The sequence below is a fragment of the Phyllobates terribilis genome, unplaced genomic scaffold (assembly GCF_046119375.1).
Source record: "Phyllobates terribilis strain yellow unplaced genomic scaffold, ASM4611937v1 Scaffold_161__1_contigs__length_4309998, whole genome shotgun sequence".
In the NCBI taxonomy this organism is placed as follows: domain Eukaryota; kingdom Metazoa; phylum Chordata; class Amphibia; order Anura; family Dendrobatidae; genus Phyllobates; species Phyllobates terribilis.
In genome coordinates, this window is record NW_027362921.1 from 1,629,462 (window position 1) to 1,773,640 (window position 144,179).

At 45.9% G+C, this 144,179-nt stretch overlaps 1 long non-coding RNA gene across 4 annotated transcripts; it reads left to right on the plus strand.

Moving 5' to 3' along the window:
* The first annotated feature begins 22,691 nt into the window (after positions 1 to 22,691).
* On the plus strand, positions 22,692 to 92,558 carry LOC141207880 (uncharacterized). 4 transcript variants are annotated; one of them, XR_012278202.1, is made up of 7 exons: positions 22,692 to 22,849; positions 45,389 to 45,432; positions 74,863 to 75,032; positions 75,174 to 75,318; positions 88,791 to 88,915; positions 89,240 to 89,427; positions 91,982 to 92,558. It is a non-coding gene; the product is annotated as an uncharacterized lncRNA (long non-coding RNA). The 4 variants fall into 4 exon arrangements; XR_012278201.1 differs by having other exon boundaries at positions 75,224 to 75,318; positions 91,982 to 92,557; XR_012278203.1 differs by lacking the exon at positions 75,174 to 75,318.
* The last annotated feature ends 51,621 nt before the right edge of the window (positions 92,559 to 144,179 follow it).

Sequence of the window (144,179 nt, forward strand, 5' to 3'; positions counted from 1 at the left end):
CATTATTCTGTATGGTGCAATATATGGGGTCCATTATTCTATTTGGAGGAATATCTGGGGCCCATTATTCTGTATGGAGCATTTTATTGGGTCCATTATACTGTATGGAGCAATATATGGGGTCCATTATTCTGTATGGAGCAATATATGGGTCCATTATGCTGTATAGAGCAATAAAAAGGGTTTATTATTCTGTATGGAGCATTATATGGGGCCCATTATTCTTTTTGGAGCAATATTTGGGGTCCATTATTCTGTATGGAGCAATACAAGGGTCCATTACTCTGTATGGAGAAATATATGTGGTCCATTATTCTGTATGGAGCAATATATGGGGTCCATTATTCTGTATAGAGCATTATATGGGGTCCAATATTCTGTATGGAGCAATATATGGGTCCATTATTCGGTATGGAGCGTTATATGGGGCCCATTATTCTGTATAGAGCAATATATGGAGTCCATTATTCTGTATGGAGCTTTATATGGGGTCATTTATTCTGTATGAAGCAATATATGGGGTCCATTATTCTGTATGGAGCAATATATGGGGTCCATTAGTCTGTATGGAGCAATATATGTGTCCATTATTCTTTATGGAGCATTATATGGGCCCATTATTCTGTATGGAGCAATATATGGGGTCCATTATTCTGTATAGAGCAATACATAGGGTCTATTATTCTGTATGGAGCATTATATGGGGCCCATTATTCTGTATGAAGCAATATATGGGGTCCACTATTCTGCATGGAGCAATATATGGGGTCCATTATTCTGTATGGAGCATTATATGGGGCCCAATATTCTGTATGAAGCAATATATGGGGTCCATTATTCAGTATGGAGCAATATATGGGGTCCATTATTCTGTATGGAGCAATATATGGGTCTATTATTCTGTATGGAACATTATATGGGGTTCATTATTTTGTTTGAAGAGATATATGGGATCTATTCTGTATGGAGCATTATATGAGGCCCATTATTCTGTTTGGAGCAATATATGGGGTCCACTATTCTGCATGGAGCAATATACGGGGTCCATTATTCTGTATGGAGCAATATATGGGGTCTATTATTCTGTATAGAGCATTATATGGGGTCCATTATTCTGTATAGAGCAATAAACAGGGTCTATTATTCTGTATGGAGCATTACATGGGGCACATTATTCTGTATGAAGCAATATATGGGGTCCACTATACTGCATGGAGCAATATATGGGGTCCATTATTCTGTATGGAGCAATATATGGGATCCATTATTCTGTATGGAACATAATATGGGGTCCATTATTCTGTACGGAGCAATATATGGGTCCATTATTCTGTATGGAGCATTATATGGGGCCCATTATTCTGTATGGAGCATTACATGGGGCTCATTATTCTGTATGGAGCATTATATGGGGTCCATTATTCTGCATGGAGCATTATATGGGGTCCATTATTCTGAATGGAGCAATATACGGGGTCCATTATTCTGTATGGAGCAATATATGGGTCCATTATTCTGTATGGAGCAATATATGGGGCCCATTATTCTGTATGGAGCAATATATTGGGTCCATTATTCTGTATGGAGCAATATATGGGGTCCATTATTCTGTATGGAGTAATATATCGGTCCATTATTCTGTATAGAGCATTATGAGGCCCATTATTCTGTATGAAGCAACGTATACGGTCCATTATTCTGTATGGAGCAATATATGGGGTCCATTATTCTATTTGAAGGAATATCTGGGGCCCATTATTCTGTATGGAGCATTTTATCGGGTCCATTATTCTGTATGGAGCAATATATGGAGTCTATTATTCTGTATGGAGCAGTATATGGGACCCATTATTCTGTATGGAGCAATATATGGGGTCAATTATTCTGTATGGAGCAATATATGGGGTCCATTATTCTGTATGGAGCAATATATGGGACCCATTATTCTGCATGGAGCAATATATGGGGTCCATTATTCTATATGGAGCATTATATGGGGCCCATTATTCTGTATGAAGCAATATATGGGGTCCATTATTCAGTATGGAGCAATATATGGGGTCCATTATTCTGTATGGAGCAATATATGGGTCTATTATTCTGTATGGAACATTATATGGGGTCCATTATTTTGTATGAAGAGATATATGGGATCCATTCTGTATGGAGCATTATGTGAGGCCCATTATTCTGTTTGGAGCAATATATGGGGTCCACTATTCTGCATGGAGCAATATACGGGGTCCATTATTCTGTATGGAGCAATATATGGGGTCTATTGTTCTGTATGGAGCAATAAATGGGGTCCATAATTCTTTATAGAGCAATATACGGGGTCTATTATTCTGTATGGAGCATTATATGGGATCCATTATTCTGTATGAAGCGATATATGGGATCCTTTCTGTAAGGACCATTACATGAGGCCCATTATTCTGTTTGGAGCAATATATAGGGTCCACTATTCTGCATGTAGCAATATATGGGGTCCATTTTTCTGTATGAACCAATATATGGGACCCATTTTTCAGTATGGACCAATATATGGGGTCTATTATTCTGTATGGAGCAATATAAGGGGTCCATTATTCTGTATTGAGCAATATATGGGGTCCAATATTGTGTATGGAGAAATATATGGGGTTCATTATTCTGGATAGAGCATTATATGGGGTATATTATTCTGTATGGAGCAATATATGGGTCCATTATTCTGCATCGAGCATTATATGGGGCCCAATATTCTGTATGGAGCAATATATGGGGTCCATTATTCTGTATGGAGCAATATATGGGTCCCTTATTCTGTATGGAGCAATATATTGGGTATATTAATCTGTATGGAGCAATATATGGGTCCATTATTTTGTATGGTGTATTATATGGGGCCCATTATTCTCTATGGAGCATTTTATGAGGCCCGTTATTCTGTATGGAGCATTAAATGGGGTCATTATTCTGTATGGAGCATTATATGGGGTCCATTATTCTGTATGGAGCATTATATGGGGTCCATTATTCTGTGTGGAGCAAGATATGGGGTCCATTATTCTGTATAGAGCATTATATGGGGTCTATTATTCTGTATGGAGCAATATATGGGGTCCATTATTCTGTATGGAGCAATGTATGGGTCCTTTATTCTGTATGGAGCAATATATGGGTCCGTTATTCCGTATGGAGCATTATATGGGGACAATTATTCTGTATGGAGCAATATGTGGGGTCCATTATTCTGCATAGAGCAGTATAAAGGGTATATTATTCTGTATGGAGCATTATATGGGGCCCATTATTCTGTATGAAGCAAAATATGGGGTACATTATTCTATATGGAGCAATTTTTGGGTCCATTATTCTATATGTAGCATTATGAGGCCCATTATTCTTCATGGAGCAACATACAGGGCCCATTATTCTGTATGGAGCAATATATGGGTCCATTATACTGTATAGAGCAATAAAAAGGGTCTATTATTCTCTATGGAGCATTATATGGGGTCCATTATTCTGTATGGAGCAATATATGGGGTCCATTATTCTGTATGGAGCAATATATGTTTCCATTAATCTGTATAGAGCAATATATGGGGTCAATTATTGTATATGCAGCAATATATGGGGTCCATTTTTCTGTATAGAGCATTATATGGGGTTCATTATTCTGTATGGAGCAGTATATGGGTCCATTATTCAGTATGGAGCAATATATGGGGTCCATTATTCTGTATGGAGCAATATATGGGGTCCATTATTCTGTATGGAGAATTATATGGGGTTATTTATTCTGTATGGAGCAATATATGGGGTCCATTATTCTGTATGGAGCAATATATGGGTCCATTATTCCGTATGGAGCATTATATGGGGACAATTATTCTGTATGGAGCAATATGTGGGGTCCATTATTCTGCATAGAGCAATATAAAGGGTCTATTATTCTGTATGGAGCATTATATAGGGCCCATTATTTTGTACGAAGCAATATATGGGGTCCATTACTCGGTAAGGAGAATTAGATGGGATCCATTATTCTGTATGAAGCGATATATGGGATCCATTCTGTATGGAGCATTATATGAGGCTCATTATTCTGTATGGAGCAATATATGGGATCCACTATTCTGCATGGAGCAATATATGGGGTCCATTATTCTGTATGGTGCAATATATGGGACCTATTATTTTGTATGGAGCAATATATGGGTCTATTATTCTCTATGGAGTATTATATCGGGCCCATTATTCTGTATGGAGCAATATATGGGGTCCATTATTCTGTCTGGAGCATTATGAGGCCCATTATTCTGTATGCAGCAATATATGGGGTCCATTATTCTGTTTGGAGGAATATCTGGGACCCATTATTCTGTATGGAGCATTGTATGGAGTCCATAATACTGTATGGAGCAATATATGGGGTCCATTATTCTGTATGGACCAATATATGGGACCCATTATTCTGTATGGAGCAATATATGGGTCCATTATTCTGTATAGAGCAATATATGGAGTCCATTATTCTGTATGGAGCAATATATGGGGTCATTTATTCTGTATGGAGCAATATATGGGGTCCATTATTCTGAATGGAGCAATATATGGGGTCCATTAGTCTGTATGGAGCCAAATATGGGTCCATTATTCTTTATGGAGCATTATATGGGGCCCATTATTCTGCATGGAGTATTATATGGGGTCCCTTATTCTGAATTGAGCAATATATGGAGTCCATTATACTGTATGGAGCAATATATGGGGTGCATTATTCTGTATGGAGCAATATATGGGGTCCATTATTCTGTATGGATCAATATATGGGTCTATTATTCTGTATGGAGCAATATATGGGGTCCATTATTCTGTATGGAGCAGTATATGGGTCCATTATTCAGTATGGAGCAATATATGGGGTCCATTATTCTGTATGGAGCAATATATGGGGTCCATTATTCTGTATGGAGAATTATATAGGGTTATTTATTCTGTATGGAGCAATATATGGGGTCCATTATTCTGTATGGAGCAATATATGGGTCCATTATTCCGTATGTAGCATTATATGGGGACAATTATTCTGTATGGAGCAATATGTGAGGTCCATTATTCTGCATAGAGCAATATAAAGGGTCTATTATTCTGTATGGAGAATTATATAGGGTTATTTATTCTGTATGGAGCAATATATGGGGTCCATTATTCTGTATGGAGCAATATATGGGTCCATTATTCCGTATGTAGCATTATATGGGGACAATTATTCTGTATGGAGCAATATGTGAGGTCCATTATTCTGCATAGAGCAATATAAAGGGTCTATTATTCTGTATGGAGCATTATATAGGGCCCATTATTCTGTACGAAGCAATATATGGGGTCCATTACTCGGTAAGGAGAATTAGATGGGATCCATTATTCTGTATGAAGCGATATATGGGATCCATTCTGTATGGAGCATTATATGAGGCTCATTATTCTGTATGGAGCAATATATGCGATCCACTATTCTGCATGGAGCAATATATGGGGTCCATTATTCTGTATGGAGCAATATATGGGACCCATTATTTTGTATGGAGCAATATATGGGTCCATTATTCTCTATGGAGTATTATATCGGGCTCATTATTCTGTATGGAGCAATATATGGGGTCCATTATTCTGTTTGGAGGAATATCTGGGACCCATTATTCTGTATGGAGCAAAATATGGGTCCATTATTCTGTATGAAGCATTATATGGGGCCCATTATTCTGTATAGAGCAATATATGGAGTCCATTATTCTGTATGGAGCTTTATATGGGGTCATTTATTCTGTATGGAGCACTATATGGGGTCCATTATTCTGTATGGAGCAATATATCGGGTCCATTAGTCTGTATGGAGCCAAATATGGGTCCATTATTCTTTATGGAGCATTATATGGGGCCCATTATTCTGCATGGAGTATTATATGGGGTCCCTTATTCTGAATTGAGCAATATATGGAGTCTATTATTCTGTATGGAGCAGTATATGGGACCCATTATTCTGTATGGAGCAATATATGGGGTCAATTATTCTGTATGGAGCAATATATGGGGTCCATTATTCTGTATGGAGTAATATATGGGACCCATTATTCTGGATGAAGAGATATATGGGATCCATTCTGTATGGAGCATTATATGAGGCCCATTATTCTGTTTGGAGCAATATATGGGGTCCACTATTATGCATGGAGCAATATATTGGGTCCATTACTCTGTATGGAGCAATATATGGTACTCATTATTCTGTATGGAGCAATATATGGGGTCCATTATTCTGTATGGAGCAATATATGGGGTCCATTATTCTGTATGGAGCAATATATGGGTCTATTATTCTGTATGGAACATTATATGGGGTCCATTATTCAGTATGGAGCAATATATGGGGTCCGTTATTCTGTATAGAGCATTATATGGGGTCCATTATTCTGTATGGAGTAATATATGGGGTCTATTATTCTATATGGAGCAATATATCGGGTCCATAATTCTGTATAGAGCAATATACGGGGTCTATTATTCTGTATGGAGCATTATATAGGATCCATTATTCTGTATGAAGCGATATATGGGATCCATTTTGTAAGGAGCATTATATGAGGCCCATTATTCTGTTTGGAGCAATATATAGGGTCCACTATTCTGCATGGAGCAATATATGGTGTCCATTTTTCTGTTTGGAGGAATATCTGGGGCCCATTATTCTGTATGGAGCATTTTATGGGGTCCATTATACTGTATGGAGCAATATATGGGGTCCATTATTCTGTATGGAGCAATATATGGGTCCATTATGCTGTATAAAGCAATAAAAAGGGTTTATTATTCTGTATGGAGCATTATATGGGGTCCGTTATTCTTCTTGGAGCAATATATGGGGTCCATTATTCTGTATGGAGCAATACATGGGTCCATTACTCTGTATGGAGAAATATATGGGGTCCATTATTCTATATGGAGCAATATATGGGGTCAATTATTCTGTATAGAGCATTATATGGGGTCCATTATTCTGTATGTAGCAATATATGGGACCATTATTCTTTATGGAGCATTATATGGGGTCCATTATTCTGTATAGAGCAATACATAGGGTCTATTATTCTGTATGGAGCATTATATGGGGCCCATTATTCTATGTGGAGCAATATATGGGGTCCATTTTTCTGTATGGAGCAATATATGGGGTCCATTATTCTGTATGGAGCAATATATGGGGTCCATTAGTCTGTATGGAGCAATATATGGGTCCATTATTCTTTATGGAGCATTATATGGGGCCCATTATTCTGTATGGAGCAATATATGGGGTCCATTATTCTGTATAGAGCAATACATAGGGTCTATTATTCTGTATGGAGCATTATATGGGGCCCATTATTCTGTATGAAGCAATATATGGGGTCCACTATTCTGCATGGAGCAATATATGGGGTCCATTATTCTGTATGGAGCAATATATGGGACCCATTATTCTGTATGGAGCAATATATGGGGTCCATTATTCTGTATGGAGCAATATATGTGGTCCATTATTCTGTATGGAGCAATATATGGGTCCATTATTCTGTATGGAGCATTATATGAGGCCCATTATTCTGTTTGGAGCAATATATGGGGTCCACTATTATGCATGGAGCAATATATTGGGTCCATTACTCTGTATGGAGCAATATATGGTACTCATTATTCTGTATGGAGCAATATATGGGGTCCATTATTCTGTATGGAGCAATATATGGGGTCCATTATTCTGTATGGAGCAATATATGGGTCTATTATTCTGTATGGAACATTATATGGGGTCCATTATTCAGTATGGAGCAATATATGGGGTCCGTTATTCTGTATAGAGCATTATATGGGGTCCATTATTCTGTATGGAGTAATATATGGGGTCTATTATTCTATATGGAGCAATATATCGGGTCCATAATTCTGTATAGAGCAATATACGGGGTCTATTATTCTGTATGGAGCATTATATAGGATCCATTATTCTGTATGAAGCGATATATGGGATCCATTTTGTAAGGAGCATTATATGAGGCCCATTATTCTGTTTGGAGCAATATATAGGGTCCACTATTCTGCATGGAGCAATATATGGTGTCCATTTTTATGTTTGGAGGAATATCTGGGGCCCATTATTCTGTATGGAGCATTTTATGGGGTCCATTATACTGTATGGAGCAATATATGGGGTCCATTATTCTGTATGGAGCAATATATGGGTCCATTATGCTGTATAGAGCAATAAAAAGGGTTCATTATTCTGTATGGAGCATTATATGGGGTCCGTTATTCTTCTTGGAGCAATATATGGGGTCCATTATTCTGTATGGAGCAATACATGGGTCCATTACTCTGTATGTAGAAATATATGGGGTCCATTATTCTATATGGAGCAATATATGGGGTCAATTATTCTGTATAGAGCATTATATGGGGTCCATTATTCTGTATGGAGCAATATATGGGTCCATTATTCTTTATGGAGCATTATATGGGGTCCATTATTCTGTATAGAGCAATACATAGGGTCTATTATTCTGTATGGAGCATTATATGGGGCCCATTATTCTATATGGAGCAATATATGGGGTCCATTATTCTGTATGGAGCAATATATGGGGTCCATTATTCTGTATGGAGCAATATATGGGGTCCATTAGTCTGTATGGAGCAATATATGGGTCCATTATTCTTTATGGAGCATTATATGGGGCCCATTATTCTGTATGGAGCAATATATGGGGTCCATTATTCTGTATAGAGCAATACATAGGGTCTATTATTCTGTATGGAGCATTATATGGGGCCCATTATTCTGTATGAAACAATATATGGGGTCCACTATTCTGCATGGAGCAATATATGGGGTCCATTATTCTGTATGGAGCAATATATGGGACCCATTATTCTGTATGGAGCAATATATGGGGTCCATTATTCTGTATGGAGCAATATATGTGGTCCATTATTCTGTATGGAGCAATATATGGGTCTATTATTCTGTATGGAACATTATATGCGGTCCATTATTCTGTATGAAGAGATATATGGGATCCATTCTGTATGGAGCAATATATGGGGTCCATAATTCTGTATAGAGCAATATATGGGGTCTATTAATCTGTATGGAGCATTATATGGGATCCATTATTCTGTATGAAGCGATATATGGGATCAAATCTGTAAGGAGCATTACATGAGGCCCATTATTCTGTTTGGAGCAATATATAGGGTCCATTATTCTGCATGGAGCAATATATGGGGTCCATTTTTCTGTATGGAGCAATATATGGGTCCATTATTCTGTATGGAAAATTATATGGGACCCATTATTCTGTATGGAGCAGTATATGGGGTCCATTATTCTATATAGAGCAATATATGGGTCCATTATTCTGTATGGAGCAATATATGGGTCCATGATTCTGTGTGGAAAATTATATGGGACCCATTATTCTGTATGGAGCAGTATATGGGGTCCATTATTCTATATAGAGCAATATATGGGTCCATTATTCTGTATGGAGCAATATATGGGACCCATTATTCTGTATGGAGCAGTATATGGGGTCCATTATTCTATATAGAGCAATATATGGGTCCATTGTTCTGCATGGAGCAATATATATGTCATTTATTCCGTATGGAGTATTATATGGGGCTCATTATTCTGTTTGGAGCATTATATGGGGCCCTTTATTCTGTATGAGCATTATATGGGGCTCATTATTCTGTATGGAGCCCTTTTTCTGTTTGGAGCATTATATGGGGCCCATTATATTGTATTGAGCATTATGTGGGGCTCATTATTCTGTATGGAGCAATATATGGGTCCATTATTCTGTATGTAGCATTATATGGGGTCCATTATTCTGTATGGAGCATTATATTGGATCCATTATTCTGTATGGATCAATATATGGGGTCCATTATTCTGTATAGAGCATTACATTTGGTCCATTATTCTGTATGGGGCAATATATGGGGTCCATTATTCTGTATGGAGCAATATATGGGTCCATTATTCTGTATGTAGCATTATATGGGGCCCATTATTCTGTATGGAGCAATATACAGGGTCTATTATTCTGTATGGAGCAATTTATTGGATCCATTACTCTGTATGGAGCATTATATGGGGTCAATTATTTTGTATGGAGCAATGTATGGGGTCCATTATTCTGTATGGAGCAATATATGGGGTCCATTATGCTGTATGGAGCATTATATGGGGTCCATTATTCTGTATGGAGCAATGTATGGGTCCATTATTTTGTATGGAGAATTATATGGGACAAATTATTCTGTATGGAGCATTAAATGGTGCTCTTTATTCTGTATGGAGCATTATATGGGGCTCATTATTCTGTATGTAGCATTATATGGGATCCATTATTCTGTATGGAGCAATATATGAGTCCATTATTCTGTATGGAGCATTATATGGGATCCATTATTCTGTATGGAGAATTATATGGGACCCATTATTCTGTATGGAGCATTAAATGGGGCCCATTATTCTGTATGGAGCATTATATGGGTCCATTATTCTGTATGGAGCAATATATGAGTCCATTATTCTGTATGGAGCATTATATGGGGTCCATTATTCTGTATGGAGCTTTATATGGGGCCCATTATTCTGTATGGAACATTATATGGGGCTCATTATTCTGTATGGAGCATTATATGGGGCTCATTATTCTGTATGGAGCAATATATGGGTGCTCTGCAGAATACTTCCGTTCCCAACCTTAAGAGGCAGTCTAGACATGCAAGGCATAGAAGTAAACCGTCACGTCAGGTTCTGTCCTCCCAAAGACCTCCTGTTCCCCAGCCTGTAGAGGCAGCTACCCGCACAGAATCTATGAAGGTTGACCATGTTCGTCAGGCAAAGCAGAGGCCGGAACTCTGTCATAAAATCGGATTGTGGACCCGCTGCGGTTGTTTGGAACACCCTGACGGTCTTTGTCCAGCGAAGGTTGGAGAGTTCCAAGACATTAGGCCTGTAGGAGAGGCTGCCCTTGGCGTTAGTGTTTCCTCTCCACAGATGACCGTGACTGTCTCCGTGGCAAATGAAGGCCTCGGATTAACTGGAAGTTTCGGGCTGAAAGCCGTGAAGAGTCGATGTGTGTTCCCCGTCCGACAACTCCAGAATCCGGTTTGGGCATTGTCAGGGGTAGGACGAGCCCTACTCAGAAACAGTCAAAATGTGTCTGTACAAATCAAGCTCCAGATTGGAGCATTACACATGAAGAAGTTCCCATTCCAGGTGCTGTCTGGTTTACCCACAGGTCGTCCAGAGCCGAGAGCTCTAGTGCCCGCTCAGGTCTGGAGATCCTGCATGGTGCTTCCTGGGGGAATGCTGAGGTACAAGGAGTGACCAGTCCCCATATCTTCAGGACAGTCAGCAATGTCGTCTTCTTCACCAGATCTGCTAGTCGCTGACTCGCTGTGCACTGAAGTCTCCGAAAGAAGGGAAGCGGAGGCGATGTCCCCACGAAGTCTTGACGATTGTACCAATGATCTGTCTTCAGGTACCGCCCCGCCTCTCAGATATGTCATCTAAGAGACCAGACTGAAGATGGTCCCGAAGCAAGGATCTTCCATCTTTAATAAGTCTGGCAATAAGTCCTTCAAGGCAGTGGCTACCTCCAAGTCTCTGCACCCCTCCAACCAGGCGGAGGACCTCCAGTTGTCTCTTGAAACCTCCGGGGTGCTACCTGATGTTAAAAAATGGAGAGACTTTCCTACACCCTGCACCTGGCACTTCGTCCACTTCATCCAGTAAGCTTGGCAAAGTGTACGTCAAAGCGGTAGCTACCCCCAAGTCTCTGCGCCCCTCCTACCAGCCAGAGGACCTCCAGTTGTCTCTTGAATCTTCCGGAGTGCTACCTGATATTAACAAATGGACAGAGACTCTCCTACACCCTGTTCCTGGTACTTCATCCACGCCATGTGATGCTGAGGATGGCTCGGTGGGACGAAGCATCCTAGTCACCAGGATGGTGAGACCAGTCTTGTTTCCTCTAGTGGACAGAAGAGGTAGTCTTCTTGAAGACAAGTCTTGGGAATCCATTGTGAAGAATCGGCCTCCAACTTCTCTGCAGAAAATCCTTGCAGGCTTGAAGAAGAGGGGGCGTAAAGGGAGGGATACTGTAACATCACTGGCGGCGTGCTGGCATGGCTTACCATCTCCCACCATGCAAGACCGCCAACTTACCTATCGGTCTAGGCTGTGCACTATACTCCTTTACTTGCTGTGTGCATGTCTCTTGTCTGCTGGCTTAGGGCGGCAGCGCTGGTGTAGCACCCTGAGGATTCGGCTGCTACAGGGGTATTGCACCTCAACCCAGAGGTGTGATATTCCACTCCCGGGTAAGGAAGGAGTGTGGAACTGAGCTCAGATAGACTGCATGCACTACATACATCCCATTCCAGAGGAGCAGGCCGACGGCACTCCCACTTAGAAATGTGCAGGTGCGACCGAGCCTGTTCCTGGCTGGAGTGGGAGGGGGGAGGAACATCCCATGTAGTGTAGGGGCAGATAGGGGGAGCAGTCTGGGTAGTGATAGGAGCTCATTGGGTGCTGGTCACCTGAGCTCACACATAGAGGGTGTATATAAGGTGGGCACCATCAAAGATCAGGGTCAGACGCAGAGAGGAAGTCAGATGCAGAGGACAAGCCTGCAGCAAGAGAGAGAAAGAAACAACAGCCCTGGAGAGAGAGTGGAGTGCAGAAAGACCCAGAGGGGGACAAAGAAGGGACCCAAGAACCCAAATAAGAACACCGGGTGAGGAGTCAGCAGAAGGGTACCGGAACCCAAGCTGGTGGGGGCAAAGACATTCCCCAGCCAGAGACCGGAGACCGTGGGCAGTGTCTGTCACGGTCACCCACTACATTCACCCTGAAGGCACACCACATGGAGGGTCAGGGAACCTGAGGCCAAAGGTTGCCCAACAGAAGGCCCGAGGGAGCTGGATTTAGGTGAATCACTGGTGGGGACGGCTGAAGAAAGGACAGAGGGAGAGCTCAGGGCCACGCTCCGGACTTGTTTGGGGGTTGGCTGGATCCAGGACCTGGTGGACGCAGCACGGCTCGGGAGGTCACTTGGAGCTAGAGTGACCAGGAACATCTGCAGTAAGTAAAGACCCTTAACTGCACAACCCGAGTCTGTCATCATTACCGGCTGCACCGCACCACCACAACCCCCATCCTCTGCGCCTGTCCCCTCTGAGGCTATACCCCTCCCGTTGGGGGTTATCCCACCAAGCTGCGCACCCACCATCAGCCTCAGCGGACCCTGCAGCAGCGGCGGCCACAGTGGCCGCATCACAACGGGTGGCGTAGTCGACACAACGAACTTTAATAACATCAGTAAGGACTGCCACATAACACTGAGCTTGACGCCCTGGGCACGGGGCCGGGTCACAGCCGCTCGGAGACTACAAACCCCCATCTGATCCGGTGCCGGGTATTCCCCTCAAAAAGGAATATGTCCCAGGGGGCGCGTCAACTTTGGCGTAGTCGGCAGGATTACGTGCCCGCAACACCCGGGTACTGCGTGCCTGAAGAAAAGTGCAAGTTTACCTCAGAAAGAAGACTCCTGCCGGTTCCGGAGGGTCCACGCCATCGGACTCCATCACCAGTCGTTTCCCGCCGATTGTCCGCCATTTCCAGCTTGTTCCCGCCATCTGCAGAGTTTCCCGCCACTGGGAAGCGATTCCCGCCAAAACCGCAGATTTCCCGCCTTGGAAGAGCAGCGGACGCCATTATGGGCGTGCCAAAGGAGAGCAAGAGGCCACCTCCCATCGTGGGCCGGGACAGAAAATGGCGCCAAAAGTGGAAACCGCCCCCACCAACAGAGACTGTGATGCTGGAGGTGTCTGTCAGCGTGAAAGAACTCCCCCTGGAGCTGACAGTCACCGAGTTGCCCCGGGACCGCCTTCGAAGTGGGAGGAGACGAAAGAAAAGAGCAAAGATGGGTGTCGCTTGGAGCAGTCTAGAACGAGCGCACCTGGAGACAAGGTGTCGAGAGCGAGAGCACCCGGAGTCGAGGAGAGAAAGAATAGACCCGGGAATGGAGCGGCAGCAGTGCAGCACCGGCCCGTTGGCCAGGAGCCTGCAAAAGGAAGAAGGAGGAGAGCAGAGCAGCACCGGCCCGCTGGCCAGGAGCCTGCCGGAAGCAGAGCAGAGCAGCACCGACCCGATGGTCAAGAGCCTGCTGGAGTCAACAACCCCGCTAGGCTTAGCGGAGATCCTAGCGCAGCTCCCCCGAGACCGGGAGTGCGCGCGGAGTGCCCTGGTGGGCCTCGCGGGAAGGATGGCCCGAGTGCAGAGGGAGATCCTGGCGGAGTGGGGCCGGGAGATGGCCCAGCAAGCTGGAACCCGTCCACGGAGCCCGCTCCCTTGGAAGAAGACATCGACTGCCTCTGCGGATGACGCGGGAGGACCCAAGGCCGGAGACGGCGCAGAAGAGGGAGCGAGACGCATGGCAGCAGGTAAGGGGGACGCCTATACCCCATACCGGAAGACCGCTTACCTGCCCCAGCTCCCCGTCGCAGAGCCCGAAGGTCCCCCGGCCGTACCCGAGACCGCCATGACACCGCCACCGACTAGGCCCCGACCGGAAGCCGCCGTCGCGACCCCGGTGACGTCACGCGTCGTGACCCGGAGCGTGGCGAAGGAGGAGGAGCCTCCGGCCTGGTCGCAGGGCCTAGCGTTTCCGGGCGCCGCATCCCCAGCAGAGCCATCTACCTCCGCGGAGCCTCCGGCCTGGTCGCAAGGCCAGGTAGCCCAGGGCGCCGCCGTCCTAACAGTTCCATTTACCTTCCAGATGCCCCCGGCCTGGCCGCAAGGCCTGGGCAACCTGGGCGCCCCCACCATCGCGCCCGCACCCGCAACACCAAGGGTGCCATATCTGGGAGAGGACCCCTTCAGCCAGCTAACGTGGCCGGACGGGCGGCCTTTCATCTGGCCCAAAGAATTCTTGGAACTGGAGCGACAAAAGAAGTTGGGGCCCTTGTGTGAGCCCCTAATCCCGGCTCCGAAGCCCGTGACTCGGGTCTCGCCTCCACTCGAGGAAGCCCAGTTCGTGTGGGACCCCACGGGAGAAGATTTGATGGGGTTCACCGGAGAGACTCGGGCAGCTGCAGCAGAGCGTACCGAGTGTTGCCGTCAACAGCTGGCAGAGTTCAAGAGAGAGCGGGAGGAGAGGCGGGCCAGAGAGCAATGGGCCCAGACCCGCAGCGCGGAGCAAAAGAGTCGGACCAGAAGGAACCCCCGTGCAGCAGATCGTCCCCGTACCATCGGGACGGTAATAAAGTTTAATGCGCAGCATGGGTGGGGCTTCATAAGGGACCGGAGCACCATGGGTGATGTCTTCGTTACTCGACGGGACGTCGAGTCCCACCTGCCAGAGGGTCACAAAGGCCGTGACCTCTACGTCGGTGATGAGGTAACGTTCACCCGGCACAAGTGTGCCAAGGGACCTTATGCCCTCCACGTGCACCGCCTGACGGAGGAGGAGTTGCGGTGTAGGGAGGAGGAGCCAGAAGACCCGGACGGGTTCAAGGCTAGAAGGTACTATGACTAAAATAGTACAAAGGACTGTACATAGTTACCCGTCGGGGTACCCAAGCAACCGTTGCTGCTAAAGTAGTCCCCGTTGGGACCAGTGAACTGTTTACCTGTGTGACCCCTTCCATACCAGGCTGAGGACTGTGAGCAGCCATCCCTTTCCCTTTACCTGGCCGGGGACTGAGAACGGCCAAAACTCCCCTGTACATAGTTGCGCTTCCTAAAGCGCCCCTACCGGTTTTATATGAGAAACTGTTTTTCAAAAGACTGTCGCACTTTACCTGGTCACGAGTTGCACGGTGACCAGAGGAGGAAGAAAGAAAAAGACGACGAGAAAGTTTTATATATATATGTTTTATGTGTTTTACATGTTTATAAAAATTTGTATGTTTTGGTGTTTTATGTCTTGCAGCCCGAGGACGTGCTGTGATTTACCAGGGGGGAATGTAGCACCCTGAGGATTCGGCTGCTACAGGGGTATTGCACCTCAACCCAGAGGTGTGATATTCCACTCCCGGGTAAGGAAGGAGTGTGGAACTGAGCTCAGATAGACTGCATGCACTACATACATCCCATTCCAGAGGAGCAGGCCGACGGCACTCCCACTTAGAAATGTGCAGGTGCGACCGAGCCTGTTCCTGGCTGGAGTGGGAGGGGGGAGGAACATCCCATGTAGTGTAGGGGCAGATAGGGGGAGCAGTCTGGGTAGTGATAGGAGCTCATTGGGTGCTGGTCACCTGAGCTCACACATAGAGGGTGTATATAAGGTGGGCACCATCAAAGATCAGGGTCAGACGCAGAGAGGAAGTCAGATGCAGAGGACAAGCCTGCAGCAAGAGAGAGAAAGAAACAACAGCCCTGGAGAGAGAGTGGAGTGCAGAAAGACCCAGAGGGGGACAAAGAAGGGACCCAAGAACCCAAATAAGAACACCGGGTGAGGAGTCAGCAGAAGGGTACCGGAACCCAAGCTGGTGGGGGCAAAGACATTCCCCAGCCAGAGACCGGAGACCGTGGGCAGTGTCTGTCACGGTCACCCACTACATTCACCCTGAAGGCACACCACATGGAGGGTCAGGGAACCTGAGGCCAAAGGTTGCCCAACAGAAGGCCCGAGGGAGCTGGATTTAGGTGAATCACTGGTGGGGACGGCTGAAGAAAGGACAGAGGGAGAGCTCAGGGCCACGCTCCGGACTTGTTTGGGGGTTGGCTGGATCCAGGACCTGGTGGACGCAGCACGGCTCGGGAGGTCACTTGGAGCTAGAGTGACCAGGAACATCTGCAGTAAGTAAAGACCCTTAACTGCACAACCCGAGTCTGTCATCATTACCGGCTGCACCGCACCACCACAACCCCCATCCTCTGCGCCTGTCCCCTCTGAGGCTATACCCCTCCCGTTGGGGGTTATCCCACCAAGCTGCGCACCCACCATCAGCCTCAGCGGACCCTGCAGCAGCGGCGGCCACAGTGGCCGCATCACAACGGGTGGCGTAGTCGACACAACGAACTTTAATAACATCAGTAAGGACTGCCACATAACACTGAGCTTGACGCCCTGGGCACGGGGCCGGGTCACAGCCGCTCGGAGACTACAAACCCCCATCTGATCCGGTGCCGGGTATTCCCCTCAAAAAGGAATATGTCCCAGGGGGCGCGTCACTGGCACTTCCTGATTCTTAAAGTTACAGCGTGCGCAGTCCTAATGCATCCCCAGCCTATTGCTGTGAGTCACTGGATACTTAAAGCTCCTCCACCCAGTGGGAGGGGCCTGAGCAACACTTTCTTTCAGTGTGTTCTGTGCAATTGAGTTGTCAGGTCCTGTCCTGTATCTTGTCTGTTTCCGCCACCCTGGGGGCTGATTACCCAGGCCCGTTACCTGTATCTGTGACTTCTAGTCTATTCCTGCCATCCTGGGGGCTGAGTACCCAGGCTCGTTCCTGTATCTTGTTCCAGTGTCAGTTCCTGTCTGAACTGTGTCCTAGTCTGTTACCTGTTTGTCTCTATGTCCGATCCTTCCCTTTTCCTGCTGTGTCTGAACCAGTACCTAACTCCAACTCATTGTCTCTGTACTTCTGTTTGTGAGTTTTGTGTCCACTCGCTACTTCATTGCAAGTACCTTGTGTGTATCTGGTTCTGCTTGTCTCGTTTCCCTGCCTCCTTTTCTACCTCCTGTGTTCTAGCTATCTTCCTGTGTTTCCCAGTCTGTTCCATGTGAACAGAGCCCTGTCCTGTCTGCCTGCACCTGCGGCTCTGCTCCACTCTGTTCTGCTTGTCTTCCGCACCTGCAGCTTTGCTCTGCTCTGCTTGTCCTCCGCACCTGTAGTTCTGCTCTGCTCTGCCTGTCCTCCGCACCTGTGGTTCCGCTCTGCTCTGCTCCGCTTGCCCTCTGCACCTGCAGCTTTGCTCTGCTTCTCCTCCGCCCCTGGGGTTCTGCTCTGCTCTGCTTGCCCTCCGCACCTGCGGTTCTGCTCTGCTGTGCTTGTCCTCTGCACCTGCAGTTCCGCTCTGCTCCGCTTACCCTCCACACCTGCAGCTTTGCTCTGCTCAGCCCCGCTCTGCTTTTCCTCCACACCTGCGGTTCTGCTCTGCTCTGCTTGTCCTCCGCACCTGCGGTTCTGCTCTGCTCTGCTTGTCCTCCGCACCTGCGGTTCTGCTCTGCTCTGCTCCGCTTGTCCTCCGCACCTGCGGTTCTGCTCTGCTCCGCTTGTCCTCCGCACCTGCGGTTCTGCTCTGCTCTGCTTGTCCTCCGCACCTGCGGTTCTGCTTTGCTCTGCTCTGCTTGTCCTCCGCACCTGCGGCTCTGCTCTGCTCTGCTTGTCCACCCCACCTGCGGCTCTGTTCCTGTATCCCAGTCTGTACTGGTCCCTCTCCAGCCTGTTTTCCTACCTGCCTGTACCGGCCCGTCTGCATACCAGCCGTACTTGCCTGTACCCGCCTGTCTGCATACCAGCCGTACCTGCCAGTACCCACCTGTCTGCTTACCAGCCAAACCTGACTGTTCCTGCATTCCCCAGTGTGGGTCAACAGCTGGGACCGGGGTCTGACCTGGAGTAGCACCTCGGCCACCTCCCACGTCCCTCTTCGGACCACTGAGTCGATTAAGCCGCAGTGTGTTCGTGGTCGGATCTGGCGAGGCCCCTAGTCGCAACCCTCCAGGCATTCCTCGGTTCGTGGCCCAGTGGGACCACTAACCACGCTCACAGCAGTCAGTCCGGACGTGAGCGTAACACAGATTATGCATATGGCATACTTGCAGTCGCATGACTACCCTCTACTGCCACTGGAGACACCTGACAGCGCGCGCTGTGCGGATTCACAAGTCTGCAGTCACATACCTGTACAATCCCATATGGTGACGTTCATATGTCGGGTATTTGGTGAGTTTTTTACTTCAGTATTTGTAAGCCAAAACCAGGAGTGGGTGATAAATACAGAAGTGGTGACGTGTTTCTATTATACTATTCCTCTTATTGTTCCACTCGTGCTTTTGTTTGTTTTATTCTTCCTCCCAAAAGTCAGAATAGAAAGCGATCAAAAAATGTCATTTGCCCAAAAATGGTACCAATAAAAACGTCAACTTGTCCTGCAAAAAACAAGCCTTAACATGAGACTATCAGCCGAAATATGGAAAAGTTATAGCTCACATAATATGGCGATGCAAACATTGTTTTTTGCAAAAAGATTTGTCTTTTAGTGTGTGACAGCTGTAAATCATAAAAACCCAATATGAATCTGGCATCGCTGTAATCGCACCGACTCAAAGTATAAAGTCGCCTAATCACTTTTATAAGGCACGAGGAACGGCGTAAAAAATAAATAAAACCAATTCACCTGCTGCTGCTGATTTGTTTATTCTGCCTCCCTAACATCAAAATATGGCTCGGCGCACATTTATACTGCGCTCTACTCTGAGCGCTTTCACCGGGCTTTCAGTGTAAATCTCTGAAATAAGTGATTCAGACGGAACCCCTGACAGAAGATTCCCTGTAATGAGGCAGATGGAGGCACTGTGGACTCCATCTGACCTATGATTTGGCGGTGTCCATCTTTTTAGGCGTAGATAAAAGCGCGGTCGGCCACAGTTTGTGCACCTCTGAACAGAAGGACAACGCTGAACAGAGGTTAGACGGAGTCCAGAGTAACTCTGCTGCCTCATCTCATTATAGTGATTGGAGCTCTCAGGGGTTTCATCTGAATCACGTCATTCGGAGATTTAGTTTAAAACCCCTAAGTAAGTCCTCAGCGTAAAGCGCCGGATAAATGTGATCTAAAATGTTATGTAAAATGTTCCCAATAAAAGCTTCACATAAAAGCCCCCACTCAGGACTATCATGTGTTAATGGAAATATAGGGGGCTTCCACGTTACTGGTAGTACAAAACCACTTTTAGTGTCCACATGTTTGGCAGGTGTATAATTTTCAAAATGGGGTCACTTGAGGGGGGATTCGGCTCTTCTAGCACTTAAGGGCTTTGTATATGGAGTCCGCAAACTATTCTAGGAAAATCTGCGCTCCAGCAGGTAAATAGCGCTCCGTCCCTCCCGAGTGTCGCCATGTGGCTAAGCAGTACTGTACAGCCACATATGAGGTATTGCCACATTCAGCAGAAATTCTGGGACAAATTTTGGTGCCATTTTTAATCATTATCCCAGTGTGGAAATGTAAAATCTGGGGCTAAAACAATTTTTTTGCGGTAAAAATGTAATTATTTTTTCCTTACTGCCCTATGGTATAAAATTCTGTGACACACCCTTGGTGTCAGTATAATCACTGCACCCCTAGATGAATTCATTGAGAGGAGTAGTTTGTAAAATGGGGTCATTTATGGGGGAATCTGCTGTTCTGACACCTCGGGGGGCTCTCCCAGTGGGTTATGTCACCTGCAAACCACAACAGTAAAATCTGCACTATAATATGGTGCTCCTTCCTTTCTGACCTTTGCACTGTGCCTCAAAAGTAGTTCCCAATTACATGTAGGGTATTGGCGTACTCAGGAGAAAATTGCACAACAAAATGAGAGGTAAATTTTTCTTCTATTTCCCTTGTGAGAATAAAAAATTTGGGGCTAAAAGAAAATTTTTGTGATTTTTTTTTATTTTCACGGCTATACGTTGTAAACTTCTGTGAAGCACCTGGGGGTTCAAAGTGCTCACCACACATCTAGATAAGTTCATTGAGGGATCTAGTTTCCAAAATGGGGTCACTTGTGGGGGTTTCCGCTGTTTAGACACATCATGGGCTCTCCAAATGCGACATGGCGTTTGCTGATTAATCCAGCAAATTTTGAATTCAAAGTCAAATGGCGCTCTGTCCCTTCCGAGCCCTGCCGTGCGCCCAAACAGTGGTTTTCCGCCATATATGGGGTATCAGCATGCTCAGGAGAAATTGCACAATACATTCTGGGGTCCATTTTTATCTGTTACCCTTGTGAAAATAAAAAAATGGGTCTAAATTTAATTTTTTGTGAAAAAAAGTTAAAGGTTAATCTTTTTCTTCCTCATTGCGTCAGTTCCTGTGAAGCACCTGAAGTGTTAATAAACTTCTTGAATGTGGTTTTGAGCACCTTGAGGGGTGCAGTTTTTGGAATGGTGTCACTTTTGGGTATTTTCTGTAATATAGACACCTCAAAGTCACTTCAAATGTGATGTGGTCCCTAAAAAAAATGGTTTTGTAAATTTTGTTGGAAAAATGAGAAATCGCTGGTCAACTGTTAACCCTTATGAGTTCCTGACAAAATTTTTTTTCCCAAAATTACGCTGATAAAAAGTAAACATGTGGGAAATGTTATTTATTAACTATTTGGCGTGACATATCTCTCTGATTTCAGGGCATGACAATTCAAAGTTTGAGAACTGCAAAATTTTCAAAATTCTCGCCAAATTTCCATTTTTTTTTAACAAATAAACGCAAGTGATATTGAAGAAATTTTACCACTATTGTGAAGTACAATATGTCATGAAAAAACGATCTCAGAATCAGCGGGATCCGTTGAAGCGTTCCAGAGTTATTACCTCATAAATTGACAATGGTCAGAATTGAAAAAATTGGCCCGGTCATTAACCTACAAAGTGGCTCGGTCCTTAAGGGGTTAATACAATTGTCAGCTCATCATGCAAAAAACAAGGCCTCACATAACTGTATCGACTGAAAAACGGAAAGATGACAGGTCTCGAAAAATGGTGACACGAACAAAAAAATGTTTTATTTTTTGTACAAATTTCTGAATTTTTGTTTTCACCACTAAAATAATAACAAAAAAACTGCGGAAGTTTGATATTGCTGTAATCATACTGACGTGGATCGTAAGGTTATTTTTACTGCAACATGAAAGCTGTAAAAACTAAACCTTAAAAACAATGTTGGAATTGTGTAGGTTTATGTTTGCATTTTCATTGCACTTAGGATTTTTTTTATTTTTTATTGGTTTCCAATACATTGTATGGTCAAATGATTGATGTCATTCCCATAAGAAAAATCCTGCAAAAAAAACAAGCCCTCATACGGCTATGTGGATTGAAAAAAAATAAAAAAATGATGGCTCTTGGATGAAAGGGAGGGAAAAAAACACAAAAAAGGAAAATGGTTGTATCAGGAATGCGATTACAAGGGATTTCTAGCGTGATTAGAAAAGCCTGCACTTGTCACTTTGTGTGTGAACGCAGACTGGCGACTAGCGACAATGTGCAATGCGCACACTGTCACCATTCTCCTGTATTGCCAGCACCAGAGGGTGGACACCAGACCACCATTTATATACTTCTCTCATGTCCCCACTACATTCTCTGGGGCTTTTCTCAATGCTTTCTTTATTGTTCTGCTCAGAAAATCCCCTTAATAAGAAGCTAGTTGCAAAGTTGTTTTTTTTACAAACACTTTGCAATTTATCCATAAAAGAATTAGTGAATAACATTTTAATGGATGAATTAGAACAACCAGTGAGTCAGTTCTTAGGGGGCTGTGTCTATACCTCCGCACTGTCTGCCAATATTATATCAGCATACTGCTGTAGGAAGCCATTATGGCAGCACTCAGAGCTGAGAGGACAGCCCCCCTCACACGCGTCACTGTACAGTATCCGCCCCCCTGTAATACAGCCTGGAGCTGTGAGGGGGTCGTCATAACTACAGCAACGACGAGCAAGCAACCTGGAGGACAGACTGAAGGTTTCCCCTCACAACTGCTCGCCATGTCTGGACGCCTGCTGACAGGAGCCTTCATGAGCTGGTGAGGAGCGGGAATGTGCGGGATATGGCTGACTAGTAGCTGACTAGTGTAACTGCAGCGCGGGGTAGAGACTGTTCCTGTAATTGGTTCTGCGCTCCTATTATTGTTGTGGGTGTATTAGAAAGGTTTTATTATGGCAGGAGTGAGACCTGCTCAGCAGAAGTCTGTTATGTCAGTGATTAGGCCTTTATGTCGGTGATTAGGCCTGCGCAGGAGACAGCTGTCATGTCCGGGATGAGAACAGCGGAGTCCCACTGCAGCTGCCGGGACTACATACACTGCGGGGACTTTCGGCGGGAAACCACGAGGCTCCGCCCACTCACATAAAATGGCGGGAAGAGCGCAAGCTAAATGGCGCCACTGCGCCTCATCATTTATTCTATAAAGAAATGAGCTGCAAATCCGATATATTATGGAAATAGCTACGTGCTACTAATGTTCAGTACTTTTATGATTGATGGCTGGCTTTATATATTGCACTTATACATATAAGGTGGAAATGAATGTGCAATGCTGTTGACACATAGTGCATGCTAAATGTAGTCAGCTTAGTAGAACCGTTACTGTAATAAATAAGAGTTAGGCCATGTATTTGTTCAGCCCATGTCATGCTGTGTTCTGTGTAATAGAATGAGAGTCGCCCCATTGGTAAAATCTAATGTATCCTGTGTGAATAAACCATGTCAGAAGTCAGTCAGTTTGGCCCAAGTGCAGATTAGCAGGGTTCCTTCTCTGCCTCCTTGTCTCTCAGAGGTCGCTGTGCGGCTGGAAATGGTGGCATTTCCCTCACTTTTACCTGACAGGATTTTGCTCATTAGTGTTTAGATCTAGCATGTAACTCCCTTTCCAGACCTGATGATTATTTGTTTGCGCTTTTAGCTTTTTCCTTCTCTTCCAAGAGTCATATTTTTTAAAATTTTCAAGTAATTTGAAAAAAATACAATTCTGCCATTGTTTTTAAAATGTTGTTTTTAGAGCATTTAGTGTGATAAAAAATACCTGGAACATGATTCTCCAGATCTGAACGATTACTGCAATAACCATTTTGTAATTTTATTTTTTATGCATTGGTATGTAAGGCGTTTGACAGAGGCATGTTCTGTTAGATTGCCTGACATTGTAAGGCTGCGTGCCCACTATGCGTTTTTCAAGCGTTTTTGCTGCGGAATTTCTGCAGCGAAAACGCTTGGTAAGGCTATGTGCCCACGATGCAGAAATGCTCAGGATTTTTTCCTGAGCGTTTTTGCATCTCCCTGGCAGCAAAGAACGCATGCAGATTGTACATGCAGATTGTACATGCAGATTGTACATGCGTTTTCCTGCCAGGGACATGCGGAAATGGAGCGTTATCACTGATATTTCCGCATGCAGATTGACAAGCGCTTTCCAAGCGATTAGCATCACTGCATGGATTTATATAGTGTGACCCGAGAGAGTGGTACCCCTTAAGGACCAGAGCATTTTCCGTTTTTGCGTTTTCGTTTTTTTGCTCCCCTTGTTCCCAGAGCCATAGCGTTTTTTTGGGGGGTCAATATGGCCGTGTGAGGGCTTATTTTTTGCGGGATGAGTTGTACTTTTCAACGCCATTACTAGTTTTACCATATCGTGTACGGGAAAACGGGAAAAAAATTCCAAGTGCGGTGAAGTTGCAAAAAAAGTGCAATACCACAGTTGTTTTTTATTTATCACGTTCACTGAATGCTAAAACTGACCTGCCATTCTTATTCTCCAGGTCATTACGAGTTCGTAGACACCAAATATGTATAGGTTATTTTATATTTAAGTGGTGAAAAAAAATTCCAAAATTTGTTTAAAAAAAAAAAAAAAATAGCGCCAATTTCTAAGACCTGTAGCGTCTCCATTTTTCGGGATCTGGGGCTGGGCGAGGGCTTATTTTTTGCGCGCCGGGCTGACGTTTTTATTGATAACATTTTGGGGTAGATCCGATGTTTTGATCGCCCGTTATTGCATTTTATTGCAATTTTGCGGCGACCAAAAAACGTAATTCTGGCGTTTAGAATTTTTTTCTCGTTACGCCGTTTACCGTTTGGATTAATTCTTTTTTTATATTGATAGATCGGGCGATTCTGAACGCGGCGATACCAAATATGTCTATGTAGTTTTTTTTTTTAATATTTGATTTTCAATGGGGCGAAAGGGGGGTGATTTAAACTTTTATATTTTTTAATTTTTTTTATAATTTTAAGAATGTTTTTTTTTTCACTTTTTGCATGCATCTATAGTCTCCATAGGAGACTAGAAGCAGCAACTATCCGATCGCCTCTGCTACATACAGGGGATCAGCAGATCCCCTGCATATAGCAGAATTGGTCCTGTGCTATGAGCGCCGACCACTAGGTGGCGCTCATAGCGACCAGCTCATGACAACCACAGGCGTCTGCTGCAGACCCTGGGTTGTCATGCCCACCCATCGGTGACCCCCGATTACGTGACGCCAATGGGCGGGGCTTAGGACGCGCCTCCCGGATGCGCGCGTTAAATGCCGCTGTCGGAGATTGACAGCGGCATTTAACATGTTAACAGCCGCAGGTGGATCGCGATTCCACCCGCGGCTGTTGCGGGCACATGTCAGCTGTAAGAATCAGCTGACATGTGCTCGGTTCAGTGCGGGCTCAGTGCCGCAGCCCTCACTGAACCGAGGGAGGAGTCCTATGACGTACTAAGACGTCATGGGTTGCAAAGGGGTTAAAAATAAAAAAATAAATATATACTTACCCTCCGATGGCCTGCGCTGGCTTGCTTCGCTCGGTGCCGGCAGCGGTGGATTGAAAGACCTGCCGACGTCAGCGTCGCGTGACCCGTCACATGACTGACGTCCGCGCAGGTCCTTCAATCCACTGCAAAGTGCCGGGAAGCAAGTAGGAGCGCAGCGCGGGCCGCCAGAAGGTAAGTATATATTTATTTTTTATTTTATTCTTTTTTTACAGCTTTTTTTAATGGTACCTGGGTGTGGATGAGAGTCTCCATCCGCACATTAGAACGCGCCAATTACGCAAGTACAGATGCAGTCTTGCGGAATTGGCGCGTTCTAATGCAAGTCAATGGCGGTGAAAACGCAACATTTCCACAAAATAATTGGTAGTGCTGCGTTTTTTTCCGCAATGATAATCCGCAGCAAAAATTTCCACAGCATGTGCACAGCACATGCGGATTATCATTGGGGAACATTGCTGCCCTTCTACCATGCGTTTTTAATGCGATTCCGCAGCTGCAAAAACACATTAAAAACGCATCGTGGGCACACAGCCTAATACGTGCCCCATGGTCCCCAATGATAATCCGCATGTGCTGTGCACATGCTGCGGAAATTTACGCTGCGTTTTATCATTGCGGAAAAATACGCAGGATGTCCACTAATTTTGCGGACACGCAGCTTAATTGCCACCATTGACTTGCATTGAAACACTTGATATCCTCATCACTACATGTGCACACGCGGATATTAAGCGATTCAATGTGCGGATGGTACCCAGATCTGGAGAAGAGGAGACTCTCATCCAGACCCGGGTACCATAGTACCTGTAAAAAAAAAAAGAATTTAAAATAAAAAATAAAGATTATACTTGCCTTCCGATGGCCCCCGGTCTCCTCAACAATGCGTCTGGTGTGTTGGGCGGCTCGCGGTGATGTGAGGACCTGACATGATGTCATTTAGTCATGTGACAGGTCACGCGACCACTGACGTCGGCGGTCGCGTGACCTGTCACATGACTCAATGGCGTCATGGCAGGTCCTTTTACACAACCGCGAGACACCGGGGAGATCGGACGCATCGGAGAAGGAGTCCGCGGGCCATTGGAAGGTAAGTGTAATGTTTATTTTTTATTTTTTACCATTCTTATTCTTTTTTTAACTATTACTTGGTCACACTATATAAATCTATGCCGGTTGCATGGATTTATATAGTGTGACCAAGTTGTCAAGCACTTTCCAAGTGATGCTAAAATCGCTTGGAAAAGCGCTTGATAACCCGCATGCAGAAATGCATGCAAAAACTCTTGACAAACGCTTCTACCTGGCAGGAAAAACGCATGTAATATCCGCATGCGTTTTCCCTGCCAGGAAGAAATGGAAAAAATATGCAGCATTTCTGCATCGTGGGCACTTAGCCTAAGACTGGGGCTAGTTACACTGTGACTTTGGTCGAGACCCAGGTCAGACGGCCTGAGATCACTATGTGCCGTTACTACGGTACGTCACAGCGTAATGCAGGTGAATGGGATTGCATTGCAACGCCTAGGATACCACAAGGAGCAAGTCACACAAAGGATAACTGAGGGTGTGTGCAGACGATCCAGATCCGCTGCGGGTTTGACGCTGCGGACTTATGCAACGTCAAACCCGCAGCGGCCAGCTGTTACAGCATAGTGGATGAGATTTGTACAAATCCCATGTCCACTATGCGTCTCTGTGCACCCGCGGAAACTGACATGCAGCACGTCTTTCCAGACCGCAGCATGTCAATTTCTCATGCGGGTCCACATGCGGACTTTCCCCATAGACCTAATCTCTATGAGGAAAGTCCGTAGGTAAAAAAAAAAGAAAAAAAAAAAGCAGAGCTCATTTGCATATCAGCTCCTCCGTAGCATTGGGGCCGCAGGCTGGGAGATACTTCTGCACATACCCTTAGACTTCTGCTTGTCGCGGTACTCAATGTCACTGCATTTTGCTGCTATGTTGCAGTGGCACAAAGCCATATTTGGGAGTGTAACCTACAGTGCCAGTCAAAATTTGGGGCTCACCTGTTCTTGAGACTCACAGATAATACACATAAAACTTATAATTTATTAGTATCAATTAAAAATATGAAAGACAAAAAAATCCCTCAAAAAGCAAAAGTCAGTATATAACCAAAACTGGATAATACAAGTGGATGGGGGGGAGTTGGATACCTTACACTGGTCTATCCCTACCTGTCAGCGGAGGTTGGCACCCTCTTGAGCGCAAATGGCGCCCCCGCTTCTCGACGGCTCTCGCCAAAGGGTACCATTAGGCCCTGAGCAGATGGAAGCTGATGGGATTCCGTACAGAGGTGAGAGGGGCAGAAAAAAAGTAGCCAAACAGCTGATTCTGGACACCGCAACCAACTCACCACTGTACCTACAGCATGCAGATGTGGTGAAAAATATCCAGGAAAGTCTGTGTGATATCCTGAGAACACTATTACCTCTTGTATATTCTATATTAGACAATAGTCCTACAACATACAGCACATAGTTGTTGTGCATGTAGTAAATACTCATAAACGGACCACAAAAAAGCCGGGTGGGGTCTAGTGCTTTTTACTGCCATTTGGTGATATCTGCACCATTATTTGAACATTTGATCCAGAGGATGCATGAGGCACTTTATTAATAACACCACTGGTACACTGCGAAGGAGCATGCACAAGGCACTTTATCAAGAATGCCATTACAATCACCAAAAGCTAAATCGTCTTTTGATTCTACATCTTGCATCTTAGGAATTTATATGGTTTGTGACTCCTGATGAGGCGATTTGCAGGAGAAACGCGTAGAGCAGGGGACAGGAACCTTTTTGGCTGAAAGAGCCATGAACGCTACATATTTTAAAATGTAGTTCCGTGAGAGCCATACAATATTTTTAAAACTAAATACAAGTAAGGCTATGTGCCCACTATGCAGAAATGCTCCAGATTTTTCCGGAGCGTTTCTGCATCTCCCTGGCAGAAAAAACGCATGGGGATTTTACATGCGTTTTTCCTGCCAGGGACCAGCGGAAGTGAAGCGTTCTTCACATGCATTTCCTCATGCGGGTTGTCAAGCGCTATCCAAGCGATTTTAGCATCACTTGGAAAATGCTCGACAACTTGGTCACAGTATATAAATCCATGCAACCGGTAAGAATGGTAAAAAATAAATATTATACTTACCTTCTGATGGCCCCCTGTGTCCTTATCCGATCCGTACTGGCTTGCCGGCAACTCGCGATGGTCTAAAAGATCTGCCATGACGTCATTTAGTCATGTGATGGGTCACCCGACCACTGACGGCGGTTACGTGACCTGTCATGGCAGGTCCTTTAAGCCCATCGCGAGCTGCTGGCAAGCTAGGACGGATCGGATAAGAACGCCGGGGGCCATCAGAAGGTAAGTATAATGTATATTTTTTATTTTATTCTTTTTTTTTACAGGTACTATGGTACCCGAGTCTGGAGGAGTCTCCTCTTCTCCAAACCCGGGTACCATCCACACATTGAACAGCATGATATCCGCATGTGCATATGTAGTGATGCGGATGTCATGCGGTCCAATGCAAGTCAATGGCAGCGAAAACACCGCGATTCTGCAAAATAATTGGTAGTGCTGCGGATTTTTCCGCAATGATAATACGCAGCGGAAATTTCCGAAGCATGTGCACAGCACATGCGGATTATCATTGGGGAACATGGCAGACCTTCTACCAAGAGTTTTTTAAGCGTTTCTGCAGCAGAATTGCCGCTGCGGAAATGCTTAAAAAACGCATAGTGGGCACAGTGCCTAAATGTGTGCATTTTATGCAAGACCAACACTTTAGAAGTACAATAAGTACCTGCTCTCTCCACAAAGGTGAATTCTTCTGTCCATTCCTGCTGAAAAGTACGATACTCCTCATTTTTTTTCTTTTAGCCATCTTCTTCAATAAAAGGGTTTCTGCAATTAGCTAGCTGACTACTTGATTAAAAGGAGGGAAGTTTACTTCCATATGCTGGAGGTGTCCCTGGCTAATTCCATGTGGGGAACAGAGATGGCGTCTTTGCTCTTAAGGGGAAGGGCAAACTGTACTCCCGAAGTACTGTGTATATACAGTACAGACCAAAAGTTTGGACACACCTCATTTAAAGATTTTTCTGTATTTTCATGACTATAAAAATTGTACATTCACACTGAAAGCATCAAAACTATGAATTAACACATGTGGAATTATATACTTAACAAAAAAGTGTGAAACAACTGAAAATATGTCTTATATTCTAGCTTCTTCAAAGTAGCCACCTTTTGCTTTGATGACTGCTTTTCACACTCTTGGCATTCTCTTGATGAGCTTCAAGGGGTAGTCACCGGAAATGGTCTTCTAACAATCTTGAAGGAGTTCCCAGAGATGCTTAGCACTTGTTGGCCCTTTTGCCTTCACTCTGCGGTCCAGCTCACCCCCAACCATCTCGATTGGGTTCAGGTCTGGTGACTGTGGAGGCGTAGCACCCCATCACTCTCCTTCTTGGTCAAATAGCCCTTACACAGCCTGGAGGTGTGTTTGGGGTCATTGTCCTGTTGAAAAATAAATGATGGTCCAACTAAACGCAAACCGGATGGAATAGCATGCCGCTGCAAGATGCTGTGGTAGCCATGCTGGTTCAGTATGCCTTCAATTTTGAATAAATCCCCAATAGGGTCACCAGCAAAGCACCCCCACAGCATCATACCTCCTCCTCCATGCTTCACGGTGGGAACCATGCGTGTTGAGTCCATCCGTTCACCTTTTCTGCGTCGCACAAAGACACGGTGGTTGGAACCAAAGATCTCAAATTTGGACTCAACAGACCAAAGCACAGATTTCCACTAGTCTAATGTCCATTCCTTGTGTTCTTTAGGCCAAACAAGTCTCTTCTGCTTGTTGCCTGTCCTTAGCAGTGGTTTCCTAGCAGCTATTTTACCACGAAGGCCTGCTGCGCAAAGGCTCCTCTTTACAGTTGTTAAACCTACAAAAGACAAAAAATATATCTCATACCCTACGATCATTATATATAAATGTAAAGCAAAGTTGCATATTAAATATAGGGTACTTAGTGAACTATTTTTGATCAAAAAAAGTATACAAGCCGTCCCACCAGCGACAAGGTGACCCCAAATTGGAACGGTACCTACACTGTCTATATTAAAAACCTTACTGTATATCAAAGTTGAAGTAATGCATATAAAAGGGTAGACAAATAGGACCGGGTCCCAACTCCAGACCACCTAGGCCCGTGGTAAGCTACATATATACTAACCAGCTCAACAAAGGGGATGCCACACCCTTAATTTGCACAGAATGCAAACAAGACAAAAAACCAAGCAATGTGAACTGAGGTCTAAGATGGTACACATGCAAGAAATAGGAGCATGTTCACACTAGCAAAAAGAAGCAAAACCTACAAAAGACAAAAAATATATCTCATACCCTACGATCATTATATATAAATGTAAAGCAAAGTTGCATATTAAATATAGGGTACTTAGTGAACTATTTTTGATCAAAAAAAGTATACAAGCCGTCCTACCAGCGACAAGGTGACCCCAAATTGGGACGGTACCTACACTGTCTATATTAAAAACCCAATTTGGGGTCACCTTGTCGCTGGTGGGACGGCTTGTATACTTTTTTTGATCAAAAATAGTTCACTAAGTACCCTATATTTAATATGCAACTTTGCTTTACATTTATATATAATGATCGTAGGGTATGAGATATATTTTTTGTCTTTTGTAGGTTTTGCTTCTTTTTGCTAGTGTGAACATGCTCCTATTTCTTGCATGTGTACCATCTTAGACCTCAGTTCACATTGCTTGGTTTCTTTACAGTTGTTGTAGAGATGTGTCTGCTGCTAGAACTCTGTGTGGCATTGACCTGGTCTCTAATCTGAGCTGCTGTTAACTTGCGATTTCTGAGGCTGGTGACTCGGATAAACTTATCCTCAGAAGCAGAGGTGACTCTTGGTCTTCCTTTCCTGGGGCGGTCCTCATGTGAGCCAGTTTCTTTGTAGCGCTTGATGGTATTTGCAACTGCACTTGGGGACACTTTCAAAGTTTGCCCAATTTTTCGAACTGACTGACCTTCATTTCTTAAAGTAATGATGGCCACTCTTTTTTCTTTACTTAGAAATTGTAATATGGCAAGAAAAAAGCAGATAACAGTCTATTCAGTAGGACTATCAGCTGTGTTTCCACCAGACTTCTGCACAACACAACTGATGGTCCCAACCCCATTTATAGGGCAAGAAATCCCACTTATTAAACCTGACAGGGCACACCTGTGAAGTGAAAACCATTTCCAGTGACTACCTCTTGAAGCTCATCAAGAGAATGCCAAGAGTGTGCAAAGCAGTCATCAAAGCAAAAGGCGGCTACTTTGAAGAACCTAGAATATAAGACATATTTTCAGTTGTTTCACACTTTTTTAAGTATATAATTCCACATGTGTTAATTCATAGTTTTGATGCCTTCAGTGTGAATGTACAATTTTCATAGTCATGAAAATACAGAAAAATGTTTAAATGAGAAGGTGTGTCCAAACTTTTGGTCTGTACTGTAGGTAACTGACGTCCCCCTAATTGACTAGTGGTATGAAGTAAGAGCGTTACCTGTATTCAGGCGCTCACTGACTGATGCGGCTGCTGATTCTTGCCAGTGGAGTTTAAAATGGCACCGCCGCTTCTGATCCACACCACAGGAAGCCATCACTCCTATAAGGCGCCCGCTGTCCTGACAGCTAAAGCGGCGCTTGAGCGAGCGGAGCTCAGTTGCTGCTACGCTGGGGTGAGGAGAACGATGGCTGACAGCGCGGGAACTCCCTATACCTGCTGGTGAGCTCGCCTCCGGTCTGCGCTTAATGATGATTCACCCCAGCGTAGCTGAGCTCTGAGCTAGGCAAAAAAGCATGCGGAAACACACAAAGAATGGGCTTGCATCGTTTTTTTCTGCACATGAAATCTGGTCAGGAAAATTTCTGATCATGTGCACGGAACTTGCAAAATGTTATAGTATAAGGTATGCAATGCGTTTTTGGCCCATTTCCGCTCTGAAAAAAAAAAAAACGCACAAAAAACACACTGTGCACATAGCCCAAAGCATTTATTTAACTGAATAATGTTATACAGGGCTGGTTAGGCAGGGAATTTACTCATACATAGGTGAATGCTGCTGAGTTGGATTGGGGGGGTGTGACCTGTCACCAATATTAGGCTACATTCACACATTTAGGATTTGGTCAGTACTTTACATCAATATTTGTAAGCCAATGAGGAGTGAAACAATCAGAGGAAAAGTAAAATAGAAACATGTGCTCCACTTCTGCATTTCTCACCCAACCCCTTGGTTTTGGCTTACAATATGGATGTAAAATACTGACCAAAAACTGAACGTGGCCTTAACGTTCCGATGTAGGGTCAATCTGTAGGTTAATAGCTTTACTAATCTGCCCGGTGCGCGCACTTAGCCGAACGCTATGGTGAGAAAATTAACTATTCTCCCCGCAGCGTTCCGGTTTCAGTCATGAGGGGTGGTGCCAGCAGTGACTTGGATCACTTGTATGAAATAAAATGCAGTCACTTTTTTTTTTTTACTTTTTATACTGTTTGTGGAGTGGAATCTTATTTGTCCACCCATCAACAGGAGTGCTGCGCATCCTTTTTAAGACTGCACAGATGCGCTACATTGTGAGCTTTCCATCAAAGTAACAGGGCGTGCTTGGAATCTCAGATCACTGTTAATTAGGCGGTGACATTCTTCCATTCCGAACACGCCTTTATGACTCAAAGTCGGCGGCTTCTGGGAGAAATACAATTAATTTCATTCCAGTAATTGCACCTTCAGTGCGGCAGCTTTATAGCATTGTAACTATTAAAAGGAACCTGTCACATGCAAAAATAAGCTATTTAACTGCAGATCCAGGGTTAATCTGCAGATTAATAGCATTCTGAACCTGCTCGGCGCCCACACTTTGAGCCTCATTTCCAGGATGAAATGAGCTTTATTCCACTCCCCCCCACCAGCGTTTGTTGTTCTATCATAGGGGTGGCTCAGGCACGGTTTCAATCAGTGCTTTATGTATAGAGATTGGCAGCTATGACCGAGCCCCCCGCACTGACTGACAGCTGACCCTAATGTGGATCCTGTTGTCAGTCAGTTCCGAGGGTGTTGTTACAGCCGCTGCTCTCTATACACTGAGCGGTGACTGAAACTGCGCCAGCTCCACCCCTGTGACTGAAACCCAAATGCTTCCGTGGAAAAAAAGTTAATTTCCTCCCGGCATCGGGACTTTGAGTGCGGGCGCTACGCAGGTACAGAACGAGATTTACCCCATGTCTTCAGGTTAATAGCATTTTTTCACGTGTTCCCTTCAACAGGCAGAATAAGAGCATGGACACACAGCCGTTTAATACGTGCGATGATCGCATCGCACTGAATGGACTGGCCGGCACCTCTCCTGACCTGAATATGACAGCGTGATGGATTTCTATACAGCTGTCAAGCTCAGGTCAGGATAGGTGCTGGCCAGTAGGAGGTTTACCATGCGATACTCGCAGGAGAAATACGTCAGTGTGTCCCTGCTTAACCCCTTTAAAGCCCATGACGTACTAATACGCGTCTGTGCCCTGGGCTTTAAGAGCCTGACCCGTATTAGTACGTCATAGCGATCGCGCGCGCACACAGGATGTGCGGGCACGATCGCCGCCGGGTGTCAGCTGATTCTCACAGCTGACACCCGGTACAATGTGCAGGGAGCAGTCCCGCACCGCTCCCAGCACATTAACCCCCGCAATGCTGCGATCGAAGTCGATCGCAGCATTGCGGTGGCAAGGGGAGGTGATCGGTATACTCACCTCCTCTTCCGGCCTCCAGCGCTGTCTACCGCGGCTTCCCAGGTGTTGCCATGACGACCCGATGTCGTCATGACAACATCCGGGTCACCAGACAGCAGTAAGATTGTTTGGACATGCGCAGTGCATCTCCAAACTATCTTCTCCCTGTCCAGCGCTAACTGCTTGCATGGCACAGGGATGGTGCTGCATTCCTGTGCCATGCAGGCGATCAGAATAAAAAAAGTGAAAGTCCCATAGTGGGACAAAGCAAAAAAACTCCCAGAAAGTGAAAAAAAATATCTAAAAAAAAAATTGTAAAAATATATATAAAAAAATAATCCACTAAAAATATAAATATAATGTACCCATCAATAAATATTATTATGAAAAACAAACAAACAAAAGTACACATATTTGGTATCGCCGCTTCCGTAACGACCTGGCCTATAAAACTGTTCCACTAGTTAACCCCTTCAGTGAACACAGTAAAAAACAAAACAAAGCAAAAAACAATGCTTTATCATCATACCGCCAAACAAAAAATGGAATAACACGCGATCAAAAAGACGAATGTAAATAAAAATGGTATCGCTGAAAACTTCATCTCGTCCCGCAAAAAACAAGCTGCAATACAGCTCCATCATCCGAAAAATCAAAAAGTTACAGCTCTCGGAATAAAGCGATGCAAAAAAATAATTTTTTTAATAAAATAGCTTTTATTGTGTAAAAGCGCCAAAACATAAAAAACTATATAAATGTGGTACCGCTGTAAACGTACTGACCCGAAGAATAAAGCTACCTTATCAATTTTACCACACCCAGAGCAGAATAAAAAAATGTAAAAAAACACAATTCCTGAATTGTTGGTTTTTGTTTATTCTGCCTCCAAAAAGCTGGAATAGAAAGCGATTAAAAAATGTCACATGCCTGAAAATGGCACCAATAAAAACGTCAACTCATCCCGCAAAAAACAAGCCGTCACATGACTCTGTCGGCCAAAATATGGCGATGCAAAAACTAGATTTTACAAAATAGTGTGTGACAGATGTCAATCATAAAAACCCGATATGATTCTGGTATCACTGTAATCGCACCGACCCGAAGAATAAAGTAATCTCATCACTTATACCGCACGAGGAACGGCGTAAAAATTAAACGCTGGGGTTGGGGTTGTGCTAATGTTAGGGTTGGTTTTTTTTTTTCAAAAGTAAAAAAAAAAAAAAAGATGCCAATATGGCAACTAGTGTTGAACGCTACTTGAGTTTGCATCGGGTGCTCGGGTATGCACTGAGGCACCCAAGGCACCTATCTAGATGCATAGTGAGCACTTGGAACCCCCAGGTGCTTCACAAATTGATTCGTAAAAATGAAAAAGTGTTTTTTTCCCACTTTTTCATTTTTACGAATCAATTTGTGAAGCACCTGGGGGTTCCAAGTTCTCACTATGCATCTAGATAGGTGCCTTGGGGGGTCTAGTTTCCAAAATGGGGTCACTTGTGGGGGTTTCCACTGTTTAGGCACATCAGGGGCTCTCCAAACGCAACATGGCGTCCACTAATTATTCAAGCAAATTTTACAATCAAAAAGTCAAATGGCGCTCCTTCCCTTCCGAGCCCTGCCGTGCGCCCAAACAGTGTTTTTTCCCCACATATGGGGTATCTGCGTGCCCAGGGGAAATTGCACAACAAATTTTGGGGTCCATTTTTTCTTGTTACCCCTGCGAAAATAAAAAAAATTGGGTCTAAAATAACATTTTTGTGAAAAAAGTTAAATGTTCATTTTTTTCTTCCACATTCCAAAAATTCCTGTGAAGCACCTGAAGGATTAATAAAGTTCTTGAATGTGGTTTTGAGCACCTTGAGGGGTGCAGTTTTTAGAATGGTGTCACTTTTGGGTATTTTCTGTCATAAAGACCTCTCAAAGTGACTTCAAATGTGATGTGGTCCCTAAAAAAATGGTTTTGTAAATTTTGTTGGAAAAATGAGAAATCGCTAGTCAACTTTTAACCCTTATAGCTCCCTAACAAAAAAAAATGTTGGTTCCAAAATTGTGCTGATGTAAAGTAGACATGTGGGAAATGTTATTTATTAACTCTTTTGTGTGACATATCTCTCTGATTTAAGGGCATAAAAATTAAAATTTTGAAAATTGCTACATTTTCAAAATTTTCGCCAAATTTCCGTTTTTTTCTCAAATAGACGCTAGTGATATCGAAGAAATTTTACCACAATCATGAAGTACAATATGTCACGAAAAAACAGTCCCAGAATCAGGGGGATCCGTTGAAGCGTTCCAGAGTAATTACCTCATAAAGTGACAGTGGTCAGAATTGTAAAAATTGGCCTGGTCATTAACGTGCAAACCACCCTCGGGGGTAAAGAGGTTAAAGGGAAGGTGCCTTTAAAAAAAATGTTTTTTAAACAATTGAAAAAAATTACCTCCTCCATTTGCAACAAAAAATCCTAATTTGATCTCCTTGACTTATCAGTAGGAGTCATCACCCCTTACACCTCATGAACAAGTGTTTGCTGTAACATCTCTCAAATGTTGTGCCTTGTATCTTTTGAATTCATTTGTAATATTGCCTGACAAAGGAGCCTCTGTGCTCTGAAAGCTTGCATATATATATTTTTTCTGGTTAGCCAATAAAGGTATCACTCTGAGAATACTTTTGTCAGTTTTGGGCATAAAAGTATTTACATCAATTAAAAAAAAAAATAGTTTTTATTAACACCTTTCTGGCGCAAGTCGTACTAATACATATCTGCTCCCTGGCCCTTATGGGTCTGATACGTATTAGTACGCCTCGGCATGCGGGCGCAATCGCCGCAGGGTGTCCCGCACCGCACATTATCCCCCGAAATGCTGCGATTGAAATCGATCGCAGCATTGCGGTGGCAAGGGGAGGTGATCGCGATACTCACTTTTCCTGCCGGTGTCCAGCGCTATCTGCCGCGGCTTCCCGGATGGGAGGAGGTAAGCGCAGATACTTACCTCCTCTCCGGCGTCCTGCGCCGTCTGAGTCCGGTCCCGGATGTTGTCATGGTGACCCGATGTCATCATGACAACATCCGGGTCGCCAGGAGGCAGGAAGTTACTTTGGTTCAAAATAACTTCTCCCAGTGCAGCACTGACAGGCTGCATAGCACAGGGATGGTGCTGCTTTCCTGTGCTATACAGCTGATCAGGCTGCAAAAAGTGAAAGTCTCATAGTGGAACAAAGTGTAAAAGTAAGAAAAATGTCAGAAAGTGAAAGAAAAAAAATTGTAAAGATATTAAAAAAAATTGTAAAAATACCTCCCCCCCCCCCAAAAAAAAAATTTTTTACCCACAAATAAATAATAATAATAATAAAAAAAAACAATAAAAGTACACATATTTGGTATCGCCGCGCCCGGAACGACCTGACCTATAAAACTGACACACTAGTTAACCCCTTTACTGAACACTGTAAAAAATAAAAAACGAAGCAAAAAACTATGCTTTATCATCATACTACCAAACAAAACATGGAATAAAATGCGATCAAAAAGACGAATGTAAATAAAAATGGTACCGCTGAAAACGTCTCACAATAAACAAGTTGTCATACAGCTCCAACAGCCAAAAAATAAAAGTTATAGCTCTCAGAATAAAGCAATGCAAAAAACAATTCTTTATTCTATAAAATAGTTTTTATTGTGTAAAAGCGCCAAAACATTAAAAAAAACAATATAAGGCTATGTGCCCATGATGCAGAAATGCTCCGGATTTTTTCCTGAGCGTTTCTGCATTTCTCTGGCAGAAAAAAACGCATGCGGATTGTACATGCGTTTTTTCTGCCAGGGACAAGCGGATGGGAAGCGTTCTTCACATGCATATCCGCATGCGGCTTGTCAAGCGCTTTCCAAGCGATTTTAGCATCACTTGGGAAGTGCTTGACAACTTGGTCACACTATATAAATCCATGCAAACGGCATGGATTTATATAGTGTGACCGAAAGAATGGTAAAAAATAAATATCATACTTACCTTCTGATGGCCCCCGGTATCTTTATCCGATGCGTCCTGGCTTGCTGGCAGCTCGCGGTAGACTAAAGTACCTGCCGACGTCATTGCCAAGGCCACCGCGAGCTGCGGTCAAGCCCAGGACGCATCGGATAAAGACACCGGGGGCCATCAGAATTTAAGTATAATGTATATTTTTTATTTTATTATTCTTTTTTTTACAGGTACTATGGTATCCGGGTCCGGAGGAGAGTCTCCTCTTCTCCAGACCCGGGTACCATCCACACATTGAAACACATGGAATCTGCATGTACAGATGCAGTGATGCGGATTTCATGCGTTCCAATGCAAGTCAATGGCGGCGAAAACGCTGCGCTTATGCAAAATAATTGGTAGTGCTGCGTATTTTTCCGCAATGATAATCCGCAGCGGAAATTTCCGCAGCATATGCACAGCACATGCGGATTATTTGTTTATTCTGCCTCCCAAAAATCAGAATAGAAAGCGATCAAAAAATGTCACGAGCCTGAAAATGGTACCAATAAAAACGTCAACTTGTCCCGCAAAAAACATGACTGTCAGCCGAAATATGGAAAAATTATAGCTCTCAAAATATGGCAATGTAAAAACTAGTCTTTGCAAAAAAAACAGGGTTTTTTAGTGTGTGACAGCTGTCAATCATAAAAAACCGATATGAATCTGGTATCACTGTAATCGCACCAACCCGGACAATAAAGTCATCTAATCACTTATACCGCACGAGGAACGGCGTAAGAAATAAACTCTAGGGTTAGGGTTGTGCTAGGGTTAGGCTGCGTACGCACGATGCGGATTTAATGCGTTTCCGTGGCGCTTTTCCGCCGCAAAAACGCATTAAAAATGCATGTTAAGTTGTCTGCCATGTTTCCGAATGATAATCCGCATGTGCTGTGCACATGCTGCGGAAATTTCCGCTGCGGATTATCATTGCGATAAAATCTGCAGCACGACCATTAATTTTGCAGAATCCCGGCGAAATTGCAGCCATTGACTTGCATTGGACCGCATAACATGCGATTCAATGTGCGGATGGTACCCGGGTTTGGAGAAGAGGAGACTCTCCTCCAGACCTGGGTACCATAGTACCTGTAGTTAAAAAAAAATGAAAATAAAAAACAAACAAACATATACTTACCTTCTGATGGCCCCCTGTCTGCTCCCGGCGGTGCTGTTGGCTCTTCGGCTGCTCGCGGTGGTAAAAGGACCTTCTATGACGTCATTTAGACATGTGACAGGTCACGCGACCGTCATGACTAAATGACGTCATGGAAGGTCCTTTTTAGAGCACCGCGAGCCGCCGAAGAGCCAGTGGCACAGGAGAAGGAGATCGGGGGCCATCGGAAGGTGAGTATAATTTTTTTTGTTGTTTTTTTTCAACATTTTTATTCTTTTTTTTACTATTGATGCTGCATTTGCAGCATCGTAACTTGGTCACACAACATAAATCCATGCCGGTTGCATGGATTTATATAGTGTGACCAAGTTGTCAAATACTTTTCCAAGTGATGCTAAAATCGCTTGGAAAAGCTCTTGACAACCCGCATGCGAAATCGCATGTTCAAAACGCTTCACAAACTCTTCTACCTGGCAGAAAAAACGCATGTAAAATCCGCATGCGTTTTTTCTGCCAGGGAGATGCAGAAATACTCCGCAGCATTTCTGCATCGTGGGCACTTAGGGTTAGGGTTGTGCTAGGGTTAGGGTTGGGGTTGTATTAGAGTTGGGGTTGTATTAGAGTTGGGGTTAGGATTTTTTCAGAAGTAAAGAAAAAAAATGATGATGATGTGGTGACTGGTGTTGAGCGCAAGTGCTCAGGTATGCACCGAGTATAGCGGGTACTCGAGTGACTTGCTTGAGTCTCTGTCCCATATGTTTTGCAGCTGTTATACAGCCAAAGAAACCTTGTGGGGATTGCCTGCCATGGACGAGTGATCCCCGCATGTTTTTTTTTGAGTGTTTAATAACCATGAAACATGCGGGCGGGGACTCGAGCACGTCACTTGAGCACCCGCGATACTTGGTGCATACCAGAGTACCCGATGCAAACTCTAGTAGTGACACTTGCACTCAAGACCAGGGGTCGACAAAGTTGTTCAGAATCTAGGAGCCAGCCAAAAAATTTAGGAGCCAGAATTTTTTTTGTTGACAAACTGTACATATAGACCCCCTCACACACGGCGTCTCCCCGGGGAGCACGGCCTTTGTATGTACTTACACAGGTAGCGGGAGATGAGAACGGGCCCCCGGCCACAGCGATCCTTCCCCCCAGGGCCGGCTCCAGGTTTTTCTGGGCCCCGGGCGAAAGAGTCTCAGTGGGCCCTTTTAACACATACACGATTCACGATGCACAGATACGGCGGAGAAATAAATATATAAATATATATATATATATATATATATATATATATATTTATTTATTTATTACACATGGCCCAGCCTGCCCCCTCATCCTTCACAAACGCAGACATATGCGCGCGCACACACGGTACGCAGACATATGCGTGCGCAAACACGGTACGCAGACATATGCGTGCTCAAACACGGTACGCAGACATATGCACGCACACACGGTACGCAGACATATGCACGCACACACGGTACGCAGACATATGCGTGCGCACACACGGTACGCAGACATATGCGTGCGCACACGGTACGCAGACATATGCGCGCGCACACACGGTACGCAGACATATGTACACATACAGACATACACATAGATAAAACAGACAAATATATATACACAGTCATATACACTGACATTCACATACATGCACTCACACAGACCCATTACTAATATTTTTAATATGGGGATTGGGGAAGCCTCACTCACCTGTCCCCGGTCCAGTGTCCTGTCCAGCAGCTCCTCGGGTATGGGGCAGTGCAGGGCCCCTGGCGTGTCACAGACTTCATGGCCCTGGAACATCAGAGGGGCCACTTGCGGTCGGGTCCGGGCCCCTCCCGCCCATCTGTGCAGGACCTCCGCTCCGACGGTGTTTGATTGCCGGCACTCCCCCAGACATGGCCGCGCGCTGTGCGGCTGTGTCTGCTAGTAATGACGCGGCAGGAGCGACACACAAGCACAATTAAAGGTGCAGTGCCGTCGACCCTGCCGTGTCATTACTAGCAGACACAGCCGGACAGCGCGTGGCCATGTCTGGGGGAAGTGCCGGCAATCAAGCAGCGCCTGCGTCCCAGAACAGGTGCCGAGGAAGCGGCCAGGGCCCCGACAGTGAGTGGGCGGGTGGGTGTGTGGGCCCGGCCCCGACAGTGAGTGGGCGGGTGGGTGTGTGGGCCCGGCCCCGACAGTGAGTGGGCGGGTGGGTGTGTGGGCCCGGCCCCGACAGTGAGTGGGCGGGTGGGTGTGTGGGCCCGGGCCCCGACAGTGAGTGGGCGGCTGGGCCCCTCTGATTTTCCAGGGCCCCGGCACTTGCCCGGGTACGCCGGGTGCTGACGCCGGCCCTGCTTCCCCCGTAACCCAACTCTCCCTGTCCAGTCCCGGAGCATAAGGGGGGCGGAGCAAAGTGGAGAAGGCGGCCTGAGCGATACTGTCCCTGCTTCCTCCGATTGGATGACTCCGTGCAGGAGGTGGGATTGGATTGAGAGTATTTTTTTTTCTTCTCAACTCAACTCCTCAAGCACCAGGCAACATTTTCTAGGCGCCAGACAACATTTTCTAGGCGCCACTGGCGACCAGGCGCCTGGGTTTGTCGAGCCCTGCTCAAGACTAATGACAACTTATTCAATATGATGACCTAATGTTATCAAATTCTGTGTCGTACCTCTGGGTTCAAATTGTTCACTATACCCCTTGATAAAATCCTTGAGGGGTGTAGTTTCCAAAATGGAGTCACTTGTGGGGGGTTTCCATTGTTTAGGCGCATCAGGGGGTCTCCAAACTTAACATGGCATCCGCTAATTATTCAAGCAAATTTTATATTCAAAAAGTCAAATAGCACTCCTTCCCTTTCGAACCCTGCCGTGCGCCCAAACAGTGTATTTTCCCCACATATGGGGTATCGGCTTACTTAAGGAGAAATTGCACAAGAAATTGCATGGTGCAATTTCTCCTGTTACTCTTATGAAAATGCAAAATTGGAGGCTGAAAAACATTTTTGTTGGAAAAATGTGAAAATTTTATTTTTACGGCTCAATGTTATAAACTTATGTGAAAGGGTGCTCACCACACATCTAGATAAATTCCTTCCCTTTCCGAACCCTGCCGTGCGCCCAAACAGTGGTTTTCCCCCACATACGGGGTATCAGCATGCTCAAGAGGAATTGCACAACAAATTTTGGGTCCATTTTTTAATGATACCCTTGCGGAAATAAAAAAAAATTGGGGTCTAAAGTAACATTTTTGTGAAAAAAATAAATGTTCATTTTTTTTCTTCCACGTGCCAAAAATTCCTGTGAAGCACCTGAAGGGTTAATAAACTTATTGAATGTGGTTTTGATCACCTTGAGGGGTGCAGTTTTAAGAATGGTTTCACTTTTGGGTATTTTCTGTCGTAAAGGCCCATCAAAGTCACTTCACATATGATGTGGTCCCTAAAAAAAATGGTGTTATAAAAATGAAAAATCGTTGGTCAATTTTTAACCCTAAAAGCTCCATAACAAAAATAAATTTTGGTTCCAAAATTGTGCTGATGTAAAGTCTCCTTATCCGATGCGTCCGGTCTTCCCGGTGTCTCGCTGTTGTGTAAAAGCACCTGCCATGACGTCATTTAGATATGTGACGGGTCACGCGACGGCTGACGTCGGTGGTCGCGTGACCCGTCACATATCTAAATGATGTCAAGGCAGGTCCTTTTAGACCATCGCGAGCTGCCGGAAAGCCAGGACGCATCGCTGAGGAGACTGGGGGCCATCATAAGGTAAGTATAATGTTTTTATTTTTATTTTAATTCTTTTTTTTTTATGGGTACTATGGTACCCGGGCTGGATGAGAGTCTTCTCTTCTCCAAACCCGGGTACCATCCGCACAGTGAATCGCTTAATATCCGCATGTGCACATGTAGTCATGTGGATATTATGCGATTCAATGCAAGTCAAAGGCGGCGAAAACGCTGCGATTACGCAAAATAATTGGTAGTGCTGCTGATTTTTCTGCAATGATAATCCGCAGTGGAAATTTCCGCAGCATGTGCACAGCACATGTGGAACTGCCGCTGCGGAAACGCTTAAAAAACGCATAGTGGGCATACAGCCTGAAATTTTTTTTTTTTTTCAAATATTATCATTTGTTTTTAAATAAGTAAAATATTAAACATAATTTTAAAAGTTTTTATATTTTCTCTTTTAGGCTGGGTGCCCACGTAGCGTTTTTCAAGCGTTTATGCTGCGGAATTTCCGCAGCGTAAACGCTTGTGAAACGCTAGGTAATCCGCACCCCATGGTCCCCAAGGGGATTCCGCATGTTCTATGCACAGCGTTTATGCTGCGTACAAAAATCCGCAGCATGTCATTTAATTTTGCGGAAATGCAGCGGAATGGCCGCCATTGACTTGCATTGAGACGCATAGAATGCGCGTCTGTACATTTCTACAAGCGAATGCTATGCGTCTCTATGTGCGGATGGTACCCAGTTCTGGAGGAGAGAAGACTCTCATCCAGACCTGAGTACCATTGTACCTGTAAAAAAAAGAATAAAATAATAAAAGTTTTTCACCTTTCCGAAGGCTTCTCTGCATGCCGGCATCGCTGAAGGACCTTCGGTGACGTCACAGTCATGTGACCGCAGGCCCTTCACCGCTCTGTCTCGCGATATGCCGGCAGCCAGGAACCAGCCAGGAAGCAGCGCTGCAGCCACGCCGGGGCATCGGGGGTAAGTATAGCTTTATTTTATTTTATTTTTACGGTTCACACTGTATAAATCCATGCTGTTTGCATGGATTTATACAGTGTGATCTAGTTTTCAAGCACTTTCCAAGTGATGCTATCGCCTGGAAAGCGCTTGTCAATCTGCATGCGGAAACGCATGTGGATCCGCATGTATTCCGCATGTATTCCGCATGTATTCTGCAGGAAAAACGCATGCACAATCTGCATGCGTTTTTTCTGCCAGGGAGATGCAGAAATGCTGCAGAAATTTTCTGCTTCATTTCTGCATCGTGGGCCTTAAACACTAGGGAGAGCAGCTGCTGAAATTTGCCATAAAAACCTAGTAGTGCCAGTTCACATTACAACTGCAGTGAATGTGGGCTGGATCTGCACACATGTGTGGGATGTCACCCCTCCTCCTATTCTGAGTGTTTGGAAAAGGATAAGAAAGGATGAAGTTTAGGATCACAGTGTGGAGCCATTTTGTTAGTGACTGCAAAGTGTTACTGACAAGTACAGTGTCACAGAGGACAGCTGGCAGCATTGATTCTGTTAGTTGTTGCTTCTCTCTGTATCATAAGTTAAAGTTGTTAGATAGTTGTTAGTGTATCGTGCTGCGATTAGATACGCTTAGAGTAACGCTGGAATTAGATACAGGGACAAGTTTAGTGTATCACCTGATGGGATTAGACATTGAGCTCAGCGGAGTGTATCACACAGGATAGGATTAAATACACAGTATCTATTCTAATGTATATATTGTGTCTCCCCGCACAGTCCACTTCTATGGGAGAAGTGGTGTAATCAGCGACACCGCTCCATCCACTTCTATGCGAGGAGTGGTGTAATATGGGGTTATGCATTACACCACTGCTCCCATAGAATTATACAGAGCTGTGTTACACATTAATTGCAACCACCCCCACTACCCCAAAAATAATAATATTCAGCGGGGTCACAGAAGAGCATATCTCATAACTTTGCAGCCCTTACAAAGTAATTTTCATTCTAGATTCCCATATATTTAAAAAAAAACAACAACATAAATACAATTTAATAAAGCATAGGTTAAAACAACATTCCCTTTAATGTTGTGCTTTGCTGTTGCAGGGAACCCAGGAACTACTCTTCATCTGGAAGCTACAGGCAGCAAGGTACGGATGAGCTTTCCTCATATCTCAGCATTTGGCTCATGTACTGAGTCATTAGGGTCAGTTCACATGCGACACTTTTATTGCAAAAATATTGGCACCTTTCCCATTTATCTGATTTGGATTGTGTGGAAATCCATGGATCTGCATAAAAATAACCTCAGTCACATGTGTTTAATGGGTTTTTAAGTTGGAGAATTTATCATTAAGGGGATGTTTGTTTTGTTTGTAACCACTTTGCCGTAATTTACACCAGATTATTGAAGTGTTGCTCAAAGTTGGATGATGAATTTTTTTGCATCTTTAGATGACTGTTTAGAGCCGATTTTCTACTTTTTACATCATCCCCCTTTCTGGAGTGAGAATTAATGAAGTTTTCCGACCACAAAATCCAAATTTGTTTTTTAAGGTAACCTGTGCTGTATTGTAATATACAATACCCCTATAAATTTTTGTTTTTGTTTCTGCCTTTTGTTCCTCCTGAATTTCAATTCATTCCCTCACCTACTTTGTTTAGCAGTGGCTCTACCAAACTTGACAGCTCCCTGTGCTGTATTATCTAACCTCATAGCCAGAGCTGGCCTCAGTGTCCAGCCCTGCCCTCTGCCGGCCCACTGCACACTCATGCCTGCCAGTATTGTCCCCAGCATCATCACTCCAGAATTGGAAATAACAGAGCAGTGTCCTCATCTAAGGAAGGCATGACAATCACTGCACTCCACACCACTTCTCCACATCACCTCTGGCATATGAGTACTGTGAAGTGAAAAGTCTATAGTGATGTGTGTGTGTGCAAGAATGCAAGTATACAGCTCTGGCAAAAATTAAGAGACCACTGAACAGTTTTCTATTGGAAAGCATGCCAAGACGCATGAAAACTGTGATTAAAAATCATGGTTAGTCCACCAAATATTGATTTCTGAACTGTCCCTGAGTTAAGACATAAATAAATTTGAGGTCTGAAAGCACTGTTTCTTTTTTAGTATTTTGACGCTTTATCATTTGCTGTAAATAAATACAATATTTTTAGCTTTGAATTTTGGAGACATGTTGTCAGTAGTTTATAAACTAAAACAACAATGTACATTTTACTCAAAAATATACCTAGAAAGAGAAAAATCAGAGAAACTAAAAATTTTGCAGTGGTCTCTTCATTTTTGCCAGAGCTGTATGTGTATATCTACATATATACAGCTGCTGCAGAACCTCGTAATATACACAGCAGGTGCTTTAGAACCTCATAATATGCCACAGCTGATGCTGAACCTCATACTGCACACCTCAGCTGCAGAACCTCATAATACACCTTGGAGGCTGCAGAACCTCATAATACACACCTCAGCTGCAGATCCTCATAATACACTTTGGTAGCTGCAGAACCTCATAATACACCTTGGCGGCTGCAGAACCTCATAATACACACCTCAGCTGCAGATCCTCATAATACACTTTGGTAGCTGCAGAACCTCATAATACACCTTGGCGGCTGCAGAACCTCATAATACACACCTCAGCTGCAGATCCTCATAATACACTTTGGTAGCTGCAGAACCTCATAATACACCTTGGCGGCTGCAGAACCTCATAATACGCACCTCAGCTGCAGAACCTCATAATACACCTTGGAGGCTGCAGAACCTGATAATACACACCTCAGCTGCAGATCCTCATAATACACACCTCAGCTGCAGAACCTCATAATACACCTTGGCGGCTGCAGAACCTCAATACACCTTGGCGGCTGCAGAACCTCATTTGCTGCAGAACCTTATAATACACCTCGGCCGCTGCAGAACCTCATAATGCACCTCGGCAGATGCAGAACCTCATAATATATCTCGGCTACTGCAGAACCTCAGTCTATAGTGATGTGTGTGTGTGTGCATGAGTGTAAGTATGTGTGTATACACATAAATATACCTCATAATAACCTTATAATACACCTCAGCTGCTGCAGAACCTCGCAATACATCTTAGGCCTCCTTCACATGTACGCGTGAAAGTGTGGCCTGGTCCATTTTTACCATCTATGTGTACATGTGTGCCGTCCGTGTGACACATACTGGAATAAAATGCATTCAAGAAATTACAGATTTTTATGTGTTAAAGAGAACCTCCCACTAGAAACAACGCTATTAGGCCTCTTCCACACGTCCGGATATTTCCGGTACTGGAAAAAACAGTACCGGAGATATCTATGTACGTGTGTCCATGTGTATGATACGTGTGGCATACGTGTTGCAACCGTGTGCCGCCCGTGTGATGCATCAGTATGGTTATGTGCCCACGATGCAGAAATGCTCCGTATTTTTTCCTGAGCGTTTCTGCATCTCCCTGGCAGAAAAAACACATGCGGATTGTACATGCGTTTTTTCTGCCAGGGACCAGTGGAAGTGAAGCGTTCTTCACATGCATTTCCGCATGCGGGTTGTCAAGCGCTTTCCAAGCGATTTTAGCATCACTTGGGAAGTGCTTGACAACTTGGTCACACTATATAAATCCATGCAAACGGCATGGATTTATATAGTGTGACTAAAGAATGGTACAAAAAATTAAATCTATACTTACCTTCCGATGGCCCCCGGAGTCTTTATCTGATTCGTCTTGGCTTGCCGGCAGCTCGCGGTGGACTAAAGGACCTGCCGACGTCACCGGTGGCGTGACCCGTCACATGACTAAATTTCTTCACAGCAGGTCCTTTTCAGACCATCGCGAGTTGCCGGCAAGCCAGGACGCATCGCTATGGAGAGCAGGGGCCATCAGAAGGTAAGTATAATATTTATTTTTTATTTTATTCTTTTTTTTACAGGTTCTCGGTACCCGTGTCTGGAGGAGAGTCTCCTCTTCTCCAGACCCGGGTACCATCCACACATTGAAACGCTTGGATTCTGCAGATGCAGTGATGCAGATTCCATGCGGTCCAATGCAAGTCAATGGCGGCGAAAACGCCGCATTTACTCAAAATAATTGGTAGTGCTGCGGATTTTTCCGCAATTATAATCCGCAGCGGAAGTTTCCGCAGCATGTGCATAGCACATGCGGATTTATCATTGGGGAACATGGCAGACCTTCTAACAATTTTTTTTTTGTGTTTCTGCAGCAGAATTGCCGTTGCGGAAACGCTTAAAATACGCATAGTGGGCACACTGCCTATCACACGTACCGTTTCCTGCGAATCAGCCGTACAGTTTGCACTGTTCTCAAATGTCGGGTGCTGAACGCTTCCCTCATCATTGTCCCCTGCTAGCACTGTGTTCAGCGTCAGCAGGGGACAATGTTGAGAGTAGTATTCTGCTCCTGCTGTGTCCAACAAATGTAAAAATAAGAATAAAATAAAAAAATCCTTATTCTCATCTCTGCTCCCTCTGTGTCTTACAAGTGTATAAATAAGAATGGTGCTGGTTAATCTGCAAGTTAATAGAATTACTAACCTGCCCGGTGCCCGCACTTAGCCAAACACTGCGAGGAGATAATGAACTTTATTTTCCCCGCAGAGTACCTGTTTCAGTCATGGGGGCGGTGCCGGTTCATTTATGGCTCTGAGAATACAGAGTGGCGGCTGTAACTGCGCCCCCGCACTAACTGACACTCGCTCTGCATTGGGGCCGACTGTCAGTCAGGGCCAGAGATTCTGCATATACAGAACGGTGACTGACCTTTGCCAACACTGCCCCTATGACTGAAACCAGAATGCTGCGGGGGGAATAAAGTTCATTTTATAAATTAAATAAAGTTTATGCTGTTGGCTGCGTGCAGGCTCTGGGCAGCATAATAACGATATTAACTTGCAGATTAACCACATATCTGCAGGTTATTACCGTTATTTCTGGTGATAGGTTCCTTTTAAGATGTGCAACGATAATAGATATCCGGCAGATATATTACTTCACAACGATAAAAAGCCCAGGATGGGTTTTCCGGTGGTAAGTTAAAAGGTCAGAGAATGCACCCCGGTGGCAGGCTGAAAGGGCCAAGTTGGGTGCCTCAGTGGTTGGCAAAAAAGCCATAGAGTGCACCTCCGTCGTAGGCTAAAAAGCCCATGATGGGCGGCCCTGGTGGTAAGCAAAAAGGCAAAAGAAAAGGCACCCCGGTTGTAGGCTAAAAAGCCCATGATGGGGGGCCCCGGTGGTAAGCAAAAAGGCCAAAGAATGCACCCCGGTTGTAGGCTAAAAAGCCCATGATGGACGGCCCCAGTGGTAAGGAAAAAGGCAAAAGAAAAGGCACCCTGGTTGTAGGCTAAGAAGCCCATGATGGGCGGCCCTGGTGGTAAACAAAAAGGCAAAAAAATGCACCCCGGTTGTAGGCTAAAAAGCCCATGATGGGCGGCCCCGGTGGTAAACAAAAAGGCCAAAAAAATGCACCCCGGTTGTAGGTAGGCTAAAAAGCCCATAATGGGCGGCCCCGGTGGTAACAAAAAGGCACCCCGGTTGTAGGCTAAAAAGCCCATGATGGGGGCCCCGGTAAGCCAAAAGACAAAAAAAATGCACCCCGGTTGTAGGCTAAAAAGCCCATGACGGGCGGCCTCGGTGGTAAGCAAAAAGGCCAAAAAAATGCACCCCGGTTGTAGGCTAAAAAGCCCATGATGGGTGGCCCCAGTGGTAAACAAAAAGGCACCCTGGTTGTAGGCTAAGAAGCCCATGATGGGCGGCCCTGGTGGTAAGCCAAAAGGCAAAAAAATGCACCCTGGTTGTAGGCTAAAAAGCCCATGATTGGGCGGCCCCGGTGGTAAGCAAAAAGGCCAAAAAAATGCACCCCGGTTGTAGGCTAAAATGCCCATGATGGGCGGCCCCGGTGGTAAGCAAAAAGGCAAAAGAAAAGGCACCCCTGTTGTAGGCTAAAAAGCCCATGATGGGCGGCCCCGGTGGTAAGCAAAAAGGCAAAAGAAAAGGCACCCCTGTTGTAGGCTAAAAAGCCCATGATGGGCGGCCCCGGTGGTAAATAAAAAGGCCAAAAAAATGCACCCCGGTTGTAGGGTAAAAAGCCCATGATGGGCGGCCCCGGTGGTAACAAAAAGGCACCTCGGTTGTAGGCTAAAAAGCCCATGATGGGCGGCCCCGGTGGTAAGCCAAAAGGCCAAAAAAATGCACCCCGGTTGTAGGCTAAAAAGCCCATGATGGGCGGCCTCGGTGGTAAGCAAAAAGGCCAAAAAAATGCACCCCGGTTGTAGGCTAAAAATCCCATGATGGGTGGCCCCGGTGGTAAACAAAAAGGCAAAAGAAAAGGCACCCTGGTTGTAGGCTAAGAAGCCCATGATGGGCGGCCCTGGTGGTAAGACAAAAGGCAAAAAAATGCTTCCTGGTTGTAGGCTAAAAAGCCATGATGGGCGGCCCCGGTGGTAAGCAAGAAGGCCAAAAAAATGCACCCCGGTTGTAGGCTAAAAAGCCCATGATGGGCGGCCCCGGTGGTAACAAAAAGGCACCCCGGTTGTAGGCTAAAAAGCCCATGATGGGCGGCCCCAGTGGTAAGCCAAAAGGCCAAAAAAATGCACCCCGGTTGTAGGCTAAAAAGCCCATGATGGGCGGCCTCGGTGGTAAGCAAAAAGGCCAAGAAATGCACCCCGGTTGTAGACTAAAAAGCCCATGATGGGCGGCCCCGGTGGTAAGCAAAAAGTCACCCCGGTTGTAGGCTAAAAAGCCCATGATGGGCGGCCCCGGTGGTAAATAAAAAGGCCAAAAAAATGCACCCCGGTTGTAGGCTAAAAAGCCCATGATGGGCGGCCCCCGGTGGTAACAAAAAGGCACCCCGGTTGTAGGCTAAAAAGCCCATGATGGGCGGCCCCGGTGGTAAGCAAAAAGGCAAAAGAAAAGGCACCCCTGTTGTAGGCTAAAAAGCCCATGATGGGCGGCCCCGGTGGTAAGCAAAAAGGCCAAAAAAATGCACCCCGGTTGTAGGCTAAAAAGCCCATGATGGGCGGCCCCGGTGGTAACAAAAAGGCACCCCGGTTGTAGGCTAAAAAGCCCATGATGGGCGGCCCCCGGTGGTAACAAAAAGGCACCCCGGTTGTAGGCTAAAAAGCCCATGATGGGCGGCCCCGGTGGTAAGCAAAAAGGCAAAAGAAAAGGCACCCCTGTTGTAGGCTAAAAAGCCCATGATGGGCGGCCCCGGTGGTAAGCAAAAAGGCCAAAAAAATGCACCCCGGTTGTAGGCTAAAAAGCCCATGATGGGCGGCCCCGGTGGTAACAAAAAGGCACCCCGGTTGTAGGCTAAAAAGCCCGTGATGGGTGGCCCCGGTGGTAAGCCAAAAGGCCATAAAAATGCACCCCGGTTGTAGGCTAAAAAGCCCATGATGGGCGGCCCCGGTGGTTAACAAAGAGGCAAATGAAAAGGCACCCTGGTTGTAGGCTAAGAAGCCCATGATGGGCAGCCCTGGTGGTAAGCCAAAAGGCAAAAAAATGCACCCCGGTTGTAGGCTAAAAAGCCCATGATGGGCGGCCCCGGTGGTAACAAAAAGGCACCCCGGTTGTAGGCTAAAAAGCCCATGATGGGCGGCCCTGGTGGTAAGCCAAAAGGCAAAAAATGCACCCTGGTTGTAGGCTAAAAAGCCCATGATTGGGCGGCCCCGGTGGTAAGCAAAAAGGCCCAAAAAATGCACCCCGGTTGTAGGCTAAAAAGCCCATGATGGGTGGCCCAGGTGGTAAGCAAAAAGGCAAAAGAAAAGGCACCCCTGTTGTAGGCTAAAAAGCCCATGATGGGCGGCCCCGGTGGTAAATAAAAAGGCCAAAAAATGCACCCCGGTTGTAGGCTAAAAAGCCCATGATGGGCGGTCCCGGTGGTAGCAAAAAGGCACCCCGGTTGTAGGCTAAAAAGCCCATAATGGGCGGCCCCGGTGGTAAGCCAAAAGGCCAAAAAAATGCACCCCGGTTGTAGGATAAAAAGCCCATGATGGTCGGCCTTGGTGGTAAGCAAAAAGGCAAAAGAAAAGGCACCCCGGTTGTAGGCTAAAAAGCCCATGATGGGCGGCCCCGATGGTAAACAAAAAGGCCAAATAAATGCGCCCCGGTTGTAGGCTAAAAAGCCCATGATGGGCGGCCCCGGTGGTAATAAAAAGGTACCCCGGTTGTAGGCTAAAAAGCCCATGATGGGCGGCCCCGGTGGTAAGCCAAAAGGCCAAAAAAATGCACCCCGGTTGTAGACTGAAAAGCCCATGATGGCCGGCCTCCGAGGTAAGCAAAAAGGCCAAAAAAATGCACCCTGGTTGTAGGCTAAAAAGCCCATGATGGGCGGCCCCAGTGGTAAACAAAAAGGCAAAAGAAAAGGCACCCTGGTTGTAGGCTAAGAAGCCCATGATGGGCGGCCCTGGTGGTAAGCCAAAAGGCAAAAAAATGCACCCTGGTTGTAGGCTAAAAAGCCCATGATGGGCGGCCTCTGTGGTAAGTAAAAAGGCCAAAAAAATGCACCCCGGTTGTAGGCTAAAAAGCCCATGATGGGCGGCCCCGGTGGTAAGCAAAAAGGCAAAAGAAAAGGCACCCCTGTTGTAGGCTAAAAAGCCCATGATGGGCGGCCCCGGTGGTAAACAAAATGGCCAAAAAAAATGCACCCCGGTTGTAGGCTAAAAAGCCCATGATGGGCGGCCCTGGTGGTAACAAAAAGGCACCCCGGTTGTAGGCTAAAAAGGCCATTATGGGCAGCCCCGGTGGTAAGCCAAAAGGCCAAAAAAATGCGCCCCGGTTGTAGGCTAAAAAGCCCATGATGGGCGGCCCCGGTGGTAACAAAAAGGCACCCCGGTTGTAGGCTAAAAAGCCCGTGATGGGCGGCCCCGGTGGTAAGCCAAAAGGCCAAAAAAATGCACCCCGGTTGTAGGCTAAAAAGTCCATGATGGGCGGCCCCGGTGGTTAACAAAAAGGCAAAAGAAAAGGCACCCTGGTTGTAGGCTAAGAAGCCCATGATGGGCAGCCCTGGTGGTAAGCCAAAAGGCAAAAAAATGCTCCCTGGTTGTAGGCTAAAAAGCCCATGATGGGCGGCCCCGGTGGTAAGCAAAAAGGACAAAAAAATGCACCCCTGTTGTAGGCTAAAAAGCCCATGATGGGCGGCCCCGGTGGTAAGCAAAAAGGCCAAAAAAATGCACCCCGGTTGTAGGCTAAAAAGCCCATGATGGGCGGCCCCGGTGGTAACAAAAAGGCACCCCGGTTGTAGGCTGAAAAGCCCATGATGGGCGGCCCCGGTGGTAAGCCAAAAGGCCAAAAAAATGCACCCCGGTTGTAGGATAAAAAGCCCATGATGGGCGGCCTTGGTGGTAAGCAAAAAGGCAAAAGAAAAGGCACCCCGGTTGTAGGCTAAAAAGCCCATGATGGGCGGCCCCGATGGTAAACAAAAAGGCCAAAAAAATGCACCCCTGTTGTAGGCTAAAAGGCCCATGATGGGCGGCCCCGGTGGTAACAAAAAGGCACCCCGGTTGTAGGCTAAAAAGCCCATGATGGGCGGCCCCGGTGGTAAGCCAAAAGGCCAAAAAAATGCACCCCGGTTGTAGGCTAAAAAGCCCATGATGGTCGGCCTCGGTGGTAAGCAAAAAGGCCAAAAAATGCACCCCGGTTGTAGGCTAAAAAGCCCATGATGGGCGGCCCCGGTGGTAAGCAAAAAGGCACCCCGTTTGTAGGCTAAAAAGCCCATGATGGGCCGCCCAGGTGGTAAACAAAAAGGCCAAAAAAATGCACCCCGGTTGTAGGCTAAAAAGCCCATGATGGGCGGCCCCGGTGGTAACAAAAAGGCACCCCGGTTGTAGGCTAAAAAGCCCATGATGGGCGGCCCCGGTGTTAAGCCAAAAGGCCAAATAAAATGCACCCCGGTTGTAGGCTAAAAAGCCCATGATGGGCGGCCCCGGTGGTAAGCAAAGAGGCCAAAAAATGCACCCCAGTCATAGGCTAAATAGCCCATGATGGGGGTGGTAAGCTAAAAAGCCCCAAAAAATGCACCCCGGTCGTAGGCTAAAAAGCCCATGATGGGCGGCCCCGGTGGTAACCAAAATGACCAAAAAATGCACCCCGGTTGTAGGCTAAAAAGCCCATGATGGGCGGCTCTGGTGGTAAGCAAAAAGGCAAAAGAAAAGGCACCCCGGTTGTAGGCTAAAAAGCCCATGATGGGCGGCCCCGGTGGTAAGCAAAAAGGCCAAAAAATGCACCCCGGTTGTAGGCTAAAAAGCCCTTGATGGGCGGCCCCGGTGGTAAGCAAAAAGGCAAAAGAAAAGGCACCCTGGTTGTAGGCTAAAAAGCCCATGATGGACGGCCCTGGTGGTAAGCCAAAAGGCAAAAAAATGCACCCTGGTTGTAGGCTAAAAAGCCCTTGATGGGCGGCCCCGGTGGTAAGCAAAAAGGTCAAAAAAATACACCCTGGTTGTAGGCTAAAAAGCCCATGATGGGCAGCCCCGGTGGTAAGCAAAAAGGCAAAAGAAAAGGCACCCCCGGTTGTAGGCTAAAAAGCCCATGATGTGCGGCCCCGGTGGTAAACAAAAAGGCCAAAAAAATGCACCCCGGTTGTAGGCGAAAAAGCCCATGATGGGCGGCCCCGGTGGTAACAAAAAGGCACCCCGGTTGTAGGCTAAAAAGCCCATGATGGGCGGCCCCGGTGGTAAGTCAAAAGGCCAAAAATATGCACCCCGGTTGTAGGATAAAAAGCCCATGATGGGCGGCCTTGGTGGTAAGCAAAAAGGCAAAAGAAAAGGCACCCCGGTTGTAGGCTAAAAAGCCCATGATGGACGGCCCCGATGGTAAATAAAAAGGCCAAAAAAATGCACCCCGGTTGTAGGCTAAAAAGCCCAGGATGGGCGGCCCCGGTGGTAACAAAAAGGCACCCCGGTTGTAGGCTAAAAAGCCCATGATGGGCGGCCCCGGTGGTAAGCCAAAAGGCCAATAAATTCACCCCGGTTGTTGGCTAAAAAGCCCATGATTGGCGGCCCCGGTGGTAAGCAAAAAGGCAAAAGAAAAGGTACCCCGGTTGTAGGCTAAAAAGCCCATGATGGGCGGCCCCGGTGGTAACAAAAAGGCACCCCGGTTGTAGGCTAAAAAGCCCATGATGGGCGGCCCCGGTGGTAAGCCAAAAGGCCAAAAAAAATGCACCCCGGTTGTAGGCTAAAAAGCCCATGATGGGCGGCCTCGGTGGTAAGCAAAAAGGCAAAAGAAAACGCACCCCGGTTGTAGGCTAAAAAGCCCATGATGGGCGGCCCCGGTGGTAAACAAAAAGGCCAAAAAAATGCACCCCAGTTGTAGGCTAAAAAGCCCATGATGGGCCGCCCTGGTGGTAAGCAAAAAGGCCAAAAAATGCACCCCGGTTGTAGGCTAAAATGCCCGTGATGGGTGGCCCCGGTGGTAAGCAAAAAGGCCAAAAAAATGCACCCCGGTTGTAGGCTAAAAAGCCCATGATGGGCGGCCCCGGTGGTAAGCAAAAAGGCCAAATGATGCACCCCGGTAGCAAGATAAAAAGCCCAAAAGTGGTGCACCGGTGGTAAAACGGGAATGGATGTGCTCCGGTGGCATACCAACGGGTAAGGGTGTGCTCCGGTGGCACTCCCCACGGGAAAGTGTGTGCTCCGGTATCACTCCCAACGGGAAAGGGTGTGCTCCGGTGGCACTCCCAACGGGAAAGGGTGTGCTCCGGTGGCACTCCCAACGGGAAAGGGTATGCTCCGGTGGCACTCCCAACGGGAAAGGTGGGTGCTCCGGTGGCACTCCCAACGGGAAGGGGTGTGCTCCAGTGGCACTCTCAATGGGAAAGGGTGTGCTCCGGTGGCACTCCCAACGGGAAAGGGTGTGCTCCGGTGGCACTCCCAACGGGAAAGAGTGTGCTTCGGTGGCATTCTCAACGGGAAAGGGTGTGCTCCGGTAGCACGCCAACGGGAAAGGCTGTTCTCCGGTGGGGCGCCAACGGGTAAGGGTGTGCTCCGGTGGCGCGCCAACGGGAAAGAGTGTGCTCCGGTGGCGCGCCAACGGGAAAGCGTGTGTTCGAGTGGCACGTCAACGGGAAAAGGGGTGCTCCGATGGCACTGCAATGACAAAGGGAAGACTGTAGCCTTTTATATGGAGGGCTATTTGGGACCCCTTATATTGAATGGAGAGCTATGTGGGTGCCAATAAATTATAAGAAAATCTATGTGGGTCCTATTATATTAAATGGAGGGGTAGGTAGGACCCATTATATTATATATAAAGCTATGTAGTGCACAATACATTTATTAATTGAAGGGCTATGTGGAACCGACTATTAAATTGAGGGCAATGTGGTTCTCAATACATTAAATAGAGGACTATGTGGCGCCCATTACAGTATATTAAATGATAGGGTATACGGGCCATTATTAAATTTAGTGCCATGTGGGGCCCTTGATTTTAAATGGAAGGCTATGTTTTTCCCGTGATATTATATGAATAGCTATATGGCGCCAATTATATTAAATGGAAGACTGGGGTCCATTATTTTTAATGGAGGGTTATGTGGGGTCCACTATATTAAATGGAGTGCTATACAGATCCCATTATAATAAATAGAATGCTATACAGATCCCATTATATTAAGTGGAGTTCTTTGTGGGACCCATTACATTAATGGCAGGACTATGTGGGGCCCATTGTATTACATGAAGGGTTTTGTGGGTCACAATACATTTAATGGAAGGCTATGTAGGGCACATTATAATAAATGGCGGGCTATATGTAACCCCTTATATTGAATAGAGGACTATGTGGGTCCCAATATATTATAAAACCAATGTTCGTGCCCATAACATTAAATGGAAGGTTATATTTGGCCCATTATTTTATATGTAAAGCTATGTGGTGCCCATTACATTAATTGAAGGGCTATGTCGGATCCATTATATTAGTTTGAGGGATATGTGATACCCATTACATTAAATGGAGGTCTATGTGGGTCTCATTATATTAAACTAAAGGGTATATGGGGCCATTATATTAAATTTAGTGCCATGTGGGACCTTTTATATTAAATGGAGAGCTATGTGGTACCCATTATATTATGTGGAGGGCTATATATGTGACCCCTTATATTAAATGGAGGGCTATGTTGGACTCAGTATATTAAATGGAGGGCTGTATGAGGCCCATTATATTAAATAGAGGGCTATGTGGGGCCTATATAATAAGTTGAGGGCTATGTGGGGCCATTACAATAAATTGAGAGCTATGTGGGGCACATTATATTAAATGGAGGCTTTTGTGGGGCCCATATTATATGTAAAGCTATGTGGTGCCCATTACAATAAATAGAAAGTTATATAGGTCCTATGGAGTTCTTTGTGGGACCCATTATAGTACTTGCAAGGCTACATGGGGCCCACTGTATTAAATGGAGGGTTTTGAAGGGCCCTTTATATTATATGTAAAGCTATGTGGGGCCCATTTTATTAAATAGAGGTCTGTGTGGGGCCCATTATATTAAAGGAAGGGTTTTGTGGGTTCCATTATATTAAAGGGAAGGCTATATAGGGCATATTCTAATTAATGGAGGGCTGTATATGATCCTTTATATTGAATGGAGGGTTAGGTGAAAAAACGGTAAAGGGTGTGCTCCCGTGGCACTCCAACGGGAAAGGGTGTTCTCCGGTGGCACTCCAGCGAGAAAGGGTGTGTTGCGGTGGCACGCCAGCGAGAAAGGGTGTGCTCCAATTGGGACGCCAACAGGAAAGGGTGTGCTTCGGTGGCACGCCAACGGGAAAAAATGTGCTCCGATGGCACGCCAATGGGAAAAGGTGTGCTCCGGTGGCACGCCAACAGGAAAGGTGCTCTGGGTGGCACTCCAATGGGAGAGGGTGTCCTGCAGTGTCACGTCATTGGGAAAGGGTATGCTCCGATGGCACGCCAGTGGGAAAGGGTATTCGGTGGCACTGCAATGACCAAAGGGAAGGCGATGTGTGGCCTCTTATATGGAATACCATGTGGGCTCATATTAAATGGATGGCGATGCGGTGCCCATTATAATAATTGCAGGGCTACGTGGGGCCCATTGTATTAAATGAAGGGTTTTGTGGGTCACATTTTATTAAATGGAAGGCTATGTATGGCACATTATAATAAATGGAAGGCTATATGGAACCCCTTATTTTGAATGGAGGGCTAGGTGGGTCCCAATATATTATAATAAAATCCATGTGGAGCCCATAACATTAAATGGAGGGTTATATTTGGCCCATTATTTTATATGTAAAGCTATGTGATGCCCATTCCATTAATTGAAGGGCTATGTCGGATCCATTATATTAATTTGAGGGCTATGTGGTACCCATTACGTTAAATGGAGGGCTATGTGGGGCCCATTATATTAAATGAAAGGGTATATGGGGCAGTTATATTAAATTTAGTGCCATGTGGGGCCCTTTATATTAAATGAAGAGCTATGTGGCATCCATTATATTATGTGGATGGCTATATGTGACCCCTTATATTAAATAGAGGGCTATGTTGGACTCCGTAAATTAAATGGAGGGCTGTATGGATCCCATTATATTAACTGGAGGGCTATGTGGGGCCCATATAATAAATTGAGGGCTATGTGGGGCCCATTACAGTAAACTGAGAGCTATGTAGTGCACATATTAATTGGAGGGTTTTGTGGGGCCCATATTATATGTAAAGCTATGTGGTGCCCATTCTAATAAATAGAAAGCTATATAGGTCCTATTATAATAAATGGAGTTCTTTGTGGGACCCATTTTATTACTTGCAGGGCTACATGGGGCCCACTGTATTAAATGGAGGGTTTTGAAGGGCCCTTTATATTATATGTCAAGCTGTGCGGGGCCCATTATATTAAATATTGGGCTATATGGGACCCATTTTATTAAATTAAGGGCTACGTGGGGCCCATTATATTAAAGGAAGGTTCCTGTGGGTTCCATTATATTAAATGGAAGGCTATGTAGGGCACATTATAATAAATGGAAGGCTATATGGAACCCCTTATTTTGAATGGATGGATATGTGGATCCCAATATATTATAATAAAATCTATGTAGAGGCCATAACATTAAATGGAGGGTTATATTTGGCCCATTATTTTATATGTAAAGCTATGTGATGCCCATTACATTAATTGAAGGGCTATGTCGGATCCATTATATTAATTGGAGGGCTATGTGGTACCCATTACGTTAAATGGAGGGCTATGCGGGGCCCATTATATTAAATGAAAGGGTATATGGGGCAGTTATATTATATTTAGTGCCATGTGGGGCCCTTTATATTTAATGAAGAGCTATGTGGCATCCATTATATTATGTGGATGGCTATATGTGACCCCTTATATTAAATGGAGGGCTATGTTGGACTCAGTATATTAAATGGAGGGTTGTATGGGTCCCATTATATTAATTGGAGGGCTACATGGGGCCCACTGTATTAAATGGAGGGTTTTGAAGGGCCCTTTATATTATATGTTAAGCTATGTGGGGCCCATTATATTAAGTATTGGGCTATATGGGACCCATTTTATTAAATAGAGGGCTACGTGGGGCCCATTATATTAAAGGAAGGGTTTTGTGGGTTCCATTATATTAAATGGAAGGCTATGTATGACACATTATAATAAACTAGATGGTGGCCCGATTCTAACGCATCGGGTATTCTAGAATATGTATGCGGCCGACCGGGCGCGACTAATCAGCGAAGCAGTGTTTAAATGGGTTGTGCACTACTTTAAAATTAACCCCCCAATGTATCTCTCCGGGGCCCCTCCCGATGGCAAGTGTGAAGGGAGGACCGGGGAGCGAGGTCGCCGGTCGGGGTACTTCTGCTGTGTCGCTGATCTCCTGACGGTGGCCTGCGTGTTTCAAATCCGGTGCCAATCAGAGCAGCAGTGTTTTAAATTTGGCGCCAATATCTCTGATTGGTCGCGGCCGGGTGGCCGTGACCAATCAGCAGAGCGGTGTTTAAATTTGGCGCCAATATCGCTGATTGGTCGCGGCCGGGCGGCTGTGACCAGTCAGCAGAGCGGTGTTTAAATTTGGCGCCAATATCGCTGATTGGTCGCGGCCGTGACCAATCAGCAGAGCGGTGTTTAAATTTGGCGCCAATATCGCTGATTGGTCACGGTCGGTGGCCGCGACCAATCAGCGAACTGCGTTAGTGAGGATGGTGGAGCGGCGCTGCCTGTGCTGGTACTTCCGCTGCGAGCAGCCGGGAGATGACCGGCCTCCCGGCTGCATCGCCGCTGACCTCCATGCGGCTACCATCGGGAGATCAGCAGCTAGGGCCGCTGATCTCCCGACGGCAAGTGTGAAGGGAGGACCGGGGAGCGGCGCCGCCTAGGCCGCCGGTCGGGGTACTTCTGCTGCGAGCAGCTGGGAGATCTCCCAGCTGCATCGCCGCTGACCTCCGTGCGGCAGATGAGCCGCTAACTGCCGCCATCTTGTTCTGAAATCCCGCGTCGCTGATTGGCCGCGGCTGGACCAATCAGCGTTGCTTGATTTCCTGGACGGACAGACAGACGGGATAAGCCGATTATATAGTAGATGGAAGGCTATATGGAACCCCTAATTTTGAATGGAGGGCTATGTGGGTCCCAATATATTATATGAAAATCCATGTGGGGCCCATAGCATTAAATGGAGGGTTATGTTTGGCCCATTATTTTATATGTAAAGCTATGTGGTGCCCATTCCATTAATTAAAGGGCTATGCCGGATCCATTATATTAATTTGAGGGCGATGTGGTACCCATAAAGTTAAGTGCTGTGGCACGCCAATGGGAAAAGGGTGTGCTCTGGTGGCACACCAGCGGGAGAGGGTGTGCTCCGGTGGCAAGCCAACGAGAAAAGGTGTGCTCCAGTGGCACGTCAACGGGAAATGGTGTGCTCCAATGGCACGCCAACGGGAAAGCGTGTGCTCCGGTGGCTCTGCAATGACAAAGGAGAATGCTATGTGTGGCCTTTTATATGGAATGGCATGTGGGGCTCATATTAAATGGAGGGCTATGCAAGGCAGGGCTACGTGGGGCACATTGTATTAAATAGAGGATTGCGTAGGGGTCTTTATAATATAGGTAGATCTATGTGGGGTCCATTATATTGAATGTTGTTCCATGTGGGGCCGATTATATTAAATGAAGGGTTTTGTTGTTCCAGTTATATTAAATGGAATCCTATGTGGGGCACATCCCTTATATTGAATGGAGGGCTATGTGGGTGCCATTATATCATAAGTAAATCTATGTGGGGCCCATTATATTAAATGGAGGGGTAGGTAGAATCCATTATATTATAAGTAAAACTATGTGGTACCCAATACATTAATTGAAGGGCTATGTGGGACCTACTATATTAAATTGAGGGCTATGTGGCGCTCAATACATTGAATGGAGGGCTATGAGGGGCCCATAACTGTATTTTTCGGACTATAAAGCGCACTCTTCTCCAAAAATTTGGAGGAAAGTGGGGGTGTGCGTCTTATAGTCCGAATGTGGTGTGTGTGCTTGTGTGGTGTGTGTATATATATATATATATATATATATATATATATATATATATATATATACATATACATATATACACACACACACACTGTGGGGGGTGCGGCGGAGTAGCTGGCACAGTAGGCAGGGGCCGGCTGCTGCAGCTCCTGCTTGTGCCTGCTGCTAAAGAAAATGAATATTCACTGCTCCCCACGCCCATGGGAGTGGGGAGTACTGAATATTCATTCTCCTTACTAGCGGGCACACAGTGTAGCTGCAGCGTGGCTCCTGCTGCTGCCAGGTGATCGCGTGTGCCTGCTATTAAAGAGCATTAATATTCACCCCTCTCCACGCCCATGGGCGTGGAAAGGGGTGAATATACGTGCTCTTTGATAGCGGTTACACGCGATCGCTCGGCAGCAGGAGCCACGCTGCGGCTACACTGTGTGCTGGATATTAAGGAGTATGAAGTCACTGCTCTCCACGCACACAGTCCCAGCGTGTGGAGCAGTGACTTCCGACAGCTGATCTCACTTTGTGAGGGCGCGTGGAAGTGACGCCATGCCTGTCTCGCACGGTGAGACCAGTGCTTGGCAGTAGAGCAGGACCCAACGCTGGAGGAGAGAGAGGTGAGTATAATTGTTTATTTTTTTGTGTGCAGTTTCATAGGGATTAGGGGGGGGGGTGCATGCATACCAGGAAGAAGGATGGGGGGGCATGCATACCAGGAAGAGGGATGGAGGGAGCCATGCATACCACGAAGATGGATGAGGGGAGCCATACATACCAGGATTAGGGATGAGGGGTGCTATGCATACAGGGATGAGGGGTGCTATGCATATGAGGGGTGCGATGCATACAAGGATGAGGGGTGCCATGCATACCAGGAAGAGGGATGAGGGATGCCTTGCATACCAGGATAGGGATGAGGGATGCCTTGCATACCAGGATAGGTATGAGGGGGGCCGTGCATACCAGGATGAGGTATGTCTTGCATACCAGGATGGGGATCAGGGTTGCCATGCATACCAGGATAGGGATCAGTGGTGCCATGCATACAGGGATGATGGGGGCCATGCATACCAGGAAGAAGGATGAGGGGGTTACCATACATACCAGGATGAGGGTTGGCAAGCATACCGGGAAGAGGGATGGAGGGAGCCATGCATGCCAGGAAGATGGATGAGGGGAGTCATACATACCAGGATTAGGGATGAGGGGTGCTATGCATACAGGGATGAGTGGTGCAATGCATATGAGGGGTGCCATGCATACAAGGATGAGGGGTGCCATGCATACCAGGAAGAGGGATGAAGGGGCCATGCATACTAGGAAAAGGGATGAGGGGTGCCATCCATACCAGGATAGGGATGAAGGATGCCTTGCATACCAGGATAGGTATGAGGGGGGCCGTGCATACCAGGATGAGGTATGTCTTGCATACCAGGATGGGGATCAGGGTTGCCATGCATACCAGGATAGGGATCAGGGGTGCCATGCATACAGGGATGATGGGGGCCATGCATACCAGGAAGAAGGATGAGGGGGTTACCATACATACCAGGATGAGGGTTGGCACGCATACCAGGAAGAGGGATGAGGGGTGCCATGCATACATGGATGAGGGGTGCCATGCATGCCGGGATGGGGATCAGAGGTGCCACGTATACCAGGATGAGGACTACGTATAATAGGAAGAGCGGGGCCATATAGACCTGGATGGGGGGATATTAAGATAATTGGGGTACATTTCCCCTATAACAGTGTCAGAAGCAGACCCCCTCCCCCTTAACAGTGCATCATGACCACATTTTTTGCTTCAATTTTTTTTCTATTTTCCTCCTCTATAACTTGGGTGTGTCTCATGGTCCGATGCGTCTTATAGTTTGAAAAATACTGTATATTTTATGATAGGGTATACTGGCCGGTATTAAATTTAGTGCTATGTGGGGCCCATTATGTTACTTGGAGACCTATATATCTCCCCTTATATTAAGTGGAAAACTATGTGGGCCCCATGATATTATATGAATGGCTTATACTAAATGGAAGACTATGTGGGGTCTACTATATTAAATGGAGGGCTATGTGGGTCTCATTATAATAAATAGAATGCTATGCAGATCCCATTATATTAAATAGGGTTTTTTGTGGGACCCATTATATTAATTTTAGGGCTACGTGGGGCCCATTGTATTAAATGAAGGGTTTTGTGGGTCACATTATATTAAATGGAAGGCTATGTATGGCACATTATAATAAATGGAGGGCTATATTGGACCTCTTATTGAAAGGAGGGCTATGTGGGTCCATATATATTATATGAAAATCCATGTGGGGCCCATAACATTAAATGGAGGGTTATATTTGGCCCATTATTTTATATGTAAAGCTATGTTGTGCCCATTCCAATAATTGAAGGGCTATGTCGGATCCATTATATTAATTTGAGGGCTATGTGGTACCCATTACATTAAATGAAGGGCTATGTGGGGCCCATCATATTAAATGAAAGAGTATATGAGGTAGTTGAAAAACATACAAAAAAGTTAATGTCTGCTCACCACCTCCTGGAGTGCACGGATCCTGCTGTGCGGCAAGTTTTCAGAACTTAGAAAGGAATAAGTCCAGCGCTATTAGTCCATTAAAAATCCATTCTTCATTTATTTCATAGCTTCAAATGGTATAAAATCCAGTAAGTCACAGTCCAGAAATTAAAAACATACGTGTTTCGACGCAAAGCAGTGCGTCTTAATCAATGATTATAATCAATGATTAAGACGCACTGCTTTGCGTTGAAAGGCGTTATATTAAATTTAATGCCATGTGGAGCCCTTTATATTAAATGGAGAGCTATGTGGTACCCATTATATTATGTGGAGGGCTGTATGTGACCCCTTATATGGAGGGTTATGTTGTACGCAATATATTAAATGGAGGGCTGTATGGGACCCACAATATTAAATGGAGGGCTATGTGGGGCCCATTACATTAAATTGAGAGCTATATAGGTCGTATTATCAACTCTTTAAAAGCCCAAGACGTAATAATACGTACCTGCGCCCTGGGACTTTAGATCCAGGTAGGGAATAGTACGTCATGGCGATCGCGCCCGCACACAAGCTGTGCATGCGCGATTGCCACCGGGTGTCAGCTGATTGTCACAGCTGACACCCAGTGCTATGTGGAGGGAGCGGTATCGCACCGTTCCCGGCACATTAATCCCCGCAGTGCTGCGATCGAAGTCGATCACAGCATTGCAGTGGCAATGGGAGGTGATCGCGATGCTCATCTCTCCTGCCGGTGTCCAATGCTATCTGCCGTGGCTTCCCGGATGTTGCCTTGACGACCCGATGTCGTCATGACAACATCTGGGTCACCAGACGGCAGGAAGATACTTTGGTCATGCGCAGTGCATGACCAAAATATCTTCTGCATCTGCTGCGCTGACAGCCTGTATAGCACAGGGATGGTGCTCCATCCCTATGCTATACAGGCGATCAGAATAAAAAAAAGTGAAAGTCCCATAGTGGGACAAAGAATAAAAGTTAAAAAAAGTATTAAAAATTTTAAAAAAAAAATTGTAAAAATCTAAAAAAAAATAATCCACCAAAAATAAAAATATAATGTACCCATCAATAAATATTATGAAAAAAACCCCAAAACAATAAAAGTACACATATTTGGTATCGCCGCGTCCGGAATGACCTGACCTATAAAACTGTCCCACTACTTAACCCCTTTAGTGAACATGGTAAAAAAAAAAAAACGAAGCAAAAAACAATGCTTTTATCATACCGCCAATCAAAAAATGGAATAACACGCGATCAAAAAAACGAATATAAATAAATATGGTACCGCTGAAAATGTCATCTTGTCCCGCAAAAAACAAGCTGCCATACAGCTCCATCAGCCAAAAAATAAAAAAGTTAAAGCTCTCAGAATAAAGCGATGCAAAAAAATAATTTTTCTATAAAATTGCTTTTATTGTGTAAAAGCGCCAACACATCAAAAAACTATATAGACGTGGTACCGCTGTAAACGTACTGACCCGAAGAAAAAAGCTACCTTATCAATTTTACCACATGCGGAACAGAATAAAAAAACAAAAAAAACAACAATTCCTGAATTGTTGGTTTTTGTTTATTCTGCCTCCCAAAAATCAGAATGGAAAGCAATCAAAAAATGGCACGTGCCTGAAAATGGCACCAATAAAATTGTCAACTCATCCCGCAGAAAACAAGCCATCACATGACTCTGTGGGCCGAAATATGGAAAAATTATAGCTCTCAAAATATGGCAATGCAAAAACTAGATTTTACAAAAAAATGCGTCTTTTAGTGTGTGACAGCTGTCAATCATAAAAACCCGATATTAATCTGTTATCGCTGTAATCGCACCGACCCGAAGAATAAAGTCGTCTAATCAATTATACCGCATGAGGAACGGCGTAAAAAATAAACTCTAGGGTTGTGCTAGGGTTAGGGTTGGGCTAGAGTTAGGGTTGGGCTGGGGTTAGGGTTAGGGTTGGGCTAAAGTTGGGGTTGGGGTTAGGGTTGGGGTTAGGGTTGGGGCTAGGGTTAGGGTTGGGATTTTTTTAAAAGTAAAAAAAAAAAAAATGACTATATGGCGACTAGTGTTGAGCGCAAGTGCTCGCTACTTGAGTTTGCATCGGGTGCTTGGTTATGCACTGAGTATCGCAGGTGCTCAAGTGACATGATCGAGTCTCCGCCCCATATGTTTCGCGGCCAAAAAAACCTTGCGGTGATTGCCTGCCCTGCACGAGCGATCCCCTCATGGTTTTTTTTTGGGGTGTCTAATAACCGTGAAACATGCCGGGCGGGGACTTGAGCATGTCACTTGAGCACGCGCAATACATGGTGCATGCCTGAGTACCCGATGCAAACTCAAGTAGCGAGCACTTGCGCTCAAGACTAATGACAACTTATTCAATATGATGACCTAATGTTATCAAATTCTGTGTCGTACCTCTGGGTTCAAAATGTTCACTATATCCCTTGATAAAATCCTTGAGGGGTGTAGTTTCCAAAATGGGATCACTTGTGGGGGGTTTCCACTATTTAGGCACATCATGGGCTCTCCAAACTCAACATGGCGTCCGCTCTCTATTCCAGACAATTTTGCGTTCAAACAGTCACACAGTGCTCCTTCCCTTCTGAACTCTGCCATGCGCCCAAACACTGTATTTTCCCCACATATGGGGTATTGGCGTACTCAGGAGAAATTGCACAATAGTTTTTGGGGCCCATTTTCTCCTCTTAACCTTGCGAAAAGAAAAAAAAATAGGGGCTAAAACATAATTTTTGTGGAAAAAGTTAGAATTTTTTTATTTTCACGGCTCCATGTTATAAACTTCTGTAAAGCACTTGGGGGTTCAGCATGCTCACCACACATCTAGATAAGTTCGCTGAGGGGGGTAGTTTCCAAAATGGTGTCACTTGTGGGGGGTTTCCACTGTTAAGGCACATCAGAGGCTCCTCAATCGTAACATGGCATCCAATAATTATTCAAGCAAATTTTACAATCAAAAAGTCAAATGGCGCTCCTTGCCTTCCGAACCCTGCCTTGCGCCCTTGCAGTGATTTTCCCCCACATATGGGGTATCGGCTTACTCAGGAGAGATTGCACAACAAGTTGCATGGTGCAATTTCTCCTGTTACCCTTATGAAAATGCAAAACTGGGGGCTGAAAAACATTTTTGTGGGAAAAATGTGAAAATTTTATTTTCACAGCACCATGTTATAAACTTCTGTGAAGCACCAGGGGGTTCAAGGTGCTCACCACACATCTAGATAAGTTCCCGGAGGGGCCTAGTTTCCAAAATGGTGTCATTTGGGGGTTTCCACTGTTTAGGCACATCAGGGGCTCTCCAAACGCAACATGGAGTCCGCTAATTATTTAAGCCAATTTTACATTCAAAAAGTCAAATGGCGCGCTTTCCCTTCTGAGCCCTGCCGTGAGCCCAAACAGTGTTTTTTCCCGACATATGGGGTATCTGCGCTCTCGGGAAAATGCACAACAAATTTTGGTGTCCATTTTTTCCTGTTACCCCTGCAAAAACAGAAAAAATTGGGTCTAAAGTAACATTTTTGTGAAAAAAGTTAAATGTTCATTTTTTTCTTCCCCATTCCAAAACTTCCTGTGAAGCACCTGAAGGGTTAATAAACTTCTTGAATGTGGTTTTGAGCATCTTGAGGGATGCAGTTTTTAGAATGGTGTCACTTTTGGATATTTTCTGTCATAAAGGCCCCCTCAAAGTCACTTCAAATGTGATGTGGTGCCTAAAAAAATGGTTTTGTAAATTTTGTTGTAAAAATGACACCGCTCCAAATCTACTCAGACATTCATGCAGAGGAACAATTACAATGTTCTGGAATGGCCATCCCAGTCCCCAGACCTGAATATCATTGAACATCTGTGGGATCATTTGAAGAGGGCTGTCCATGCTCGGCGACCATCAAACGTAACTGAACTGGAATTGTTTTGTAAAGAGGAATGGTCAAAAATACCTTCATCCAGGATATCATTAAAAGCTACAGGAAGCGACTAGAGGCTGTTATTTTTGCAAAAGGAGGATCTACTAAATATTAATGTCACCTTTCTGGTGAGGTGCCCATACTTATGCACCTGTCAAATTTTGTTTGAATGCAGATTGCACATTTCCTGTTAGTACAATAAACCTCATTTCAAGGCAGAAACATTACTGTGTCCAACAGTTATTACATATATCAAACTGAAATAGCTGTTGCAAAAACACCAATTTTTATAAAACATTAAGCTTAAGATTAATAGGGGTACCCAAATATAACTGTGTATGTATGTATGTATATATATATATATATATATATATATATATATATATATATATATATATATATATATATACACATATATACACACACACACACATACATACACACTGTGGGGGGAGCGGCGGAGGAGCGGGCACAGGAGACAGAAGCCGGCTGCTGAAGCTCCTGTGTGTGCCTGCTGCTAATGAAAATGAATATTTACTGCATGGGAGCACTGAATATTCATTCTCCTTACTAGTGGGCACACAGTATAGATGCAGCGCGCCTTCTGCTGCTGCCAGGTGATCGTGTGTGCCTGCTATTCAAGAGCATGATTACTCACCCTTCTCCACGCCCATGGGAGTGGAGAGGGATGAATATTCATGCTCTTTGATAGCGGGCACACGCGATCGCCCGGCAGCAGGAGCCACGATACGGCTACACTGTGTGCTGGCTATTAAGGAGTATGAAGTCACTGCTCCGCACGCACACAATCCCGGCGTGGGTAGCAGTGACTATTCCGGCAGCTGATCTCACCTTGTAAGGGCACATGGAAGTTACGCCATGCATGGCTCGCACGGTGAGACCAGTGCTGGCAGCAGAGCAGGACACAGCACTGTAGTAGAGAGAGGAGGTGAGTATTAGGCTGTGTGCCCACGATGCGTTTTTTAAGCGTTTCCGCAGCGGCAAAAACGCTGCAGAAACACTTAAACGCATGGTAGAAGGCCTGCCATGTTCCCCAATGATAATCTGCATGTGCTGTGCTCATGCTGTGGAAATTTCCGCTGCGGATTATCATTGCGGAAAAAACCGCAGCACTACCAATTATTTTGCGGAAGTGCTGCGTTTTCGCCGCCATTGACTTGCATTAGACCGCATGGATTATGCATCACTACATACGTATGTAGATGCGCATTCCATGCGTTCTAATATGCAGATGGTACCCAGGTCTAGAGGAGAGGAGACTCTCCTCCGGACCTGGGTACCATAGAAAACTGTAAAAAAAAGAATAAAATAAATATATACTTGCCTTTTGGCAGCCCGCGGTGCGCTCCTCCTCGCATGCCGACAGTTCGCGATGTACTGAAGGACCTGCGCTGACGTCATAGTCATGTGACGGGTCACGCGACGCTGACGCCGGAAGGTCCTTCAGTCTACCACAGCCGGGACAGTGAAGCGAGACAGCGCGGGCCATCGGAGGGTAAGTATAGATTTATTTTTTATTTTTTGACATTCTGTCGGGTCACACTATATAAATCCATGCTGTTTGCATGGATTTATATAGTGTGACCAAGTTGACAAGCACTTTCCAAGTGATGCTAAAATCGCTTGGAAAGCGCTTGTCAACCCGCATGCGGCAATGCATGTGAAGAACGCTTCACTTCCGCATGTCCCTGGCAGGAAAACGCATGTACAATCCGCATGCGTTTTTTTCTGCCAGGGAGATGCAGAAACGCTCAGGAAAAAATCCTGAGCATTTCTGCATCGTGGGCACATAGCCTAATTGTTTATTATTTTTGTGTGCAGCGTGATGGGGATTGGGGAGGGACCATGCATACCAGGAACAGGGATTGGGGGGGGGGGGGGCATACATACCAGGATGAGGGGTGCCATGCATACCATGAAGAGGGATAAAGGGGCCATGCATACCAGGAAGAGGGATGAGGGGTGCTATCCATACAAGGAAGAGGGATGAGGGGTGCCTTGCATACCATGAAGAGGGATGAAGGGGCCATGCATACCAGGAAGAGGGATGAGGGGTGCCATGCATACCAGGATAGGGAAGAGAGGTGCCTTGCATACCAGGATAGAGATGAGGGGGGCCATGCATTGTAGGATAAGGATGAGGGGTGCCATGCATACCAGGATTAGGGGTGCCTTGCATACCAGGATGGGGATCAGGGGTGCCTTGCATACCAGGATGGGGATCGGGGAGGGGGCATTCATACCAGGAAGAGGGATGAGGGGGACCATACATTTTAGGATGAGGGGTGCCATGCATATCAGGAAGAGGGATGAAGCGTCCACGCATACTAGGAAGAGGGATGAGGGATGCCATGTATACAAGGATGAGGAGTGACATGCATACCCGGATGGGGATCAGCGGTGCCATGCATACCTGGATAGGGATGGGGACCACTTATAATAGGAAGAGCGGGGCCATATATTGCAGGATGGGGGATATTATTAGCAGAATTGAGGGACATTACCCTTATAAGTGTCAGCAAGAGACCCCCTCCCCTTTAACAGCGCATCATGACCACATTTTTTGCTTCAATTTTTTTTTCTATTTTCCTCCTCTAAAACCTAGGTGCGTATTTTGGTCCAGTGCATCTTATAGTCTGAAAAATACGGTATATTAAATGATAGGGTATATTTGACATTATTAATTTAATTTACTGCCATATGGGGCCCATTATATTACGTGGAGGCCTATATGTGTCCCCTTATATTAAATGGAAGGCTATGTAGGTCCTGTGATATTATATGAATGGCTAAGTGGCGCTCATTATATTAAATGGAAGACTACGTGGGGACCATTATTTTAAATGGAGGGTTATGTGGGGTCCACTATATTAAATGGAGGGCTATGCAGGTCCCATTATAATAAACTAGCTATTGAGCCCATTCTACGCCCGGGTGGCGAGCATTTTTATTGGTATATGGTCTCCCATCCTGGTATTTGTGCTGCCCCCATCCTGGTATTTGTGCTGCCCCCATCCTGGTATTTGTGCTGCCCCCATCCTGGTATTTGTGCTGCCCCCATCCTGGTATTTGTGCTCCTCAATCCTGTTCCCCCATCCTGTTATGTGCTGCCCTCATCCCTATCCTGTTATGCATGGTACACCTCATCCCTATCCTGGTTTGCATGGCACCCCTCACCCCCCAATCCTGGTACGCATGGCACCCCTTACCCTCAATCCTGGTATGCATGGCACCCCTCACCCTCAATCCTGGTAAGCATGGCACCCTCACCCCCAATCCTGGTATGCATGGCACCTCTCACCACTAATCCTGGTATGCATGGCACCCCTCATCCCCCAATCCTGGTATGTGTGGCCTCCTCATCCCTCAATCCTGATATGCATGGTCCCCTCATCCCCCAATCCTGGTATGCATGGCACCCCTCATCCCTATCCTGGTATGCATGGCACGCCTCATCCCTATCCTGGTATGCATGGCACCCCTCACCTCCAATCCTGGTATGCATGGCACCCCTCATCCCCAGTCCTGGCATGCATGGCACCCGTCATCCCCAATCCTGGCATGCATGGCGCCCCTCATCCTGGTATGCATAGCTCCCTCATCCTGGTATGCATGGTACCCCTCATCCCTATCCTGGTATACATGGTACCCCTCATCCCTATCCTGGTATGCATGGCCCCTTATCCGAATCCTGGTATGCATGGCCCCCCCAGATCCCTATCCTGGTATGCATGGTAGCCCTCATCCCCCAATCCAGGTATGCATGGTACCCCTCATTCCCCTATCCTGGTATGCATGGTACCCCTCACCCCTCAATCCTGGTATGCATGGTACCCCTCGCCCCTCAATCCTGGCATGCATGACACCCCTATTCCCCCAATCCTGGTATGCATGGCACCCCTCTTCCCCCAATACTCGAATGCATGGCACCCCCCATCCCCTATCCTGGTATGCGTGGCACCCCCCATCTCCTATCCTGGTATGCATGGCACTCCTCATCCCCCAATCCGGGTATGCATGGTACCCCTCATCCCCCAATCCTGGTATGAATGGTACCCCTCACCCCCCAATCCTGGTATGTATGGTACTCTCATCCCCCAATTCTGGTATGCATGGTACCCCTCACCCACAATCCTGGTATGCATGGTACCCCTCATCCCCCAATCCTGGTATGCGTGGCCTCCTCATCCCCCAATCCTGGTATGCATGGTCCCCTCATCCCCCAATCCCGGTATGTGTGGCCCCCTCATCCCTCAATCCTGGTATGTATGGCACCCCTCATCCACCCAATCCTGGTATGTGTGGCCCCCTCATCCCCCAATCCTGGTATGTGTGGTCCCCTCATCCCCCATTCCTGGTATGTGTGGCCCCCTCATCCCCCAATCCTGGTATGCATGGCACCCCTCATCCCCCAATCCTGGTATGCATGGTACTCCTCTGCACACATACAAACAAAAAACACTTATACTCACCTTTCTTCCCTGTACTCCAGCGCTGCTGTGTCCTGTTCTTCCGGGGGAGGAATGCGGCGCCAGAGCAACGTGCTGTCCGGCGTCATTTTGCTGAAGACACAATGCAAATGTCTTCAGTAAAATGGCGCCAGATAGCGCTATGCGCATGCGCGATTCCGACGCCTTCACTCCGCCCCCGGTCTCTGGCCAGAAGAGAGGCGCCGCGGCAACGTTCCTCCCGGTCAGGTAAGTATGTAAGTATGACGCCGGAGATTGCGGTATGCGTTCAGTGTCTACGCATACCGCGATCTCCGGCGCCATACACTCCTCTTACCTGTAACGGCTCCATGCGTTCTTTTGTCTGGAGCCAGACTGCGCGTCGCGCATGCGCAGTCTATAGGCTTCAGACAGACGGACGCTCGGCCGGTTATATTATAGATAGAATGTTATGCAGATCACATTATATTAAATAGAGTTTTTTGTGGGACCCATTATATTAATTTCAGGGCTACGCGGGGCCCATTGTATTAAATGAAGGGTTTTTTTGGGGTCACATTATATTAAATGGAAGGCTATGTAGGGCACATTATAATAAATGGAGGGCTATATGGGACCACTTATTGAATGGAGGGCTATGTGGGTCCCAATATATTATAAGAAAATCCATGTGGGGCCCATAACATTAAATGGAGCGTTATATTTGGCCCATTATTTTATATGTAAAGCTATGTGGTGCCCATTCCATTAATTGAAGGGCTATGTCGGAACCATTATATTAATTTGAGGGCTATGTGGTACCCATTAAATTAAATGGAGGGCTATGTGGGGCCCATCATATTAAATTAGAGGGTATATGGGGTCATTATATTAAATTTAGTGCCATGTGGGGCCCTTTATATTAAATGGAGAGCTATTGGTACCCATTAATTTATGTGGAGGGCTATATGTGACCCCTTATATTAAATGGAGGGCTAAGTTGGACGCAGTATGTTAAATAGAGGGCTGTATGGGATCCATTATATTATATTAAAGAAAGAGTTTTGTGGGTTTGATTATATTAAAGGGAAGGCTATGTAGGGTGTATTCTAATAAATGGAAGGCTATATGGGATCCTTTATATTGAATGGAGGCATGCCAATGGGAAAAGGTGCGCTCTGGTGACAAGCCAATGGAAAAGGGTGTGCTCCGATAGCACGCCAACGGGAAAGGGTGTGCTCCGATGGCACTGCAATGGCAAAGGGAGGGTGTGGCCTGTTATACGGAATGCCATGTGGCGCTCATTATATTAAATGGAGGGCTATGCGAGGTCCAATATAATAATTACAGGGCTACGTGGGGCCGATTGTGTTAAATAGAGGGTTTTGTAGGGCTCTTTATATTATAGGTAGATCTATGTGGGGTCCATTATATTGAATGTTGGGCTATGTGGGGCCGATTATATTAAATGAAGGGTTTTGCGGTTCCAATTATATTAAATGGAATGTTATGTAGGGCACATTTTAATAAATGGAGGGCTAATTGGGACCCCTTATATTGAATGGAGTGCTATGTGGCTGCCAATATATTATTAGAAAATCTAAGTGGGGCCCATTACATTAAATGGAGGGGTAGGTAAGATCCATTATATTATATGTAAAGCTATGTGGTGCCCAATACATTAATTGTAGGGCTATGTGGGACCTACTATATTAAATTGAGTCAAACGGAGGCCCAGTATATTATACAAAAAGAGTCGCAAATACACCAGTTACCAGTGGACTGGTGTATCACGAAAACCTGCCGACTCAAGCCGTATGAGGACAAAGGAGAAAAGAGTGAGTAAAAAGAAGATGAATGAGGCATCCCTTTCAGAGATTGAAACTGAAATTGAGCAGCTTCAGATCCAGCTCAAGAGAGACATGACTGGTGACGATCTGAAGAAACTAAATGACGACATTGACGCTGAATCCCAAAAGTGGGTCAAAGAAATTTATTCAAGTAAGACCAAAAATTACAACGTGATATACGGGATAAACAGACGTCGAGTGTTTATAGATGGAGGTTTCCATCTGAGACGTCACACTCTCTCGTTTTAGGAACAGCAACTATTCCCGCTCACGTTCGGTATCAACAGCGTCATTGACGTCTACAGATGACCGTTTCCCTCTGGAACCATCAGGCTCTCAGTGCCAGACAACCCACCTACCCGCCACAAAGGGTCCAGACTAGACTCAATAACAGAAGGAAACAGACGACTCCATTCCAGGTTGGTGTATCCCAGGGGGGGGCTCCGTATCATTAACCTATCTACACATACTGTATACTATCTGCTGCACAGGTGGAAGTTCTTGGGAGAGGCCTATCATTTTCACCAACAAATGCCATTCTTTTTTTCACTGCTCTCAAGAGCCTCCACATGTTTGCCCGCAAACTGATTCTCCATAAACTCCATTCAAGGTCGCGTGGTGATGGAGACCCTATGAGCGCTGTGGAGGAAGAGGCCCTACAAAATTTAGAGGACTTCCTTTTGAAGCAGGGAACTCTTTCAACAGGTGGGTCATTACAATGCTTGTACCCTAAATCCACATGTTTCCCACCCTTGTCCCTCAGTCCGGCTGTGGAGATATTTGTGCGATTGGTCACGGAGGACCTTAGACGTCTCTCCACACGCCGGAGATTTGATAATTTGACACACTTTCAACATGTAGCCATTCAACAGTTGCAGTCTCTTCAAGACGTGTTCTTTAAACCGGCAGACAAGTGAGGGAACATAGTGTTATGGCCCTTTTCCAAATATGAAAAGGAGACACTTCGCCAATTACGGGGCTCAACATCTATACTAAATTATCTTTTAAACCAACAGCAACGTTCTCCGCGGTGCTCCAGGGGATCCTGGCTCATGCCTGTGAACAAGGAGTTATCAACAAGAAAACAGTGGAGGCTCTTACAATGCAGTTTCCAAAAACGGCTACCTTCTATCTCCTCCCCAAGATCCACAAGGATGCTGTCAGCCCCCCGGGACGTCCAATCGTGCCTGGTTTGGGAGGCCTATGCGAATTGATATGCAAATACATTGACAGACATCTCAGGCCCCTTGTTGAGTTTATCCACCATATATAAAGGACACAACGAACGTCCTTACTCGGGTTGATAGCATCCTTGTGGAGGACGGCACTCTGATGGTGACGGCCGATGTTGAGAGCCTGTACACTTGTATCAGCCATGATCTGGGCCTTAAGTGGTCCGCCTCTTCCTCGGAACCTCCGACCTGGACCGCCCATCGCTTGAATTTATCCTTGAGCTCCTTCACCTCGTCCTCTCACATAATTATTTTTTAATTAAAGATATGGTGTATCTCCAAAAGCGAGGCACAGCCATGAGGGCGGCCTGCGCGCCCTCGTACTCCAGCCTCTTCCTTGGGGCATGGGAGAGGGACCTCTTTGGTGATGAGGGCGCGGGGCATGGACCAGGTTGAGTCTTTGCTGAGATACATCGATAACATTTTATTTTTTTGGCGGGGGACGGTGAAGGAGCTTGATAATTTTATGGTGCGACTCATTTCTAACTCACTTGGGATCAAACTCACTTATACACATCATGCTAAATGCGTTGATTTTCTTGACGTCACTCTGGAGGTGGATGCCCACTCCGCTATTCAGACTGACGTCTACAGCAAACCTATGGCAGTAAATGCTTTGAAACACTGAGTCCGCACATAATTCATCGAAGATTAGGGCCGTCCCGGTCGGACAGGATGAGGCGGATTTGCTCCACTGACTAAATTTGAGACACAAGCCGCAGATCTGGCTGATCGTTTTAGGAATCGTGGATATAGTAACAGGAGCATCGACCGTGGCTATCGGATGGCACGGGGAACTCCCTGTAACCAGTTATTGTACCCAGCCTGTTCGGGGGAGGCGGTGAAAGAACAAGAAGGTACCCGCTATATTTCTACCTTCAATCACGAATGGGACTCTATTCGGACGATTTTGACTAAACATTGGGGTATGCTTGGCATGGAGCCCTCCCTGCGAAGCCACCTTGGTAATCCCCCACTGATGAAGGCTCGGCGGGCCAAAAACTTGGGAGATCTCTTGGTGTCCTCCAACTATGTTCCATCTCCATCAAACTCATTTCGGACCCACTGTGGTTTGCTTTCCCTGTGGCCACTGTCTTGCCTGCGCCAATTTCTTCCGAAGTGCATCCTTTGCATCATCTGACGGCTCTCTTGTATTTAGGATTACGAATTACATCTCGTGTGGTACCACCAATGTCGTCTATCATGCCACTTGTGGCTGCTTCCTGATATACATTAGACTGACTACGCAAGAGCTATGAGTCAGGGTGCAGGAGCACTCGCGGGACATTAGCACGGCCAAGACGGCGGATGATCCCGGGATCTCAACACATTACTACGCCACGTCCGGGCCGTACATAATTTGGACCCAAGGACATTGAAGGTGCATGGAATAGATGTGTTACATCTTGGCTCCCGGGGAGGCAATGCCGCAAAACTTCTGGCCCATAAAGAGGCCAGATGCATTCTTACTCTGGACTCCGCGGGGCCTAAATGAAGCTCTAAGCTTCGCACCCTTTTTATAAGCAAGGTCTCCTGAATGTATATACAGTACAGACCAAAAGTTTGGACACACCTCATTTATCGATTTTTCTGTATTTCCATGACTATGAAAAATGTACATTCACACTGAAGGCTTCAAAACTATGAATTAACACATGTAGAATTATATAGTTAACAAAAAAGTGTGAAACAACTGAAAATATGTCTTATATTCTAGGTTCTTCAAAGTAGCCACCTTTTGCTTTGATGACTGCTTTGCACACTCTTGGCAGTCTCTTGATGAGCTTCAAGAGGTAGTCACCGGAAATGGTCTTCCAACAATCTTGAAGGAGTTCCCAGAGATGCTTAGCACTTGTTGGCCCTTTTGCCTTCACTCTGCTGTCAAGCTCACCCCAAACCGTCTCGATTGGGTTCAGGTCTGGTGACTGTGGAGGCCAGGTCATCTGGCGTACCACCCCATCACTCTCCTTCTTGGTCAAATAGCCCTTGCACATTCTGGAGGTGTGTTTGGGGTCATTGTCCTTTTGAAAAATAAATGATGGTCCAACTAAACGCAAACCGGATGGAATAGCATGCCGCTTCAAGATGCTGTGGTAGCCATGCTGGTTCAGTATGCCTTCAATCTTGAATAAATCCCCAACAGTGTCACCAGCAAAGCACCCCCACACCATCACACCTCCTCCTCCATGCTCCACGGTGGGAACCAGGCATGTAGAGTCCATCCGCTCACCTTTTCTGCATCCCACAAAGACACGTTGGTTGGAACCAAAGATCTCAAATTTGGACTCATCAGACTAAATCACAGATTTCCACTGGTCTAATGTCCATTCCTTGTGTTCTTTAGGCCAAACAAGTCTCTTCTGCTTGTTGCCTGTCCTTAGCAGTGGTTTCCTAGCAGCTATTTTACCATGAAGGCCTGCTGCACAAAGTCTCCTCTTAACAGTTGTTGTAGAGATGTGTCTGCTGCTAGAACTCTGTGTGGCATTGACCTGGTCTCTAATCTGAGCTGCTGTTAACCTGCGATTTCTGAGGCTGGTGACTCGGATAGACTTATCCTCAGAAGCAGAGGTGACTCTTGGTCTTCCTTTCTTGGGGCGGTCCTCATGTGAGCCAGTTTCTTTGTAGCGCTTGATGGTTTTTGCAACTGCACTTGGGGACACTTTCAAAGTTTGCCCAATTTTTCAGACTGACTGACCTTCATTTCTTAAAGTAATGATGGCCACTCGTTTTTCTTTACTTAGCTGCTTTTTTCTTGCCATAATACAAATTCTAACAATCTATTCAGTGGGACTATGAGCTGTGTATCCACCTGACTTCTGCACAACACAACTAATGGTCCCAACCCCATTTATAAGGCAAGAAATCCCACTTATTAAACCTTACAGGGCACACCTGTGAAGTGAAAACCATTTCCGGTGACTACCTTTTGAAGCTCATCAAGAGAATGCCAAGAGTGTGCAAAGCAGTCATCAAAGCAAAAGGTGGCTACTTTGAAGAACCTATAATATAAGACATATTTTCTGTTGTTTCACACTTTTTTGCCTGGGCATGCTCCTGATGAGGTTGTGGATGGTCTCCTGTGAGATCTCCTCCCAGACCTGGACTAAAGCATCCGCCAACTCCTGGACAGTCTGTGGTGCAATGTGACGTTGGTGGATGGAGCGAGACATGATGTCCCAGATGTGCTCAATCGGATTCAGGTCTGGGGAATGGGCGGGCCAGTCCATAGCTTCAATGCCTTCATCTTGCAGGAACTGCTGGCACACTCCAGCCACATGAGGTCTGGCATTGTCCTGCATTAGGAGGAACCCAGGGCCAACCACACCAGCATATGGTCTCTCAAGGGGTCTGAGGATCTCATCTCAGTACCTAATGGCAGTCAGGCTACCTCTGGCGAGCACATGCAGGGCTGTGCGGCCCTCCAAAGAAATGCCACCCCACACCATTACTGACCCACTGCCAAACCGGTCATGCTTAAGGATGTTGCAGGTAGCAGATCGCTCTCCATGGCGTCTCCAGACTCTGTCACGTCTGTCACATGTGCTTAGTGTGAACCTGCTTTCATCTGTGAAGAGCACAGGGCTGTGGCAAATGCCAAGCGTCCTGCACGGTGTTTGGCTGTGAGCACAACCCCCATCTGTGGACGTCGGGCCCTCATACCCCCCTCATGGAGTCGGTTTCTAACCGTTTGTGCAGACACATGCATATTTGTGGCCTGCTGGAGGTCATTTTGCAGGGCTCCCCCTCCACGTCTCCTGGTGTACTGGCCTGTCTCCTGGTAGCGCCTCCAGCCTCTGGACACTACGCTGACAGACCTCAAACCTTCTTGCCACAGCTCGCATTGATGTGCCATCCTGGATGATCTGCACTACCTGAGCAACTTCTGTGGGTTGTAGAGTCCGTCTCATGCTTCCACGAGTGTGAAAGCACAACCAACATTCAAAAGTGACAAAAACATCAGCCAGAAAGCATTGGTACTGAGATGTGGTCTGTGGTCCCCACCTGCAGAACCACTACTTTATTGAGGGTGTCTTGATAATTGCCAATAATTTCCATCTATTGTCTATTCCATTTGCACAACAGCATGTGAAATTGATTGTCAATCAGTGCTGCTTCCTAAGTGGACAGTTTGATTTCACAGAAGTTTGATTTAGTTGGAGTTATATTCTGTTGTTTAAGTGTTCCCTTTATTTTTTGAGCAGTGTATATACATATGACGCGCCCCCTGGGCCATGTTGTTTGGGAATACCCGGAGCCGGATCAGATGGGGGTTGTAGTCTCCGAGTGGCGGTGACCCGGTCCGTGCCCAGGGTGTCAAACTCAGTGTGCGGCAGTCCTTGCAGATGTTGTTAGGTGTTCTTAGTGTCGACTACGCCACCCGTTGATTTGCGGTCAATAAGGCCGCCGCTGCAGAAGGGTCCGCTGAGGCTGGTGGTGTGTGTGCAGCTCTGGTAGTATAACCCCCAATGGGAGGGGTATAGCCTCAGGGGGTCAGATGTAGAGGATGGTGGTTGTGGAGGTGCAGGAAGAAGACTCAGAGTCGGGCTGTGCAGTTCAGGGTTTTTACTTACTGCTGTTCTTTTGGTCACTCTGGCCTTGAGTGACCACCCGAGCCGTGCTGCGTCCACCAGGTCCTGGACTCGGCCAACTCCCAAGCAATTCTGGAGCGTGATCCTGAGCTCCCTTTCTGACTTTCCTTTCTACTGGCCGTTCCCACCAGGGATCCACTTATGTCCGGCTCCCTCGGGTCTCTTGTTGGTCAAACCTCTTCTCTGGGTTCCCTGACCCTATACTTGGTGTGCCTTTCTAGTGGATTTGGTGAGGGTCGTGACAGATCCTGCCCACGACCTCCGGTTCCTGGATAAGGTGTGCTTTGGCCTCTGCCAGCTTGGGATCCGGTACCCTTGTTGCCAACCCTTCACCCTTCTGCTTGAATTCTGGGTTCTTGGGGTTCCTTCTTCTCCCCTCTCTGGGCCTTTCTTTTCTCCTCTCTCTCTCTCTCAGACTTGGCCTTGGAGCTGGCTGAGCTTCTCTGCTCTTCTCCTCTGCTCTACAAAAGACTGACTGTCTGACTGACCCTGTCCTAAGATGGTGCCCACCTTATATACTCCCTCTATGTGTGAGCTCAGGTGACCAGCACCCAATGAGCTCCTAACTTTACCCAGACTGCTCCCCCTATCTGCCCCTACACTACTGGGATGTTCCACCCCCCTCCCACTCCAGCCAGGGACAGACACTGTCGTACCTGCACATATATCTAGTGGGAGTACCATTGTTCTGTCCCTCGGAAATGGGATGTATGTAGTGTATGCAGCTATCTGAGCTCAGTTCCACACTCCATCCTTACCCGGGAGTGGAATACCACACCTCTGGCTTGAGGTGTAATACCCCTGTAGCAGCCGAGTCCTCAGGGTGCTACATTCCCCCCTGGTAAATCACAGCACGTCCTCGGGCTGTAAGAAAACAAAAACATCCACAAACATACACATTTTTTCATAAAACATCAACATATAAAACATATAAACAGCATATATATATTAGCAGCAAAAGACTTTTTCATAATAAACTTTCTTATTCCTCCGGCCACGGTGCAACTTGTGACCGGGTAAAGTGTGACAGTCTCTTGTAGTTTCCTATAAAACCAGTAGGGGGCGCCTTAGGAAGCGCAACTATGTACAAGGGGAAATGGCCGCTCTCAGTCCTCGGCCAGGTATAAGGGAAGGATGACCGCTCTCAGTCCTCGGTCAGTGGGAACAGGGACACACGGGTTTCAGTTTATACTTGTCCCAACGGGGAACATATTTAAATTAGCAACAGTTCTGATACCCCGACGGGTAACTATATACAGTCTCACGATACCGTACTTTAATGACGGCGTCCTCCTGCTCCTTCTCGCTGGTAAGCTTCAGACCCGTCCGGGTCCTCTTGCTTCTCCTCACACCGCAGCTCCTCCTCCGTCAGTCGGTGTACATGGAGGGCGTAGGGTCCTTTGGCACACTTGTGCCGGGTGAATATGACCTCATCCCCTACGTATAGGTCACGACCTCTGTGTCCCTCCGGTAGGTGGGACTCAACGTCTCTTCTGGTCACGAAGACGTCGCCTGGGGTGTGGTGATCCCTGATGAAGCCCCACCCGTGCTGCAATTGGAATTTAATCACAGTCCCGGTGGCACGGGGACCATGAGCTGCACGGGGGTTCCTCCGGGTCCGGCTCTTCTGCTCTGCGCTCTGTACCTGCATCTGCTGCTCACGGACCCGCCTCTCTCTCCGTTCTCGTTCGAAGACCTCTAGCTGCTGGCGGCAGCACTCCGCACGCTCCGCTGCGGCCGCCCGAGTTTCTTGGGTGAACCCCATGAGGTCTTCTCCAGTGGGGTCCCACTCGAACTGTGCCTCCTCCAGCGGGAGCGGGGTCCTCTTGACGGGCTTCGGAGCCGGAATCATGGGCTCGCTCAGGGGCCTTGCCTTTTGGAGTTCCAGTTGATAATACTCCGGTGGCCATATAAAGGGCTGCCCATCCGGGCACGTGTGCTGGGCAAATAAGTCTTCACCCAGGTGCGGCACTCTAGATGTTGATGGCGCGGTGGTGGCAGCGGCGCCCGGGTTCACCAGGCCTTGCGACCAGGCCTGGGGCACCCTAAACGTAAAGGGCACCGTTAGTACGGCGGCGCCCGGGGTTACTTGGCCCTGCGACCAGGCCGGTGGTTCGGTGGAGGTAGGGCGCTGTTGGAACTGCAGCGCCCGGGGGCACTAGACCTTGCGACCAGGCCGATGTTGTTTCCTGCTTGGCCGCCCTCAGGGTTGAGGCGCGTGACGTCACAGGGGTCGCGGCTGCGGCTTCTGCTTGGGGCCTAGTCGGGAGCGGTGACGATGCAGCGACGGGCACGGCAGGGGGAATTTCGGGCTCTGCGACGGGGAGCTGGGGCAGGCTCACGGTTTCTCGGCTCGGGGTAGTAACGTCCCCTTTACCTGCCTCCGTCTGTTCAGCTCCCTCCTCGGCGCCGTCTCCGGCCTTCACTCCTCCTGCACCATCCTCAGAGGCGGTCTGTCTCGAGTGGCGTGCTCCGTTGACGGGTTCCGGTCTGCTGGGCCATCTCTCGGCTCCACTCCGCCAGCGTTTCTCGCTGCACCTCGGCCATCCTCCGTGCGAGGCCCTCCAGCGCGGTCTGTGCATGCTCCCGGTCTCGGGGGAGCTGCGCCAGGATCTCCACCAGGCCTAGTGGGGTCGTGGCTTGCAGCAGGCTCCTGACCACTGGGTCGGTGCTGCCTGACTCTCCCTCCATCTCCGGGTGTGCTTTCTCCATACTCCTCTCCAGACTTCTCGTCTCCGGGTGCGCTCTCTCCAGACTCCTCCAGGCGGCACCCATCTTCGCTCTTTTGTTCTGTCTCCGCCCACATTGAGGGTGGTCCCGGGGCAACTTAGTGATTGTCAGTTCCAGGGGCAGTTCCTTCACGCTGATGGACATCTCTAGCATCACAGTCTCTGTTAGTGGGGGCGGTTTCCGCTTTTGGCGCCATTCTTCGACCTGGCCCACGATGGGAGGTGGCCTCTTGCCACCCTCTGGCACGCCCATAATGGCGTCCGCTCTTCCAAGGCGGGAAATCTCCTCTGATGGCGGGAAACGTCTCCCAGTGGCGGGAAACTCCGTGGATGGCGGGAAAAAGCTGCAAATGGCGGGCAACCGGCGGGAATCGACCTGTGATGGGGTCCGATGGCGGGGACCCTCCGGAACCGGCGGGAGACTTCGTTTTGAGGTAAATGTGAACTTTTCTTCAGGCACGCAGTACCCGGTTGTTGCGGGCACGTGATCCTGCCGACTACGCCAAAGTTGACGCGCCCCCTGGGCCATGTTGTTTGGGAATACCCGGAGCCGGATCAGATGGGGGTTGTAGTCTCCGAGTGGCGGTGACCCGGTCCGTGCCCAGGGTGTCAAACTCAGTGTGCGGCAGTCCTTGCAGATGTTGTTAGGTGTTCTTAGTGTCGACTACGCCACCCGTTGATTTGCGGTCAATAAGGCCGCCGCTGCAGAAGGGTCCGCTGAGGCTGGTGGTGTGTGTGCAGCTCTGGTAGTATAACCCCCAACGGGAGGGGTATAGCCTCAGGGGGTCAGATGTAGAGGATGGTGGTTGTGGAGGTGCAGGAAGAAGACTCAGAGTCGGGCTGTGCAGTTCAGGGTTTTTACTTACTGCTGTTCTTTTGGTCACTCTGGCCTTGAGTGACCACCCGAGCCGTGCTGCGTCCGCCATGTCCTGGACTCGGCCAACTCCCAAGCAATTCTGGAGCGTGATCCTGAGCTCCCTTTCTGACTTTCCTTTCTACTGGCCGTTCCCACCAGGGATCCACTTATGTCCGGCTCCCTCGGGTCTCTTGTTGGTCAAACCTCTTCTCTGGGTTCCCTGACCCTATACTTGGTGTGCCTTTCTAGTGGATTTGGTGAGGGTCGTGACAGATCCTGCCCACGACCTCCGGTTCCTCGCTAAGGTGTGCTTTGGCCTCTGCCAGCTTGGGATCCGGTACCCTTGTTGCCAACCCTTCACCCTTCTGCTTGAATTCTGGGTTCTTGGGGTTCCTTCTTCTCCCCTCTCTGGGCCTTTCTTTTCTCCTCTCTCTCTCTCTCAGACTTGGCCTTGGAGCTGGCTGAGCTTCTCTGCTCTTCTCCTCTGCTCTACAAAAGACTGACTGTCTGACTGACCCTGTCCTAAGATGGTGCCCACCTTATATACTCCCTCTATGTGTGAGCTCAGGTGACCAGCACCCAATGAGCTCCTAACTTTACCCAGACTGCTCCCCCTATCTGCCCCTACACTACTGGGATGTTCCACCCCCCTCCCACTCCAGCCACGGACAGACACTGTCGTACCTGCACATATATCTAGTGGGAGTACCATTGTTCTGTCCCTCGGAAATGGGATGTATGTAGTGTATGCAGCTATCTGAGCTCAGTTCCACACTCCATCCTTACCCGGGAGTGGAATACCACACCTCTGGCTTGAGGTGTAATACCCCTGTAGCAGCCGAGTCCTCAGGGTGCTACACATACATACATACACACAAACACTGTGGGGGAAGCGGCACAGGAGCTGACACAGGAGGCAGGAGATGGCTGCTGCAACTCCTGCGTGTGCCTGTTGCTAAAGAAAATGAATATTCACTGCTCCCGACGCCCATGGGAGTGAGGAGCACTGAATATTCATTCTCCTTACTAGCGGGCACACAGAGAAAAGAGTGGCGCCGCAGCAATGCTCCTCCCGATCAGGTAAGTATGGCGCCAAAGATCGGGGTATGCATTCATTGTCTACGCATGCCGCGATCTCCGGCTCCATACACACTCCTCTTAGCTGTAACACCTACATGCGTTCTTCTGTCTGGAGCCAGACTGCACAGATGTGTCGTGCTTGCGCAGTCTATAAAAGCTTGAGACAGAGGTAAGCATCTCTAGTTATATTATAGATGGAGTTTTTTGTGGGACCCATTATATTAATTACAGGGCTACATGGGGCCCATTGTATTAAATGAAGGGTTTTGTGGGTCACATTATATTAAATGGAAGGCTATGTAGGTAGGGCACATTATAATAAATGGAGGGCTATATGGGACCCCTTATATTGAATGGAGGGCTATGTGGGTTCCAATATATTATAAGAAAATCCATGTGGGGCTCATAACATTAAATGGAGGGTTATATTTGGCCCATTATTTTATTTGTAAAGCTATGTGATGCCCATTACATTAATTGAAGGGGTATGTCAGATCCATTATATTAATTTGAGGGCTATGTGGTATCCATTACATTAAATGGAGGGCTATGTGAGGCCCATTATATTAAACTAGCTATTGAACCCGTTCTACGCCTGTGTGGCAAGCATTTTTATTGGTATATGGTCTCCCATGCTGGTATGTGCTACCCCCCTCCTGGTATTTGTGCTGCCCCCATCCTGTCCTGGTATGCATGGCACCCCTCACCCCTATCCTGGTATGCATGGCACCCCTCACCCCTATCCTGGTATGCATGACACCCCTCACCCCTAACCTGGTATGCATGGCACCCCTCACCTCCAATCCTGGTATGCATGGCACCCCTCACCCCCAATCCTGGTATGCATGGCACCCTTCACCCCCAATCCTGGTATGCATGGCACTCCTCACCCCCAATTCTGGTATGCATGGCACCCTTCACCCCCAATCCTGGTATGCATGGCACCCCTCACCCCCCAATCCTGGTATGCGTGGCCCCCTCATCCCAATCCTGGTGTGTGTGGTACTCCTCATCCCTATCCAGGTATGTGTGGTACTCCTCATCCTATCCTGGTATGTATGGTACCCCATCCCTCATCCCTATCCTGGTATGTATGGTGTCCCTCATCCTGGTATGCATGGCACCCCTCATCCCCAATCCCGGTATGCATGGCACCCCTCACCCCCAATCCCGGTATGCATGGCACCCCTCATCCCCAATCCCGGTATGCATGGCACCCCTCATCCCCAATCCCGGTATGCATGTCCCCCCTCATCCCCAATCCCGGTATGCATGGCCCCCCTCATCCCCAATCCCGGTATGCATGGCTCCTTCATCCCCAATCCCGGTATGCATGGCACCCCTCATCCCCAATCCCGGTATGCATGGCACCCCTCATCCCCAATCCCGGTATGCATGGCACCCCTCATCCCCAATCCCGGTATGCATGGCACCCCTCATCCCCAATCCCGGTATGCATGGCCCCCTCATCCCCAATCCCGGTATGCATGGCACCCCTCATCCCCAATCCGGGTGTGCATGGCACCCCTCATCCCCAATCCTGGTATGCATGCCTCCCTTATCCCCAATCCTGGTCCTGGTATGCATGGCTCCCTCATCCCCAATCCTGGTATGCATGGCACCCCTCATCCCCAATCCTGGTATGCATGGCACCCCTCATCCCCAATCCTGGTATGCATGGCACCCCTCATCCCCAATCCTGCTATGCATGGCACCCCTCATCCCCAATCCTGGTATGCATTGCACCCCTCATCCCCAACCCTGGTATGCATGGCTCTCTCATCCCCAACCCTGGTATGCATGGCTCTCCTCATCCCCAATCCTGGTATACATGGCACTCCACATCCCCATCCTGGTATACATGGTACCTCTCATCCCTATCCTGGTATGTATGGTACCCCTCATCCTTGTATGCATGGCACCCCATCCCTCATCCTGGTATGCATGGCACCCCTTATCCCTATTCTGGTATGCATGGCACCCCTCACCCCCCAATCCTGGTATGCATGGCACCACTCTCCCCCCAATCCTGGTATGCATGGTCCCCTCACCCCCCAATCCTGGTATGCATGGTCCCCTCACCCCCCAATCCTGGTATGCATGGTCCCCTCACCCCCCAATCCTGGTATGCATGGTACCCCTCATCCTGGTATGCATGGTCCTCTCATCCCCCAATCCTGATATGCATGGTCCCCTCACCCCCCAATCCTGATATGCATGGTCCTCTCACCCCCCCAATACTGATATGCATGGTCCCGTCACCCCCCAATCCTGGTATGCATGGCACCCCATCATCCCCTAATCCTGGTATGCATGGTCCCCTCACCCCCCAATCCTGGTATGCATGGTCCCCTCACCCCCCAATCCTGGTATGCATGGTCCCCTCACCCCCCAATCCTGGTATACATGGTACCCCTCATCCTGGTATGCATGGTCCCCCCAGATCCCTCTCCTGGTATGCATGGTCCCCTTACCCCTCAATCCTGGTATGCATGGTCCCCTCACCCCCTCAATCCTGGTATGCATGGTCCCCTCATCCTGGTATGCATGGTCCCCCCAGATCCCTATCCTGGTATGCATGGTCCCCTCACCCCCCAATCCTGGTATGCATGGTCTCCTCATCCCACAATCCTGGTATGTGTGGCCCCCTCATGCCTTTCATGCTGTACACGCATACAAAAAAATAAACACTTTATACTCACCTTTCTTCCCTGTGCTACAGCGCTGCGGTGTCCTGTTCTGTCGGATGCCGGGGAAGGAGTGCGGCGCCGGAGCACCACACTGTCCGGTGCCATTTTGCTGAAGACGTAAAATGGCGCCGGATAGCACTATGCGCATGTGCCGATCCGATGCCTTCACTCCGCCCCCGGTCTCCGGCAAAGAGAGACGCCGCGGAAACGCTCCTCCCGGTCAGGTAAGTATGTAAGTATGGCGCCGGAGATCGTGGTATGCGCTCAGTGTCTACGCATACCGCGAACTCCGGCGCCATACACTCCTCTTACCTGTAACGGATGGATGCCTACTTCTGTCTGGAGCCAGACTGCGCGTCGCGCATGCGCAGTCTATAAAGGCTTCAGACAGAGACACACATCCCCGGTTATATTATAGATGAAAGGGTATATGGGGCCGTTATATTAAATTTAGTGCCATGTGGGGCCCTTTATATTAAATGGAGAGCTATGTGGTACCCATTATATTATGTGGAGGGCTATATGTGACCCCTTATATTAAACGGAGGGCTATGTTGGATTCAGTATATTAAATGGAGGGCTATATGGGGCCCATTATATTAAATGGAGGGCTATATGGGGTCCATATAATAAATTGAGAGCTATGTGGTGCACATTATATTAAATGAAGGGTTTTGTGGGGCCCATGTTATATGTAAAGCTATGTGGTGCCCATTATAATAAGTAGAAAGCTATAAAGGTCATATTATATTAAATGGAGTTCTTTGTGGGACCCATTATTTTACTTGCATGGCTACATGGGGCCCACTGTATTAAATGGAGGGTTTTGAAGATCTCTTTATATTATATGTAAAGCTATGAGGGGCCTATTATATTGAATGTTTGGCTATGTGGGACCTATTTTATTAAATTGAGGGCTATGTGCGCCCCCATCCTGTTATATGCTACCTCCATCCTGCGACTTGATCAGTTAACAGCTTTGACGTATACATTTTTGCCAGAACTCTACTTTTCAAAAAATTGTTTCATAATGAAGATATACAGAAGCATTTTCCAATGCCAGAGGAACAGGAGGCTTTGAGAGTTTTGGAGGGATTGGCGGCTGAACACAATATACCTTCTTTAGGTAAGGTTCCAATATCCATACGACCAAAATCAAAAATTTTTCCACCATTGTCACTATGCCCCAACGTTGACATCTTTGTTCAGCTGGTTTCTGAGGATTTATATAGCATACCTATCAATATACACAATGATAACCTTAGAATGTCTGAACACATCGGTTTGAAACGTCTTAAAGCAATAAAAGACGTTATATTCAAACCAGCTGACACGAGTGGCAACGTTGTGGTGTGGCCAACTAAAATGTATGAGGCAGAGGCAAATAAAATGCTTAAAGACCATCAGTGTTACAAAAAACTGACGTTCAATCTCTTATTATCTTTCAAAGATCAACTCAACAAAATCCTTTTAGCTGGGATAGAGAGAGGCATTATCACCAGGGAATTGTATGACACATTATTGGTGAAGGATCCATCTGTTTCAACGCTGTACTTGTTACGGAAGGTCCATAAAGATATGAAGACCACTCTGGGTAGACCCATAATTGATGGTATTGGAGGACTCACACAGAGATCAGTAAGTATGTGGATTATTTCTTAAACCTTTGGTGGAAACAATTCCCTCCTATCTACGTGATACATCTGATCTACAAAAAATTGACTCCACTCACATTGACAAGGATATGCTTCTTGTTACTTGTGATGTGTAGTCATTAAATACGAGTATCCGCCATGGTGATGGACTGAGAGCCGTTGCCCATTTCCTTTCCATGTCTCAATTTACCTTTGATGAGAGAGACTTCATTCTAACACTGTTGGAGTTTGTACTCACCAAAAACTTTTTTGTCTTCAATGGGTCCTTCTTCCTGCAGCTCCAGTGAACAGCAATGGGGGCAGCCTGTGTGCCCTCTTAGGCTCAGTTCACACGATGCGTATTTCATGCGTTTCCGCGGCGTTTTTGCAGTTGCGTAAACGCCGCGGAAACGCATGAAAAACGCATGGTAGAAGGGAAGCAATGTTCCCCAATGGAAATCCGCATGTGCTGTGCCCATGATGCGGATTTTTCCGCAGCGTAAACGCTGCGGTCAAAAATCCGCAGCATGTCAATTAATTTTGCGGAAACGCGGCGATTTCGCCGCCATTGACTTGCATTAGAACGCGCCAATTCCGCAAGACTGCATCTGTACTTGCGTAATTGGTGCGTTCTAATGTGCGGATGGTACCCGGGTGTGGAGGAGAGGAGAGTCTCATCCACACCCAGGTACCATTAAAAAAGCTGTAAAAAAAGAATAAAATAAAAAATAAATGTATTCTTACCTTCTGTCGGCCCGCACAGCGCTCCCGCTTGCTTCCCGGCACTTGCAGTGAGTTGTAGGACCTGCGGTGACGTCAGAGTCATGTGACGGGTCACGTGACGCTGACGTCGGCAGGTCTTTCAATTCAAAGTTGCCGGCAAGGGAGAGCGGAGTGAGCGGGACACCGGGGGCCATCGGAGGTAAGTATATACACTCTCTCGGGTCACACTATATAAATCCATGCTGTTTGCATGGATTTATACAGTGTGACCTAGTTGTCAAGCACTTTCCAGGTGATGCTAAAATCGCCTGGAAAGCGCTTGTCAATCTGCATGCGGAAACGCATGTGAATCTGCATGTGGATCCGCATGTATTCTGCAGGAAAAACGCATGCACAATCTGCATGCGTTTTTTCTGACAGGGAGATGCAGAAATGATGCAGAAATTTTCTGCTTCATTTCTGCATCGTGTGCACATACCCTTATGCTAACTTGTTCCTGGGGCTGTGGGAGAGGGAGCTCTTCTCATCACATTGATGCTCATCAATGGACCGGGTCATTTTTTGGACCCGGTACATTGATGATGTATTTTTGATCTGGCGAGGTACATCTGTAGAACTACTCAGTTTTTTTCAAGAACTGAATTCTAATGAACTTATTATCAGACTGACGTATAAATTCGATTATCAAAAGATTGATTTCTTGGATGTGACTATTAAAAGGGGTGAATCTGGCATTTTACAGTCTGATGTCTATCGGAAAGAGACAGCCGTCAGTGCTGTCTTGCACACCTCTTCTTCACATCCAAGACATGTGGTTAGATCAGTTCCAATTAGTCAGTTTCTTAGAATCAGACAGATTTGTTCTACCATTGAAGACTTTGAAATGAGAGCAGAGGAAATGAAAGGGAGGTTTTTGGATAGAGAGTACAGTAAGAGAAGCATTAAGTATGCCTACAATCGAGCGAAAAATGCTACTCGTCAACAATTAATCTATCCTAAGAGACAATCGGTGAAAGCCAATCCTGTGAGAATGGTGACTCAATACCATTCTCAATGGCAGAGGATGTATGACATTTTTAAAAAACATTGGCTCATCCTATTGGCTGATCGCACCCTTAAACAATACCTCCCTACAAATCCATCTATCACTGCACGTAGATCTTTAAATTTACAGGACCATTTGGTTCGGAGCTATTATACACCGACTAATCAGTCACGGATTACTGACATCAAACCAACCGATAAGAAGAGGAATTGGGGCTTCACTCCATGCGGCTCCTGTATAACTTGCCTTAATATTGAAAAGACTAAGAAGTTTCTCTCTTCGACTGGAAAGGAGTTTGATATCACATACCCTATTACCTGTACAACACATAGCGTAATATATCTTGCTACATGGCCCTGCTCCTTAATATATATAGGCATGACAACTAGGATGCTCAAAATTTGAGCGAGAGAACTTGTCCAGGACATCATGGCAGCTGCTACAGAAGACAATTTGGATCTATTAACGACAATACCTAAACATTTTAAGCTCCATAACGCTTGTGATCCTTCGGGTTAAGGAGATAGACCACATATATTTGAACCTGCGTGGTGGTAATACCAGCCGACTCCTGGCCCAAAAAGAATCAAGATGGATCTGGACTTTGAAAACGTTACATCCCCATGGCCTTAATGAGGCCTTGACTTTTACTCCATTTCTCTAATCTCCCTCCCCTTTTTCCCCTCCAGCCGTATTTTTGGCATCATGTTTTTATAATGTTTTAAACTAAAATTATTTTAATTGTGTTTGTTGCTACAATCCTAATAATGTCCCATTTATCATCTTTTAGTATATACTTACCGTACCTTGATATTGGCTCTTGCTTCTATCCATGTTGAAGAGGATGTGGATGCCTCCTGGCATCATTTTGAAGGGGAGAAATAAGAGAATAGGATGAGAAGGCACCGCTAGACAAGATGCGGACAATTAGGCTTTAACAGCCTATATCTACTACATCTGGACATCAGTTTGTTTCATGTGGATATATACTATGTTCTTATTATATGCATATAACCAATGTTATTGACTTGTCCAACTTCATTTTTTAAATGACCTGCAGGTTCATTTTTCTGTATGTCTTTCAGCTTTATCCATACTCTTAATAGCTTTTGGATCCGGGTATTTGCTACAATGTCTTTTTCTCTTTCTGGGGCATTTTCCTTGTTTATCCTTATTGGGGTTTCCTCCATGACATCAGGGCATGGCTCATATCACTGGCATCATTGGTACCATGTTGCCACCTGTGTTGAATTCATGTCCTTGATGCCCCAGGGGGCCCCCAATCTCCAACTTGGGTTTTCCTTCCCTTTTTTGTTTCTTTCTTATCTGGTTCTCCCTGACCTATATCTTAAGATAGTATAAATTGTATATGTTAAGATTTTATAAAACTTTTTTTGTTGATTCTTTACCATACAGGTCGTCATTTGACATATATGCTTCTTTTTTATATCCAGGCTTTAAACCCCTTCTGTCATACCTAGATATGTTTGGTAAAAGTTAATACTATATATTCTCCATGTCTGGTAAAAGTTAATACTAATTAGTACCCTGTTGTGCTATATGTCTGGGTTTACCTCTCACTGAGCTGTTCTCTATTTTGACCTTTTGTGACAGGTTTTCTTATATCTAACTGTGACTTTCCATCTATGCGCGTGCCTTCCTCCCGTTCTCCCCCTACATCACTATTTGCGATTAAGGGTGGCGTGCTTCTGAGTGACTGCTCCTCCGCTCATGTGACTTTTAGTGGGCGTGACTTTAGGCTTCACACTCATTTAGTCTTTCTTTCCGTTTATGTGACCCTCCGTGGGCGTGGCTTTTGGCTGCACGTTTACCCTTACTTTCTCTCCGCTCATGTGACCTCAGTGGGCATGGTGTTGGGTTGCACGTCTATTCTGATACACTAGGGAGGCGGCGTTCTTGCAATGACATCGGCACAGGTCTGTCCTATCCTTACCGCCGACTCGTTCCTCATGAATACTCTTTATTTTATGGTTGCTGCTATTGGTACCTTATGTTTATTTATGGGACACACTGCTTATGATGCTGCACACCCGGAAGAAGGCACACACCGAAACGCACGTTGGGGCTGGCACTACTATTTGGCACTCGCTAGTAAGTACTCTTGCTGTACCACTACTTTTGGTTCATCAATCTCTTTAGCGGGGACCATATATGGCTAATACTTTATGGACAATTTGATTGTTTACATGCACGATGTACTTTAATTCCTTTGGTAAATATGTTAGCTATTTTTGTATGGTTACTGCACCTGTATACAGTTGTGCTCAAAAGTTCACATACCCCGGCAGAATTTTTCCTTTTTTGGCCTTGTTTCCGAGAATATGAATGATAACAAAAAATGTTTTTCTTCACTCATGGTTATTGGTTGGGTGAAGCCATTTATTGTCAAACTACTGTGTTTTCTCTTTTTAAATCTTAATGACAACCAAAAACATCCAAATGACCCTGCTCAAAAGTTCACATACCCCAGTTCTTAATACCGTGTATTGCTCCCTCTAACTACAATGACAGCTTAAAGTCTTTTGTGGTAGATGTGGATGAGGTTCTTTATTTTCTCAGATGGTAAAGCTGCCCATTCTTCTTGGCAAAAAGCCTCTAGTTCCTGTAAATTCCTGGGCTGTCTAGCGTGAACTGTGCGCTTGAGATCTCCCCAGATTTTCTCAATGATATTCAGGTCAGGAGACTGAGATGGCCACTCCAGAATCTTCACTTTGTTCTGCTGTAGCCAATGGCAGATCGACTTGGCCTTGTGTTTTGGATCATTGTCATGTTAGAATGTCCAAGTATGTCCCATGCGCAGCTTCCGGGCTGATGAGTTCAAATTTGCCTCCAGTATTTGCTGATAACGTGCTGCATTCATCTTTCCTTCAACTTCTACCAAGTTTCCTGTGCTTTTGTAGCTCACACATCCCCAAAACATCAGCGATCCACCTCCGCGCTTTACTTTAGGAATGGTGTTCCTTTCATCGTAGGCCTTGTTGACCTCTCTCCAAATGTAACGTTTATGGTTGTGGCCAAAAAGTTCAATTTTGGTCTCATCACTCCAAATGACCTTGTTCCAGAAGTTTTGAGGCTTGTCTCTGTACTGTTTGACGTATTGTAGGCGAGATACTTTGTGGCATTTGCGCAGTAATCACTTTCTGCTGGTGACTCGACCATGCAGCCCATTTTTCTTCAAGTGCCTCCTTATTTTGCATCTTGAAACAGCCACACTGCTAGTTTTCAGAGAGTCCTGAATTTCAGCTGATGTTATTTGTGGGTTTTTCTTTGCATCCCGAACTATTTTCCTGGCAATTGTGGCCGAAATTTTTGTTGGTCTTCCTGACTGTGGTTTGGTTTTTACAGAGCCCCTGATTTTCCATTTGTTAATCACAGTTTGAACGCTGCTGACTGGCATTATCAATTCCTTTGATATTTGTTTGTATCCCTTTCCTGTGCTATATAGTTCAACTGCTTTTTCCCGTAGATCCGTTGACAATTTTTTTGCTTTCCCCATGACTCACAATTTAGAAATGTCAGTGGCTGGATGAGAGATGCAAGAGTCTGTCTAGATCCCAGAAACTCACTCAGCTTTTATGCACACACTCTGATTACAAGCAAACAGGTAACAGGTGAGGATGTTACCTTTAGTAGCCATTCAAACCCATTTGTGTCAAATTGTGTGCATGTGGCCAAATCACCAGGGTATGTGAACTTTTGATCAGGGTCATTTGGATGTTTTTGGTTGTCATTAAGATTTAAAAAGAGAAAACACAGTAGTTTGACAATAAATGGCTTCACCCAACCAATAACCATGAGTGGAGAAAAAGTTTTTTTGTTATCATTCATATTCTCTGAAACAAGGCCAAGAAAGCAAAAATTCTGCCGGGGTGTGTACACTTTTAAACACAACTGTAGCTTTCTATTTATTATAATGGGCACCACATAGCTTTACATATATTATGGGCCCAACAAAACCCTTCATTTAATATAATGTGCCCCACATAGCTCTCAATTTAATGTATTGGGCCCCACATTTAATGTAGTGAGTCCAACATAACCCTCCATTTAATATAATGGGCCCAATAACATAGCCATCTATATAATATCACGGGACCCACATTGCCCTGCATTTAATATAAGCGGTCACATATAGCCCTCCACATAATTTAATGGGTACCACATAGCTCTCCATTTAATATAAAGGGCCTCACATGGCAGTAAATTTAATGTAACAGCCCCATATACCCTTTAATTTAATATAATGGGCCCCACAAAGCCCTCCATTTAATGTAATGGGCACCACATAGCCCTCAATTTAATATAATGGGTCCCACATAGCCCTTCAATTAATGTAATGGGCACCACATAGCTTTATATATAATGTAATGGTCCCCATGTAACCCTCTATTTAATATTATGGGCTCCACAAAGATTTTCTCATAATATATTAGGACCCACATATCCTTCCATTCAACACAAGGGGTCCATATAGCCATATATAGGTGAAAAAATGGGAAAGGGGTGCTCCAGTGGCACGTCAACTGGAAAGGGTGTGCTCCGGTGGCACTCCAATGGGAAAGGGATGCTCTGGTGGCACGCCAACGGGAAAAGTTGTGCTCCGGTGGCACGCCAATAGGAAAGGGTGTTCTCCGGTGTCACTGCAATGACAAAGGGAAGGCTATTTGTAGCCTGTTACATGAAATGCCATGTGAGGCTCATTATATTAAATGGAGGGCTATGCAGGGCCCATTATAATAATTGCAGGGCTACGTGGGGCCCATTGTTTTAAATGGAGGGTTTTGTAGGGCTTTTTATATTATAGCTAAATCTATGTGGGGTCCATTATATTGAATGTTGGGATATGTGGGGCCGATTATATTAAATTAAGGGTATTGTCGTTCCAAATATATATTAACCCTAGAATGCGTGACGTCTGAAATATACACTTTCACATAACCCGGGCCTTTTAGGCTCTTGTACAAATCATATGGAGGAACTCAAATAAATAACTTTTACACGTTTATTTCAAAATTGCAAAGTAAGATATGAAAAATGCACAACATCTAATATATATAATCGTCTTATCCCGTCTGTCTGTCTGTCCAGGAAATCCCGCGTCGCTGATTGGTGCGGCCGCGGCCAATCAGCGACGCGGGATTTCAGAGAAAGATGGTGGCCGTTAGCGGCTCATCTGCGGGACTGAAGTCAGTGGCGAAGCTGCCGCTCATCTCCCCTGCTGCTGGCAGCACAAGTACCCCGACGGGTGGCGCCGCTGACCTCCATGCGGCTACCGTTGGGAGATCAGCTGCTTGGGCCGCTGATCTCCTGACGGCAAATGTGAAGGGAGGGACGGTTCGCTGATTGGTTGCGGCCGGCCGCGACCAATCAGCGAGATTGGCGCCAAATTTAAACAACACTGCTGATTGGTCGCGGTCGCCGGCCGCGACCAATCAGCGATATTGGCGCCAAATTGAAACACCCCTTTGCTGATTGGTCGCGGTTGCCGGCCGCGACCAATCAGCGATATTGGCGCCAAATTGAAACACCCCTTTGCTGATTGGTCGCGGTTGCCGGCCGCGACCAATCAGCGATATTGGCGCCAAATTAAACACCCCTCTGCTGATTGGTCGCGACCGCCAGCCGTGACCAATCAGCGATATTGGCGCCAAATTTAAACACCGTTTTGCTGATTGGTCGCGGTTGCCGGCCGCGACCAATCAGCGATTTTGGCGCCAAATTTAACCCCTTAACTACCGGGGACGTATTAGTACGCATATCTGCGTACATCCGGTTCAGTGAGGGCTCCGGCGCTGAGCCCTCACTGAACCGAGCACATGTCAGCTGATTCTTACAGCTGACATGTGCCCGCAACAGCCGCGGGTGGAATCGCGATCCACCCGCGGCTGTTAACCAGTTAAATGCTGCTGTCAATCTCCGACAGCAGCATTTAACGCGCGCTTCCGGGTAGCGCGTCATAAGCCCCGCCCACCGGCGACCCCGTCACGTGATCGCGGGTCGCCGATGGGCGTGCATGACAACCCAGGGTCTGCAGCAGACGCCTGTGGTTGTCATGATCTTGTCGCTATGAGCGCCACCTAGTGGTCGGCGCTCATAGCACAGGACCATTTCTGCTGCATACAGGGGATCTGCTGATCCCTTGTATGTAGCAGAAGCGATCGGACAGTTGCTGCTTCTAGTCTCCTATGGAGACTATTGAAGCAAGCAAAAAGTAAAAAAAAAAAGTTTTTAAAAATATAAAAAAAAAAAAAAAAATATAAAAGTTTAAATCACCCCCCTTTCGCCCCATTCAAAATAAAATATATAAAAAAAAAACCCACATACACATATTTGGTATCGCCGCGTTCAGAATCGCCCGATCTATCAAAATAAAAAAAGAATTATTCCGATCGGTAAACGGCGTAGCGAGAAAAAAATTCTAAACGCCAGAATTACGTTTTTTGGTCGCCGCAAAATTGCAATAAAATGCAATAACGGGCGATCAAAACATCGGATCTACCCCAAATGTTATCAATAAAAACGTCAGCCTGGCACGCAAAAAATAAGCCATCAACCAGCCCCAGATCACGAAAAATGGAGACGCTACGGGTCTTAGAAAATGGCGCTATTTTTTTATTTTTTTTTTTACCAAATTTTGGAATTTTTTTTCACCACTTAAATATAAAAGAACCTATACATGTTTGGTGTCTATGAACTCGTAATGACCTGTAGAATAAGAAGGGCAGGTCAGTTTTAGCATTCAGTGAACATGGTAAAAAAAATAAATAAAAAACCACTGTGGTATTGCACTTTTTTTGCAATTTTACCGCACTTGGAATTTTTTTCCTGTTTTCCCGTACAGGATATGATAAAACTAGTAATGGCGTTGAAAAGTACAACTCGTCCCGCAAAAAATAAGCCCTCACATGGCCATATTGACCAAAAAATAAAAACGCTATGGCTCTGGGAACAAGGGGAGCAAAAACGAAAATGCAAAAACGAAAAATGCTCCGGGGCTTAAGGGGTTACGCTCTGCTGATTGCGCCCGGTATTCTAGAATACCCGATGCGTTAGAATCGGGCCACCATCTAGTTGTAATTATAATTGTTTGCAGAAAACACCAAAAAAGTAAGTACATGGGCCTAAAAGACCCGGGTTACGCATTCTATGTGATTAATCCTTTTTATCATTTTAACGATTTTTTTTTCAAATTTCAAACAAAGACATGAAAAACACACAAACAAGGGTATATAAATGTTGCACTAAACTAGCTGCAGCTACATTTATTTTCCAACCTTTCCTTTTCAATTTTATTGATCTTCCACACAAGTTACATGTTATCTTTTGTGAAGAATGTTCTTTACAGATATTTTCTGCACAAATGATACAGTAACACTCAAGTTTTCCTGTCTTTGTTTGTTGGAGAAATAAAACCACGCTTTTGTTTTCTTTCTCCTGGCTCTGGAATTACCTGAAAATGGAATATACCACACCATTTGATAGCTTTTCTAGTTTGCTTTGGCAAGCATTTTATGTTGCTTCGCTGCATCATGTGAAGCATTACAAGTTCATGGCAAAGGAACTTGAAGAATAGGCGTCTACTGTCCTTCCTACTAGGAATTAAGGGTTGATACATCAAGCATATTTGAAAAAATTACTACAGACCAACATTTTGTTTGCCTCTGTCATGAATATTTTCCAACCATTTCATCCATTTTGTCCACACCTCCTTTAGTTTTATTACAGTGCAGGATGATTTGTGGTTTCTGTTTCCTGACAATACTGAAACCATGATGCATGGTGCTGAGTAATATAAAGGATTTTTCCTTATTCACTTTGTACTACACAATTGTTGCTTTGTTGCTGAAACCAAAGACACATGTCTTGTAAATCTTTATCACTTCTCCACAGAATAGGTGATTGGTCTGAAATCACTCAGGGTGTAAAGAGACTCTGTCATCACAGAATAACTAATCAAACCAATCGCAGCCCCTCAGTATATCATGGCACCCTGTATTTTGATTGGCAGCTGTAGCTTTATAGACTCGAGTGGGGGTCTCAAACATTTGGCCACAGAGGCTGCTTCATGCAGGCCGCAGGCACCATACACCTTGAGGATTGTGGCACGTCAGCACTTTTTCAGTGGAACATATTGCAGGCGCCGTGCACAGACAAGCTCTTTGCTCAGCTATACCAATGCCAACTGTGGGTCAATCACAGGCCAGCAGCTAATGTCTGCAGGGGACCAGGATGGGAACAGCACTAGAAGATGAGGATCAGGATCTTGACATTACTGCAAAGAGACATTACTACAAAAAGGGGACCAGAAAGGGACACGTTACTGTGAGATAGGGAGCCGAATGGTGAGATTGCTACAAAAAGGGGACCAGGTAAGAGGATATTTCTACAAGATGGCCATGATGGGAGACAATAAAACAATATGCGGACCATGATGGGGGACATAAGCACAATATAGGAACCATGATGGGGACATTACTACAAGATGTTGGCCAAAACTACTATATGGCGCTAATAGTAAGATTGTATTACAAAAAGGGGCTAAAATGTAAAAGAAAACAAAAAAAATATAGATTGGAGTTGCTGCAGGGTGTTTTATTATTTCTTGGCAGACATTATACAAGATTACAGCCACAATTCATGAAGAAACAAATTTTGCATGTCAGTATTTAATAAAAGGTGAGAGGTAGAAAGCTTTTTTTTGTTAAATTAAAAAAGTGTTTTTTTTTATATTATCACTTTTCATAGTTTAAAAACTTACACAAAGCTCTGATTGTTCATGTTTGACAAAATTTTACTTTTCTTGTCTGTCCACCAGTCCTGGTCAGCACCTGTATTTTGAAGAGCGGGTGGACATTATCATAATTTACATCACAAATGTGGCAGAAATGATCACATAAATGTTGTCTAGCTCCGCCCACTCTTCAGAAATGTCGCTGCTGTGGCTGGGACTGGTGGAAATACAGTAAAAGTCAAATTTGGGCAAAACTGAACAATCAGTGCTGTGTGTAATTATGTATGTCACAAAAAGTGACAATATATACATACATTTATAATTCCTATGCCACGAGATTGGAATCTATGAGGAGCTCCTGGAATTAACTCCATTCTGGAGGTTTCAGTCATGAGCGTCTAGATTGGATTTGATTCTATGAGGACATCGCTCCAGCAACTCCATTCTAGTCAGGTCAGCAATGAACTGTACAGAATAGAGGCTACAGGGAGATCATCTAAAAATCCACTCCGATCTAGACTGCTCACTAGTGAATCAGATAGAATGGAGTTGCTCAAATGAGGTCCTCAAAAATCCACTCCGATCGATACGGCTCACTAGTGAATCAGCTAGAATGGAGTTGCTCAAATGAGGTCCTCAAAAATCCACTCCGATCTATATGGCTCACTAGTGAATCAGCTAGAATGGAGTTGCTAAAATGAGGTCCTCAAAAAATCCACTCCAATACAATGTTGTAAATTATGAGGACTCTGTTGCTGCGATCTGTTATGTTTCTCCCTGCGAAGCTCCGCTCACTCTTTGAAAAACTCGATTCCAGTCACCTCAGCACCAAATAGTACAGTTTGGAGGCTACAGGGAGATCCTCAAAATACCCACTCCGATCTAGATGGCTCACTAGTGAATCAGCTAGAATGGAGTTACTAAAATGAGGTCCTCAAAAAATCCACTCCGATCTATACGGCTCACTAGTGAATCAGCTAGAATGGAGTTGCTCAAATGAGGTCCTCAAAAAATCCACTCCAATACAATGTTGTAAATTATGAGGACTGTGTTGCTGCGCTTTGTTACGTTACTCCCCGCGAGCCTGCGCTCACTCTTTGAGAAAACTCGATTCCAGTCACCTCAGCACCAAACTGTACAGAGTGAAGGCTATAGGAAGATCCTCAACATACCCACTCCGATCTAGACGGCTCACTAGTGAATCAGCTAGAATGGAGTTACTAAAAATGAGGTCCTCAAAAAATCCACTCCAATACAATGTTGTAAATTATGAGGACTCTCTTGCTGCGCTTTGTTACGTTTTTCCCCACGTAAAACTGAACGATCAGCGCTGTGTGTGATTACTTATATTACAAAAAGCGATAATAAAATGCAAGTTTGATTAATCATGAAAAAAATAAAATTTTGCCCTTTGGAAATACGTAAAAAATATAACAGTTTGAGCAAGTACTTAAAAAATAAAAACATGAAATCATTAGAATTATAAGGCTGATATATATCTACAATGTGTGTACATTCCAATTCCACTACATTGCAGGCTATGAGGATCCGGGAATCTGCTCCATTCTGGACATTGGAGGTGATTTTTTGAGGAACTTCAGTGTAGAAACTGAACTGTCTAGAATGGAGAAGCTGCAGAGAGATCATCAAAAGATCAACTCCGATCCAGTCACCTCACCAGTGAATCAGCTAGAGTGGAGATGCTGGAATGAGGACCACAAAATATCCCCCCGATCCAGTCACTTCAGTACTGAGCCGCCTAGAGTGGAGCTGATAAAATGAGGCCTCAAAAAATCAACTCCAAACTAGACGGCTCAATGGTGAATCAGCTAGAATGGAGTTGATTGTTTGAGGACCACAAATAATCAACTCCAAACTAGATGCAACCATCTCTCTTGCACGCCCCATGCGCTCCAAGCACAACCGGATCTCCGTGGTCACCGGAAACACGTGACAGGAAGCACATGACCGGAGAGTCAGTATGCGTTCCACACGCCGGAACCACCTGGCCGCCATTCTCCCAGTCAGAGCATGTGACCAGCACCGGGATCATGTGATCATGGACACAGTGAAGCCGCCTCCCCGCTGTCACCTAGATTTCAATGCACAGTCAATCCTGGAACTTTACAGCTGAGTGTGTTCCATGACATATCATACAATCTATATGCCTATTGCAAACATTGTCATTCTGATAAGGGCATACTATACTCATAAGGCTTCTCAAATAAATAGTACAAGCGACACTCAAATATATTGGGCATGGGAGTTCACAATAGGCTATAATTGCATAGAGAAGACCCTTAGTGGGCCAATTTCATGTACTAATGCTATACCATGCAGATTTACATACTTGACCTGCAAATGATTCTTCTAGTTCTTCTGCAGCCTAAACATAAAACAATCTAGTGAGCGACAGATGTGGCATCTTCTTTGGTGCATGGGTCGGCGTCAACTAATCAATGAGCATTAACATTTTTTTTACACTGCCACAATGATATTAAGTGAAATTAACACCGAAATTTGAACCTTACTTGCTCACATATAAATTTTTCACTGCACCCCTTAAATATCTAAGCGCGTATATTAAAGGGGGCGGCCATTTACACTTATTAGTGCAGCTTTCCTCACACACTGAGCAGCATTCTGTCCATACAATGGCCGCTGGTGGAGGAGCAGTGACCAGACCTGTCCTCAGCCTCCAATACTAAAACTCCTCACATAGGAGAGCTGCTTGTCTGTTGCAGGAGGCTGATACGATAGGCTGATCTGGTCACATGATCCTCCCCCAGCGGCCATTTTATGGACATAAGTGCTGCTCAGTGTGTGAGGAGAGCACGTGGAGTAATCTAGTCTCCTCTATCAGTAACCGAGAGGAGACAATGTTTTCACCTAGTTTGACAAATTAAAAAAAAAATAGATTTGCAGCCACTCAGATCTCCTCAAATTGCAAATACTTGAACAAAATCAAAATTTATTGCTATCAATAATGGTGTCCTCTTTTTCCTTATAATAATACTTATATTCACTGGGCTACGTTATAATAATAATGTCCCCTGTACTGACTAATAATAATAATGTCTCATGACAGTGGTGCCCTGTGTATCCTTATAATGCCCCCCGGGCCTTCTTATGTAATAATTGTGTCCTGGGAAACCAGAAACATATGCTAATACTTATCACCCCCTCTCTCCCACGCTGAGGGGTGATATTCTCCTCCTCACTACAGTCTAGGTGCAGCAGATGTTGAAGTGAGGTCATTGCATCGCCTGATGTCCCTCAAGTGGTGCTGACCTCTTTGAGTTCATAAGACATAAGCAGTCTACGGCTTTTCTGAGCAAGTGGCAGAGCAGGGAGTCCATGGCTCTCTGCTCCGCCTCAGTTGTTAATGGTTAATGATATCCACATCCTCAGAAAGTGGATACTGTCAACAAGTGTCCACACCGGCCCATCTGGTATTTGTTGGAACTTCCAGATGGACAGTCAGGCCCTGCGGGGACCCTTGCAGTTTAGCTCAGTTGGTATAATAGAGTCATATCTAGAATATTATTTAAGCTTAACTTTGAAGGGCCCATGTTAGTGACCCTCATACATAGCGTTTTTCTGTGTTTTTTACTGCAACAATAAAAACTTGTCTTGGCAGTAAAAACACTGTGTTCAAAACCCCTGGTTTTCCTCATGTTCCCTGCATTTTTGTCACTTTTTTGTAGCCTTTTTTTGGGTGTGGATTACATATGAGCTTTGTCTACAGTACATGTTTAATCCCATACAACTAGAATGCACAACAGACAATAATAAAAAATCAAACAAGCTTTATTGAGTAAAATCGACAAATAAGGAATAATAATAATGCAGAATCCGAAAGGTGATGTTATACGGGATAAAGTGCCGAAACAGAAAATAGATAGATAGATGTACAAAATCATGGGAACATGTATAATATATTATGAGTAGCAAATGATGCTAAAGACTTGAGTAAACCCAAGAAAATGTATAAAGATAATTATCTAATATGTGGTGGGTACGTGCGGACACAATCACAAGATGTATGATATAAATATCAACAGCTCAAAAAGTGGAATTGTGAATAAGAGAAAAAAAGGGGGACTCTTCAAAATTTGCATACATCACAAAATTGTAAAAATAAATGATTGTGATATTTCCCATAGTAGTAATGGAATAAAGTGACAGTGCTAGTAATAGTGCAAATATGCAAGAATAAATAAAGGGAAAGTAATTCAACAATTAAGGTATAGTATCCACAATTAGAGCAATCAATCCCTCATATAATAAGGAGGGGAGCAGAAGCAAAAAGCAGTAAAATAGGCATTCTTACCACCAGTGTGTAGGCACTGAACCCCGCGTATCTCGACGAGCGTTTCGCCTTGCTGGCTTTAACGAGGGAAAGCCAGCAAGGCGAAACGCGCGTTTGCACTATTACTAGCACTGTCACTTTATTCCTTTACTACTATGGGAAATATCACAATCATTTATTTTTACAATTTTGTGATGTATGCAAATTTTGAAGAGTCCCCCTTTTTTTCTCTTATTCACAATTCCACTTTTTGAGCTGTTGATATTTATATCATACATCTTGTGATTGTGTCCGCATGTACCCACCAGATATTAGATAATTATCTTTATACATTTTCTTGGGTTTACTCAAGTCTTTAGCATCATTTGCTACTCATAATATATTATACATGTTCCCATGATTTTGTACATCTATCTATCTATATTCTGTTTTGGCACTTTATCTCGTATAACATCACCTGTCGGATTCTGTATTATTCCTTATTTGTTTGTCGATTTTACTCAATAAAGCTTGTTTGATTTTTTATTATTGTCTGTTGTGCATTCTAGTTGTAGGGGATTATTATTTTGTGTTTGCACAGCTATATTTTGCTGATTAATATTTTTGTTAATACAGTACATTTTTAATAAAGTTAGTTTTATTCACCACAACCGCTGCCAAAACACTGTGAAAAAACTTGCATTTTTTACAGTATTTTTTCACCCTTTCATTTCTTTGTAAAAAACAAGCTACAAAAACACTGAGAGAATTGACACGCTGTGGATTTTAAAAACGCTGCATTTGTCAAATTCAGTCAGGAAAAAAAATCAAGCATATGAGTGAAATTTCTAAAATCGCATATCTTTTGCTGATACTGTAAAACGCAGCTTGATCTGAGGTAAAAATGTCAGACATGTCAGGTGCTCAGGTACTAGAAGTACAGGAGTCTGTACAGAACAATAGGCAGGGCCGGCGTCAGCACCCGGGCAAGTGCCAGGGCCCTGAGCAGGCGAGGGGGCCCTGTTGCGGTCGGGCACCCCGCCGGGCTATGGGCGAAGGAGAGCGGTGCCAGCGCCCGCCCTTCCCCCCGCTTGCTCATGGCCCCGGCAGCCGGATACTTACCTCTCGTGCCTCCGCAGATCCACTGTCTTCCTGGAGCATGCTCCCTGTGACGTGTCAGGTCAGAGGGTGCGGTGACGTCTTTCCACCGCACCCTCCCCTGAACCATCACAGGCAGCGCAGAGCGGGAAGACGCCAGCAATGCTGGAGTCCGGACCTGAGCAGCGGCAGCAGGTGAGGAGGAGTGAGGTGAGGGTGAGTATTTTATTTTTTTTTAATGTATGGAGGCATGGGGCATTATATGGGGGGGGGGGGGTGACATCCTGCATGGGGCATTATATGGGGGGGTGACATCCTGCATGGGGCATTATAAAGAGGTGGGGAGACATCCTGCATGGGGCATTATATAGGGGAGGAGACATCCTGCATGGGGCATTATAAAGAGGGGGGGAGACATCCTGCATGGGGCATTATATAGGGAGGGAGACATCCTGCATGGGGCATTATAAAGATGGGAGATAACATCCTGCATGGGGCATTATATGGTGGGGAAGAGGGATATCCTGCATGGGGCATTATATGGGGGGAAAGGGACATCCTGCATGGGGCATTATATGGGGGGAAAGGGACATCCTGCATGGGGCATTATATGGGCTGGAGAGGAGACATCCTGCATGGGGCATTATATGGTGGGGGAGAGGGACATCCTGCATGGGGCATTATATGGGAGGGGGGAAGGGACATCCTGCATGGGGCATTATATAGGGGGGGAGACATCCTGCTTGGGGCATTATAAAGAGGTGGGGAGACATCCTGCATGGGGCATTATATAGGGGAGGAGACATCCTGCATGGGGCATTATAAAGAGGGGGGGAGACATCCTGCATGGGGCATTATATAGGGAGGGAGACATCCTGCATGGGGCATTATAAAGATGGGAGATAACATCCTGCATGGGGCATTATATGGTGGGGAAGAGGGATATCCTGCATGGGGCATTATATGGGGGGAAAGGGACATCCTGCATGGGGCATTATATGGGGGGAAAGGGACATCCTGCATGGGGCATTATATGGGCTGGAGAGGAGACATCCTGCATGGGGCATTATATGGTGGGGGAGAGGGACATCCTGCATGGGGCATTATATGGGAGGGGGGAAGGGACATCCTGCATGGGGCATTATATAGGGGGGGAGACATCCTGCTTGGGGCATTATAAAGAGGTGGGGAGACATCCTGCATGGGGCATTATATAGGGGAGGAGACATCCTGCATGGGGCATTATAAAGAGGGGGGGAGACATCCTGCATGGGGCATTATATAGGGAGGGAGACATCCTGCATGGGGCATTATAAAGATGGGAGATAACATCCTGCATGGGGCATTATATGGTGGGGAAGAGGGATATCCTGCATGGGGCATTATATGGGGGGAAAGGGACATCCTGCATGGGGCATTATATGGGGGGAAAGGGACATCCTGCATGGGGCATTATATGGGCTGGAGAGGAGACATCCTGCATGGGGCATTATATGGTGGGGGAGAGGGACATCCTGCATGGGGCATTATATGGGAGGGGGGAAGGGACATCCTGCATGGGGCATTATATGGGGGAAAGGGACATCCTGCATGGGGCATTATATGGGGGGGGAAGGGACATCCTGCATGGGGCATTATATTGGGGGAAAGGGACATCCTGCATGGGGCATTATAAGGGGAGAACAGCCTGCATAGGGCATTATGTGGGGGGGAACAGCCTGCATGGAGCATTATATGGGGGCCAGTATCCTGTATAGAGCGTTATAAGGGGGCCAGTATCCTGTATAGAGCGTTATAAGGGGACCAATATCCTGTACGGACCGTTATATGGGGGCCAATATCCTGTATGGAGCGGTATATGGGGGCCAGTATTCTGTATGGATTGTTATGTGGGGGCCAGTATTCCATATGGAGCGTTATATGGGGGTCAGTATTCCGTATGCAGCTTTATATGGGGGCCAGTATTCTGTATGGAGCATTTTATGGGGGCCAGTATCCTGTGTGGAGCAATTCTCCGTTTTTTGAGCTTTTGTAGAATTTACAATAGATATATCTCATGTAATGTAAGAAGTGAAATCTTTGCATTGTACTATATATATATATATATATATATATATGAATCATGGTATGTGTTAAGGGGGCCCACTGAGACTCTTTTGCCCAGGGCACAGAAAAACCTGGAGCCGGCCCTGACAATAGGGATATGTTTTCTGAGATCCCAGATCATAGAAACGTAATAAAATATTTTAGTTTTTCTGTAGAGCATAGACCCGGACGTCAGCTGGCCAATACAGGTGCCCTGTCCAGGGTCCTAGTTTTGGTTTAATGATTTAAGAGCTAAGAATATTCCGGCGCTGAGGTAGAAACAGATGGGAGGATATGTAACATGAGGGGGGAAACGTGTGGTGTGTGCATGTCACCTTCGATCCGCTCATGTGAACAGTGTATTTTCTGGCTAATCACCTGCAATGTTCAGGTCTGATATAATAGGGCTGAGAGTCCACAAGAAGAGGCTCTCTCTGCTCCTGGGAAAACTGCTGTGAGTAAAGCAATTGTTTGGGTTAAGAGCTGTGAACGAGGCCGAGCTCTGGTGAGTCAGGACTTTGTAAAATTGGTTGTAACCAGTAGTACCAAACCTGCCTGGTGTGAATTGTGCCTTGGAATACCTGAAGCACATGTCTGGTCCAGGGGACGGTGATCGCTTGAACTTATTCTCTAATCCTGTCACAATATATAAATAGTTACATATATATAGATTTTTATATTTACTTATATAAATAAAATATGCAAGTGTGTATGTGTGTGTATATTATATATATATATATATATATATATATATATATATATACAGTACAGACCAAAAGTTTGGACACACCTCATTTAAAGATTTTTAAATCTAGACAACCTCTTGAAGCTCATCAAGAGAATGCCAAGAGTGTGCAAAGCAGTCATCAAAGCAAAAGGTGGCTACTTTGAAGAACCTAGAATATAAGACATATTTTCAGTTGTTTGACACTTTTTTGTTAAGTATATAATTCCACATGTTTTAATTCATAGTTTTGATGCCTTCAGTGTGAATGTACAATTTTCAAAGTCATGAAAATACAGAAAAATCTTTAAATGAGAAGGTGTGTTCAAACTTTTGGTCTGTACTATGTATATATATATATATATGAAAAGACAGCACCATTTAATCATTACTCACTAGTAGGTGCCAGGCCTCCAAACAGTCTGTCCAAACGGTTGCATATCAATGGAAAGTATATCAAAAGGCAGCACTCCAAAAATTCTTTAGAAAAAATGGACTTTAATGAGCCCAAGAAGCAACGTTTCGGTTCACAGAACCTTTTTCAAGCAGAGTTCAAATGCATATGGTGCAATATATATAGTTACAAACAGTGATTCCATAATTACAATTAATTTATACAAAACCATGATTTCACAAAGAAAATGCAAAAGTGCGTATCTCAAAATAATATTAAAATTACATACATAGTGATAAATTTTAAACAGATACATTATTATCATCAATATCATGATCCATAACTCTCATAAAGTGACAAGTGCTTTGATTGATAATTATTAGTGCCAGGTGTACATTGTAAATAATACATATGAGGGTGCGACTCACCCCCGCAGCAATCATGCATAAACATACTTCCTACTTCCTCCACGCTGTTCTCGGCGTCTCAGAATCCAATCTGCGCATGTCTCCCATGGGACCCACATTGTTTTGTCACATGACCAGGGCAAACCTAGTCCGCCCATATCGTGACATCACCGGGCAAGCGCTTTACACTTCTAACACTACGGTCGCTATCTTTTTAATTGGCAAACTCCACCAGAAGATTATTTTCAAATATAAACAAAATGTGCACTCAAATAATTAATCCTATCCTCTATTAACTGCAAGAACGTGCCCACTTTTCATTATCAGGGACACCATCCTATTCATAATTTCTCAATTTATTTATATTATAATAACAGTATCCATACGGTAATTCCTATGTCCATAAATGAACGGAGAGATAAGATATTAATGCATAACCCAAACACCCTTCCATGGAATTCCCTATGCCTAGGTTCATCCATGGAGTGAGATTAAGAGGTCAGAGGAGGAACCTTCCTCAGGTCCCCACCCCCTTCCCAATCTCAGGCGATAATTAGGAATACATTATAGTTCAATTCTCTCCATAAATAGGAATACCATTTCATAATGTAGAAATATATCTTTATAACTTCATTAGGTGGAAACTTGAATATTTTCAACTACTATATGTAACGGGTCTGGGAGGCGGAACCTCTGAGCTTCTATACAAGGGGGCGGTCCTTGTAAGGGAGCGGGTGGCGACCAGGGAAGACGGGCTGGAAGTCACAGCAGGTGAACAGGACAGTCTCTGAGTGAACGGGCTGGAGGTCACGGCAAGTGACCGAGGCAGTCTCTGGATGGACGGGCTGGTGGTCACGGCTGGAGAACGGGACAGTCTCAGAGTGAACGGGCTGGAGGTCACGGCAAGTGACCGAGGCAGTCTCTGGATGAACGGGCTGGTGGTCACGGCAAGTGACCGGGGAAGTCTCTAGGTAAAGGGTTGGTACGACCTGTGGCGGCTGATGATAGACGTGAGCTCCCAGGTGAGCAGGCGAGAGTCTCTGGATGAGCGGGTGGTCACAGCATGTGACGGCGGAGCCTCCAGGAAGACCAACAGACAGGCGGCAGATGAGCGCTCCCAGGTGAGCGGGCAGAAGTCTCTGGACAGGCGGGTGGTCACGGCACGTGACGGCAGAGCCTCCGGGTAGGCAAGCAGACAGGTAGCAGATGAGCGCTCCCAGGTGAGCGGGCAGGAGTCACTGGACAGGCAGGTGGTCACAGCACGTGACGGCGGAGCCTCCAGGTAGGCTAGCAGGCAGGTAGCAGATGTGCGCTCCCAGGTGAGCGGGCAAGCTGGTCCATAGACAGACGGACAGGAGTTGGAAGGCAGACCGTCGGACCTCAGGCAAGCAGGCAGGTAGCTGATGTGCGCTCCCAGGTGAGCGGGCAGGCTGGTCCTTAGACAGACTGACAGGATTAGTAAGGCAGACCGTCGGACCTCAGACTAGCAGGCAGGTAGCAAGTAATCGGGCAGGAATCTGACAGGTAACTGGCAGGTAACTGGCAACGGGACCTGAGGGCTGAAGCACAGGTGAGACACAGGTGCAAACAACATTGCTCGGGCACCTCCATTTTGGAGGAGGTGCCCTATATATGGTAAAGTCCATTGGCCGGGGACTCCTTAGGACGGCACGCGCGGCCCCTTTAAGAGGGAGGGAGAGCGCGCGCGCGCCCTAAGCACAGAGGCGGGGAAGGAGCGCGCGCTGCCAGCAGAGCGGGAGAGGGACGCCGGGCACGGAGCAGAGCGGTGAGGGGAACAGCGTCCCTGCCTAGCAGAGGGCAGGGACGCCGGCACTACAGTACCCCCCCCTTTAGGCCCCCCCTTTTTTAGGCCAGACAGAAATTTAGCAAGGATGAGAGGGGCATGGATGTTCTCCCGGGGCTCCCACGTTCTCTCCTCAGGACCAAACCCCTTCCAATCTACCAGAAAAAAGGTCTTCCCTCTTACCCTTTTGGTGGCAAGAATGTTCTCTACCTCAAACTCGTCCTCAGCGGAAACCGGAGCCGGAGGCGTACCTGTAGACTTGGAAAAAGAGTTAAGCACCACGGGTTTGAGGAGAGATACATGGAAGGAGTTAGGGATCCGTAAGTTGGCCGGGAGTTTCAATTTATAGGCCACCGGGTTGATCTGACTGATGACCTCCAGAGGACCGATGAACCGAGGCCCTAACTTGTAAGAAGGTATCTTGAGTCGAACATATTTAGATGAGAGCCAGACTTTATCTCCTGGCCGAAATTGTGGAGGATCCTGGCGTTTTTTGTCAGTGTGTCTTTTCATACGCTCGGATGACAGAAGGAGTGCGGACCGGGTACTCTCCCATATGGAGGAAAATTTGCTAACGAGAGATTCCGCAGCCGGGTTGTCCACAGAGGTGGAGACAGGAAAGGGAATCCGAGGATGCTGACCGAAAACTACAAAAAACGGGGATTTGGAGGAGGATTCGCTCTCGTGATTATTATAAGAGAGCTCGGCCCATGGTAGGAGATCCACCCAGTCTGAATGGTGGGCATTAACGAAGTGCCGGAGGTAACTGGTCAGGTTCTGATTGATCCGCTCCACTTGACCATTGGACTGTGGGTGGTAAGCGGAGGAGAAGTCCAGGGTGACGTCTAGTAGTTTACAAGTGGCTCTCCAGAAACGTGAGGTGAACTGTACCCCACGATCCGACACGATGTGGAGGGGCAGGCCATGAAGGCGGAAGATATGGCGGATAAAGTCTTTAGCCAGCTCGGGTGCAGACGGGAGGCCTGGCAGGGGAATAAAGTGAGCCATCTTGGAAAAGCGGTCAGCGACCACCCAAATGACCGTACAACCGACAGAGACGGGGAGATCAGTTATGAAGTCCATAGCAATATGCTGCCAGGGGGCAGCAGGCACAGGAAGCGGAAGGAGGCGACCGGCTGGCAGGTGTCTCGGGACTTTGTTGCGGGCGCAGGACACACAGGCAGAAACGAAGTCTACTACGTCCTTGTGCAGGGTAGGCCACCAGTAGTGCCGGGCAATAAGCTGGAGGGTCTTTTTCTGACCGGCGTGGCCAGCTAGTTTAGACGAATGGCCCCAGTGTAGGATCCTCTCCCGATCAGGTACTGATACGAACGTCTTACCGGGAGGGAGACGATTTAGACTCACGGGAGCCACCTGCATTACTCTGGCGGGATCGATGATGTGTTTAGGTTCATCCTCGAGATCGGACACTAGAAAGGATCGGGACAAGGCGTCTGCTTTGACGTTTTTGTCAGCCGGGCGAAAATGAAGAGCAAAATCAAAGCGAGCAAAAAACAAGGACCACCGGGCTTGGCGCGGGTTAAGTCTCTGGGCATGCTGGAGGTAAGCCAAGTTCTTGTGGTCAGTGTAAATTATTACCGGGTGGAGAGCCCCCTCAAGCAGGTAACGCCACTCCTCCAATGCCAGCTTGATGGCCAATAACTCTCGGTCTCCTATGGAATAATTGCGCTCTGAGGAGGAGAAGAGTTTAGAGAAGAAGCCACAAGTTACCATCCTCCCGGAAGATGATTTTTGAGTAAGTACCGCTCCGGCTCCAGAGGAGGAGGCGTCAACTTCCAGGAAGAACTGCTTGTTGCCATCTGGGCGATGCAGCACTGGGGCGGATGAGAAGGCCTGTTTTAGGGAAAGAAAGGCCTCCTCAGCTTCGGGTGGCCACTCTTTGGGATTAGTACCTTTACGGGTGAGCGCAGAAATTGGGGCGGTCCGGGAAGAGAAGTGTGGTATGAAGAGGCGGTAGTAGTTGGCGAAGCCCAGGAATCGCTGTATGGCCTTCAACCCCTCCGGTCGGGGCCATTTCTCGATGGCAGACAGTTTCTCAGGATCCATTTGTAGGCCGGTCTGAGAGATAATGTAGCCCAGAAACGGAAGCGAGGTCTGCTCAAAGAGGCACTTCTCAAATTTAGCGTAGAGATGGTTCTGCCTGAGCCTGAGCAGGACCTGACGAACGTCCCTCCGGTGAGTCTGGAGATCCGGAGAGAAGACCAAGATGTCGTCCAGGTACACCACTATGCAGGAGTAGAGAAGGTCCCGGAAGATGTCATTGACCAACTCTTGAAAGACGGCAGGAGCGTTACAGAGGCCAAAGGGCATTACCAGATATTCATAGTGGCCGTCCCGGGTGTTGAATGCCGTCTTCCATTCATCCCCCTGACGGATACGAACCAGGTTGTACGCCCCACGGAGGTCCAGTTTGGTGAAGATTCTAGCCCCCCTCAGACGATCAAATAACTCCGGAATGAGCGGAAGGGGGTACTTATTCTTCACCGTGATCTGGTTAAGGCCTCTATAGTCTATACAGGGACGGATAGAGCCGTCCTTCTTTTTGACGAAAAAGAAGCCTGCTCCCGCCGGGGAAGTAGATTTCCGGATGAATCCCCTGGCCAGATTCTCCTCAATATATTCGGACATCGAGCGGGTCTCAGCAGCGGATAATGGATAAATACGCCCACGGGGAGGAGAAGTACCAGGTAACAGGTCGATAGGGCAGTCGTATGGTCTATGAGGGGGTAGTGTCTCTGCTTCCTTTTTATTAAAGACATCAGCATAAGACCAATACGGGATCGGAAGTCCAGATAAATTAGCTGGGGTAGGAGAAGGACGGACGGGATGAACGGGAACCAGACAGGTCTTATGGCAGCCCTGTCCCCAGCGAAGGACTTCTCCGGTCTGCCAGTCAAGAACGGGTGCATGTCTCTGGAGCCAAGGTAGACCTAGCAAGAGGGCGTGAGAGAGTCCAGGCAGAACATGGAAGGAGATACTTTCAGAATGCAGCATTCCCACCTGCAGAGTAATGGATTCGGTGATGAGTTGGATGGGGCGTGGTAAGAGCCCCCCATCCACGGCAGCAACAGACAAGGGTACAGCCAGAGGTTTGGTGGGGATGCGGTATTTCTCTACCAGGGACTGTGAAATAAGATTCCCGGCTGCTCCAGAGTCAAGTTGGGCTAGTTCGAAATAACGGTTCTCCCCGTAGACGATTGAAACTGACAACAGCAGGGATGGAGAGGATTTATTCTTGTCTAGGTGGACCTCTCTGAGCGAACCTAGACACAGGCGTTTCCCGACCTCTCCGGGCAGGCACGGATCCGGTGCTCCTTACTGCCACAGTAGAAGCAGGTCCCCTCGGCACGGCGTAAGTCCTGACGGGTCTTGACCATCTTGGTCTGGTCGACCTGCATAGGCTCAGGAGAGTGTACCTGGTAAGAGACAGAAGGAGTGACGGGTTTCTGAAAAGTAGGAGCTAGACGTGGTAATCTCTCACGGGTGACCTCTCTGGCACGCTCCTGGAACCGTAGGTCAATCCGGGTGGCAAGAGTTATTAAATCATCGAGAGTGGTAGGAATGTCCCGACCGGCAAGCTCATCTTTAATACGGCCGGACAGACCCTCCCAGAAGACGGAAACCAGAGCGTCGTTATCCCAGGCCAGCTCCGAGGCAAGGGTACGGAACCGTATGGCATATTGGCCCACGGTGAGATTCTCCTGACGGAGGCGTAGCAGAGATGATGCGGATGAGGTCTTCCGTTCGGGTTCGTCGAAGACTTTCCGGAAAGCCGTGAGAAAAGCAGGCAAGTCGGACACCAGGGGGTCTCCTCTCTCCCATAGAGGATTTAGCCAGGCCAGGGCCTCCCCGGTGAGATGGGACATGATAAATGCAATTTTGGCCCGGTCGGAGTTAAACTGGTGGGACAATAGTTCAAAGTGCAGGGTGCACTGATTTATGAAGCCCCGAGCCTGGGCGGAGTCGCCTCCGAAGCGAGGAGGTGCAGAAAGCCGGGGTCCGGGGTAGGATACCATGGTATTAGTGGGCAGCGGAGCTGCCGGATTGCGAGACATGGCACTGGCGGAGGTTGCTGGTGGAGCAGTCAGAGTGTCCAGGCGAGTATTGACATTCCGCAGGTGACCCAGGATGGACTCCTGTTGGGACCTTTGACGGGACAGTTCATGACACAGGTCCGAGAGCGAGGGAGCTTGGGTGCCACCGGGTTCCATGGCCCGAGCAAACTGTAACGGGTCTGGGAGGCGGAACCTCTGAGCTTCTATACAAGGGGGCGGTCCTTGTAAGGGAGCGGGTGGCGACCAGGGAAGACGGGCTGGAAGTCACAGCAGGTGAACAGGACAGTCTCTGAGTGAACGGGCTGGAGGTCACGGCAAGTGACCGAGGCAGTCTCTGGATGGACGGGCTGGTGGTCACGGCTGGAGAACGGGACAGTCTCAGAGTGAACGGGCTGGAGGTCACGGCAAGTGACCGAGGCAGTCTCTGGATGAACGGGCTGGTGGTCACGGCAAGTGACCGGGGAAGTCTCTAGGTAAAGGGTTGGTACGACCTGTGGCGGCTGATGATAGACGTGAGCTCCCAGGTGAGCAGGCGAGAGTCTCTGGATGAACGGGTGGTCACAGCATGTGACGGCGGAGCCTCCAGGAAGACCAACAGACAGGCGGCAGATGAGCGCTCCCAGGTGAGCGGGCAGAAGTCTCTGGACAGGCGGGTGGTCACGGCACGTGACGGCAGAGCCTCCGGGTAGGCAAGCAGACAGGTAGCAGATGAGCGCTCCCAGGTGAGCGGGCAGGAGTCACTGGACAGGCAGGTGGTCACAGCACGTGACGGCGGAGCCTCCAGGTAGGCTAGCAGGCAGGTAGCAGATGTGCGCTCCCAGGTGAGCGGGCAAGCTGGTCCATAGACAGACTGACAGGAGTTGGAAGGCAGACCGTCGGACCTCAGGCAAGCAGGCAGGTAGCTGATGTGCGCTCCCAGGTGAGCGGGCAGGCTGGTCCTTAGACAGACTGACAGGATTAGTAAGGCAGACCGTCGGACCTCAGACTAGCAGGCAGGTAGCAAGTAATCGGGCAGGAATCTGACAGGTAACTGGCAGGTAACTGGCAACGGGACCTGAGGGCTGAAGCACAGGTGAGACACAGGTGCAAACAACATTGCTCGGGCACCTCCATTTTGGAGGAGGTGCCTTATATATGGTAAAGTCCTCCGGCCATTGGCCGGGGACTCCTTAGGACGGCGCGCGCGGCCCCTTTAAGAGGGAGGGAGAGCGCGCGCGCGCGCCCTAAGCACAGAAGCGGGGAAGGAGCGCGCGCTGCCAGCAGAGCGGGAGAGGGATGCCGGGCACGGAGCAGAGCGGTGAGGGAAACAGCGTCCCTGCCTAGCAGAGGGCAGGGACGCCGGCACTACACTATATATATATAAAGAAAACAATTTTTTAAGAAAAAATCCATTCCCAGAGGAAGTCTCCCTTTCTTTATACGCATGTTGCTGCAGGTCGCGTCGACTCCACAAAATATCATAGTGAGAGTGATTGATCTGCAAGAAACCAAAAATATCCATATATAAATATATTAAAATACAAAAATCCAATTATATTTAAAATACCCCAAATTTCATACACTGCTGATGTCTGAACATACTCCTCAGGTGATACCTGCTGTATTAAATTCAGCATTCAGTCCATTTGGCTTCAACGTATTCAAGTTATGGATCCACTCAAGTTCCTTTCTTTTTAATAATCGTATTCTATCTCCACCCCGTCTTTGCAAAGGGACCGCATCTATAATTCTAAATCTTAATTGTATCACAGTATGTCCCGCCTCCACAAAATGCTTTGATACAGGTAAGTCCATCCTCTTTTTTCTAATGGAATGTCTATGATTATTCATGCGAGTTTTAAAATCGCACGTAGTTTCTCCTATATACCAAAGTGAGCAGGGGCACTCTAACAGATATATTATATAGTCGGAATCACATGTAAAAAATTTTTTTATGTTGTATACTTTTTGAGTTTTTGGATGAACAAACCGATCACCTTTTAACATAAACGGGCAGTTGACACATGAAAGACATGGATAACAACCCTTTCTACCTCTACCCTTAATGAATGTCTGAGTCACAGTTTTAGAGGGGCCAATATCTGAATGTACTAGTACATCTTTAATATTTTTATTTCTTCTATAAGAAAAAAGAGGGGGATTTTTAAATTCTGGCACATCCGGTAAACACCTATTTAACATTTTCCAATGACTCCTGTCTATATTTGCCACTTGTTCACTCTCTTCACCAAATGTCGATACCATAGGTATTCTATCATCCTTATTTTTTTTGGTCATTTTATTCAGAATAATATCCCTATTTAATCCACTGACTTTTTTTTCCTGTTTATTTAACAGTCTCTGAGGGTAACCTCTTGACCTAAGTTTTTTCGTAAGTTTCTGTGCACTCTTATACAGGCCCTCCTCACTACTCTCTATTCTTTTAATTCTTAAATATTGGCTAAAAGGTAATGATTCTATCAAGCGTTTTGGGTGGTGACTGTTATACCTCAGGAAATCATTTCGATCCGTCGGTTTAATGAAGAGGAAGGTCAATAATTTTCCATTTTCCTGTGTGATAAAAACATCCAAAAACTGAATAGATTTACATGAACTCACCAATGTAAATTTGACAGTCCTATTGACCTGATTCAAATATCCATAAAAATCCTCCAGTTCCCCTTGTGTACCTGTCCAGAGGAGGAAGACGTCATCTATGTATCGCCACCACGCCATGACATGTCTAAAGTGGTGGGACACATAGACAAAGTCCTCCTCCAATGTAGCCATAACAATATTTGCATAAACAGGGGCCATATTAGCCCCCATCGCGGTTCCACGTTTCTGGAAGAAATATTCATCACCAAATAGGAAATAATTATGATATAATATGAACTCTAATAATTCAATAATAAATTTCCTACTATTTTCACTAAGATCCGTATAAGACAGTCTCCGTTCAATCGCCTCCACCCCCCTACCATTATCAATGGAGGTGTATAGAGATACCACATCAAATGAGGCCAAAATGACCTCACTTTTTAATTCAACTTCCTGTATTTTTAATAAAAAATCCGTGGTATCTTTCACAAAGGATTTAGTATTTTTAATATTCTATCAAGATAAATTCCAATTTTACTCGTTAATGAATTTACCCCGGAGACTATGGGTCGGCCCGGAGGATGATCAAGATTTTTATGTATTTTAGGAAGTACATATATCACAGGGGTGGTAGGATTCTCCATATACTGTATAAATAATCATAAAGATCTTTATCAATTATATTATTTTCCAAATCCCCATCCAAAATGACTTTCAAAGAATTTAAAAATAGAAATTTTGGATCCTTTTCCAACTTGGCATAAACTTCACTGTCACTCAACTGTCTTCTAATTTCTTCAATATACATGACCCTCTCCATGATGACGACAGCCCCACCTTTATCGGCAGGTTTTATAATGATGTCGTTGTCATGGACAAGGTCCTGCAAAGCCCGTATCTCCTCTGTACTCACATTTGGAGATTTCAGTCTTTTATTTGAGTTCCCTCTCAATGCTTTCACATCCCTCTGTACCGCTTCCATAAATGCATTAATTACCGGAGGATTCACAGGTGGCGTAAAGGTACCCCTTTTGGCCACCTGAACCTGTTGTAGATTAAGTTCACTAGTTATACATTTAGGGACAATCACACTACCATAAAACCAATTTCTCAATTTGACATTTCTAAAAAATCTCTGGAGATCTAGCTGCAGCTGAAACCAGTCCACATGTTTGCTCATACTAAATGACAAACCCTTATTCAAGACAGTCATCTGTGATGAGGTCAAATTTTTTTTAGAGATATTTACCACGAGTTCATTTCTTTTTTTCCATGTCACCACTTGTCTCTGCTGCCGTGGTTTGATTTTGTCCTGTTTTTTTCTGTTGTCTTCGGTGCCGTTTGCCCCCTCTTCTTTTCCATTGGATCCTCTCTGTTGCTCCTGATCTAGGTCTAAAGGAGAAATTATCACACAATTGTAAATGTCCTTTTATATCATGCTTGTTAGGCCTTTTATCAGTCCTTAAATAACCTCTTTTACTCCATGATGAATTAGATCCACCCTTCTGCCAGTTATAAATGTGACCAGTTTGATAATCCTCCATATCTCGATTCCATTTACGACGTTTTACATCCTCCAATTCCATGCGCAAACCCTGCGCCTTAGTCATTATTAAATCCTTGAAGGAATCCCATTCCTCAATTTTGAGCAATGATTTCAATTTTTCCTCAGTATCCACAATGTAAGTTGTCATTTTCAATATTTCCTGTTGTAAAAGGTCAATATTCAACAAAATTATATCCAAGGCATATCTATTGGAGATTTGACAAAAACGGGAGCAAAAAGTCACATTATTTCCAAAAAGATTGGGTCTTATATTTGAACGTAAACCCCGTGATATTTTCCGAGCTTTATAATACTGTCCCAAAGTAACCAAATGCAGTTGTAGAATAATCATCCTTTTAGAATCACTTTCATATTTACGTTTAAGATCCACTAGGGAAGGTGTACTTAAAAAAGTCCCATCATCCTTCAGCGCACCTAGGATCCGTTCTTCTTCCTCAGCAGTATATGAAAAAACATCAGGCTCTATACCGTCCATTACTTTAGATCAAAAGAATACATTTTTAAAGGAAAAAGAAAAAATTAAGAGAAAATGTGCATGTCTTCCTGGACATATACAGTACAGACCAAAAGTTTGGACACACCTTCTCATTTAAAGATTTTTCTGTATTTTCATGACTTTGAAAATTGTACATTCACACTGAAGGCATCAAAACAATTAATTAACACATGTGGAATTATATACTTAACAAAAAAGTGTGAAACAACTGAAAATATGTATTATATTCTAGGTTCTTCAAAGTAGCCACCTTTTTCTTTGATGACTGCTTTGCACACTCTGGGCATTCTCTTGATGAGCTTCAAGAGGTAGTCACCGGAAATGGTTTTCACTTCACAGGTGTGCCCTGTCAGGTTTAATAAGTGGGATTTCTTGCCCTATAAATGGGGTTGGGACCATCAGTTGTGTTGTGCAGAAGTCTGGTGGATACACAGCTGATAATCCTACTGAATAGACTGTTAGAATTTGTATTATGGCAAGAAAAAATCAGCTAAGTAAAGAAAAACGAGTGGCCATCATTATTTTAAGAAATGAAGGTCAGTCAGTCCGAAAAATTGGGCAAACTTTGAAAGTGTCCCCAAGTGCAGTTGCAAAAACCATCAAGCGCTACAAAGAAACTGGCTCACTTGAGGACCGCCCCAGGAAAGGAAGACCAAGAGTCACCTCTGCTTCTGAGGATAAGTTTATCCGAGTCACCAGCCTCAGAAAATCGCAGGTTAACAGCAGCTCAGATTAGAGATCATGTTAAGGCCACACAGAGTTCTAGCAGCAGACACATCTCCACAGCAACTGTTAAGAGGAGACTTTGTGCAGCAGGCCTTCATGGTAAAATAGCTGCTAGGAAACCACTGCTAAGGACAGGCAACAAGCAGAAAAGACTTGTTTGGACTAAAGAACACAAGGAATGGACATTAGACCAGTGGAAATCTGTGCTATGGTCTGACGAGTCCAAATTTGAGATCTTTGGTTCCAACCATGTGTCTTTGTGCGACGCAGAAAAGGTGAATGGATGGACTCTATATGCCTGGTTCCTACCGTGAAGCATGGAGGAGGAGGTGTGATGGTGTGGGGGTGCTTTGCTGGTGACACTGTTGGGGATTTATTCAAAACTGAAGGCATACTGAACCAGCATGGCTACCACAGCATCTTGCAGCGGCATGCTATTCCATCCGGTTTGCGTTTAGTTGGACCATCATGTATTTTTCAACAGGACAATGACCCCAAACACACCTCCAGGCTGTGTAAGGGCTATTTGACCAAGAAGGAGAGTGATGGGGTGCTACGCCAGATGACCTGGCCTCCACAGTCATCAGACCTGAACCCAATCGAGATGGTTTGGGGTGAGCTGGACCGCAGAGTGAAGGCAAAAGGGCCAACAAGTGCTAAGCATCTCTGGGAACTCCTTCAAGATTGTTGGAAGACCATTTCCGGTGACTACCTCTTGAAGCTCATCAAGAGAATGCCAAGAGTGTGCAAAGCAGTCATCAAAGCAAAAGGTGGCTACTTTGAAGAACCTAGAATATAACACATATTTTCAGTTGTTTCACACTTTTTTGTTAAGTATATAATTCCACATGTTTAATTCATAGTTTTGATGCCTTCAGTGTGAATGTACAATTTTCATAGTCATGAAAATACAGAAAAATCTTTAAATGAGAAGATGTGTCCAAACTTTTGGTCTGTACTGTAGATAAAAAATATATTGAAGACAGCACCATTTAATCATTGCTCACTAGTGGGTGCCAGGCCTCCAAACAGTCTGTCCAAACTGTTGCATATCAATGGAAAGTATATCAAAAAGCAGCATTCCAAAAATTCTTTAGAAAAAATGGACTAAATCACACTTGCAGCTAGTTAACATGGATTAAAGTTGACTCAACCTCTGTCCTGTGTCCTTGTGTGTACCACATTGAGCATGGAGAAAAGAAAGAAGACCAAAGAACTGTCTGAGGACTTGAGAAACCAAATTATGAGGAACCATGAGCAATCTCAAGGCTACAAGTCCATCTCCCAAGACCTGAATATTCCTGTGTCTTCCGTGCGCAGTGTCATCAAGAAGTTTAAAGCCCATGGCACTGTGGCTAACCTTCCTAGATGTGGACGGAAAAGAAAAATTGACGAGAGATTTCAATGCAAGATTGTGCGGATGGTGGATAAAGAATCTCGACTAACATACAAACAAGTTCAAGCTGCCCTGCAGTCCAAGGGTACAACAGTGTCAACCCGTACTATCTGTCGGTGTCTGAATGAAAAGGGACTGTATGGTAGGATACCCAGGAAGACCCCACTTCTTACCCCGAGACATAAAAAAGCCAGGCTGTAGTTTGCCAAAACTTACCTGAGAAAGCCTAAAACGTTTTGGAAGAATGTTCTCTGGTCAGATGAGACAAAAGTAGAGCTTTTTGGGAAAAAGCATCAACATAGAGTGTACAGAAAAAAAAAGAGGCATTCAAAGAAAAGAACACGGTCCCTACAGTCAAACATGGCGGAGGTTCCCTGATGTTTTGGGGTTGCTTTGCTGCCTCTGGCACTGGACTGCTTGACTGTGTGCATGGCATTATGAAGTCTGAAGACTACTAACAAATTTTGCAGCATAATGTACGGCCCAGTGTGAGAAAGCTGGGTCTCCCTCAGAGGTCATGGGTCTTCCAGCAGGACAATGACCCAAAACACACTTCCAAAAGCACTATAAAATGGTTTGAGAGACTTCTAAGGTGGCCAGCAATGAGTCCAGACCTAAATCCCATAGAACACCTGTGGAGAGATCTCAAAATGTCAGTTTGGAGAAGGCACCCTTCAAATATCAGGGACCTGGAGCAGTTTGCCAAAGTAGAATGGTCTACAATTCCAGCAGAGCATTGTAAGAAACTCATTGATGGTTACCGGAAGCGGTTGTTCACAGTTATTTTGGCTAAAGGTTGTGCAACTAAGTATTAGACTGAGGGTGCCAATACTTTTGTCCGGCCGTTTTTTGGAGTTTTGTGTGAAATGATCAATGATTTGATTTTTGCTTCATTCTCTTTTGTGTTTTTTCCTTGCAAGCAAATTAAATGAAGAGAATAATACCAAAGAATTTGTGATTGCAATCATTTTCAGGAAGAAACTGAGTATTATCTGACAGAATTGCAGGGGTGCCAATACTTTTGGCCAGCACTGTATATATACATGCATACATATGTGGTCAAAATTGTTGGTACCCCTCGTTTAATGAAAGGAAAAACCCACAAGGGTCACAGAAATAATTTGAATCTGACAAAAGTAATAATAAATTAAAAATCTATGAAAATGAACAAATGGAAGTCAGACAGTGCTTTTCAACCCTGCTTCCACAGAAGTTTTTAAAAAATTTAACTCATGATATAGGCCTGGACAAAAATGATGGTACCCCTGAAAATAATGTGACAACAGATACATGTTAAATCAAGTTGTGTCCACTAATTAGCATCACAAGTGTCTACAATCTTGTAATCAGTCAGTGGGCCTGTATATACTGTAGGGCTACAGATACTCACTGTGCTGTTTGGTGACATGGTGTGTACCACACTCAACATGGACCAGAGGAAGCAAAGGAAAGAGTTGTCTCAGGAGATTAGAAAGAAAATTATAGACAAGCAAGTTAATGGTAAAGGTTATAAGACCATCTCCAAGTAGCTTGATGTTCCTGTGACTACAGTTGCACATATTATTCAGAAATTTAAGATCCATGGGACTGTAGCCAACCTCCCTGGACGTGGCCGCAGGAGGAAAATTGATGACAAATCAAAGAGACGGATAAATCGAATGGTAACAAAAGAGCCCAGGATAACTTCTAAAGAGATTAAAGGTGAGCTTCAAGCTCAAGAAACATCAGTGTCAGATCGCACCATCCGTTGTTGTTTGATCCAAAGTGGACTTCATGGGAGACGACCAAGGAGAACACCGTTGTTGAAAAAAATTTCATAAAAAAGCCAAACTGGAATTTGCCAAACTACATGTTGACAAGCCACAAAGCTTCTGGGAGAATGTCCTATGGACAGATGAGACAAAAATGGAAGTTTTTGGCAAGGCACATCAGCTCTATGTTCACAGATGAAAAAATGAAGCATATCAAGAAAAGAACACTGTTCCTACTGTGAAACATGGAGGAGCTCTGTTATGTTCTCGGGCTGCTTTGCTGCATCTGGCACAGGGTGTCTTGAATCTGTGCAGGGTACAATGTAATCTCAAGACTATCAAGGGATTCTAGAGAGAAATGTGCTGCCCATTGTCAGAAAGCTTGGTCTCAGTCGCAGGTCATGGGTCTTGCAACTGGATAATGACCCAAAACACACAGCTTATAACACCCAAGAATGGCTAAGAGGAAAACTTTGAACTATTCTGAAGTGGCCTTCTATGAGCCCTGACCTAAATCCTATTGAGCATCTTTGGAAAGAGCTGAAACCCGCCATCAGGAAAAGGCAACCTTCAAACATGAGACAACATAAATAAAACTGTTACACTCGCGCCCGGACTGACTGGCGTGAGCGTGATTAGTGATCCCACTGTACCATGAACCGAGGAGTGCCTGGAGGGGCATAAATAAGTATCTACCCGATCCGACCAAGGTCAAACGGAGGCTAACGACTCCGTGAACCAAGGATGAAATGAGCAGAGGGACCAGGTGCTACTCCAGGTCAGACCCCGGTCACAGCTGTTGACCCACACCGGGGAATGCAGGAACGGGCAGGTTAGGCTGGCACACAGACAGGTGGGTATTGGCAGGCACAGCTGGAGTGCAGACACGAGGATACTGGCAAGCACGGCTGGTATGCAGACAGGGGGGTACTGGCAAGCACGGCTGGTATGCAGACAGGGGGGTACTGGCAAACACGGCTGGAGTGCAGACAGGGAGGCACTAGCAGGTTGGAGCGCAGGCTGGATAGGGTCCAGTACAAACTGGGATTCAGGAACAGAACCGCAGATTGCGGTAGACAAGCAGAGCAGAGAGGAACCGCTGGAGCGGTGGGCAAGGCAGAGAAGAGAGATACTGCTGAAGCGGTGAGCAAAGCAGAGCAGGGCGAAACCGCCAGAGCGGTGGGCAAGGCAGAGCAGGAGGAACCGCCAGAGCGGTGAGCAAGGCAGAGCAGGGCGAAACCGCCGTAGCGGTGGACAAGGCAGAGCAGAGAGGAACCGCCGGAGCGGTGAGCAAGGCAGAGCAGAGAGGAACCGCCGGAGCAGTGAGCAAGGCAGAGCAGAGAGGAACCGCCGGAGCAGTGAGCAAGGCAGAGCAGAGCGGAACCGCCGGAGCAGTGAGCAAGGCAGAGCAGAGTGGAACCGCCAGAGCGGTGAGCAAGGCAGAGCAGGAAGGAACCCCCGGAACGTTGACCAAGGCAGAGCAGAGCGAAACCACCGGAGCGGTGAACAAGGCAGAGCAGAGAGGAACCGCCGGAGTGGTGAGCAAGGCAGAGCAAGGCGAAACCGCCGGAGTGGTGGACAAGGCAGAGCAGAGAGGAACCACTGGAGCGGTAAGCAAGGCAGAGCAGGAAGGAAGCGCCGGAGCGGTGAGCAAGGCAGAGCAGAGCGAAACCGCTGGAGCTGTGAACAAGTCAGAGCAGAGGGGACAGGACTCTGTTCACACTGAACAGACTGGAAGGGACAAGCAGAACCAGATACACACAAGGTACTTGCAATGAAGTAGCGAGTGGACACTAAACTCACAACAGAAGTACAGAGACAACGAGAAGGAGTTAGGTGCAAGTTCAGAGACTGCAGGAAAAGGGAAGGTACGGACACAGAGACAAACAGGCTAAGAGAGTGTTCAGACAGGAACTGACACTACAACAAGATACAGGAGCGAGTCGGGTATACTGCCCCAAGAATGGTGGACACACAGGCTAGGAGAGTGTTCAGACAGGAACTGACACTGCAACGAGATACAGGAGCAAGTCTGGGTATACGGCCCCCAGAGAGGCGGAAACAGGCTAGAAGACACAGATAACAGGTCTGGGAATGCAGCCCCCAGAGAGGCGGAAACAGACTAGAAGTCACAGGTAACAGGTCTGGGAATGCAGCCCCCAGAGAGGCAGAAACAGACTAGAAGTCAGAGGTAACAGGACAGGACCTGGCAATACAGTTGCAAAGACAAACTGAGTGAAGGTGTTGCTCAGGCACCTCCTACTGGGTGGAGGGGGTTTAAATATCCAGTGACTCACAGCAATAGGCTGGAGACGCATTAGGGGTCCGCCCACAGCAGCTATAAGAATCAGGAAGTAACTGGGCCGCCGCCCTAAGCAGTCAGTCAAGGGATATGCACACAGCATGGAGCAGGAATAGCAGACTGGACAGACAGGTAAGATTGCGGTCTTGCATAGTGGGAGGTGGTGCACTATGCAAGCATGCCACCAGGGATGTTACAAAAACGAATTCTTCACCTGCTGTTGATTTTTAAATTCTGCCTCCCAAAGATCGCAGTAAGGCTCAGCTCACATTTATCCTGAGCTCTGCGCTGAGCGCTTACACCGGTTTTCTGTGTAAATCTTTGAAATACATGATTCAGACGGAACCTCCAGCGGAAGATTCCCTATAATGAGGCAGATGGAGACCCCTATGATTTGGAGGGGTCTGTATTTTTATTAGGCGTGCATAAAAGTCCCGTCGGCCACAGTTTTGTGCACTTCTGGAAAGAAGGGCGACGCTGAACAGAGGTCACATAGAGTCCAGAATGAGTCTGCTGCCTCATTATAGTGAATGGATCCCTCTGGGGTTTCATCTGAATCATGTCACTCGGAGATTTACATGGAAACGTTGATATAAGTGCTCAGCGTAGAACGCTGGATAAATGTGATCCAAAATGTTATATAAAATGTTGCCAATAAAAGCTTCAACTACATTCGCAAAAAAAGCAAGTCTCCAATCAGGTCTGTCATCTGTTAACGAATATATAGGGGGCTTCTACGTTACTGGTAGCACAAAGGCTCTAGAAAAATGAAATGGCTACTAGCTGTCCAAAAGAAATCCAGCAAATTCTGCGCTCCCAAATCCAAATGCCGCCTCCCTTCTGAGCTCCAGAGTGTGCCTGAACCGCAGTTAGCGTCCACATGTTTAGCATTTCTGTAGCGATGAGAGCCCGCCTAATTTACAGGTGCATGTCTCCAGAAGCACAAGCTGGGCACAACGTACTGGTCACTACAATGGGAGTTTGCAATCTTCACTTAGCAACATTCACTGCTGCTTGTTTCTGAAAAACACCCATGGAGTCAAAATCATCACTATACCTGTAGAAGAATTCACAAAGGGGTGTAATTTACAAAATGGGGTCACTTGAGGGGGGATTCTGCTCTTCTAGCACTTAGGGTGTTAGAACTCTCCTGTTAGGTTTTTTCTATCTTGCTGGTCTCATGACCTTTTTTGCTTATTTAATCCGGCTCCGCCCTCCTGGCCTTGCTTCGCTTCATTGTATTTACTACTCTTGAGCTAGCTTGGTGCTCTGTTGCCGTTCTCTGTTAGTTTTGCTAGGTCTTCTGACCTCTATGCTTTTTGTTGTGTGTTTGTCTTTGACTGCTACTATTTCTGCTAGGAGGTGTCCAACTTATCCCAGTCCCTAGTTCTTGTAGGGATCCCTCCCTCACATCTATAGGTCTTCGTACAGACTAGCCGAGGACTTTAGCGGGTCTGATCGCAGGATCAGGTTCCCCGTTACATCGTAGGGATCTAGTTTAGTTCTATTGTAGGGACAGATCTCCTGTCTTTCCTTAGTCCCTGTAGCAGATCATAACAGTAAGTCCAGCCCTAAAAGAAAAAAAAAAAAAATATTTTCTCTAAGGAAAGACCTCCAGTTTTCCATCATGGTCTCAGTTCAAGATTTGGCTCAACGCTTGCAGGGACTCTCTCTGGAGGTGGCCAAGCTCCAACAACACGTGAGTAGCTGTTCTGGAGCACATTTTGTGGAACCAAAGGTACGTCTGTCTGATTTATTTTTTGGTGAACAACAAGATTTTTTTTCTTTTAAAAATGCTTGTTTATTGTATTTTCGTTTGAGACCCGGATCCTCTGGTGATGAATCACAGCGCATAGGGTTCATAATGTCACTTTTGCGCAAAGATCCTCAGGGATGGGCCTTCTCTCTCCAACCTAGTGATCCGTGCTTTAGATCAGTGGATAGTTTTTTTTCTGCTTTGGGTTTGTTGTACGATGATCCTGATCATGTCTCATCTGCTGAGTCCGAATTGAGACGTTTGAGGCAGGGTTCAGGTAATGTGGAAAAATATTGTTCTCACTTCCGTCGGTGGTCTGCCCAGGTGGGGTGGAACGATTCAGCTTTGAAAAGCTTGTTTCTTGCAGGGCTAGGTGAAAGGGTTAAGGATTTACTGATTGCTTATCCCACACCTGGAAACTTGCAGGAGGCAATGCAATTAGCTATACGGGTGGACAGGAGACTGCGTGCAAGGGTTAATGAGAGCAAATCCTCTGCTATGTCAGCTCCGAGTCCTGAGAGGGTCTGTGCTGACAATGGAGAGCCGATGGAGATTGGGGCGATGGCACCCCGCTCTCATGAAAAAGACCGCAGGCTTTCTGAAGGCTTGTGCTTCTATTGCGGAAATTCTGGTCATTTTATTAAGAACTGTGAGCTTCGTATGAAGAAAGAAAAAAAAATGGTCAGTCATGCACGTATTGCCTGTTTAAATTCTAAGGGAGTATTCCTATCTGCCACTACTGCTGCTCAGGATGAATTAATTGAATTTCGGGTATTTGTGGATTGTGGTTCTACTCTGAATGTGATTGATGGGGGATTCTTGGAAAAACTTAGATTAGAACCTAAAACTTTGTCATCCCCTATTGCTGTGGTTTCTGTTGATGGCTCTCCCTTGAAGAGTGTTACTCATAAGGTCTGTGAATTTCCCCTCACTATTAATGGTATTCATCAAGAGAATTTGGATTTGGTGGTATTGGATAATTTGCCTTCTCCAGTAATATTGGGGTTACCCTGGTTAAAATTGCACAATCCTGTACTGGATTGGTCTACCAATGAAATTAAGTCCTGGAGCCCTAAGTGTTATGACAAGTGTTGTAACGGACGTATTGCTGCGGTGGAAAAAGGGGAATTACCTGTACCTATTCAGGATTTTTGAAGAGTTTTTTCTGAGGAGGAGTCACAAATTTTGCCTCCCCATAGAGACTATGATTGTACCATTGAATTTGTCCCTGGAGCGACTCTTCCTAAAAGTCGTTTATTTAATCTTACTATTCCTGAGAGAAAGGCTTTGGAGGAATACATACAGATAAGCTTGGCCGCCGGTCACATTAGGCCTTCCAAATCTCTGGTGGCTGTTGGATTTTTTTTTGTAAAAAAAAAGATGGCGGTTTACGTCCTTGTCTGGACTTTCGTGAGATTAATAAAATTACTGTACGCAATCCTTACCCACTGCCATTGATTCCTGATTTATTTAACCAGTTAGTGGGGGCCAAGTGGTTCTCTAAAATTGATCTCCGGGGGGCATACAATTTGTTGCGCATGAAGGAGGGTGATGAATGGAAGACTACTTTTAACACTCCTGTGGGTCATTTTGAGAATCTGCCTTTTGGTCTTACCAATGCTCCAGCATTTTTTCAGAATCTTATTAATGACATCCTTAGACCTTTAATCGGCAAAAATGTGGTTGTGTATTTGAATGACATTCTGATTTATTCGCCTGATCTGGAGTCTCATTGGCGGAGCGTACGTGAGGTATTACAGTTATTAATGGACAATTCGCTTTTTGCTAAGCTGGAGAAATGTGAGTTCGCTGTACAGAGAATTAGTTTTTTGGGCTACATTATCTCCAGTGAAGGTTTTGAGATGGACCCAGTTAAAGTTCAAGCTGTGCAGGAATGGCCTAGGCCTATTGGTTTGAAATCGATACAGAGGTTTTTGGGTTTCGCCAATTATTACAGAAAATTCATAAAAAAAAATTCTATTATTGTCAAACCGCTGACCGATCTCACCAGGAAAGGTGCTAATGCGGTTCTGTGGACTTCTGAGGCCATTGAAGCTTTTGTGTTTCTAAAGGAGAGGTTCACCTCTGCTCCCATCCTTATGCAGCCTGATGTGACTAAGCCGTTTTTGGTTGAGGTTGATGCTTCTTCGGTGGCGGTCGGTGCGGTGTTGTCTCAGGAAAACAAGGATGGAGTACATCCCTGTGCCTTTTTTTCAAAAAAATTTTCTGAGACTGAACTTAATTACGATATTGGTAATCGGGAATTGCTGGCGATTAAACTCGCATTTGAACACTGGCGTCACCTCTTGGAAGGTGCTGAATTTCCCATTCAGGTTTTCACTGATCATAAAAATCTGATCTATCTTGATGCTGCCAAGCGCTTGAATGCCCGTCAGGCTAGGTGGGCACTTTTTTTCTCGCGGTTTAATTTTTCCGTTACTTACATCCCGGGTACCAAGAATGTTAAAGCGGATGCTTTGTCTCGCAGCTTTTCTCCCATGGTCGGTGTTGAGGAGGAAGAGGAGAGCATTTTACAAGAAGGTGTTGTGATTGCTGCTTTGGACTCCGTTTTGGAGGATGAGATTCTTAAAGCTCAGGAGAATGCCCCATCTAACACTCCCCATGGGAGGTTGTTTGTGCCTAGGACCTTTAGGAGAGATTTGTTTGTTGAGTGTCATGAGTCTCGGTTGGCAGGTCATCCAGGAATTTCTGAGACCAAGAGACTTGTGGATCGCAGTTTTTGGTGGCCTGGATGGCAGAAGGAAGTCATTAAGTGGGTGCGCCAATGTACTGTGTGTGCTAGATCCAAGTCTTCGCATGCTCCTGCTGCGGGGTTGCTTTGCCCTCTGGAGGTTCCTAGTGCACCTTGGACACATCTGGCTATGGACTTTATTACTGACCTTCCCCCCTCTGAAGGTTTCACGGTCATCTGGGTGGTCGTGGACCGTTTTAGCAAGATGTGTCACTTGGTTCCCTTCATCAAACTGCCTTGCGCTAAGACACTCGCTAAGGCCTTTGTCAAGGAAATTGTCAGACTACATGGTGTTCCCACTGACATTGTTTCTGATAGGGGACCTCAGTTCGTGGCTCGTTTTTGGCGTGCCTTTTGTGACAGGTTGGGAGTTCATTTGTCGTTTTCATCCGGATATCATCCTGAGTCTAATGGCCAGACAGAAAGGAAGAACCAGGATGTTGAGCAGTTCTTGCGTTGTTTTGTGGCAGACAATCAAGAGGGGTGGTCTGAGTTTCTGCCACTTGCTGAATTTGCTCTTAACAACCATACATCCTCTTCTGCTGGGTGTTCGCCTTTTTTTTGTTGTTCTGGGAGACATCCGTCTTTTGGGTCATTCTCCAAATTGGTTTCGGCTGTGCTTGAGGAGGAGAGTTTTTCCGGTGATTTGGAGAGAGTTTGGACGGATGTACGTGGTAATCTTCAGGAGGCTAACAAAAAATCTAAGAGGTACTTTGATAGGAAACGGCAAGAGGTTTTGTTTGCTGTTGGTGACATGGTTTGGTTGTCCTCTAAGAATCTGCGATTGAGGATTCCTTCTAAAAAATTGGGTCCTAAGTTCGTAGGGCCCTTTAAGGTGCTTCAGATAGTTAACCAATCTGCTGTTAGGTTGGAGGTTCCTACGTCCTGGAAGATTAACCCGGTGTTTCATGTTTCTCTGTTGAAAAAAGCTGATGTGTCGGATGGTGACGCCTCTGCCACTGTTCCTCCGGTGGTGGAGGACGGGGAATATGAAATTTCCCGCATCCTAAATTCTAGACGGTATAGAGGGAGTTTGCAGTATCTCGTCGCTTGGAAGGGTTTCGGACCTGAGGATAACTCATGGGTGAGGGCGGATGATGTTTCTGCTTCCAGACTTGTCAGAGCGTTTCACAGGAGGTTTCCTGGTAAGCCTGGGCCTAGGGGATCCGGAGGATCCTCTTAGAAGAGGGGGTACTGTTAGAACTCTCCTGTTAGGTTTTTTCTATCTTGCTGGTCTCATGCCTTTTTTTGCCTATTTAATCCGGCTCCGCTCTCCTGGCCTTGCTGGACTTCATTGTATTTACTACTCTTGAGCTAGCTTGGTGCTCTGTTGCCGTTCTCTGTTAGTTTTGCTAGGTCTTCTGACCTCTATGCTTTTTGTTGTGTGTTTGTCTTTGACTGCTACTATTTCTGCTAGGAGGTGTCCAACTTATCCCAGTCCCTAGTTCTTGTAGGGATCCCTCCCTCACATCTATAGGTCTTCGTACAGACTAGCCGAGGACTTTAGCGGGTCTGATCGCAGGATCAGGTTCCCCGTTACATCGTAGGGATCTAGTTTAGTTCTATTGTAGGGACAGATCTCCTGTCTTTCCTTAGTCCCTGTAGCAGATCATAACATAGGGGCTCTGTATATGGAATCTGCAAACTGTTGTAGGAAAATCTGCGCTCCAGGAGGCAAAAAGCTCTCTGTCCCTCTGGAGCCTCACCGTATAGCTAAGCAGTACTGCACAGCCACAGCAGAAATTGGAGAAAAAATTTTGGTGCCATTTTTACCCATTTCCCAGTATGAAAATGTAAAATCTGGGGCTAAAACTAAATTTTGGTGGTAAAAATGTAATTATTTTTTCTTCACTGCCCAATGGTATAAAAGTATAAAATTCTGTGACACACCCGTGGTGTCAATATGATCACCATGTCGCGCCCAGGGGATGGGGACGACTCAGTACCCGGGCCTTTGCCTGGTTTGGGGGTGTCGCGGTGGTCGGCTCCCGGGCCCGTACCCTGGGGTCACTCTTGAAAAAGGGGATTGGAACTTGGATAAAATAAACAGTTCGTGACGCCACCTGTGGTACCTGGTAATGATTACCAGCGCTGCTTCAGACCTCCGGGGGTGTTGGGACGGCAGCCAAGGTGTTTCTGCTCCCCACAGGCGGAGTGGTCCCCGGGGCAGGGTGGTGTGAAGGGATGCAGGAGAGAGGGGACCCAGCCGGTTCAGAGGAAGAACAGACACACACACCGGGGCTAGTTTCAGTACCTTTACTGTAGATGGTAGGCAGGTATGATCCGGGGTACTTGTAGGTGGTGTGCACTTCTAGACTTGCCCCTCAGTGAGCGGGTGTAAGGCCTCCTTTCTGTATCTTCCTGTCTCCCTCCCTGGAGCTTCTGACCTGCCTGGGACAGGGTCTATCTCCCTTGATGTTTCTCTCACCCGTCTTGCTTGGTGGCGAGGGCTTTCCCACTGGTTACCACGATCCCTGGACGCTGGGACCTTTGTGGTACCTAGTCCTCTGAATGTGCGGTATTCACGGGTGGACTGAGGGATCTGAAATCCTCCTCAGTATGCCGGATTCCCTACTGGGCATAGAGGTCCCAATAGGCTCGGGCCCGGTGCCCGGCTGGCATCAGGGGACAAACCCTCTGTGCTTCCTCTGTCCCTCATGGCTCTTCTCTTCTCCTTGCCTTCTAGCCCACTCTAGGCTCTCACTGGCCAGACTTGCCCGCAGCTTGGGCCTAGCCTGGCTTTCAGCCACACAGACTTCAGCTTGGCTGGTGCTGCAGCATCGTGTCACACTCACTGCTTCCCACTGACTGACTTCCTGAACTCCACCCCCAAGTATATATATACCTGACAGGGCTCCATCTAGTGGACTTGGGTGGAGGTGTCTGCATGAATGGAGGCCACTGGGGAGAATCCATCTGTGCAACACCCAGGAGTTCTGTGACAGCCTGCAGCCGCAGGGTGTTACAACTACACCCCTAGATGAATTCATTGAGAGGTGTAGTTTGTAAACTGGGATCACTTATGAAGGATTCGGTTGATCTGGCACCTTAGCCAATGTGACACAGCACCCTCAAAGCAGTCCAGCAAAATCTGAACTCCAATATGGCACTTCTTCCCTTCTGAGCTTTGCATTATGCCTCAAAAGTAGTTTTCGACCACATATGGGGTATCTGCGTACTCAGGATAAATTGCACAACAAATTTTGGTGTCTATTTTCTCCTGTTACCCTTGTGAAAATGCAAAATTTGGGGCTAAAGAACATTCTTACGGGAAAAATTTGATTTTTTTTTTTTTTCATTTTTTTATTTTCACGGCTCAATGTTATAAACGTATGTGAAGCACCTACATATGAGCGCACCACCCATCTAGATAAGTTCCCTGAGGGGTCTAGTTTCCAAAATGGTGTCACTTGTGGAAAAGTTTGGCATCCGCTAATTATTCCAGCAAATTTTACATTCTGGAATGGAGCTCCTTCCCTTTCGACCCCTGCCGTCCGCCTGAACAGTAGTTTTGCCCCATATATGGGTAGTGATTAGGGTTGAGCGAGTATGTTCTGTCCGAGTATGCTCGGGCCGAGCGAGTATTTACAGCTGCTCAGTAATATGGTTGAATCGATCCCGTGTGCATGATTTGCAACTGTTTGACAGTTTTACTACATGTGAGGAATGTGTAAAAAATAGACATTCCTCACTTGTAATAAAACTGTCAAACAGTTGCAAATCATGCACACGGGAGCGATTCAACCATATCACCGAGCAGCTGTAAATACTCGGAGCTTGGCCAGAGCATACTCGGCGAAAGGGTTAATAGAACATACTCGCTCAACACTAGTAGTGATGAGTGAGCATGCTCGTTTAACCCTTTAAAAGAGCACACTCGGTACTCGCATAGTAGTTTCGGCATGCTCGGCATTTCAGTAACAGCCCCCGCGGCTGTATGTGTCACATCTGTTAGACAGCTGTGACACATGCAGGGATAGCCTGTTAACTCATAAAGTGACACTGGTTAGAATTAAAAAACTTGGCCTGGTCAGGAAAGTGAAAACAGGTTTCAGGGTGAAGGGGTTAATGGTTGCATGAGGAATGTTCTGCCATAATGAATGCACTTGGGCACACAAATCATCAAGATCTGCTGACGGCAACTCCTTTTGCAATGCTCGACCAATGAAGTGCTTAATGGGAGTCAAATCCGGAGATGCTTCTGGCCATGGTATCATGTTTAAGTCAAGCATGCTGCTCACAGTAGCACCTGCAACATGTAGCTTAACATTTCCATGTTGAAAAATAGTTACTGAGGCACGTTTAAGAAATGTCCATATCACTGGTTCCACGACCAAATCAATGTAACACTGAGCAGTTAGTATACCTGGAATGAAGACTAGAGGGGTCCTGCTACCATATATTATTCCACAGCACACCATAATCCCGGGAGTACAATCGGTGTGACATTCTTTCTTGAATGCCAGTATTCTAATCTAGTCCAATTCCTCATATATGCCTACACACAGTATGATACCACTTTCATGGCCCCACAGTGGCTATCACACTCAATATGATGCCCCCACAGTCCTATTGCATACAGCATGATGTACAGTATGATGCCCCCTGACAATACATTTCCCCACACAGTACACTGAAAGAAGACACATCCATTGTGTTCTACCTATAACCTAACATGTTGATACAAAGGAAGGCAAAAGACCCATGAGGCAGATGCTAATTGCCCCATATTAACGAAAAAATCCTTCCCAACTCCACTAATGGCAATTAGACTAGTTCCCTGGATGAACGTCCTATCACAGAATCTAGTTCCATTAACCTGTAATATATTTTTCAACAAAAGCATCCGGGCCATACTTGAACTTGTTTAGTAAATCAACAATTACAATATGATGTTCCCGAAAGTCTGAATATTAAAAATGATGAACATTGGACATAATTTAAAAAAACATCACAGTAAAAGATAATGCCTTACCAACACCAGGTCAGATTACCAATGCACTGCAGGATGCAGCAAGCCTCCATGATAAAGGCGGGGGCAGCACATGTGCAAAATACTGATGCAGACAGCCACTCACTAACCTACCAATTCATGGAGGGGGTGGCTGTGTAGTATTATACATGCACACCGATGGAGTCTGCATAGGGCGCCAGTCACACAGATATGTGTGATACACAGTGTCTGGCTTGCAGCCTATTGATGTCTTGCTTGCAGCGTATTGATGACGCCCATAGTATTAGATCAGGCGGGTTGCCCAGAACTATATACATGCACCCCCACAGGACAGACGCCCCAATTCACCCAGCCAACACTAAAGAGGCCTGGCTGCATCCTGCAAAAAGATGTGCAAAAAAGATGAAAAATAGTATATAAGATAAGTACACCACATGACGTATTGGACGATATTTTGGCCAAAATACGCAAGCTCGCAACTCCATCGGTGTGCATGCATAATACTACACAGCCACCCCCTCCAAGAATTGGTAGGTTAGTGAGTGGCTGTCGGCATCAGTATTTTGCACATGTGCTGCCCCCGCCTTTATCATGGAGGCTTGCTGCATCCTGCAGTGCACTGGTAATCTGACCTGGTGTTGGTAAGGCATTATCTTTTACTGTGATGTTTATGTTCCCGAAAGTCCCGTAATTTCACTATTCTTAAAGTAAAGAATCGCCATCTATGATGACTGAGAAACCATCTTTCTTCTAGTAGGAGAGGGTGCCTCCTTGTCATCGTTGAAGGTCTATATGTAAAAAGTTCCTTAATAAGATCTCTATACTGTTTCTTCTTATATTTGTACATTGTAATAAGATCGCCCTTAAACCTTCATTATTCCAAACTGAATAACCCTAACTTTGATAACCTGTCTTGGAATTGCAGTGCACCAATTCCCTTAATAACCTTGGTTGCATTTGTCTGCATACGTCCTAGTTCAACTATGTCCGTCTTATACACCAAAGACCAAAATTATACACAGTATTCTAAATGTGGCTGAATTAGTGACTTGTATACAGACAAAACTATGTTCTTATCATAAGCATCTATGCCTCTTTTAATGCTTCCATGGTTCTATTTGCCTTGGCAGCAGCGGCCTAGCACTGGTTATTAAAGTTGAGTTTGCTGTGCACCCATACACCCAAGTCTTTTCCAGTGATGGTTTTCCCAGTGTTTAGTACATAATTGTACATTGTAATTTGTCCCAAGCAAGAACATTTATCTACATTAAACTTCAATTGCCATTTTTCAGCCCAAACCTCAAGCTTACATAAATCCCTCTGTAATATTACATTATCCTCCTATGTACTGATAACCTTGCAGAGTTTACGATCATCTGAAAATATTGAAATTTTACTCTGTATACCCCCCAAAAGGTCATTAATAAATGTATTAAATAGAAGTCCCAATACTGACTCCTGGGGTACACCACTTTTAAATGTGACCCAGTTAGTGTGTTCCGTTAATAACCATCATCTGTTTCTTATCACTGAGCTTTTTTTTGTTTCTTTCAAAATCATCTATATGGTTCCAGACATATGGACCTTTTTAAGTGCTAATGTTTATGGTATTTACCAAAGAAGCAGTCACCCAATGACACTCTTCCTTCAAAGAATCTTCTGGGCCATGGAAACTGGCATGACTTTGGGGTTTCTTGTAGTTTTGAATGATTCATTTTACTATTCAATGTACTAAAAATGGGGAAAAAAATCCATTTGTGGTGAAATTGGACCAAATACTGATAGTGGGACGGTAGCCTAAATCTCGGTCTCCTTTGAAGCTCAGCATATAGATGAGCTCCAGAGAAGCACCAAGACAGCGGACACAGGACCCTCACTGTCATAGTAACCCATCAGCCCCCCGAGATCATGTCACAGGGCACAGATGGGAGCTGGCAAATGGAAGCAGTGGCACGGGTTACATATACGTGCTGCTGTCAGAGATTGACAGCAGCATTTAAATGATTAACTTGTCGTAATTAATTGCTGTACTTTTATGTTAGAGGAGCAGAAAAGAAGGAAAAGCCGAGCTGTGGAGTTAGTATCAGAAGAACGTACCAACTCCAACTGCAGGTAGAAAAAAATGTAAATACTTATATATTGTTAATATTGTATATTATAAATTATTTTCATGCATAAATTGCTGAATATTTACTATTATTTGTTGCAGTATATTTGTTATTAGTAATTATTATAGTTGGAAATTTGACTTACTGACACCACAGCCCTTGTTAAAAGGGTTTTCCACAAGTGAATATATTTATATATATATACTAGATGGTGTCCCAATTCTAACGCATTGGGTATTCTAGAATATGTATGCGGCCGACTGGGCGCAATCAGCAGAGCGGTGTTTAAATTTGGCGCCAATCTCACTGATTGGTCGCGGTCGGCTGGCGGCCGCGACCAATCAGCAGAGCGTTGTTTAAATTTGGCGCCAGAGCGTTGTTTAAATTTGGCGCCAAAATCGCTGATTGGTTGCGGGCAGCGGCCGCGACCAATCAGCACAGCAGTGTTTAACTTTTGCGCCAAGATCACTGATTGGTCGCGGCCAGAGACCGCGACCAATCAGCGAATCGTATTGGTGAGGACCGGGGAGCAGAATCGTATTGGTGAGGACCGGGGAGCGCCGCTGCACTGTGCGGCTACTTCCGCTGCGAGAAGCCGGGAGATGAGCGGCTTCTCGCAGCAGAAGTATCCCGACCCGCAGCGCCGCTCCCCGGTCCTCCCTTGACACCCTAGCCGCATGGAGGTCAGCACCCCTGAGTGTGCGGCTACTTCCGCTGCGAGAAGCCGGGAGATGAGCGGCTGCTCGCCGGTCAGGGTCCTTCTGCTGCTAGCGGCCGGGAGATGAGAGCCTCGCGCCGGTCATCTCCCGGCTGCATCGCCGCTGAGCTCCGTCCCGCAGATGAGCCGCTAACGGCCGCCATCTTTTTTCTGAAATCCCACGTCGCTGATTGGCCGCTGCTGGACCAATCAGCGACGCGGGATTTCCCCAACAGACAGACGGGATAAGACTATTATATATAGATATACACGGTGTGCAGAATTATTAGGCAAATTGTATTTTAGAGGATTATTTTTATTGTTGATCAACAACTATGTTCTCAATCAACCCAAAAGACTCATAAATATCCAAGCTTAATATTTTTGGAAGTTGGAGTGTTTTTTTTAAGATTTGGCTATCTTAGGAGGATATTTGTTTGTGCAGGTAACTATTACTGTGCAGAATTATTAGACAACTTAATAAAAACCAAATATAATCCCATCTCACTTGTTTATTTTCACCAGGTAAACCAATATCAGTGCACAAAATATAGAAATAAACATTTCTGACATGCAAAGACAAAACCCCAAAAAATTAGTGATCAATATAGCCACCTTTCTTTATGATGACACTCAACAGCCTTCCATCCATAGATTCTGTCAGTTGCTTGATCTGTTTTCGATCAACATTGCGTGCAGCAGCCACCACAGCCTCTCAGACACTGTTCCGAGAGGTGTACTGTTTTCCCTCCCTGTAGATCTCACATTTTATGATGGACCACAGGTTCTCTATGGGGTTCAGATCAGGTGATCAAGGGGCCCATGTCATTGTTTTTTCTTCTTTTAGACCTTTACTGGCCAGCCACGCTGTGGAGTAGTTGGATGCATGTGATGGAGAGTTGTCCTGCATGAAAATCATGTTTTTCTTGAACGATACCAACTTCTTCCTGTACCACTTCTTGAAGAAGTTGTCTTCCAGAAACTGGCAGTAGGTCTGGGAGTTGAGCTTCACTTCATCCTCAACCCGAAAAGGTCCCACAAGTTCATCTTTGATGATACCAGCCCATACCAGTACCCCACTTCCACCTTGCTGGCGTCTGAGTCGGAGTGGAGCTCTCTGCCGTTTACTGATCTAGCCTCTGGCCCATCCATCTGGCCCATCAAGAGTCACTCTCATTTCATCAGTCCATAAAACCTTTGAAAAATCAGTCTTAAGATATTTCTTGGCCCATTCTTGAAGTTTTATCTTATGCTTCTTGTTCACAGGTGGTGGTTTTTCAGCCTTCCTTACCTTGGCCATGTCCCTGAGTATCGCACACCTTGTGCTTTTTGATACTCCAGTAGCATTGCAGCTCTGAAATATGGAAAAACTGGTGGTGAATGGCATCTTGGCAGCTTCACGCTTGATTTTCCTCAATTCATGGGCAGTTATTTTGCGCCTTTTTTGGCCAACACGCTTCTTGCGACCCTGTTGACTATTTGCCATGAAACGCTTGATTGTTCGGTGATCACGCTTTAAAAGTTTGGAAATTTCAAGACTGCTGCATCCCTCTGCAAGACATCTCACAATTTTGCACTTTTCAGAGACCGTCAAATCTCTCTTCTGACCCATTTTGCCAAAGGAAAGGAAGTTGCCTAATAATTAAGCACACCTTATATAGGGTGTTGATGTCATTAGTCAACACCCCTCCTCATTACAGAGATGCACATCACCAGATTTACTTAATTGGTAGTTGGCTCTCAAGACTATGCAGCTTGGAGTAGGACAACATGTATAAAAAGTATCATGTGATCAAAATACTCATTTGCCTAATAATTCTGCACACAGTGTATATATATATATATATATATATATATATATATATATATCACACTATAATACAGTATGTCTTTTTTATTTGAACAATTGGGATGTGCCTGCTGGGACCCCCAGGATGCCCAGTACTGAATCCAACTGGTTCTTATACATAAAACTTAAGTAGAGCCACATGAAGGTAAAAGGATCAGAGTGGCTGAAAAATGTATGGATCAGAAGGTGTTTTTCCCTGGATTGACTGTCATTCGTAGATGTAACAGAATCACTGGTCTTCTCTTCCACTTTTGGCTGAGGATTAGAGGATTAACATGAAACATGGAAACGATATTCTCTCATCAGACATATATGATGTTTAGTACAGATATGCCATAAATGTCAGTAGTATTTCATTAAATGCAAAGGGACATTAATCAATTTGAAATGATTCTTTTTAGTTTTTTTTTATTAAGAATTACATGGAAGGATGAAGAGATGTTCTTGGAGGGCCTTCTTCTGCAGATGTTACTTGCTGGTCAGAAGGCCACAGGTAGATGGTACAAGTCCTTCCACACAGGTGCATCTTTAATAGTGGACATGCTGTACTAGGCACTAGACATGAAGGGTTTTTCACATTGAGATGTTTGTGTTGCTCCGATGACAGGGAGCAAATATGCAGCTTTGTCTGATGGAGCGAGCAACCCTGGATAATCCACGCCGGCAAGATGATATCAGCCGGCGGAAGGTGGAACCTGTGAGAGGAGACAAAGAGACATAACTAATGTAAGTAATGGGACTACATATTAGAGCAGGGATGTCACACTCAAACACACAGAGGGCCAAAATGAAAAACTTGGACCCCACATAATCCTACATACAGAATAATGGCCCCACGTAGTCCTCCGTACAGTATAATGGGCCCCACATTGTCCTCCATACAGAATAATGGCCCCAAATAGTGGTGGTGGTTCTGTTGTCGCGGGTCAAATATAACCACCCTGCGGGCCTGGTTTGGTCCACGGGCCAGAGTTTGACATGTATGTATTAGAGGATACTACTGTAGTGTCACTGTGACAGGATGATAGAGGAGTCGTATCCATACAGAGGTACGGGGTCATTGTCAGTAATCCTACAGATAATATCTGCTCCACATGACTCCTTCTCACTGACTGACATCATGCAACATGGAGCTTATTGTTACACTTACCTCTTCTACTTCTTCTCTCTTCTACCTTCTCTGTTTTTTGTCGATCTTTCGATGCAGATTTTCTTTTCCCCTGAACTGGTGATTCTGATAAAAAAAGACAAGAAAAAGATGTATATTATAAACTCCTAAAAGATTAGCTTTGTATCTTTATATAGAATTCTGTTATTCTTGTACCCTGTAGTCCCAGTAATTGATTATTGTACCATAATAGAGAGAATATCTCATATATACATAAAACCATCTGAGGGTCTGAGAATTAGATTGCCTTGTGAACTGATTAATATGAAACCTGTAGGTTTTCCGATATGTGGTGTCTAGCCAGGGAACTATGTCCCCTTATTAACATGATAACACTGCGGCATCCTGCAAGTAATATCTGAAAATAAGTTAGCTAAAACCTCAGTGCATTCTTAAGGTGATAAGGATCAGTATAGGCCTATATGGAGCCATGGGTGCAGTATTCAGAATCAGTTTGGCAGAAGACTGAATGGCTTCTTATGCATTAAAAATTATAACCTATAAGGCTATGTGCCCACGTAGCAGATTTGATGCAGAGTGTTTTTGCCTCTCTCTGGCAGAAAAAAACGTATGCAGATTTACATGCAGATTTACATGCGTTTTTTCTGCCAGAGAGAAGCGTTTTTTCAGCATTTTTACATGCGTTTTCGCATGCGTTTTTTCAAGAAGTTTTCCAAGCGATTTTGAGCATCACTTGGAAAAGTGCTTGACAAGTTGGTCACACTATATAAATCCATGCAACCGGCATGGATTTATATAGTGTGACCGAGTAATAGTTAAAAAAAAGAATAAGAATGGTAAAAAATAAAAAAACAGATTATACTCACCTTCCGGTGTCTTCCCGGTGTCATCTCTGCAATGCTCGCGGTGGTGTGAAGGACCTGCGGTGACGTCATTGAGTCATGTGATGGGTCACATGACTCAGTGACGTCATGGCAGGTCCTTCACAACAGCGCGAGCATTGCAGGCGACCGGACGACGTGGACAAAACACTGGGAGGACATCGGAAGGTGAGTATAAGCTTTATTTTTTATTTTAAATTCTTTTCTTTACAGATTCTATGGTACCCAGGTCTGGATGAGAGTCTCCTCTCCTCCAGACTTGGGTACCATCCGCACATTAGAAGGCGCCAATTACGCAAGTACAGATGCAGTCTTGCGGAATTGGCGCGTTGTAATGCAAGTCAATGGCGGCGATTACGCTGCGTGTCCGCAAAATGAATGGACATGCTGCGAATTTTTGAGCGCAGCATAAACGCTGCGGAAAAATACGCAGCATGGGCATTGAAAGTGCGGAATTGCATTGGAGACCATGGGGGAAGGTTTACCAAGCGTTTCCCAAGTGTTTACGCTGTAGAAATTCCGCAGCGTAAACGCTTGAAAAACGCATCGTGGGCACACAGCCTAAGAGTGAGGATTTTTATAAAATGAAATGTTGGGCTGTTTTCACATTACACTTTTTGACACAGGCTGCAATAGAATGACCTATAGAGCTATACATACCTGACAATATGGATGACTGTCTGCCTTCAGCAGTGAAACACTGCTTATCATCATCAGACTTAGAGGGGGGAGAATCTTTCTGCGTCTGGTTGTCATCATCAGACTTAGAGGGGGGAGAATCTTTCTGTTTCTGGTTGTCATCATCAGACTTAGAGGGGGAAGAATCTTTCTGCGTCTGGTTGTCATCCTCAGACTTAGAGGGGGGAGAATCTTTCTGTGTCTGGTTGTCATCATCAGACTTAGAGGGGGGAGAATCTTTCTGTGTCTGGTTGTCATCAGATTTAGAGGGGGGAGAATCTTTCTGCATCTGGTTGTCATCATCAGACTTAGAGGGGGGAGAATCTTTCTGCGTCTGGTTGTCATCAGACATAGAGGGGGGAGAATCTTTCTGCGTCTGGTTGTCATCAGATTTAGAGGGGGGAGAATCTTTCTGCGTCTGGTTGTCATCAGACTTAGAGGGGGGAGAATCTTTCTGCGTCTGGTTGTCATCAGACTTAGAGGGGGGAGAATCTTTCTGCGTCTGGTTGTCATCAGATTTAGAGGGGGGAGAATCTTTCTGCGTCTGGTTGTCATCAGACTTAGAGGGGGGAGAATCTTTCTGCGTCTGGTTGTCATCAGACTTAGAGGGGGGAGAATCTTTCTGTGTCTGGTTGTCATCAGATTTAGAGGGGGGAGAATCTTTCTGCGTCTGGTTGTCATCAGACTTAGAGGGGGGAGAATCTTTCTGCGTCTGGTTGTCATCAGACTTAGAGGGGGGAGAATATTTCTGTCTGTTTGGTAGAAGAAAAACATATAAATTACAAGTGAAAACAATAGATACGGATACAACACCTGTCTGCAAAGCCCATTAGGACATCTGAATAACATGAAGGGGATGCTGTGCTCAAGACCCTCTTCTACCAGCAAGAATGGAGAATCACTAGTAATATTTATTTTCCTGTAATGAACTGGAAATTAAAGCTGGTCATAGTTATCAACTTTCATCACCAGCGTTATCACAAGTCAGAAGCATGGTGATCAGCAATCATGTGGTCATCGATACTGGATTTAGTATCGACTTACACTCGTCTTGAATTTGGTGTTGTGAACACATATCAGAATTGGACCCCATAAAAATACTTTACTCACATGTCTGACTGTTTTGCACTTTCTGGTGAATACCCTGGAGGTGACTTGGGTTCTTCATTGTTCATCATCTTGGTATGGATGGAACAGAGATGTCCGTGTGCCGCATCAGGAGCACACGTACCGGCGTTTGGGAATCAGTGTACAGTTAGCGTTATTCCCAAAAGCCGGGTACTGAACGCTGCGCTCATCATTTTCCCCTGCCGGCACTGCGATCAGCACCAGCAGGAGTTAATAATGAGAGTTGTAGTCTGCTCCCGGTGTCTCCACCTGTAAAAATAAGAATAAAATAAAAAAAAAACCTTATACTCACCTACCTGTCCTAAGTATCTCCTGCTGTAATCCATGCGACTGCTCAGCAGAGGAGCTGGGGAGAATGACTCCTGCAGCGAGTGACGTCAGACCTGCGCTGAGCTCAGTGAGTGACAGGACACCGCTCGCTGAGCTCAGCGCAGCTTCGGGGCCGCTCGCTGCAGGAGTCATTCTCCCCGGCTCCTCTGCTGAGCGGTCTCATGGATTACAGTGGGGGACACTTAGGACAGGTGAGGGTATGTATTTTTTTTTTATTCTTATTTTTACAGGTAGAAATACACTGGGAGAAGACAACCCTCATCATTAACCCCTGCTG